This window comes from Chiloscyllium plagiosum, unplaced genomic scaffold, assembly GCF_037043375.1.
Source record: "Chiloscyllium plagiosum isolate Xiang-an unplaced genomic scaffold, Cpla_swu_hap1 HiC_scaffold_28, whole genome shotgun sequence".
Lineage (NCBI taxonomy): Eukaryota > Metazoa > Chordata > Chondrichthyes > Orectolobiformes > Hemiscylliidae > Chiloscyllium > Chiloscyllium plagiosum.
The window spans coordinates 34,119,647-34,263,825 of record NW_028270166.1 but is presented as its reverse complement, the minus strand read 5'-3'; the positions used below and the strand labels follow the sequence as shown (position 1 = coordinate 34,263,825).

At 46.2% G+C, this 144,179-nt stretch overlaps 1 protein-coding gene and 1 pseudogene across 3 annotated transcripts; both read left to right on the top strand.

Moving 5' to 3' along the window:
* The first annotated feature begins 23,488 nt into the window (after window positions 1–23,488).
* matk (megakaryocyte-associated tyrosine kinase) lies at window positions 23,489–140,338 on the top strand. 3 transcript variants are annotated; one of them, XM_087976112.1, is made up of 13 exons: window positions 23,489–23,684; window positions 47,822–47,885; window positions 52,518–52,631; window positions 53,764–53,879; window positions 55,173–55,392; window positions 70,723–70,816; window positions 71,753–71,818; window positions 73,198–73,297; window positions 122,159–122,243; window positions 124,086–124,159; window positions 129,680–129,888; window positions 131,244–131,330; window positions 139,348–139,486. In XM_087976112.1, exons 2-12 carry the CDS (start codon window positions 47,877–47,879, stop codon window positions 131,324–131,326), a joined length of 1,170 nt encoding a protein of 389 aa, XP_087832238.1. In that variant the 5' UTR covers window positions 23,489–23,684; window positions 47,822–47,876; the 3' UTR covers window positions 131,327–131,330; window positions 139,348–139,486. The 3 variants fall into 3 exon arrangements, with proteins under 3 accessions (XP_087832238.1, XP_087832236.1, XP_087832237.1); XM_087976110.1 differs by having other exon boundaries at window positions 23,494–23,684; window positions 129,680–129,875; window positions 139,348–140,338; XM_087976111.1 differs by lacking the exon at window positions 23,489–23,684 and adding an exon at window positions 36,078–36,202 and having other exon boundaries at window positions 129,680–129,875; window positions 139,348–140,338.
* LOC148142524 (uncharacterized) lies at window positions 26,046–30,421 on the top strand (annotated as a pseudogene).
* Window positions 140,339–144,179: the final 3,841 nt, after the last annotated feature.

Genomic DNA, 144,179 nt, shown 5'->3' with positions numbered 1-144,179 from the left:
ATGAATGGGATGATAGTTTCCCATCATCGCTGGAGTAGGTGCAAATGGTGGGTTTCCTGCCGTCCCAGGAGAGTTGCAGTGTACACACAATAGGGTGCTAATTGGATTATGTAAACGGGTCGAGGTACTATCTGCTTGTCTGTCTCTGTGAGGGCTGGGGGCTAGCACCCCCCTTTGTTCCCTTGGGGTGTTGATGTGTATTAGTCTGTTCGTTCTTGTCTGGTGGATGCCTGTCCTTTGTGTCAGGATGGTTCTGTATTGATGAATATGGGTGTGTTTCAGTCAGTCTCTTGATTTGATTAGGAGATGGGTTTCCATCTTAATTAGCTCCGGAGTTTCGGTCTATGAGTCATGGTTAGTGTCTGGCCTAGTGTGGATTTGATCTGTCCTCTGGCTCCCATCTCCCGGTCACGTGGGCGGACCGGCAGCTGCTGAGTTCTGTGGGTTTAAGCTGCGGCTGCCATTTTTAAAACACAAAATGAATTCCTATAGTTTTACCGATGTAGGCGTAGTCCCGTGGCAAATGCACGGCGGCTCTGATGCCCGCTTGCAGTCTCCCCTTTCGGCAAGGGGTTGGACACGTCCACACCCCCGATGCCGATACCTTGAAAGTCGGTTCCTCGCCCGGTACATTCCGCCGGCCGTCATGCTGCAGTCATGGGGCCTTTGGATAGTCCCGGGACATGGTTACATTAACTCGAGCCCTGTGAGCTCGTGGTGCCTGATCGCCCGCCAGGAGTCTATGGCGTGGAGCATCGTCTTTCTGGCCTTTCGTTTCTTGTGCTGACGGCATGAGTGACACACCACCAGGAGCCAGGCCAGAGCCAGCAGTAACTGTATGCCTACAATGGTATGCGAGATGATTTGGATCCAGGGATGTATATTTACATTTAGGCCCCAATCCCACACCCCTGGGACTGCAGAGCTGTCTCTGTGTCCTCCTGTAGGTCCTTTTATATGTGATTGCAACTGGTGGTACAGTTTCACTGAGTGCCCTACCTGGGTCCTAAGCACCCGTAAGACCTCGGCCAATTGTGGGATGGGGGCTTCTTCGGGCTCCTGGTATTCCCTGAGAGTGTCCCTGAATTTGTCGGTAGTTTGTATGGACTCGGGGTTCCGTCGTCGGACCTCTGAGATGTGAGTTTGCCCAATCGTGACTGGGCGCCTGGGGGTGATGCTGAACTCGTGCTGGGGAATCGGGCACTGCAGTCCGTTATACCAAAATGAGGTTTCAAGAGTGGAAACACAATACTGTCCCCTTCCACCATACCCCGCCCTAGTGAAATGGGGGCCCGTGGGTTCGATTTCCAGGGTGCAGCCCTGTGTCCGGTTGAATCCACATTCCGCTGTTTCACTCCTTTGTAAGGGGTGAGGGCAGATGGTAATTGCCCCCCGCCGCTTGCAGCCTGTAAGCGGCACCCCGTACACAGCACCATTTTGAGATATGGTTGTGTGGTGAGCTAAACAATATTTTAGGGAAGCGTTTTCACGTATGACTCCGATGTTCTCAATATGAAACAGGGGAAATTGCCCAGACCCTGGGGTGACCACGGGGATCAGGAGGACAATCCTGACTCTTGTCGCCTCACTGACCTCACAGTCGGGAATCACTGGGTATACTCTGGTCATACCCTTCAGAGTCTGGCTGTCGAGCGGCCCGGAGCACCTCGCGAGTGAGGCCAGTTTGGCGCTGTCGATCCAGTCGGGCACCTCTCCCCTTTGGACCTGGTCAAGATTATGCCAGATCTGGGCTACCATCCACAGGCCATACGCATGGCACAGCTGCCCCTCGTGGATATGGGCCGTGTTTTCTCTTTCCCGGTCTATAAGGCGGTTAATGGTGTGGGCGTGTGTCTCCAGGACTGCAATGCCGTCGAGCTTGATGTATGCTCCCTCTCCCCCCCCCCCCCCCCCTCAGGAATGCCTGGTCTACCTGATCTGTGAGAGACCTTTGTAGCAGGTCCCTCATTACCCCTTTTAGTTGCTCGATCTTTTCGTTAAGGCCCTGGATGTCAAGGGAGTTTATTATGGATGTCCCCGTGTTGAGTCCTGTGAGAGCATCGTTGACTCTGTCCCGTCTGTGTCGTTGTGTGTGTGTTATGTATGTCGGTCCGGTAGTGGGTTGCCCCCATGGCGTCTATGGCCCTCTCTATAACCTCCTTCCCCATCATGGCGTATAGGTTGCGTACCTGTGCTGTGCAATAGTCCGGCACCCGGATGCCCGATATATTGACCAGCACAGGTACGACCTCTTGTCGGACGTTGTCATAAAGAGCCTTTCCCTCATCCCACAATACCAGTCCACCCGCGGGTCCCGGTCCCAGAGAGGGGCGCGGCAATATCTCGGGTGTTGGGGCGGGTGGAAAGCACAAATACAAGGAGATTACCGCGACATTGGTGGGCTCATAATACCCGCAAACAGACAGATCCCGTAAAGTAAAGGCATCAAAGGCCGGGGCAGAGGCGAGGTCCTCCGGCATGGCACACATTGTCCCGAATATGCAACCCCCCCAAGTCCATCGCCTCAGCACACAGGAGGCAGGTCGGCCGCGGGTCGCGCTCCGACGTGCAGAATAGACAGTGTCTGTACGCCGGGAGGACCTCCAGCCAGGCGTTGTAGAACGTGTCGATCTCGTCGGGCTTGTCCCTTGCAGGAATACAGATGGCGTCGGACGCATTGAAGGCAACACCGTGGCGGTAGAAGCCGTCATGTATCTCGGGGAAATAAGGCATCAGTCGTAGGGCGAAGAGGAGAGCGGTGCACCGGTGAAGCATGATCTGTGGGAAGAAAGGGAGAGAGAGAGGGGCACCCTTACCAAGGGTGTAGGGTTAGTGTGTGTAGGAGCAGGCCCCCCCGGACCGGTCCGCCCGTCGCGCTGTAAGGAGAAAAAGGAGGCGGTTAGAGTCAAGTCAAAAGGTTGGGTGGGGGGGGGTGTCTGTCCGATCGGGGCTTAAGGGAAGGGGTTAAGCTGGGACCAGTGTTTCCATCTGCCCTTTCCTTTCATGTCGACACAGGCGCAAGTGTCACTGGTGAGGATGGTTTTGTGCGATTCCAGCCACCGGGGGGCAAAGCCAGGCCGGTTGGGGGCGGCCCTGACCAGGACTTTGTCCCCAACGCCGGGAAGAGGTTGGGCGGGCAGATGCTGTTGCAGTTTTGTCTGGTCCCCAATGTCCTGCTGGTAACGGGCAGTTTGTCTAAGGGACCGCAGCTGCGCGTCCAGCTGCCTGATATAGCGCGTCATCCTGGCCTTCAGGGGGGCCATGTCTTCCCCTCCGACCATGACGTTCTCTGGTAGTCGCATGGCCCTCCCTGTCATGAGCTCGAAGGGAGTAAGGCCAGTGGAGCGGCCCGAGGTGGCCCTTAAGCGCATCAGTATGGAGAGCAGAACGTCCACCCAGCCCTGCCCTGTTTCGGCGATCGCCTTCGCGATCGCCACTTTGAGGGTCCAGTTCATGCGCTCAACCATCCCGGAGCTCTGGGGATGGAACGGGACGTGGAAGCGCTGTCTGATGCCTAGGAGGCGGCAGGCCAGTTTCATTGCGCGCCCGGTGAAGTCCGTGCCCTGGTCCGAGTCAATCTGGAGGGGGACCTACCAGCGCGGGAAGATGTCGAAGGCCAGCACTCTGGCCACGGTGGCGGATGTACAGTCCCGTCTAGGGAAGGCTTCTGCCCAGCGCGTGAAATGGTCAACGATCACCTGGCAATACTTCTTGCCACGGCTGGAGCGTAGGGGGCCTGTGAAATCAACCTGGAGGTTCTCCCAGGGCCCCTTGGGCCGTGGCTGGTGCACCAGGGGAATATGCATGGGCTGCCCCGGGTTGTGCTGGGCGCAGACAACGCATCGTGCGGCAGTGTTTGGCCACGTCGCGGCCGAGGCTGGGCCACCACCAGCCGGTCTGGAGCCTAGCAAGCGTTCCGTCGCAGCCCGCGTGGTCTGGCTCGTGGTGTAGTTGCATCAAGGTCGTTCTGATGGCCGCGGGGGCCACGACCCTGCCACCGTGCCGCCACACTCCATCGGGGTCGTGGGCTGCGCCCTTTGCCAGCCAGTCCTCTACCTCTCGGTGCTGTGCGCAATTCTGGACGTCCAGGACGTTCACATCCCGGACCTCAGTAGCCGGTGCTGCATACGCCTGCGGCGGCCTTGGCGGCCAGGTCAGCCCAATGATTCCCTAGCTGTTCAGCAGTGGTGGCCCACTGGTGTGCTTTGATTTTCACCACCGCGGCGAGCAGGGGGAGGCGTGCAGCCGCCACCAGGTCATGGACTACCCCAAAAGCGTACTGGCTGTCGGTAAAGATGTTTACCTGCTTGCCTGTTCCCAGGCAGAGTGCGGCGGTGAGGGCGACCAGCTCCGCGACCTGGGCGGAGGTGTCGCCCCCCCCCCATCGTTCCCTGTACTCGGGTGGTCCCGGTATGGTCGACCACCACCATCCCGTTTGGTATGACCCCACGACAAGCCTACGTGAGCCGTCCACATACAAGGTCAGGTCGGGATCAGGGACCGGGCTGTCGGCCACGCAGTCCCCCTCCGCCGAGTCGATGGCCGCCTGGCAATGGTGGGGTTCCCCTACCGCGATAATCCCGTCGGTGGGTTTGGCCCTGTGTCCCTAACAATCTGAATGGACTGGTCCCGGGGGAGGCGAACCGCCTCCCAAGTTGCCCTGCGGGCATCCGAGACCGTCCGGAGGCGGCCCGTATTCAGGAGTTCGACTATCGTGTGTCTAGTGTGTAGTATTATCTGTAGGCATAGTGCGGGGCGGCTTGATGCCCGCTTGCAGAGTGGATGCTGTCCATCGTGCTGACTGATTATTTTGGGCAGCATGGTGACTCAGTGGTTAGCTTTGCTGCCTCTCAGCACCAGGGTCCCAGGTTTGATTCCAGCCTCGGGTAACTGTCTGTGTGGAGTTTGCACATTTTCCCCTGTGTCTGTGTGGGTTTCCTCCGGCTGCTCCAGTTTCCTCCCACAGTCCAAAGATGTGCAGGTTAGGTGGATTGGCCATGCTAAATTGCCCATAGTGTTTAGGTGCATTAGTCAGAGGGAAATGTGTCCGGGTAGGTTATTCGTCGGAGGGTCGGTGTGGACTGGCTGGGCCGAAGTGCCTGTTTCCACACTGTAGGGAATCTAATAATCTAAGCGGTCAGAGTCTCAGGAAATGGAGAAGCATTTTCAGATTGCAAGGAAAGTTTCATCATTCAAGGTGGCAAATCTGTGGAATTCTTTAAAACAGATAGTCGTACTGGCCAAGTTATTGGATATACTTAAGAAGAAAATATTTCCAAAGGCTGAAGGTGTTAAGAGGTATGAGGGCAAAGCAGGGCTGCTGTCTCCAGATAGAGAATCATGCTGATTAATGTAACAGGCTCAACAGATTGTGTGGCTTACTCCTGTCCCTGTCTACAATCGATAGAATCTTAAAGGGGCCTGAATGACATGGGCTACAGCAAAGTATCTCAGGATGCACGTTAGAGGTTGGGCAAGGACCCTCTTGACATCACTAGCAACTCATTGCATTTTCAAATTGAATTCCAGATATTGAGATGAGATTCTCACCAGGGAGATACTTATCAGGGGCTATTTTTACTTGTTGACCTCCTTATCAAGCAAATTGCACCTCATTAATAATGAGCTTTCTATGCCACCACAAGGCAAGGAAACTAACTATCAACCATTCCTAATGTGAACATGTGCTTCTAGGCTGCCATCTTCAGTACCTGAAAATGTCACATGGCACACTGAGGGCATCAGCTACATGTACCCAGTGGCCACAGACAGTGGCATCCCAGGCCCCTCATGGGACCTTTCTGATCCACGTACAGGGCACCTCTGCCCTTTGAAGGCTCATCTCTGGATATACAAGCAATGTGCATTGAAATGATGGTGCAAGGACATTTTCTGGACCAGGAGACAGGCACCCAGCTCAGAGATTGTACCAAGCTGCATCTCACGGCTGTTTACTAGCTGTCTTATCATTCACTCACCTCGAAACTATGATGACATTATCCTTGCCTTCCATTTTGCATTTGCACCCCTCCTCCTCCCCATTCCAAGCTGAAGGTACCAGGCACACGGTACTTCTGTCTTGGTTTCTCACTTAGCGCAGACTAAGTTGAGAAATGTGTCATTCTCTGCAATCCTCAGCCAAACCAAAAGAGAGAGTCTTCAGTCAAAGGGTCCCAATGCAGTAAGTCAAGGCAGCCTTTGATGCCAGCTCAGAGACTTGGGCATGGTAAGTAAGCCAATGGCTGCATCCAGAACTGGGATCCTTTCGTCATTGTGAGTGAGGAGCTAAATGACGAATAGCCAGTAACCTATCTTGGCTCCTTCTGCATTAATGTGGGCTACTTTCTCCTGTAATGAAAAAGAAGGAATTGATTGAAGTAAAAGTGGATGCAACAACTGTTGGTGAGTGAAAAATGGTCAGGTGTCCTGTACAAATCAGCTGGTAGCACAGAGGCTACACAGAGTTTAGGAGGGAAGCACTTTGATGTGAGTGAGAGCAAATGAGGGAAGATGTTGCATGCAATGGATTGGTAAAGCGTAACCCTGAGTGTAATAGCCGAGAATAAGAGTATGAGGTGACCGAGATGATGGTATTTGACCTAACTGAGGGCAGCATGGTGTCTCAGTGGTTAGCACTGCAGCCTCACAGCACCTGGATCCCAGGTTCAATTCCAGCCTTGGGCTACTGTGTGGAGTTTGCACGTTCTCCCCGTGTCTGCATGGGTTTCCTCCGGGTGCTCTGGTTTCCTCCCACAGTCCAAAGACGTGCAGGTCAGGTGAATTGGTCATGCTAAATTGCCCATAGTGTTAGGTGCATTAGTCAGAGGGTTACTCTTTGGAGGGTCGGTGTGGACTGGTTGGGCCAAAGGGCCTGTTTCCATACTGCAGGAAATCTAATAAAAAATGAGCAGAGAAGGTCATTGAGCTGCTTTCTTCACCAGTGAGTTTTTCTCCAGATGAATGAGACTGTAATGACCCAGGGTGGTCACCTTTGACCAGGCTGGTAGGGTCTGACCACATGGCATTTTGGCCAGTCCTGGGAAAAGAAAACACCCCTGCTCGACAACATCCTGTTCATCAAGATCTCCACGTGAGCTGGAGTGCCCATTTCCTCTTTTTTGCCATATCTGGGGCAAGTGTCAAGAACCATGAAGAACAGTTCCAGATTGATTGTGCTTTCAAACCTTTTAAAATTGGCTGTCAGGGTTGTTTCTGCTTAACCCCGCAATGGTGAGTTCTTTTAGGTGCAACGAATGGTAGAATTCAGATAACAACGGATAAGAGGCGTGTCAAAAGGGCATGGTAGGCAGTTAATGGGGCGAATTTGGACTGATATGGTGAGAAATCTCACTGGACCTTACAGAGAGAAACCCTCCATGAAACTCAATGAAATTGACACTTTCAGCTATATATTTTTATTATGGTTATGGCTTTTTAGCAAGTCTTGCTGAGGATTATTGCCATTAGGTCATGGAAAAATGATAAAGGTAGAATGTACAGAAAATGCCTCCAAGAGAAACCTAAGTGAGGCAGAGACCAGTGACCATGGGAATCATGCAATCGGTCTTATTAATCTTCATGCAAAGACACAATGGGAGTGAAAACACCCTTCAGAGGTACCACTGGAGTAGAGCTAGCCTTCCACTGGGCAAGCTGCAGAAGGCTCCATGAACTAACACTGGGCTCACCTTGGCATGGAATGCCCAATGTGTTCTGGACTTAACTAAGCTGTATGCAGATGGTGAAGCATCAGTATCAATGACGATTCCAATTGTCAAGAGACCCACTCGTTGATTTGTGTAAGTGCAAGTTATGCCCACGTGACCATCAAAGGTTCCTCTTGGAGAGTCAGCAGTCATAACCAGGAAGAGGCTCCACTCCAACTTTCATGTAGTTTGCAACCATTAAGAGTGCATTCTTCAAGTATGTCCAACTCTCAAGAATGTGTCTATCCACATCTTGATACTCCTAGGTGTCCCTCCCCACACCTTCAGGATGGATCCTCATGAACGAGTATTGTCAATCGATAACTAGCTGTTGATGTCGGTGAGGAACTCTACAATGCTAGGCACAAATGATGACAAAGCGCACAGTTGGTCTCCTAATAAGATTTTATTGCCTGATTTGTAGTGCTGCGGTATGCCCAGTGAGGATTTTGTGATACAAGGTAATGGTTCTGATGGAATTAATGTTTCTATTGCCTTGGCTGCACCTATTTTACTAATGTCACACAGTCTGTGTGTGTAAACGAGGCATTCTATTCCAGTGTTTGGAGGAAGCAGTTCTGTACCAGCTCCCTAAGGTCCTAGCATTTATGCTGTCAAAATATACCAGTGAGTACAAATATCATGTAATAAACCTTCTAATTATCTAAGAACAGTGCATCTTCTATAGATACACTACCATAAAGTATCTTCTCTGATGTGGAGGTACCAGTGTTGGACTGGGGTGGACAAAGTTAGAAATCACATGACACCAGGTTATAGTCCAACAGGGTTAATTGGAAGTACTAGCTTACGGAGCGCTGCTGCTTCCTCAGGTCACTAGTGGGGCAGGATCATAGGACACAGAATTTACAGCAAATTATCATAGTGTCATACACCTGATGCAATACATTTAACAAACCTGGATTGCTGTTAAGTCTTTCATCCTTTAGAATGGGTTGCAAGTTTCGATTCATAAATATTTAAGTCCTAGAATTTATTTTGTCACATTCCCAAAATAACTTAAAGTTTTATGTAAAAACCTATGACCTCCCAGCTCATACAGTGCATTAACTGTGTGAAGTTAGATTCTGTGTGTATTCCAGTCTTGAGTCAAACTGGTTCTATTTCCAAAGTAGAAATTTAAAAACATTCACACTACCTACAGATTGTGCTTTTTGAACAAAATAGAATGCATCTGCAGATACATGCATGTGCACACAGATATAAGTCTATGGGATGAATTTGAATTTACTGAATTGTATTTGCAGATACATTCCATTTTGTTCAAAAAGCACACAATCTGCAGGCAGTCAATCCATGTGTCATTTTATAAATTCCTACTTTGGAAATAGAACCACTCAGACTCAAAACTGGAATACAGACAGTCTCTAACCTCCTACCTTTTAATGCATTATCAAAGCTGAGATGTCACTTTTTTTAACAAAACTGACTTGAAAGGGGTTCTGAGATTTGCATATTAATGAACTGAAGTCTGCCACCCATTCTAAAAGAAGAAAGACTGAACTGTAATCCAGGGCTGTTCAATATATTGCATTGGTTGTATGACACTATGATCTTTTGCTATAAATTCTGTGCCCTACAATCCTGCCCCACTAGCTACCTGAAGAATGAGCAGCGCTCTGTAAGATAGTATTTCCAAATAAACCTGTTGGACTATAACCTGGTGTTGTAATTTTTAACTTTAGTTTCTCCTAATAACTGGGTAGGCCCAAGGCAAAGGATGTTTGGTGGCACCAAAGTATTTCATACAGCCTTTACCCATCACATACTGATAGAGGTGATAAATAGTACAAGCTATTGATTGCTTATCTGCGAAAATACCACAGGTTTCTCATTGTGTGTTTGAGGAAACAAAAGTCATTGAGAGATGTGCAAAGGGCATACAAGTCAATTTCATTCCTATTTTTGTCCTGCAACCATCTTGCCCTTTTAGTTCCTCTGTAATAAAAACCTGCCCTCGGTTTTGGCAAGACATTACTACTCATAGCTGCCTCTGCACCTCTCTGATACATCTGATCAGATGTGGTCTACCCCTACACCGGCAGCACACAAGGGTATAAGAAGGGTGACATCTGACAGCAATCACTCCATAAACTCAGCAAAATGTGACACCTTTATTGGAACCACACTACAGTGCTCGTAATACACTGGTGAGTACTTCTTTGAGATGTGAACTCTGCTCTTGTGCTGAAGTTAAGGTAGGCTGCTCTTTGGCTGACAAAGACCAGGTCCCATAGAACAGAATGTCGTCGAACCAAGAACTCAAGAGACAACAAGTCAAGAAGTAGTGTTTAATTTCTCTATCCTTTGTTTTGAAAGCCTGTGAGATGAAAGAAGTTGGTTTAAGTAGCACAGTTAGGGTGAGTGTGTCTTCAGCTTAATAGGATTCAGGAACAAGCCAGATTATTAATGTTGAGGGAATGATGTCTGAAAGCAAGTTTTTTGTTAAAAAGAGAATGCTACAACATTAGAAATGGAAAGTGTTAAAACTTAATTGCAGGCTTGCTTGCATCTGATAAAATGTAAGGCAATCAATGTGGTTTTTGGAAGACACAGCAAATCTGGAACAAAATAGAGAAGAACTACAGTACAATAGCATGAAAAAGCACTCCTGTCTTATTACTGCCTGTTCAAACCTGTTTTTTTCTCTTTAAAATTAGTACAATAAGGACTTGGTGCTTAGTTTAGCAGACCTTTCCAGATGGGGAATGGATCTGTAGTGTATATCCAGCATCTTCCATTACTTTGTATAGGAAATGATTAAATTATGTTACAAGTATTCTAATAGTCAGTTTCAAGGTTCTGCTGTGTTTTAGATTTTGTAAATGTGTCTGACTGTCATCCTGCAGCCATGTCTCAGTAATAGCTTGGATTGGTACCTGAATATTGAAAGGTAAATGACAGGAAAAGCTGGAGGGTGGCTGTGTTAATAAACGATGGTATCAACGCAGTAAAGAGGAATGCCTCGACTTCAGGAAACCAAGATGTAGAAGTGAATTGGTCAATATGAGAAAGAGAAGTCACTTTTGAAATTGGTGTTCCAGCTCCCTAACAGTAACTGTATGTTAGGATCGAGTATAAATGAAGAAATAATGCAAGCCTGTCAGAAGTTTTGGTGATAATTACAGGGGACTTTCTTCTATGTATAGACTGGAAAAATCAGAAGGACAAAAGTAGCCTAAACAAGGAATTCACAGAATGTTTTCAGAATATTTTCTTGGAGCAGTACTTCCTGGAGCGAGAAAGGAGGTTATACTAAATTGCTGTTAGGCATTGAGATAGGATTAATTTATGACCGCGTTGTGAAGATACCCATAGCTAGCAGGACACTTAATATGGTAGAATTTTGCATTAATTTTGAAAGAGGATAGAGGGCATCAAAGGCTAGTATTTTAAATTTCAATAAGCATAATTATGGTGGCATGAATGCAAAGCTGTCTAAAGTAAACTGGTAAATCAGTTTAAGGGCTAGGTCAATAATGATTCAGTGGCAGATAATTGTGGGGATATCTCAGAATGCAGAGAATAGATGCATTCCCGGAGGAAGCCTCACTCTGCATGTTTAACTAAAAATGTAAAAGATGGTATCAAACTTGAAGAAAAAAGCTTATAATCAACCAGAGATAGGTGACAGGTCAGAAGATTGGGCAGAGTATTTTAAAAAATGTAGAAGAAAAGGCTAGCTAGAAATCTAAAAACAGTAAGTGTTTATATTGACACTTAAAAAGGAAAATTTTAATCAAGTGAGTTACGGTCCAATTGAAACTGAGTCTGGGGAACTCCTAATGGAAATCAGAAGATGGTAGACGAATTGAACTGATACTTGCATTGGTCTTCTCTGTAAGGGGTACAAGTAACGTAATAGAAATAATTAAATCAGAAAGTGGAAGGGTGGGAGGAACTCAAGGAAGGTCCAGATATCGGGCATGGTACTGAGCAAGTAGTTGGAGCTGCAGACTGTCAAATCCCCAGGTCCTGAAGGATGTATTTGGAAAGGCAAGGACTAATTAGGGATAGTCAGCATGGCTTTGTGCGTGGGAAATCATGTCTCACGAATTTGATGGAGCTTTTTGAAGAAGTAATAGAAGATTGTTGAGGGTAGAGTGGCAGATGTGATCTGTACAGACGCCAGTAAGGCATTCAACAAGGTTCCTCATGGGAGACTGGTGAGCATGGAATCCAGGGAGAACTAGCCATTTGAATACAGAACTGGCTTGAAGGCAGAAGACAGAGGGTGGTGGTGGAGGGTTGTTTTTCAGACTGGAGGCCTGTGACCAGTGGTGTGCCGCAATGATCGGTGCTGGGTCCACTACCTTTCGTCCTTTATATAAATGATTTGGATTTGAACATCGGAGTTATGGTTAGTAAGTTTGCAGATGACACCAAAATTGGAAGTATAGTGGACAACAATGAAGGTTACCTCCGATTACAACGGGATCTTGATCAGATGGGCCAGTGGGCTGAGGAGTGGCAGATGGAGTTTAATTTAGATAAATGTGAGGTGCTGCATTTTTGAAAAGCACATCTGAGGACTTATACACTTAATGGTAAGGTCCTAGAGAGTGTTGCTGAACAAAGAGACCTTGGAGTGCAGGTTCATAGTTCGTGGAAAGTAGAGTCACAGGGAGAGAGGGTAATGAAGAAGGCATTTGGTATGCTCTCCTTTATTGGTCAGAGCATTCAATATAGGAATTGGGAGGTCATGTTACAATGTTAAAAGATTAAATTGTACTATCTCTCTGGACATTAATGTAATGTTAAAGGGTTAAACTGCACTGTCTTCCTCCAAGAAGCTGAACATTCTGGAAGTGGGTGGGGACAGCATTCTGTCTTGCAGACAGCATGCAGGAATTTAGATAACTATCCATTGTAGTCCACACTTCATCTGAGCTGCCATTTACTTCTATTCTACTGCTATTATCAAATTAAACTTTCATTCAGTCCCTTCTATTCAGAAATGCTTTCATAGCCATCCCCCAACCAATCAAATTCATTTGTGTGATTATCCCCAGACGCTAGAGTACATCACACCTACATTGTCCGAGGAGGTAGCGGAGCCAGAACATCATTTGCAGGGCCACCCTGAAGCTACGACATATCACACCTACATTATCCTGGGGAATCACGGAGTCAGGAAATGGTTTGCAAAACAATTCCCCAGGATTAGGGCACTTAAGTTTACATTATCTCCAAGGATGACCTCATCCTACCATTGTATCTGGGGTAACGTGGTTATGGTGGGGGCCAGAGTACCTGTGAGCATTACCAACTGACCTTTATAAAGGGGATGTGTTTTCGTTGTTAGGGGCCTCTTTTGACTTGACTTCACATGCCTGTGAAGAGTGTCAAAGGAATCACCTGGCTGGTACAGGCTTTAATAAATGTTAACTTTTTGCAGCAGTTGGTGTGTGCGAATTGCATCTCGTGTGTGAAACCTCAGGAAAAGAACCTAACAAGGTTGCGGCTGTACAGGACATTAGTTATGCCACTTTTGGAATATTGTGTGCAGTTCTGGTCTCCTTCCTATCAGAAGGATCTTATGAAACTTGAAAGGGTTCAGAAAAGATTTACGGAAAGTGGCTGAATAGGCTAGGGCTGTTTACCCTGGAGCATCAGAAGCTGAGGGGTGACCTTCATTGAGGTTTATAAAATCATGAGGGGCATGGATAGGGTAAATAGACAAAGTCTTTTCCCTGGGGTGGGGGTGTCTAGAACTAGAGGGCCTAGGTTTAGAGTGAGAGGGGAAAGATATAAAAGAGACCTCGGGGCAATTGTTTCATGCAGAGAGTGGTGTGTGTATGGAATGAGCTGCCACAGGAAGTGATGGAGGCTGGTACAATTACAGCATTTAAAAGGCACCTGGATGGGTACATGAATGCGAAAGGTTTAGAGGGCCATGGGCCAAGTGCTGGCAGATGGGACTAGATTAGGTTAGGATATCTGGGCGGCATGGACAATTTGGATCAAAGATTCTGTTTCCATGCTGTACATCTCTACAACTCTATGACAATTGACTGACTAACGTGAAACAAAATCGACATAAACCGGTCATTTTCACAAGAAGGTGTTAACGAGTGGTGTGTGCCACCAGGGTCAGTCATGGGCTCTCAATTTTTTATATAAATAACTGGAATGAAGGGATTGAAGGTATGGCTGCTAAATTTGCTAATGAGACAAAGTTATGTGGGAAAGTAAGGGAGGAGAGGACATATGGAGGCTCTCAAGGGACATTGATAGGCTGTGTGTCGGCAAAGATCTGATAAATGGAGCACAATCTGAGAAAATTGCATTTTGGCAGGAAAATAATAACAAAGGAATATCATCAAAATGGTGAGAGATTGCAGAGCTCTGCAATGAGATGCAGTGAGTCCTTGTGCATGGATCACAAAGATTAGTTTGCAGATAATCAAATAATTGTATCGAATATTGTTGTCAATGGCAAGGGTGACTGAAATAGAAAGAAAGGAGGTTGTGCTTTGGTCTCACCAATGTCCTGTATAACTAATCTAGAGTTTTGGTCACCTTATTCAAGGAGCGATGCAAATGCATTATTAGCAGTTCAGATAAAGTTCACTAGGCTAATACTTTGATTAAAAAAGTTTGTCGGACTAGGCTTGTGGCATAGTAGACAGTGAAGAAGATCTTTCTAAGATTATAAAGGGATATTGATCAAATGGATCAATGTGCTGAAAAATGGCTTTTGGAGTTCAATTTGGTTAAATGTGAGGTATTGCATTTTGGTATGACAAACAGGGGCAGGACTTACTCAATTAATGGTCTGCCCTTGGGGAGTGTTGCAGAACAGAGTGACCTAGGGATTCTGGTACATAATTCTTTGAAGTTAGTGTCACATACAGACAGGGTGGTTAAAAAGGCATTTAGCATACTTGCCTTCATTGCTCAGTCCTTTTGAGTATAGGAGTTGGAAAGTCATGTTGAGCTTGTACGGAACTTTGGTCAGACCTTTTCTAGAATACTGTGTCCAGTTCTGGTCATTCAATAATAGGAAAAATATTATTAAGCAAGAGAAGGTTCAAAAGAGATTTATGAGGATGTTGCTGGGTATGGGAGGTTTGAGTTGTGAAGAAAAGCTGAATAGGCAAGGACTTTTTTCACTGGAGTGTAGAAGGTTGAGAGGCGACCTGATATAAGTTTGTAAAATAATGAGGGATATAAATAAGGTGAATGGTAGGTGTCTTTTCGATTTGAAGACTTAAGGGCATATTTTTAAAGTGAAAGGAGAAAAATTTGAAAAAAACGGGCAAACGTTTTATTCAGAGGGTGGTTCATTCCCTGTCTGGAATGAACATTTTGAGGAAGTAGTGGATGCGGACACAGTTACAACATTGAAAAGACACTTAGATAAGTACACAAATAGAAAAGGTTTGGAGGGATATGGGCCTGAAGCAGGCAGGTGAGACTAGTTTAGTTTTGGATTATGGACTGGTTGGACTGCAAGACCTTTTTCCTTGCTGTATGACTCTTTGGAGTTTAGAAGAGTAAGAGGCAACTTAATTAAAGCATAAGATCCTGATAGGTAGATGTGGAAAGTATGTTTCCTCTTGTCAAAGAGTCCTGAACCAGGGGCTGAAAAATAAGCGGTTGCCCATGTAAAATAGATTAAGAATTTCTTTTCCCCATGTGTCGTAAAACTTTGGACTGTCTTCCTATCAAGATAATAGAAGCAGAATTTTTGAATAGTTTAAGACAAAGGCAGGTAGACTCTTGATAAGAAAGGAGGTGAAAGATTCTTGGGGCTGTGTGGGCATATAGAGTAATCAGATCAGCGGTGATCTTACTGAATGGCACAGCAGGTTTGAGGGAAACACAAAGCCATACACTATCCCTTTGTTTGTATTATAGAATCCCTGTGGAAATAATGCATTTGGCCCATTGAGTCAAAAAGAAGAGTATCCCACCCTATCTCTGTAACCCTGTATTTCCCTTGGCTAATCCACCTTACCTGCACATCTTTGGATGGGGAGGAAATGTGAGCACCCCAGATGAAACCCATGTAGACAGAGAATGTGTGAACTCCACACAGACAGTTGCTCAAGGGTGGAATCAAATCCAGATCCCTGGCATTGTGAGGCAGCAGTGCTAACCACTGAGCTAATGTGCAGTCGCATGTCATAGAGATGTACAGCACGAAAACAGACCCTTCAGTCCAACCCAATCTAGTCCCACCTGCCAGTACCTGGCCCATATCCCTCCAAACCCTTTCTATTCACATACCCATCCAAATGCTTTTTAAATGTTGCAATTGTACCAGCCTCCACCACTTCCTCTGGCAGCTCATTCCATACACGTACCACCCTCTGTGTGAAAAAGCTGCCCCTTTTATATCTTTCCCCTCTCACCCTAAACCTATGCCCTCTAGTTCTGGACTCCCCGATCCCAGGGAAAAGACTTTGCCTATTTACCCTGTCCATGCCCCTCATAATTTTGTAAACCTCTATAAGGTCACCCCTCAGCCTCCGACGCTCCAGAGAAAACAGCCCCAGCCTGTTCAGCCTCTCCCTATCGCTCAAATCCTCCAAACCTGGCAACATCCTTGTCAATCTTTTCTGAACCCTTTCAAGTTTCACAACATCTTTCCGATAGGAAGGAGACCAGAATTGCACACAATATTCCAACAGTGGTCTAACTGTTGGAATATCCTGTACAGCCGCAACATGACCTCCCAACTCCTGTACTCAATACTCTGACCAATAAAGGAAAGCATACCAAATGCCTTCTTCACTATCCTATCTACCTGCGACTCCACTTTCAAGGAGCTATGAACCTGCACTCCAAGATCTCTTTGTTCAGCAACACTCCCCAGGACCTTACCATTAAGTATATAAGTCCTGCTAAGATTTGCTTTCCCAAAATGCAGCACTCGTATTTATCTGAATAAAACTCCATCTGCCACTTCTCAGCCCATTGGCCCATCTGGTCAAGATCCTGTTGTAATCTGAGGTAACCCTCTTCGTTGACCACTACACCTCCAATTTTGGTGTCATCTGCAAACTTACAAACTGTACCTCTTATGGTCTCATCCGAATAATTTATGTATATGACAAAAAGTAGAGGACCCAGCACTGATCCTTGTGGCACTCCACTGGTCACAGGCCTCCAGTCTGAAAAACAACCCTCCACCACCACCCTCTGTCTTCTACCTTTGAGCCAGTTCTGTATCCAAATGGCTAGTTCTCCCTGTATTCCATGAGATCTAACCTTGCTAATCCATCTCCCATGGGGAAGCTTGTCGAATGCCTTACTGAAGTCCATACAGATCACGTCGACTGCTCTGCCCTCATCAATCTTCTTTTGTTACTTCTTCAAAAAACTCAGTCAAGTTTGTGAGACATGATTTCCCACGCAAAAAGCCGTGTTGACTATCTCCAATCAGTCCTTGCCTTCCCAAATACATGTACATCCTGTCCCTCGGTGTTCATGCCTTCCTGTATAATGTAAGAAAAACAGTTTGCACTGTACTATTGCTTTCAATTCCTTCACACATCCCAAAAAGCTGCTTGGCCAATATCTTGCTTTTTCTGAAATAGTCTTGCTGTTGCTTAAGCAAAGTGACAGCTGATTTGCATAGAGTAAATAAAATCCCACCAAAGGGGAATAAACTAAGTGATCAGTTAAGCTGATTTGTGCTAGAATGGGGAATAGGCAAGCCTCCAAGAAACCACCTCACTCATATTTGGAAAAAGATCCTACCATATCTTTCATCTACAGCTGAGTACATGGGGTCTTGGTTTCTTGTTCCAGCTGAAAGATTGCAACTCCGGGTTGTGTACTGAAGATCACACTCTGGTAAATGAGCTTTCAATAAGCGAAGCTTGCACCTGATGACTGCAGAGCCAATATAATCACCTTTTGCACAGCACAAAATGTAGGTGGTCTTGCTTCATCTGTGCTTTATGAGCTGATCTTGGTAGAGTGATGGGTGGAATGCTGCAATTTGTTTACATGTCCCATGGTTAAAGTGTGGGAAAATTAGGCAACATTCTGATTCCTGACTACTTCCTTCTGAAAAATGAACACGTGGTTGTTAAATGACCTGTTTTGTCTCTGCTCTGAAGTAATTTGTCTGTGCTGACTTGAAAGGCATAACACAAACTGGAAAGTAATTAAGATCTTAGACTGTATGAGTTACAAATTGGAGTTAAAGTGTATACCTGCCTTAACATCGCAGCTAGGATTCAGGCAAAGGAAGAATAATTACAAAGACTAATAGCAAAAGAACAAAGTTCAGAAAGTTTTGACCCTAATCTTACAAGTGTGCACAATTTCAGAATCTGGTTACCAGCTGATAATCTTTCAAAACTGTTTCAAAATGAATGTTCAGGATGCCCAAATTAAACTTGGCAGACTTGATGGCCTTTTGAAATCCTTTGTTCTCTGCAGTGCATCAATCATTCAAATATACCGGAATACAAGTGCCCTATTGCAAAATAGAATTACAATCTAAGATTATAGGGGTCAGTGTTGAGTCCAAAAGCACCCATTTAAAAGATGGGGTATTAAAAAGAGGTTCTGTTTTCCTTCGACGAGTGCAATGGAGGTTCTTTAGACTGATGCCTCAGCTGAAGGAATTGTCCTTTGAGGAAAGGTGCTGAGATTTTGAACTTTGTTAGAACAATGCAGAGGTCAAGAATAGAAAAGCCAGTGGTAGCAAGAGGAGAATTAATTGATGGGCACCGATAAAAACTTTGTGGGCCTTAGAATCCTGACAGTATAGCTAATAAACTATGACTCCCTATTTTAAATTTTTTTTGCTGGTTTGCTTTACCTTCACCACCCCCAACCCCATATCTTTAATTTGCTGTTGGATAGCAGCTATGCCTTCAACATAACTTTTGCTTTTTTGTTCTTCCCATTACCACTCTTTTTAGCCTTGCACTATGAAACCTTGTATAATTTCAATCTCTCTGTCCTCTACCATGTCACAAAACTTTTTCCAACCATCCCTCCTTTCACTTGGTCAAAACGTATTATTTTCTAACTTTTCCAATTTCTGACACAAGGTCACAGAGCTGTTTTGTTTTTCTCTAAAGATACTACCTGTCCTGAATTTTTAGCACAACAGTCAAACTGACTTCAGTGCCTCTACAACAAAAGGAAATAAATCAGGAAGGATTCCTGCTCTTGATATTGACTGTCTTATGAGCAAAAATCAGTGATGAGATACAGCTCATAGAGTATCAGCACTCTCAGTCTGACTGCAATCTTGAATATCCAAAAAAAAGTCTTTATTATGCAAATTAATCATCCTTTGAGTAGTTCATCTGGGAACATTTTGATAATTAAAATTTATGTCTACTAAATGATCTTGCATTACATAAGTGTATTTATTTACAGTACTGTAATAAGCTATTCAACCTAAATGGTGTTAGTGTTTATCACCAAATATGTTTCTTCTCCCACTCTTCATATAACCCAATCCACATATCCTTCTATTCATTCCCATTGTGTTAATCTCGCTCTCCCTTGAATACAACTTTCTAGTTTACTCAACTGCTGCTCGTGGGAGTGAGTGAATTCCAAATTTAAACCACACTCTGCATGAATAATTTTCTCATGAATTCCCCATTAGAATTAGTGACGTATTTGTGGTTCCTTGTTCTGCTCTCCATTACAATTGGAATCATTTTGTCTAAGTCTACCTTATCAAATGCTTTTGTAATTCTAAGGATACCAGTCTTCTCACTTCAATGTTTTCTATGGTTGGAATTGAATTCTGATTCTTCATCCTGACATTGTTCTACCAAGCATATTTTGTACCTTTTCCAGTGACTATTTAAAAATTTTATGGCTAGCCAGCCAGTTCTCATCAACAAATATGGTCTAAGCAAGATTCTACAGAATTTTAACATGATTTCTCTGCTTTTCAATTCAATTTTTGTGTCAATGGACCTTGCATTTTTAAAGGCCTTAGAATCCTGACAGTATGGAAGCAGCTCATTCAGCCTGTTGAGTCCATACTGACCCTCCATAGAGCATCCCAACCACACCCTCCCAACTCCTGAAACCCTGTGTTTTCCATGGCTTCTCCAAGTAACCTGAACACTGGGCAATTTAGCTTGGCCAATCCACCTAACCTGCACATCTTTGGACTGTGGGAGGAAACCGGAGCACTTGGAGGAAACCCACAGACACGGGAGAATGTGCAAATTCCATACAGACAGTCACCCAAAAGTAGTATCGAACCCGGGTCCCTGGTGTTGTGAGGCTGCAGTGCTCGCCTTATTAAGCTATATTATTACCCTCATTGTAAAAGAAAGTTTTCAGCAGATTCTTGTGAATGATCTATGCGCATATATCTCTCTTGAAGTATGAATACCAACATTGTGCATACAAAACCATTTGGGGTTTTGGTACACTTCTCCAGTGCTCCAGTCTAATGAACAAGATCAGAGAACGTGGAGTGAGGAGACTAGTTGCGGAATGGATTGTTAGCTGACTTCAGCCAGTGAGCCCAAAGAGGAAGTAAAAGGGCATTAAATTGAAGACAGGAAGTGATGTTGCAGAAGTTTCTCTGCTTTGACAAAATTTGTTGTTGAGTTTGGAGTTAAAATACAATTTCAAATTTGGATGGAACCAAATTTGGGAAATATTCAATAGTGAGAAGGACTACAACAAATTGTGGGAAAATACTGACTTAATTTCAGAATGGCAAAAGAAGTTTGACACAGGTAAGTAAGTGGTAGTACATTTTTGTATGAAGAACATGGTGGCCACTTATTAGTTAAAAGGAGCAAGAATAGAGGAATAGAAGGATCCTGGAGTTCAGATACATCGATCACTAACAATTGCGCCAAAAACAAACCAAACCAAGCATTGGGCTCTGTATTTAGAGAAAAAGGATTTAAGAGTAGAGACATTGTGCTGAGACTATATCAAACCATGATACCACATATGATTCTGGTCACCATATTATAAAGAAGTGAGAGTGCAGCAAAAATTAACAAAAACTTATACCAGGAAAGGACTGTATCTCTTTTGAAAAAAGAAAGGTGGGGTAATTCGATGGAGGTCATTAAAATTATGTAAGATTTTGACTGAGTGCAGACAGAGAAAATATTTCCTTTTGTGGAAAAGATCATAACTAGAGGTCATTAATATAATTTAGTCACAAGAAATCCAATAGGGGAATCAAAAGAAAATTTACCTACCCAGAGAATGATGAGAAAGTGGAGTCCTTACCATAAGGAACATAGATGCATTTAAGGGGAAGCCAGGAAAGCTGAGCTTTAGATAAGGAAAAATGGGAGGAGGCTCAATTAGAGTACACATACAGGTTAGCTAAATGGCCTGATTTGGTGCATTATACTGTGTCATCTATCATAGGTAATCCTTGGTAAAAGCCATTCATTGTCCAATCTGATTATTCTAACGTTTGGCCTCTTGTCAACCTCCTTTTAGTTGTACTGGGATTGAAGTAAACTCCAACTCTTAACCAACTCCAATTGTATCCATTCTTTTCCGGCTCTCCAACTAGTCCTTCAATTGCCTTAAAATCCTGGTTTTCCAATGCACAGAAAGCCGACATGCCTTTATTTTATTTTGAATGACCTATATCTATGATGATTCCTCTGGACAAGCAATATTTCCATAGTGTTTGTGATATCAAATTTTCCTTCAGGTTTTGTTTTAATTCCAGATTTTTATTCCCAGAGCTTCCAGCAATTAGGTAAAGACACTGCAAACAAAATGATCCCTGTACATGTTTCAAATATGAAAATGTATTGCTGGAAAAGCGCAGCAGGTCAGGCAGCATCCAAGGAACAGGAGAATCGACGTTTCGGGCATGAGCCCTTCTTCAGGATTCCTGAAGTAGGGCTCATGCCCAAAACGTCGATTCTCCTGCTCCTTGGATGCTGCCTGACCTGCTGCGCTTTTCCAGCAACACATTTTCAGCTTTGATCTCCAGCATCTGCAGTCCACACTTTCTCCATGTTTCAAATATACCAGGATTGAGAGTGCAAATCACCAAACTGCATACAACCAGCTAAAGATTTGATATTATTGTCACATGTACTTAGGTACACTGAAAATTTTTGTTTTTATGTGCAGTAGAGGCAGATCATACTGTACAAAGATCATACGGTAATAGAACAGAGCGAGAGATACCAAGTTATGGTTGCAAAGAAGGTGCACAACAAGGAAGATCAACATTAGATTTGAAATTTGAGAGATCCATTCGGAAATCTAATAACAGCAAGGAAGAAGCTTTTCTTGAACCAGTTGGTATGTGTATTTAAGCCTTCGTATCTTCTGCCTGGCAGAAGAAGATGTACTCGGTTATAACCAGGGTTGGAGGAGTCTTTGATGTTGGCTGCCTTACTTTATTATCCAGTTTTACTATTCAGACTTGTAATTTGATCAATCTATTTGTCCTCCTCTACTACTGTCCCCTTACTCTTAACTTGGGATCTTATCCCTATGGATTTTATTTATTGCACCTATAATTAGTTCTCTTCTCCTATGTCCTTTGCTCAGTCTTGATTCTAATTTCCATATTATTCACTGAATGTCTCACAGCTGTCCTGTTTAGATTCAGCCCATCATTCTTCTGCTAAAGAGATGATGGGGAGTCAGTAAAACTCCCCACCATTCAACAAATCCTCCAGCTCCACATAAGAATAACTTGCATGAAGTGAAAGGGTGGGGAATCTATGACCCTGTCGCAGTCAGCTCTTCTAAGAAAGGAGTGGGCAGAGAGAAGTTTTATTTAAATTGTCACATAAATAGGCCAGTTATTGTTTGACTTGATAATGCACTTCTTGCAAGTAATGATGTGTCTCATATAGAACAGATGTCTCTGTGGTTTCCTGTCAAACAGCTCAACATGCCCATATCCAGTAAGATGCATGTATCGGACATCAGGACATACTGGATGGCATGGTGGCTCAGTGGTTAGCACTGCAGCCTCACAGCGTCAGGAAACACGATTCCACTCTCAGTCTGTATGGAGTTTGCACATTCTCCCCATGTCTGTGTGGCTTTCCTCCCACAGTCCAAAGATGTACAAGTTAGATGGAATTGGCCATGTTAAATTGCCCTTAGTATCCAGGAAAAGGTGCAGGCTTGGTGGATTAGCCATGGGAAATGCAAGGTTACAGGGATAAGGTAAGAGTTGGGTCATGGTAGGATGGTCTTAGGATCCCACCACTGTCGGGATTCTATGATACTGAAGGACTGCTGCATTGACAGAAGAGATGAGTTGTCAGCCTGGACAAGACATTGGAAAGTTCTGTGGCAGCAATGATTTTAATGCAGAAGTTGGCGTGACCTGTCTGACTGGATTTGACAGTGAGCAGAAAGGAGACAATGACTGGTGAGCAAGGTGCTGAACCTATGTTGCTAGACTCAATTTGCCCCACTTAAATAAATGAACAGTGACAGATTGCCAACTTCCTGACAACTTAACCTCACCAACCTGACTATAAACTGACTGCAGCTAGCAAACCGTGTCAGCACACCTGCCCCAGAGTTAGTGCACCGATCTCTGGTTGCTCCCTTTAAATCAGTGGTAGGGATTTGAGCTATTTTTAAAATAGTACTGTTATTACAAGCATTGTTGTTAGTCCCAAATATTTATCGTCAAAATAAACTTATGTTCCAGTGAAAAGTTTCAATCACATTCTGCAATGCCAGACCTCTGATCAAAAGAGGAAATGATCCAACCGATCAGCTACCCACAGGAAGAGACCTTCTTTAGTAAATGTAACGTTGCATTACAAATTAGATTGCGTGCTTCAGTGGCATCATTGACGTGAATTGTTTGCATTGTCTTTTCTGCCCGTTTCAAAGTGAAATACAACGGGAGAGAATTTGCAGTTGCTGTTTTGTTGGCAATTACTCTATCACCTCAATATCAGAAATACACATTCTTCATCTGACTGCTAGGAGCCAGCAACCCTGTAGCTAATCACTGATTCTGCTGCGAAGCCGTGTGTGGTATGTACCATGCTTGTTGGTTACAATCTCTGTTTTATGTCATTTGGTGAACCAATTTGAACAAAAAGGCTAGCTTGCAGTAAACGATGACCACAAATCTTTTGCAAGCTGTTTCTTTACTGAAACTGTACTAAAGAAGTACTTTCTTGTGTTTTCTCTTGTGGTGGGATTTAAACTAAAGGCTGGGGGAAAGGGTTATGACTCCTTGAATTAAATATTGAGAAACGAAAGAACAAGCTCTACTGCGCAACAAGGCTGCAAAAGAAAACTAAAACACCAGATGAAGGAAGGAATTGTGCTTACATAATTCCAAACTGTAATTTAAAGTCAGCAGATTGGGAAAGACTGAAGAGTTTAGCAGCAAGACAGTTTTATGCTGCTGGGAAAATAATTGACCTAAAAAGATGGTTCAATGGGCCTCTGTGTCAGGTACCCTTTCAAATCCCTCCCAATTCTCAAACAGGTTACTGTACATTATTCAGTCAACTGGTGCTTCAGCTGAAGTACTGATGCCCTCGTTTCGCTAGTCAGTTCTTATCCCCAAAATGATCTGCTTTTATTTTTAGTCTTTTGTATTTAGAATTAAGTAACTGAACTTAAAATTTTGTGACATCCTCTGAAGCAATGTCATTTGGGAAAAAAACAATCCTGTTTTGTGCAGTTGCGCTGACTTAGCAGCCCAGAAGTGTAAAATTTAAGAAATATCAACACAGACTTTACAAATCAGACCCTTTACGGCAATTTGTGAAATATTCTGCCTAATCCATTTGGGTGAGGTAACCAAGATACGGCTGACTGTTGGCTTGGTTGGTCGTCCAGAGTGCTGTACTTCAAGGTGGGCAGCACCATTCCTGTCGAATTTTCAGGGAAGTGGAATTTGGTGGAGAGTAGCAGCACATGATGTTTAATGAGAAGGACATAAAATGAAAGCAGGGCTGTATATATGGGGCCATCATTTACCAACTACCAAGCAAAATTGTGACAGTGGAAGTGAGAAAGTTGCTCAGTGTCTGATGACTGTGTCATGGAAAGTGTGATTTGTTACTGATAGTACGTGAGAATCTTTAAATAGAAATGTACTATTGCTGCAATCTGGTTGCTAGCTCAATAAACCAAATCCTGTAATGTTTTGCCAGAATTAATTGGGTTTCCATTTTTTATTCATTTGGGCATTGCTGGCTGAACCCACATTTATTACCCATCCCTAGTTGCTCTTGACAAGGTGTTGGTGAGCTGCCTTCATGAGCCTCTGCAAGCCATATAATGCAGGTTCACATAGTTGGCAACAGAGTTCCAGGATTTTACTCCAGAGGCAATGAAGAAACAGTGATATATTTCCTTAGAGACGGTGGTGGTCAGGGATTTAGAAGCCACTGTTGAAGAAGTCTTGGAAAGTTTCTACAGTGTACTTTGTAGATGATATACATTGTTACTACTGAGTATCGGTGGTGGAGGGAGTGGATGTGGTGCCAACCAAGTGGGCTATCAAGTTCTTGAGTATTGTTGGAGCTGCACCCATCCAGGCAAGTGGGGAGTATTCCATCACACTCCTGACTTGTGCCTTGTAAATGGTGAACAGGCGTTGGTGTGCCACTCACTGCAGGAATCCTAGTCTTTTACCTGATCTTGTAGCAATAATACTTATATGGAAAATCCAGTTCATTTTCTGGAGAATTTTAAATTTCAAAAACATACTTTATCCATTAAAAAAAATCTTAATCTCAAATGCAGTTTGGTTTTGTACACTAACATACCAAGAAAACAAACATTGATTCTATTCAAACAAACCAGAGACATCTCTTACATATTCAAGACTGTATTTACGTGCATTTGAGGCACTAGGAGGGTCAGATAACTTCACGCAGCAATGTGTGGATAGTGGAGGATTCAGTGATGGTTATACCACAGAATGTTAACAGACGATGGTTGGATTCTTCCTTGTTGGAGATGATTATTGCCTGATACTTGATAAAAAGAGGACTAAGTACAAGGAGCTTTCTTGCCATCTTTTCTAACATTAGTCTAATTAATCTTGTTAATGAAATGAGAAATGTTCTACTCCACATCACACTATGCTATACTTGGTGAAAAAGTGATTTGGAGGATTGCAAGATTCTGACATGAATTCCATGTTTGTTTGTTAATATTTTTATATGAACGCTTAATGTTATAGTATGTGACAATCTTTAAATAGTGATGCACTTTTGCTGCAATCTGGTGAAACATTTCTCAAAGTGCAGCCGGAAATGAAACATTATTTTTTTTCCTCCCAGATATATGGCGACATACATAGCTTAGAGTCTTAGTCATTGAGATCTACACCACAGAAAAAGGCCCTTCAGCCCCCAGAGTCTGTGCTGGTCAAAAACAACCACCTATTAATCCCTTTTTCCAGTTCTTGGCCTGTAGCATTGTTTGTCCAGACACACAGAACATCCATGGGGATGCAATTTACACTCCAATATGCTAATATTTTCATGCAGCAGTTCGAGCAAGACTTCTTTGCTTTGCAGGACATCCAACCAAATCTATACACTAGATACACTGATAATATTTTCTTCCTTTGGACTCATAGCGAGGAATCACTGAAACAACTTCACAGTGATATCAACAAGTTTCATCTCACCACCAGACTTACCCTGGACTACACTTCAGAATCAAAGTTGAAACTTTATTGCTGGAACAGCACAGCAGGTCAGGCAGCATCCAGGGAACAGGAGATTCGACGTTTCGGGCACAGGCCCTTCTTCAGGAATGAGCAGAGAGTGTTCAGCAGGAGAAGATAAAAGGTAGGGAGGAGGGACTTGGAGGAGGGGAGTTGGAAATGTGATAGGTGGAAAGAGGTCAAGGTGAGGGTGATAGGTCGGAGTAGGGTGGAGGCGGAGAGGTCAAGAAGAAGACTGCAGGTCAGGAAGGCGGTGCCGGGCTGGAAGGATCCGGCTGAGACAAGGTGGGGGGAGGGGGGATGAAGAAACTGGTGAAGTCCAAGTTCATCCCCTGCGGTTGGAGGGTTCCCAGTCGGAAGATAAGACGCTCCTCCTCCGACCGTCGGGTTGTTGTGGTTTGGCGGTGGATGAGTCCAATGACCTGCATATCCTCGGTGGAGTGGGAGGGGGAGTTGAAATGCTGTGCCACAGGTTGGTTGGGTTGGTTCGTCCGGGTGGCCCAGAGGTGCTCCCTGAATCGCTCCGCAAGTAGGCGGCCTGTCTCCCCAATATAGAGGAGGCCACACCGGCTGCAGCGGATGCAGTAGATGATGTGGGTGGAGGTGCAGGTGAATCTGTGGCGGATATGGAAGTTTCCCTTGGGGCCTTGGAGAGAAGTGAGGGGGGAGGTGTGGGCGCAAGTGTTGCACCTCCTGCGGTTGCAAGGGAAGGTGCCGGGAGTGGTGGTTGGGTCGGTGGGGGGTGTGGATCTGACAAGGGAGTCGCGGAGGGAGTGGTCTCTACGGAAAGCTGATAGGGGAGGGGAGGGAAATATATCCTTGGTGCTGGGGTCTGTTTGGAGGTGGCGGAAGTGACGGCGGATGATGCGCTGTACTTGGAGATTGGTGGGGTGGTAGGTGAGGACCAGTGGGGTTCTGTCCTGGTGGCGGTTGGAGGGGCGGGGCTCAAGGGCGGAGGAGCGGGAAGTGGAGGAGATGCGGTGGAGGGCACCGTCGACCACGTCGGGGGGGAAATTGCGGTCCTTGAAGAAGGAGGCCATCTGTGTTGTACGTATTTTGAACTGGTCCTCCTGGGAGCAGATGCGGCGGAGACGAAGGAATTGGGAGAATGGGATGGCGTTTTTACAGGGGGCAGGATGGGAGGAGGTGTAGTCCAGGTAGCTGTGGGAGTCGGTAGGTTTGTAGTAGATGTCCGTGTTGATTCGGTCGCCTGAGATAGAAACAGAAAGGTCTAGGAAGGGGAGGGAGGAGTCCGAGACTGTCCAGGTGAATTTGAGGTCGGGGTGGAAGGTGTTGGTGTAGTGGATAAACTGTTCAACCTCCTCGTGGGAGCACGAGGTAGCGCCGATACAGTCATCAATGTAGCGAAGAAAAAGATGGGGGGTGGGGCCAGTGTAGTTGCGGAAGATGGATTGTTCCACATACCCTACGAAGAGGCAGGCATAGCTGGGGCCCATGCGGGTGCCCATGGCTACTCCTTTAGTTTGGAGAAAGTGGGAGGATTGGAAAGAAAAGTTGTTCAGGGTGAGGACCAGTTCGGTCAGTCGAAGGAGGGTGTCGGTGGAAGGGTACTGGGTGGTACGGCGGGAAAGGAAGAAGCGGAGTGCTTTGAGTCCTTCGTGATGGGGGATGGAGGTGTACAGGGACTGGATGTCCATGGTGAAGATGAGGCGTTGGGGACCGGGGAAGCGGAAATCCTGGAGGAGGTGGAGGGCGTGGGTGGTGTCACGAACGTAGGTGGGGAGTTCTTGGACTAATGGGGACAGGACCGTGTCGAGGTATGCCGAGATGAGTTCGGTTGGGCAGGAGCAGGCTGAGACGATGGGTCGTCCGGGGCAGTCAGGTTTGTGGATTTTGGGCAGGAGGTAGAAACGGGCGGTTCGGGGTTGTGGGACTATGAGGTTGGAGGCGGTGGATGGGAGGTCCCCTGAGGTGATGAGGTTATGGACGGTCTGGGAGATGATGGTTTGGTGGTGGGGGGTGGGGTCATGGTCAAGGGGACGGTAGGAGGAGGTATCTGCGAGCTGGCGTTTGGCCTCAGCGGTGTAAAGGTCAGTGCGCCAAACTACTACTGCGCCTCCCTTGTCAGCTGGTTTGATGGTGAGGTTGGGGTTCTCAGGCGACCGAATCAACACGGACATCTACTACAAACCTACCGACTCCCACAGCTACCTGGACTACACCTCCTCCCATCCTGCCCCCTGTAAAAACGCCATCCCATTCTCCCAATTCCTTCGTCTCCGCCGCATCTGCTCCCAGGAGGACCAGTTCAAAATACGTACAACACAGATGGCCTCCTTCTTCAAGGACCGCAATTTCCCCCCCGACGTGGTCGACGGTGCCCTCCACCGCATCTCCTCCACTTCCCGCTCCTCCGCCCTTGAGCCCCGCCCCTCCAACCGCCACCAGGACAGAACCCCACTGGTCCTCACCTACCACCCCACCAATCTCCAAGTACAGCGCATCATCCGCCGTCACTTCCGCCACCTCCAAACAGACCCCAGCACCAAGGATATATTTCCCTCCCCTCCCCTATCAGCTTTCCGTAGAGACCACTCCCTCCGCGACTCCCTTGTCAGATCCACACCCCCCACCGACCCAACCACCACTCCCGGCACCTTCCCTTGCAACCGCAGGAGGTGCAACACTTGCGCCCACACCTCCCCCCTCACTTCTCTCCAAGGCCCCAAGGGAAACTTCCATATCCGCCACAGATTCACCTGCACCTCCACCCACATCATCTACTGCATCCGCTGCAGCCGGTGTGGCCTCCTCTATATTGGGGAGACAGGCCGCCTACTTGCGGAGCGATTCAGGGAGCACCTCTGGGCCACCCGGACGAACCAACCCAACCAACCTGTGGCACAGCATTTCAACTCCCCCTCCCACTCCACCGAGGATATGCAGGTCATTGGACTCATCCACCGCCAAACCACAACAACCCGACGGTCGGAGGAGGAGCGTCTTATCTTCCGACTGGGAACCCTCCAACCGCAGGGGATGAACTTGGACTTCACCAGTTTCTTCATCCCCCCTCCCCCCACCTTGTCTCAGCCGGATCCTTCCAGCCCGGCACCGCCTTCCTGACCTGCAGTCTTCTTCTTGACCTCTCCGCCTCCACCCTACTCCGACCTATCACCCTCACCTTGACCTCTTTCCACCTATCACATTTCCAACTCCCCTCCTCCAAGTCCCTCCTCCCTACCTTTTATCTTCTCCTGCTGAACACTCTCTGCTCATTCCTGAAGAAGGGCCTGTGCCCGAAACGTCGAATCTCCTGTTCCCTGGATGCTGCCTGACCTGCTGTGCTGTTCCAGCAATAAAGTTTCAACTTTGATCTCCAGCATCTGCAGACCTCACTTTCTCCTCGTACACTTCAGAATCAGTCTCATTCTTGAACACACACATCTCCATCAAAGATGGATACCTCGGTACCTCACTCTACCACAACCCTGCGGATAACCTCATAATGCTGTACTTCTCTAGCTTAAATATATTAAAGAAGCCCTCCCCTATGGACAAGCCCTGTGTATGCACAGGATCTGCTCTGATGAGGAGAAACATGAAAGGCACCTTAAGGTTTTGAAGGATATCTTGATGAGAAAAGGATGTGATACTCAACTCATTGATCGCCAGTTCCAACATGCCACAGCAAAAAACCGCAACAACCTCCTCAGAAGACAGACGCAGGATACGACTGATAGAGTATTCTTCATCATCCAGGAGTTCCCAAAGCAGAGAAACTAACCCATGTTCTTCGTAACCTTCAACATGGCATCGATGACAATGAACATCTCACCAAGACCATCCCTATGCCTCCATTTCTCACCTTCAAACAACCACCAAATCCTAAACAAGCCATTGTTTACAGCAAACTACCCAACCTCCAGGACAACATCGACCACAACACCACACAATCCTGTCATGGCAACCTCTGCAAAACATGTCAGATCATTGCCATGGATGCTATCATCACATGTGGGAATACCACCCAGCAGCAGATACTCATGTGACTCAGCCAGTGTTGCCTATCTCATATGCTGCGGACAATAATGCCCCAAGGCATGGTTTATTGGCGAGACCAAGCAGGTACTATGACAATGGATGAATGGACACAGTGCAACAATTGCTAGACAAGAACGTTTCCTCTCGGTCAGGCAACATTTCAGGGGTTAAGGGCATTCAGCCTCCAATCTTTGGATAAGCATCCTCCAAGGCAGCCTTCGAGATACACAACAAAGTAGAATTGCTAAGCAGAAACTGATAACCAAGTTCCGTCCCACAAAGACGGCCTCAACCGTGATCTTGGGTTCATGTCGCGCTACCTGTGACTCCACCATACTTCTGTATCTGTAAAATCTTCCTTACTGTCCTTTTGACACCATCACCTTGATAAATTGTTATAACCGCTCTACCTTAAGTAATTCAAAACTATATATAAACTAATTATTATTTAGATTAGACCCTCGGCATGCGACTCTAATATCGCTCATGTTATTTTCAGACATTTAGTTTGTCTCCAGCAACACCTTATTTTTATTTTTTTCTAAATATCTCTCTGCCTCATTTAATTGGATTAAGGGTCATACCTTCACTGGTCATTCAGCCTGTTGACACTTTACTCACCGTCTAACACACTTGGCCATCCGCAGAACCATATTATCTGACAGTCCACTCACACCAATTCTATGATCTTATGATCTCTCTGCCCCCCCCACCTCCTCTTGAGTCTTCTGCCTATAGACTCTGTGTCTGCATGCTGTTCTTTCTCACTGCACCTGACAAAGGAGCAGCACTCCAAAAGCATGTGATTACAAATAACCTTTTGGACTATAACCTGGTGTCATGTGACTTCTGACTGTGTCCACTCCAGTCCAACACCAGCACCTCCACATCATTGTAGCATTGCATGCCTTGTCATCACAAGTGTCGCTTCTCTGGTCAAAGTGAGCTAAAGAAAATAATCATTTATCACTACTTCTTAATCTGATATGGCAGGATGGGTAGAGTGGAGCATAAACATCGGCTTGGGCTATTTAGGTCAAATGATCTGTTCTGTCGCATAGTCTAACTAACCCTAAGTCAAACTCAAAGTCTATTGCAGCTACCAGCAAGGTTTTTGAGTCCAAGATTGGGTCTGCCATCTAAAACCGATAGAGATGGCACCCAGGTTGATGCCAAGCTGTTGCCATATTCTGAGAGGATGCAAGGAGGACCCAAGTGTGACTCTGCTTTCTCTGATTTCCACTCCCAGCTCTCAGATAAGAGATGTTGATGTTGATTCATGCCTTCCTGCATTGATCCGAAGCCAAGACAAGTGGGGCATACACTTGTTCTGTAATAGCTAAGTCAATTCCCCTGGAACTGTCTTGTTGTTTGCTATAATTCTGCAATTACATATTTGATGGAAGTTATGGTTAATGGGATTTCCACCAAAGATACGGCCTTGCGTCTTACCATCAATAACTCTTTAAGAATTTTCTTTTCCTACACTTGTGTCCTGGAGATGAAGGTGTGCATTAAGCAATTTTGTACAGTGACAGTGAGAAAAGCTGATATCCAAGATCCGGTAAAACAGACTTCCCACAGTGTAATTCTAAGACCATTCTTGTAGCCCTATCACTGGCTTTGTTAGTGCTCTATTTATTTCTTGGTGTGCACATTATCAGCTGGAAAGTGGCTGGCCTGCTCCCATCCCCATGTCATTTCATGAGAAAATAGTAAGTCGTGTGCCAACAACATTTTGTGTGAAGGTTTATCGTCTACCATTTCCAGCTTGTCACCACTTGTTTTTTATTTGCAGGTTTGCTTTAGATAATTTTCCTTTTCCACATTTTTTTTAGATTAGATTACTTACAGATTAGATTAGATTACTTCAGCCCAACAAGTCCACACCGACCCGCTGAAGCACAACCCACCCATTCCCCTACATTTACCCCTTTTACCTAACACTACGGGCAATTTAGCATGGCCAATTCACCTAACCTGCACATCTTTTGGACTGTGGGAGGAAACCGGAGCACCCGGAGGAAACCCACGCAGACACGGGGAGAACGTGCAAACTCCACACAGTCAGTCGCCTGAGTCGGGAATTGAACCCGGGTCTCTGGCGCTGTGAGGCAGCAGTGCTAACCACTGTGCCACCGTGCCGCCCACAATAGTATTTTCATCCCTGCAAAAGGTCACCCCTGAAATATTTTACTTCTCACTTTGTGATGCAATCTTGCACTTTTTTGAATGACCTGTAAAACTTGGTAATCATCACAGTAGTGGCGGCACGGTGGCACAGTGGTTAGCACTGCTGCCTCACAGCGCCAGAGACCAGGGTTCATTTCCCGCCTCAGGCGACTGACTGTGTGGAGTTTGCACGTTCTCCCCGTGTCTGCGTGGGTTTCCTCCGGGTGCTCCGGTTTCCTCCCACAGTGACAAAGATGTGCAGGTCAGGTGAATTGGCCATACTAAATTGCCCGTAGTGTTAGGTAAGGGGTAAATGTAGGGGTATGGGTGGGTTTCGCTTCGGCGGGTCAGTGTGGACTTGTTGGGCCGAAGGGCCTGTTTCCACACTGTAATCTAATCTAATCTTATTGTAATAATAGAATGCTCAGAACTTCTCATTATAGCTTTCACTGACTTGTATCTGATTGCTTTGGTCTGCAGTTCAACTCCGTATTGATTTTGTTGATTGCTATTTTTCATTAGTTAGATGTGTAGTACGTCAGGCCCATTATGTCACTTTTTAACTCCATATTTATCTATTTGAACATTGTTTCTTGAGTAGCCTCGTGCTTAATTTTCTTGTCTATGTACAGTTATTTGCATTTGACTACTATAAATTGCAGTTACCATTGATCTGCCCACATACATATGTAAGTGGGATAGAAGGTAGTGAAAGTCAGAGAAAAGTGAAATGTACGACATTGTTTCAAATTAAAACTTATCCTTGGAACTAGCAGGTGTTAGTTGAAACTGATAATTAAACTTGATTAAGATGAGTAGCAGCATGTTCTTTATATTCAAGTACAGAAAAAGGATATCTGTATAAAATATTGGCCTTAAAAACCCTGGAAGTGTTAAGAGATCAGATCCTCTTCCAGGCTGGACAAACAAAAGTGGAGCATTTGGCCTTCCTTAACTTGGGAACATGGAGGCTCTATCAGAAAATAAACCCTTAAAGTTGCCGATAACTTGCATAATGCCTGGATTAGGAATTCTGGATCTTCTTGGGGGATAGAATGCCTTGAGCATATGGAATAGAACCTGTGTATGATGTATGCTCGAAGTTATATAGAAATGGAAGTTAATTTTAATATGTGCATGTGGGAGTGTGTCTGTGTATCTGTGAGAGAGTGTTCTAAGAGTGATCATATTGAAATATATATAATTCTAAGAGGGTTTGACAGGGTACACAAGTCAAGGTGAATAAGTCCCAGCTTCTCCAAACTGCTTATCATAATAGGGGCAGATGTAGTAGTAACGGTGGTTGATAGAGACTCCAAACCTAGGTTCAGAGCTCAAAACTCTTTTCTTGTTAGGGGCAGGATGGAGAGCACTGAAAGTATGACAAAGAGAATGCACTGTGACTAAGACCCAAATATTTCCAGCATTTTTGTTTTTATTTCGGTATACTATATGAGTTGGCTTTGTATTTTGAATCTAGTATTGGATTGCATTTAATAATAAATGAGACAAGTTGTCATTCAGCGATGAGGTTTTTTTTGTGACTGAGTCATTGATCTGAGGATACGATTCTCAATTCAGGGCATGGGTTGAACTAGTACTCGAGAGATCCTGAGTTCCAATCCTCTACAAGACCTGATTGTTGCTCAATTGAGGTGTTCTAAAGGATTTTGGATGATTATTTGGGTAAAAATAATGTGCAAGGTTGTGGGGAGAAAGCAGGAGATTAACACCAGGTAATGATGCCCATTTAATGAGCCAGCACAGGCATAATGGGCCAAATTGCCTCCATGTGTACTGTAGCAGGTCTGTCATTCTGAAACAACGTTTCCCCTCAATGTGTAATATAGAATTAGGGACACAATTTTAAAAATAAGAGGGCTTATATTAAGGTCAAGATGAGAAGAACTTGTTTTTTCAATGGGTTATTAATCTTTCAAATTGTCTTCCACACAGAGCAGTGAAGGTTAAATCATTCAAGATATTCCAGGTTGCGTTAAAAAGATTTTTGATCTGTTGGCAAGTCAAGGGTTACATGGTCAGAAAGGAAAGTGGAGTTAAAGCTATAGATCAGTCGCAATGTCTTTGAATGGCAGAAACAAGCTTGATGGGTCAAATGGTATACTGTTGCTCTTATTTCTTGTGATCTTATAATGTCATCTGTGGGTGAGTATTGGTAATTGGCTGACTTTATGGATATATTTGTGCCAATGGATGTGTGTGTATGCTAAGTGACTTCCATGTATCTGCTGACCTTGGTCTTCTAGATGGCAGTAGTGGAAGATACTGTCTGAGGAACATTGGTCAATTTCTGCAGTGCATTAATGGATGGGTCACATTGTTGCTGCTGAGCATCAGTGAGGGATGGACTGAATATTTATTTTTGGATGTTGAACCAATAAAAGCCAGCTGACATCGATAGTGTCAAGTGTCATGAGTGTTATTGGAACTGCATCCATCCAGGCAAGTAAGGAGCATTCCAACATAATCCTGACTTGTGCCTTGTAAATGGTGGGCAGACGTTTGGGAGCCAGGGAGGTGAGTTACCCACAGCAGGATTTCTAGCCTCTGACCTGCTCTTGTCGCTATAATATTTATCTGATTAGTCCAACTCAGTTTCTGATCAATGGTAGCCTCTAGGATGTTGATAGTAGGAGATTCAATGATGTTAATATCACTGGATGTCAAGGGGCTAGGGTTAGGTTCTCCCTTGTTGGAGATGGCCATTGCCTGGCACTTTGTGGCACAAATGTTACTTACCACTTGTCAAAGCCTGTATATTGTCCAGGTTTTGTGGCATTTTTACATGGATTGTTTCAGTATCTGAGGAGTTGCAAATGGTGCTGAACATTGTGCAATCATCAATGAACATGCCCACTTCTGACCTTGAGATGAAGGGAAGGTCATTGATGAAGCAGCTGAAGATGGTTGTGTGTAAGTTCAAGACCTACTTGCTCCAGATATGTCTATTCACATCTCTCTGAACAGGCTGATTAGAAAATATCTATCCTCAGGAAATCCTGCAGTCCTGGATCTGAGATGAGCAACTTCCAACAACAATATCCTCCTTTGTGTTACACATGATCCCAACCTGTGGAGAGTTTTCTTGCTGATTCCCATTGACTCTAGTTTTGCTAGGGTTCCTTGATGCCTTACTTTATAGTTGGCCATTAAGAAACAACCACAATGCTGTGGGTCTGGACCATGTTGGCTAGAGCAAGCAAGGAAGGCAGAATTTCCTTCCCTAAAAGACATTAGTGAACGAGATGGGTTTCAAAGACATTTGATAATGGTTTCACGTTCATTATTTTTAATTCCAGATTTTTTTGAAGTCGCATTTCACCATCCACCAGCACATTGCTTGGGTCCTTGGATTATTAGACCAGCAACAATGGCACGATGTCCTAGCCCTTTGTTGGGGATTTTACATGGATGGGTTTGTGTGCATCTGGACTGTATGTATGTATGAATAAATGCATGTGTCAGGACATGAGGGCGTTTTGAGTCAGTATTCAGCCAGTTCCTGAGTACTTCCTGCTTTGTAACTAGTTCCTGACTTGGTGACCGAAACAAGCTGAGACAGACTACTAGCAGAAGACGTGTGAAATATGGCAGATTAATTTGGCATTATTGCTGCATAGCTGTAAGATCCTGAAGCCTCAGCTTGTTGGAGTTTGTAAGTACTGTTTTCAACTTTTATCTTGTGTCAGACAAGCAGGTATAAAGAGTACAAAGCAAAGCACAGAAACAGCAGTCAACATGTGTTCCAAACCACAAGAGCGAGAAAACCTCTGCAGCTGCTTTTGCACTCCAACTCCTGCAAACTCAAATATCATCTAAAGGCAAAGATTTTGCAAAAGTAAATTAGGAAGCTGATTCTGTGTTTCATCAGTTTGTAACCACCATCTACTTATTCCTGGATGTTTTTCCCCTTCTTTTGCTCTTAATGTGCTATAAATCCAGACATTCTCCAATACCACACTATTGTGTTTTGTTGTTCTGAGAGAAAGGCAGACGTGTGTTTATGAGACGTATTCGCTAATATCATGTCAGAAATGCAGCAGCTAAATTGGACACAGCAAGGCTCTGCAAACAACAATGATAAAAATAAATCATCTGTTTATTTTTAGTGTTATTGGTTGGGAAATTAATATTAGTTAGTCAGGATATGGGGAAAGCAATAAAGATCTTTTGCCAAGAAGTAAAACAGAGCCTAGGCTTATCATCTCATCTAGACATCCACTTGTCTTACTATCTCGGCACTGTGGAGGTGCTGGTGTTGGATTGGGGTGGACAAAGTTAAAAATCACCAGTTTATAATCCAACTGGTTTATTTGGAAGTATAAGCTTTCTGAGCGCTGCTCCTTCATCAGGTAGTTAGTGGCAGGATCATAGGTCACAGAATTTATAGTAAAAGATCAAAGTGTCATAAACTGATGTAATGTTTTGAACAAACTTAGATTGCTGCTAAGTCTTTAATCACTAAGAATGGGTTGCAGGTTTCGATTCATTAAAATGTAAATCCTAGAACTACTTTGGAGTCACAGTCCCGAGATAACTTCAGGTTTTTTATTTAAAAAAAGGTGATATCTCAGTTCAGACAATGTGTGAGGTTAGAGTCTGTCTGTATTCCAAGCTTGAGTTAGACTGGTTCTCTGTCCAAAGTAGGAATTTATAAAATGTTACATATGCTGATTGCCTACAGGTTTTTGAACAAAATAGAATGTAACTGTAAATACTAATCTGCAAATGCAAATTCACCCCATAGACTTATATGTGTGTGTGCTTGCATGTGAGGGAATGAGACAGTATGTGTTTGTGTGTGCATGCTTGAATGGGCATGAGTGTAATGGAGTATTTGCCTGTGAGAGGGTGTGAGTGTGTGTATCTGAGAGAGAGTGTGTATATAAGAGAGGGTCTGCATGAACGTGAGAGTATGATTGTGTGTGAAAGTGTGTGTGTGTGTGAGTGTAAACGGCAGTGGGGTCACCTGTAGTGTGACATGAACCCAAGATCCTGGTTGAGGCCATCCTCATGCGTATGGAACTTGGCTATCAGCCTCTGCTCAGCAACTCTACATTGTCCACCTAGGAGGCTAGTCACCTGAAGGTCTGAGGCCGAATATCTTTGAGTGCTGAAGTGTTCCTCAACTGGTGAGGGAACATCCTGTCTGGCAATTGTTGTGCGGTGTCCATTCAGTGTTGGACTATAACCTGCTGTTGTGTGATTTTTAACTATCTCAGCACCACACTGGAAGTGTCATGAAGTGTCAATCTATGGAATTGATTTTAATCCAGACTTTCCAAAGAAAGTAAGCTACAAAGAGTACACAACAAATACTTGAAAGGGATATTGTTTGGTCAATTGAATGCATAAAAATGTGGCAGATGGAATATAATGTGGAGAAATGTGAGGTTATCCACCCTGACAGAGAAACAGAAAAATAGAACTTTCTTTTAGGTGGTGAAGGACCAGGAAATGTTGGTATTCAGAGGATCCGAGTGTCTTTCGGCAGAAATCACAGTAAGGTAACATACAGACACAGTGAGCAATTAAAAAAGGAATGATACTGTTAAAATTCTGATAATTCTGACAGGAGGAGGAATGATAATCAGAAATTTAGTGGTTTGAGGCACCTTTGTATACGACAGCTCAATATCTTCTTAAAAAATGACATTTGCATAGTAACCCTGACTTGTTCAGTCCACCATTAACAGCTTGATTATCCATTCTATTATTGGTGATTGAGAGTATTTCTAAGTACAGGTTGTAAATCCCTAATTTGGCAGCCTAGGGACCAGGCCTTTGCCAGACGAGAAATTTTGACAGACCATGGAAGGTCACATGTCAGGTTCAAGATAGGTCCTGAAGGTGTCGACTTGCATGAAGGCATTTCCCGGTTCTGATGGTGAACCTCAATAGACAATTCAATTGTGGAGTTATTGTACTTCTGCAGTACAAGCTCTGAAATGAAACTTCTTCACTTTCAGACACTGCAAACACTGGCTTGGTGCTCTTTAAAATTCGCTTATAATTCTTAAATGCAGGGAACTGCACAGGTTGGAGGGGGAATCTCTGCTTGCTCTGCTTTATTCTGTCTTTGCATCAGTTAAATGCCTGGAAATGTTACTGGCTGCATGAAAAAAAAGCCCTCTTCTTCCAGAGAACGGGACAGTTTTTCACAAAACAGGAAATAGGGGGTACCAGACCACAGAGGTAATGGACCAGCAAGTGCAGACTACAGAGTTACTACTTATATTCCATATCCAGGAAAATTACTGCAATATCTAAATTCCAGCAGCATGATTGAACAGTAAAGACTCCTAATTGTGTGATTACATAATTGAAATCCAGTCCTGTTCTATAGAAATCAGCATCGTCCTGATTGAAGGTATGCAGATCCTCCCATTAGAAGCATCTCTCCTGTTTTATAATCCCTTGCTTGACACTGCTTGCTATTTTAATTTGCTACAAGTACTATACTATCCTCAAAATTGCTTCTTCATTTTACAAAATGATAGTGGCTATTCCTCAGAAAGAATTGAACTGTGGAAAGCAACTTCTGACTTTAAATTTAGCATCTTTCACCCTTCCTTTTGAGTTCTTTTAGAGTCATAGAGTCATAGAGATGTACAGCACAGAAACAGACCCTTCGGTCCAACTCGTCCATGCCGACCAGATATCCCAACCTAATCTAGTCCCACCTGCCAGCACTGGGCCCATATCCCTCCAAATCTTTCCTATTCATATACCCATCCAGATGCCTTTTAAATGTTGCAATTGTACCAGCCTCCACCACTTCCTCTGGCAGCTCATTCCATACACGTCCCACCCTCTGCGTGAAAATGTTGCCCCTTAGGTCTCTTTTCTATCTTTCCCCTCTCATCCTAAACCTATGCCCTTTAGTTCTGGTCTCCCCAACCCCAGGGAAGAGGCTTTGTCTATTTATCCTATCCATGCCCCTCGTGATTTTATAAACCTCTATAAGGTCACCCCTCAGCCTCCAATGCTCCAGGGAAAACAGCCCTAGCCAATTCAACGTCTCTCTCTAGCTCAAAGCCTCCAACCCTGGCAACATCCTTGTAAATCTTTTCTGAACCCTTTCAAGTTTCAAATCTTTCCGTTACTGCAGACTAGGCCTGTTAGGGAGCGACTTTGGTAATTGTCCTGTCATAATTTTGGTGAAAGATCATTGGAACTCCCCAAGCAAACCAGAAACAAAGGTTCCCTCAAAACCAGTCACAGGATCTTCTCAAGGGAAATTCCTGCTAATATAAGTATAACGTGACTCTGATCTGTGGTGCAGTGGGTAACATCCCTGCCTTTGAGCTAGAAGCTCCAATTTCAAGTCCTACTCTGTCACTGTTGGCCAAGGAAGATGCCTTCATAACTCTGTCAAAAGAGTGGAGTATCAACGTGTAAATCTTTTGAAAGCTCAAGTAGCAGACAGTAAGAGCCAGGGATCAAAAGAAAATTAGAAGCTCCAGCATCTTTAGCCATAGCTCCAGACCTTGTTCTTTGTTCTTTGCAATTCCAGAGCTTGGGGTCTATGCTATGGAAAGCATGACCACCAATGGTGGAAGATTTGAACTTGGGAATGCTCAAGATGTCAAAATTAGAGAGGTGAAGATACCTCAGGGGATTGTGAGATGATATAATGCAAAGAATGCAAATTGGCAAATGGAGATATGGATAAACAGTAATACGCACGCCAACCTGTGGTTGAATATCATGCAAGCCAAAGGAATGAGTCAAACTATCTATATAGTAATTTACTCAATTGCACCTCCTCACTTGAAGTTATGGATAAATATGTTGACACAGTGTGTAGTTTCCATGCTCTCCAACGGGATTCATGGTGAAGAGGCCAGAGAGCAATCAGTAAACCATTGTCTCATAAATGGTGAGTCTCAGTGCTATGGGATACACGCATAGGATGATCAAGAAACTTCATTGCAATCCTACAACTGCTTCATGATTGTACGGCTACATATATATTAAATGGGATAGACATCTTCAAACCTCAGAGTCATTAAGATGTACAGCATGGAAACAGACCATTCGGTCCAACCCGTCCATGCCGACCAGATATCCCAGCCCAATCTAGTCCCACCTGCTAGCACCAGGCCCATATCCCTCCAAACCCTTCCTATTCATATACCCATCCAAATGCCTTTTAAATGTTGCAATTGTTCCAGCCTCCATCACATCCTCTGGCAACTCATTCTGTACATGTACTACACTGTGTGAAAAAGTTGCCCCTTATTTCTCTTTTGTATCTTTACCCTCTCACCCTAAACCTATGCCCTCTAGTTCTGGACTCCCCGATCCCAGGGAAAATACTTTGTCTATTTATCCTATCCATGCCCCTCATAATTTTGTAAACCTCTATAAGGTCACCTCTCAGCCCCAGCCTGTTCAGCCTCTCCCTGTCGCTCAAATCCTCCAACCCTGGCAACATCCTTGTAAATCTTTTCTGAACCCTTTCAATTTTCACAACATCTTTCCAGTAGGAAGGAGACCAGAATCGCACGCAATATTCCAACAGTGGCCTAACCAATGTCCTGTACAGCTGCAACATGACCTCCCAACTCGTGTACTCAATACTCTGACCAATAAAGGAAAGCATACCAAACACCTTCTTCACTATCCTATCTCCCTGCGACTCCACTTTCAAGGAGCTATGAAGCTGCACTCCAAGGTCTCTTTGTTCAGCAACACTCCCTAGGACCTTACCATTAAGTGTATAAGTCCTGCTAAGATTTGCTTTCCCAAAATGCAGCACCTCACATTTATCTGAATAAAACTCCATCTGCCACTTCTCATTGGCCCATCTGGTCTAGATCCTGTTATAATCTGAGGTAAACCTCTTCGCTGTCCACTACACCTCCAATTTTGGTGTCATCTGCAAACTTAGTAACTGTACCTCTTATGCTCGCATCCAAATCATTTATGTAAATGACAAAAAGTAGAGGACCGAACACCGATCCTTGTGGCATTCCACTGGTCACAGGCCTCCAGTCTGAAAAACAACCCTCCTCCACCATCACCTTCTGTCTTCTGCCTTTGAGCCAGTTCGATGTCCAAATGGCTAGTTCTCCCTTTAATCCATGCGATCTAACCTTGCTAATAAGTCTCCCATGGGAATCTTGTCAAACGCCTTACTGAAGTCCATATAGATCACGTCTACTGCTCTGCCCTCATCAATCTTCTTTGTTACTTCTTCAAAAAACTCAATCACGTTTGTGAGGCATGATTTCCCACGCACAAAGCCATGTTGACTATCCCTAATCAGTCCTTGCCTTTCCAAATACATGTACATCCTGTCCCTCAGGATTCCTCCAACAACTTGCCCACCACTGAGGTCAGGCTCACTGGTCTATAATTCCCTGGCTTGTCTTTACCACCTTTCTTAAACAGTGGCACCACGTTTGCCAACCTCCAGTCTTCCGGCACCTCACCTGTGACTATCGATGATACAAATATCTCAGCAAGAGATCTAATCAAAAGATTAGAATAACAAACTTAATTACTTCCCTTGCAATGTCATAAGGCTACTTTGTTTCCTGCAGTCTGTGGAAATGTAATTATTATACACATTCTATGGGAGGAATTAGGTAAAAAAAGTAGGGAAAGTCATGCTTCACTTAGTAATACAGGGCAATAGTGAATCTAACTTTAAAGCACTGTGTTTAGCATTGGTCACCTTATTTAAGGAAGGATGTATATACATTAAAGATAGTTCAGAGAAAGATTACTAAACCAGTCCCCGAATGGGCAGGTTATCATATGAGGAAAGGTTGGATCGCCATGGCTTCAATCCACTGGAATTCAGAAGCGTAAGAACTGACCTGATTGAAGCATATCGGAACCTGAGGGGTCTTGATAGTGTGGCTATGTGGAGAATGTTTCCTGTAATGGATGAATTTAGAATTAGGTTAATATTTTAAAATTAGGGATCACCCATTTAAAACCGAGATTAAGCAATGAATTTTTCAAATTTATTTATTTATCTTCCATGAGTCTTTGGAGTTCTCATCCTGAAAAGAAGGTGGAAGCTGAGTCCTTGAATATTTTGAAGCCGAGGTAAAGCAATTCTTGTTAAGGAGGGGTTACCTGGGGTTAGTGCGAATGTGGACTCAAGGTAACAGCTAAGTTCTTATTGGATAGTAGAGCAGGCCAGTGGTGAATGGCCTCCTCATGCTTTTAATTCATGTGTATGTCGTACAAAATGTGATATGTTGTTAGAATGATTATAAGTGACGAAGGCTGAGTTGTGTGTGGAGCAGGAACACGAACCCAGACCAAGTGGTCTGTTCCTGCCATTTTTTTCAATGTCATTCCAGACAAAGTGAAATACGTTGAAGAAATGTGCATAAAGATAACAATTCCACAAACTAAATGGCAGCAGTTTGAAATACCCAGAAGTGACACGCCCAGTGCTCTGTCAGCAAGAACTCACTTTCTATCACTTACAGCATTGCTAGCTTGACCAACACCAATAGCACACCATATTGTTGGAAAGTGCTTCTGTTCCTCATAAAACATATCGGATTTTTAAGGGGCTTGACAGGGTAAATGCTGAGAGGATCTTTCCCCTTATGGGAAATTCTAGGATCAGAAGCATAATCATAACCATAAAGGGGCACCAATCGAAGACTAAGATGAAGAGGAATTTCTTCTCGCAGAGGATTGTAAGTCTTATTCCTTTAAAAAAAGCTCATAAAAATCAGGACACTAAGACGTCACAGTAAAATAACTGGTCATTGTTGCTTCAAAACATTAACTTAAAGTTTTAAACAGAATAGTGCATTTTTGATCTTGCATCTTAATGCCACCTCTTTACCTCTAATGTCTAAAGTATTTGTTCAAAATTCCTTCCTATGACATTTTACCTAATAATCCTTTAGTTTCATATTATCAAGCGAGGTTATTTCTTTAGTAATCTGTATGTGTAGATCCTTACAGTACATGTCTTCAGACCAGAAATTCATGCTCTCCAATGTTGTTGAGGCAAATATTAGGATTAGAAAACATATAGTTGAACTCAATTATTACTCTTCCATAGAAAATAATATGTCATCTCTCTCCTAGAGGACAACTGCCCGATTAGAGAGAAATGACTGTTCATGGTTTAACCTGAGGGTCACCACACCTCAGGTGAGGGGAGAGTTTGAAGCGGGGGTCTTTGGTCGGCGCAGGAATTAAACCTGTTGGCATCACTCTGCATTGAAGACCAGACATCCAGCCAACTGATCCCTCTTTTATACATATGCTATATTAGATTAATGTAAAAACATATCTATATTCTTGCAACTTTCACCATTGTGTTTTGAAGTTAAAGATTTCTTTAAAAAATGATTTTTGAATTTTATGACTGCAAGTACCTAATAACGTTTTCTTTTAAAAACTGATGCCATATTTCAATGACTTGGGATCACAGTTGATAATCAGTGAACATTTGTAATCTTCTATATTTGAACACCAACAATGGAAACAACCTCCCTGCAAAACTGCGTTAAGAACAATTGCTTCTTGAGTGGGGACTATCTACCCCATTAACAAAGCATCACAAGAATAACTTTGGTGCTCAGCTGGGTGGAGACAAACCATTGGATATATTGGAGAATGGGACTTTGGATATGAATGCAATCTGTTCAGACAGAAACTCATCACATAAATCAGGTGACTGGAATGTGCTAGGCATGACCGTATTTGGGTCATTAGTTATGTGGAGAGAGAAGATTGTTTGATAGATGAACTAATTTTTTTGTGTGCTTAAGAAGCAGATTTCTTCACATATTGGGGCAAGTATCTGAGATGGTGAATGGATAAGAACCCTGTGTGAATCTCTCTTCAGACACTTTGCGAATTTTGATTATGCAAATGTAGCAGGCAGAGGCTTTAAAAATAGCTCAATCCAACAACAGCTGTCTCCAGAGTCGTCTGGCAACGCCTTTAAACTACCTTGATCCTGAAAACAACAGTCACTAAGACCAGTCTGAAGCAAACCAAGTTACCACCTTTCCAGAATCGTATTCCCCCTTAACTTTAGTAGACTCTGAATTGCACATACGTGTGTGCATTTTGTGCGCATGTTGAAATTTTGACCATTTTACTTAGAACAGGCTAAATTCAATATAAAACATTTTTTTTTCTTTATCAAACCTGAAAAAGCCTGTATGATTTTGACTTTCATGGTCAAAGTATGTCAACAATGAAACACTCAGTTTTATTGATCTAGCAAATACAAAGTTTTGGAGCCAAATGGAAGTGTTATCTTTGCTGAGTTTAAAGTGGTTAGCCTGCTACTTAGCCTGTAGAGGGGACACTCAGTTACACACAGAATTGTTTGTGCCTCTTCACAAGTACATAAAGGGCTTGTGCTGAGGCCCCAGTGGTGAAGATTGTTGGTGCAGGGCCTTGGTTTATCCAGAACCTGTTTAGCAAGGATGACGTTTTTCGTGGTAGTTCAAAGCCTGCCATTCAACAGGTGGGGTTTTGTCACAAGAAATTTGTTGTTGACTTTCCACATTTCCTATTCCTTGATACAAAGAAAGTCTGCTGGTAAATCTTATTCACAAAAATTGTTCCATATTGAATGGCAAAACACTCACTGACTTGGCACGTACATCCTTTTAAAAAAAACACTTGTCACAATCAACCAATGAGTATGCAACGAGAGAAGGCACTCAATCCCTCTACACCTTATTGCAACAAAAGCAGCATGCTTACTGTGGTTTCCTCATCTCAAGGGCACAGTTGGTGAAACCCTATTGCAGCATCTGAGTGCACCATCTGTTTGGATATACCAATGCATTATTAATTGTAAGTGCCATTCTTCAGGTGTGTCAGTAAATCAATCTGCTTGTTCTTGTGCTCGTATGGCTGGACGGATTACCCTGGTGTGCTGGCCAATATTCCTTAATTGATCAACAAGGTCGTTTATCTCAAGGTTGTTAGTGGGAGTTAGCTCTGTATAAAATGGTTCTAGAGTCATAGAGATGTACAGCACAGAAACAGACCTTTTGGTCCAACTCATCCATGCTGACCAGATATCCCAACCCAATCTAGTCCCACCTGCCAACACCTGGCCCATATCCCTCCAAACCCTTCCTATTCATATACCCATCCAAATGCCTTTTAAATGTTGCAATTGTACTAGTCTCCACCACTTCCTCTGGCAGCTCATTCCACCCTCTGAGTGAAAAAATTGTCTCTTAGGTCTTTTTTATATCTTTCCCCTCTCATCATAAACCTATGCCCTGTAGTCCTGGACTCCCCCACCTCTATTTATCCTAACCATGCCCCTCATGATTTTATAAACCTCTATAAGGTCACCCCTCAGCCTCCAATGTTCCAATGAAAACAGCCCTAGCCTATTCTACCTCTTCCTATAGCTCAAATCCTCCAACCCTGGCAACATCCTTGTAAATCTTTTCTGAACCCTTTCAAGTTTCACAATATCCTTCCGATAGGAAGGAGACCAGAATCACATGCAATATTCCAACAGTGGCCTAACCAATATCCTGTACAGCTGCAACATGACCTCCCAACTCCTGTACTCAATACTCTGACCAATAAAGGAAAGCATACCAAACGCCTTCTTCACTATCCTATCTACCTGCGACTCCACTTTCAAGGAGCTATGAGCCTGCACTCCAAGGTTTCTTTGTTCAGCAACACTCCCTAGGACCTTACCATTAAGTGTATAAGTCTTGCTAAGATTTGCTTTCCCAAAATGCAGCACCTCACATTTATCTGAATTAAACTCCATCTGCCACTTCTCAGCCCATTGGTCCATCTGATCAAGATCCCGTTGTAATCTGAGGTAACCTTCTTCCTAGTTTCATTCTCTTTAACAGCACAGCAGAACTGCAGGCTTTGGTTGATGTGTAGATATTTTTGGCAGTTTAGGCTTGATGGGCCGATGGACCATATGGTATGATTTTGTAGGTGATGTAGGCAAATCTGGTAATGATCCATGGGGAACAGACAGGAGGGTTCCCTCCCAGTTGGGGAACACTTCAGTGGTCCAGGACATTCAGCCTCGGACCTTCGGGTGACCATCCTCCAAGGTGGACTTCGGGACAGGCAGCAGAGGAAAGTGGCCGAGCAGAGGCTGATAGCTAAGTTTGGTACCCATAGGGAGGGCCTCAACCGGGACCTTGGGTTCATGTCACATTACAGGTGATCACCATTGCACTACACACACACACACACACACACAGATATTCCTACACACACACACTCTCACATACACACGGACACAGGTACACACAGACGCGCACACAGACACCCACACACACCCTTATAGACACACACACTCCCACACATGCACCCCCTCACAGACTTAAGACACTCTGTACTCACTACACACACACACACTTTCTCACACTCACAACCCCCACCCCAGACAGACAGACACACACAGACAGACAAAGACCCACATGCACACATATATTTTGTGTGGTGAATTTGTACTTGCAGAGTTACATTGCACTTTGCTCAAAAACTGCATACATTCATGTAGAACTCTGAGCTCAAAAACTGCATGAATTTATGTAAAACTCGGTTATCTCGCTTTTTAGATTAGAATCAATCTAAACATCAGGTCATAGACAGAGAACACAGGGGGCTAACACCTTCAACATATTGTCTAGCTATCACCATTGTTAACAGCTAACCCGAGAATGCAACTTTAAAAAAAGGGTTTTGTGATTTACACATGAAAGAAGTGAAACTATCACTGTATTCTAACAGATGAAAGGCTTAACAGACAATCAATTCTTCAATGTATAATTTCAGTTACATCACACTGCAAATTTTTGCTATAAATTCTGTGTTACGATCGAGCCCTCCACAATCACCTGATGAAGGAGCGTCGCTCCGAAAGCTAGTGTGCTTCCAATTAAACCTGTTGGACTATAACCTGGTGTTGTGTGATTTTTAACTTTGTACACCCCAGTCCAACACCGGCATCTCCGAATCATGACTACAAGAATCTTGACTGTTTTGGCAGCAGCTGTGAAGAAAGGAATGAAGTTAACATTTTGAATACAATAGGCTGTTTCTCCAGAACTTTCTACTTCTATTTCAGGGCTCCAGTATCTGCAGTACTTTTTAATGAGTGGATGTTCAATACCACATGACCCTGCTGGTCTTTCATCTATTTCATAACGGCAGTTTGTGAAATTCCTGTAACAAGGCATTACTCTGATTATTATTAAGATTGACACATGGTTAGGGCTCCTCCACTGCCTCATTCTAATTGTATTCTCATTTGTTCTACCAGGAATAATCATTTTCAGGTCTTTTCAGCTCGTCAATGAGGAGACAAGTGTCTTGAGATGGCGTTGGTGAGTTACATTTAAGAGTTTTGCATTATGCTGGGTCAATGCAAAGCGTTCTGAAAACCGGGGTGTGTGTGAGTGGGGAGTTTGGGGAAGAACAGGACTGGGTGGTGCTGTAAGATGACTTCCCCTCACATGAGTGTGAGATGCTTCATTGGCATCATGTCAGTGCATTTTTGTGGAAATACTTTTTGTATTCCACTATTTTGCATAAATTGATTAGCAGTGTGAGATGTTAGCCCTCAGATTCTGTCTGATTTACTGATGTACACGATAACAATGGCAAAGGCTGAAGGTGTTTTGTGTCCACAGTTTATTGTTCCTCTGAGTCTCCTGTCACACGGAGAAAGCTTGGATTTGAGAATGGGATCCCTGGTAATTAAATACATTTAAACAGTGATTTATTTGTACTTTATCCAATTTAGCAGAACAAATTGTGACGCTATCTCTTTGCAAGGTATATGCATGGAGTAACAGTTTTGCAGAACACCTTTGTTTCATCTGTTAGAGTGGCAGTTCTTCTGGCCATCTGTCATTCTGTTTATCTACCTTGTTGTCACCCTGATGACTCTCTCTTCTTAGTCTCCTGCACTGAAGCTCAAATAAACCATTGCCTTCCATTTCAACATTATGTTCAGCAAATTCAGATGGTAACCTCTAGTCCCCATTGTTTTCCTTCTTTTTGGACAATAGCTGTTGGTGTTTATTTTGTTTTCTTATTTATATCTCTTACGTACAGTATCTTGGTTTCCTTAGTGCTATCTCTTTTTGTTTTCACTATCATCCCTTTTGTCATCCAGTTTCCCCTACCTTCTGCTCATTTGTCCTTTCCAGCTCCCCTTTCCCTGCCTGCCTTAAAGACTGTTTTATCTCTGAGCACTCCCAATTCTGTCTGAGAGTCATCAGCTTGAAATATTAACCAGCTTGAAGCAGGTCTCCTTCTACAGACCTGCTGCACATATCCAGTATTTTATGATTTGATTTCAGTAAGTTCCCTCTCACTTGCTTGGGACTACATTTATTGCCCTTTCTACACTGATTGATCTTGGATAGCAGTGGAGGTTTGAGGGCTAGTGAGAGTAGGAAATAGCTAACATCTACTATCTTGCTGGTCTGAAAATTAGATGATGATTTAACTGAGATTATGCTTCTTAGCAGCCAACATCATCCCACCAACACCTTTGTGCAAACCCTTCATCATTCCACAATTAAATTCTCAACTGAGATTCATTGCCCAAATCCATGTTTTAAACTCATGATTTTGGACAAGTTACTTGAGGTCTTCATCTAAACTGTACCCAAGGAAGGAGAGGATGGGAGGTCACCTGTGAAACAATAAGTGCATGAGTGGACTCAGTTTGCTAACCTACAAGACCAAATCTCTTTGCACTCCTTGAAGTGAATGGGAGTAGTGTTTACAATTGGAAGCATTTAAGCAGAATACGGTACCAACCAAATCTCCTGATACACCATGAGGGTGTCCACCTTTTGACTTCTACATTTTCATCACGAGATGGCAAAACAAGATTCAAAGCACTACATTGGCTCTTGTTGGGCTTAGGTAGCAATGATTAAAACCAAACTGAAATAGTTCAGGATGGCATGTTTGGACATATTTTGGAGATGTTGAAGAACATGATTGTCTCAAGGGATAGTCAAAGAGGATGGTTTGTATATTTGGCATCGTATTGATATGAAGATAAAATTTGTTTGAGCTACTTTGAGGATATGGGCATTAGACCTTAAAATGTAGAAGCAGAAGTAGGCCATTCAGCCCACTGAGTCTTCTCTGCCATTCATCGAGGTCATAGTTCATCTACTAATCTTCAACTCTACTTTCCTGCCTTTTCCCTATAGCCCTTGATTCCCTTACTGAAATATCTGTCCATTTTGTCCTTGAATATGCTTAATAACTCTGCCTTAACAGCTTTCTGTTAAAGAAATTCCTCCTCAACCTTGTCTTAACTGGGCCATCCCTAATTCTGAGATTATACACTCCACTCTTAGAATCTCTCACATGGGGAAACAACTTCTCAATCCCTTAAGAGTCTTAAATGTATCAATAAAGTCATCTCTCAATCTTCTAAACTCCAATATGTATAAACCCAACCTAATTGACCTTTCCTCATAAGAATATCCCTCCATACTCAGAATCAACCTAGTGAATCTCCCCTGGACTGTCTCCAATGCCAGGATATCTTTCCTTTCTGTTTACAGTATCCCAGGTTTTGTCTGACTAATGCCTTATCTAGTTTTAGCAAGACTTCCCTATTTTAATACTCCATTCCCTTTGAAATAAGGGCCAACATTCCATTTGCTTCCCTAATACCCAATGTACTTGTATGCTAGCTTATTGTGATTTATGCACAAAGATACCCGAAACCATTTGTGCTGCAGTTTTCTGCAGACTTTCTCCATTTAAATAATATTCATCTCCCCTGTTCTTCTGGCCATGATGCATAACCTTGCATTTTGCCACATTATAGTCTACAGGTCAAGTTTTTGTTCACTAGCTTAACTTGTCTATATCTTTCTGTTGGCTCCTTGTGTCATCCTCATTACTTGTCTTCCTACCTATTTTTGTTTTCCTATCTTTGTGTTGACCACAAAATTGGCTATAATCCATTAATTTTTCTCATTCAAGTTATTAATGTATCGAAAAGTACTACCAATGCACCCTCTATCTCTGCAGCTACTTCCTTACTATCCTAGGATGCATCCCGTCAGGTCAAGGGAGCCTATCAGCCTTTAGCCCCATTCATTTCTCCAGTGCTTTTTCTGTAGTGATAGGTTGTTGTGTTTTGTTTCTTTTGTTTACATTTATTATTGGAATGATTGGCAGTTATTGTCCACAGTAGTCAATGTGAGAAGGGAGTGGTGGTTCTTCTTTAACTCCTGCACGAAGCTGGTTGATGCAACAACGTGGTTTTCTCAACCACTTCACAGAGTAGTGACTGCTCAATATGTTGTGTGTGGGACTGAGGTCATGTGGAGGTTAGGGTAATGATTTCCTAATTTAAAGAACATTAGTAAATTGGCTGCATTTTTTCCTAAATTGGGAAAGTGTCATTTTACTCTTTAGCAGTTTTTTATACCCCAGTTTTATTTGAAACATGAAATGAAATGTGAAAACTGGGTGTGACTACTGGATGGGCGATGTTTAGACTAGTTCCCATTTCTCACTGCCCACACCCAACCTCATGAAGCTGCTGACTCCTTCTTTGGAAAACAGTGTCAGAGAAAACTCTGGCAATTCAGCTGTTTGCCTCAAGTGTCTGCAGGCTACTCAGCTACAGAGTGCATTATGCAAGATGTGCATGCGTTTTGCAATAAGATAGCAATGTTCAGTCATTGGATAGCAATCATAAGCAGGAACCCTGGCTGACTTATTTTATTCCCTTCTTAACCAAGGGTTGGAAAGGCCAGTCATAGAGGTCAAGGCAAAACTGCTATCCTAGCAACATAGGAACTTAGAAACAGGAGTAGGCTGTTCAGCCTCTCCAGCCATTTCCAGTATTCACTGAGATCATATTGATCTACAGCCTAACCCTATATACCTACCTTTGGCCCACATCTGTTAATACCTTTGCTTAACAAAAATTTATCTATCTCACATTTAAAATTAACTGATCCACCATCAACTGCTGTTTGTGGAAGAAAGCTCCAAATATCAACTGCCCTTTGTGTGAAGAAGTCCTCCCTAACATTCCTCCTGAATGGTCTGGGCTTAATTCTCAGACCAAACTTCCAGGTTCTGGAATCCCCAACCTGTGGAAATTGTTTATATTTATCAAGTTAATATCTTGAAGAATTTAACTTTCTAAATTCTAGAGAAAACAGACCTGATTTGTATAATCTTTTGTCATAACCTAATCCCTGAAATCCAGGTGTCATTCTTATAAATGGTACATTGTACTCCTTCCAAGGCCAATATATCCTTCGCAAGACGTGGTGCTGTCAGTAGTCTAAGTGGGGTATAACCAGAGTTTTATAAAAGTGCAGCATAATGTCTGCATCCTTAAACTCCAGACTTCTACATATAAAAGCAAGCATTCAATTAGCTTTCATGATTACTTTCTATATCTGATCATACATTTTAAAGATCTATGCACCTGAGCCCCAGGTTTCTTTAGACTTCCTCTGTATTTAACTTCTTAACATCTAGTAAGTACACCAATCTATCCTTTCTCAGTCTAAAGTGATTAGTCTCACACTTGCTTACACTGAACTCCATCTTCCACTGTTTTGCTCATTCACTTACTCTATCAATATTCCTTTGTAATTTTATGTATTGTCAATGCTGTCTACAATGCCATCTAACTTTGTATTATCTGTAAATTTGGATATATAACATACTGTATCATTTTCCTAGTCATTAATAAGTAGTGTGAATAGTTGAAACCCTAACAGAGTAACCACTGTCTGGCAGGGATCAGCCAACTACTAAATTCCCAAAGACTGATTGGACTGTACATGACAGTGAATCTTCCCATGGAAGTGCTGCTCTGATCAGTGATCCAGTGAGAGGCTATTTGCTCCCCAAGCATTTCAGAATGAAAGATGCAGATTCATTGTTTTCCCTTTAATTGAATTTTGCAATTCTCTTGTTAAAATTGCATTGTCATTTCCTTTCTGCAGAAAGGTTGGGAACCTGGAACACAATGTATAGCTAAGTGTGACCACAAAACCACAAAGAAAGATGAGCTATCTTTTCACAAGGGAGATATCCTGACAATTATTAAGGTTGCCAATGTGAGTATGTAATATCTGGAGTTTTTGTATTACCTTCTTATATCTTGTTTCCGATTTGGGAGGATTTTTTTGGGATGTGAAGTGTGTGGCATGCCACCTTGCCATCTGGGACATCATATGAATGGATGTACAGGTTGTTCCTCTATAACAACCTGTACTTTACACAGAGGGTGGTGGGCGTCTGAAACGCGTTGCCAGCAGAGGTGGTAGAGGCAGGCACGGTAGATTCATTTAAGATGCGTCTGGACAGATGCATGAGTAGGTGGGGAACAGAGGGATACAGATGCTTAGGAATTGGGTGACAGGTTTAGACAGTAGATTTGGATCGGCTCAGGCTTGGAGGGCCGAAAGGCCTGTTCCTGGGCTGTAAATTTTCTTTATTCTTTGTTCTTTCATATGATGGCTGCTTTCTTGTGCGACTCCACGTTATAGAAAAATAGCGCTTAAAGTGTTGGCGATGTAATCATGTTACAGCCTACACACAATATAAAAATTTGCGCTTTAGAAACAGTGTCCTCAATTTGTCAATCACATTATAACGAATTTGTATTAACAAAACATGCATTATAGCAGAATGACCTGTATCACTTTCACGTTTGACCTTTTGAAGAAAATCATTTTTAAATTTCCAACCACTAAGCAATACTGCTCATTCATCAATGAATTCTCTGTCTCCCCTACAACTCCTTTACACAGTTCATATTTCAAATATCCTGATCAACTCATCCCATGCATTTATCTCAATAACTGCATGCATTCTGATAAACTCTTCCTATGCATGCACCCTGCATGTAATATTCCAAAAATTCCCTGGATGAGGGTAAGGTTCCAGTGGATTGGAAAAACACTCTTATTCACGCATCCTGATAACTCTCCCCATACACACATTCTAATCAACTCTCCAATGCACCAAGCCTGCTTGCTATGATAAGTCCATTTCCAAACATAGGGGTATGCAGGGAGGAGAAAACTCAGTGCGATTCAAGAATATGGAACTCTGAAGGAATGAGTGAAAAATTAACAAGGAACTTGGAGAATGGGTGAGAAAGAAATGCAATATGAGGGAAAGGAAGGAAGGATAATATTATTTACATTTATTGATAATATATATTTTTTTTTCTATTGTAAACAGAACAAGGGATGGTATAGAGCAAAAATTAATAAGACAGACGAAGAAGGTCTGATATCCAGAAATAATCTACGTGAGCGTGAGGCCATTCGAGTTGACCCAAACCTCAGTCTGATGCCGTAAGTACCTTTTCCAATTGTTAAATGGATTTGGCCAACAGAAATCTCCCCTGTCATTCTTCCAATAGTACCATATAATGACTAACAGTGCCTCAGTTTCTCATGTCATCCAAAAGATTAAATCTCTACCAGTGCAGTCGTTCCTCAGTGTGGAAGCAGCAGTTTAGGTTATGTGCTCAGGTTTTGTATTGGGAATTAAACACAAGACCCCTGGCTCAGAGACATGACTGCTGCAACTGAGCTTAGACTGGGTTCTATAAATAATAATGACAGAATGTAAATGAGGCCTTACCTCAAAAAATGATCAATAACAATTTACTTTTTATTAAATCAGATTGGCTCATTAGACAGCTCTACCATCTCCGAGAATGCACAAGTATACATTGGAAATGAAAATAGTTTACCCTGTTAATCAGAATGCATGTGCTGTCACTATTTGGATATACCTCATTTAAGCCCAGACCAAAAGAACTTTGGCGGAGATATGAAATAATGAAGGGTTAGGAGGTGTACATAGATTTACTACTGGAGTTTCACCACCTGCACACAACCTTCTGCTGGAACAAAGTTGTTTATTCAGCCAGAACAACATTGAGAGCAGTGACCATCTAATCTTATCTTGAAATAAGATGAAGCAATCGCAGTTGATATCGAAGAGGTTCAGAAGCCTGCAGAGCCAGAATGGCCGAGGCTTGGTCCCCAGTTTAAGATCACTGACCTCAGGTGCGTTCATGGGCAAAATTTTAATTCAAAATCCATCCACTCTCACTTTGTAAAATTAAGTCCCAATGGCTTTAGACAGTACAATCAGCATCAGTGATCCATGGCTAGATAGAAAGTACATCAATTCCTGGTAAATTGGCAGTGGGGTATATCTCGACTTTGAGATAACAGAAATAAATCAATGGAATTAAGAATTGAAAGTGAAAATTTATTATTTGTTATTTTGCATTATCACAAAGTCGACTTTGACCTCGATGCCTTCCTCTATCAAAGTCCCCCATGGTTGTGTAGCTTGTCATAGTTTGGGCTTAAATGTGAATATTTGAGTGAGGTGTTCAAAGCCATCAATGCGATGGAACACCTGAGTCTATGGCTTCAGGAGAAGTGAGCAAAGTATAGCCAAAAAGAATTAATGTGTGGGCAGGAGGTTGGGAAGATCGGGGTTTTGAAACATTATTCGCTGGGTTTAGGTGGGCAGAGGGAGCTAAATCTGTTGCCTGAGGGGAGAAAATGTCATGGAAATGCCTTGAGTAACTTGCTAATATTTGTTCTTTCTTTACTCTTCATGAGATGGTTCCACGGGAAGATCAGTGGGGAAGATGCAGTGAGGGTGCTCCAGCCTACTGAGGATGGCCTGTTCTTGGTACGAGAATCCATTCGACATCCTGGTGACTATGTGCTGTGTGTCAGCACAAAAGAGGAAGTCAGTCACTACCGTGTCATTTACAAAGACAACAAACTAACTATCGATGAAGAAAACTATTTTTTCAACCTTATTGAACTTATTGAGGTGAGTAACCCAATTTCTGTTTGTCCCAACCTTCTGTATTGGATGATGTATGGTTATAAAAGGCAGGCTAACTGAGATCAAAGTGTAAAAACATCATACTGCCTTGTGAGGGAAACAATTCCGCATTTACACTCCAGGACATTTTCTAAATAGACTTGCTTCATACATTAGTCTGAGTAGAGAATCTTGGCAGGCTGACCAATAAGGGAAATTATTACAGTTTTTCCAACTGGGAGCTATATTTGACAATCAGGAATAGGATCCCAGACAATGGAGCGAGATGTAATAACCCTTATTCCAACCCAGTTGTGACTAGCTGGTTAACACTAGACATCAAACCTTGGACTTGTGTAATCAACTGACCTCAGTGCCAGGCTTCCAAATCACTGGAATCCCAGGGAAACGCCTGACGATGTTTTTTCAACAAATATCAGCAAATGTTAGCTTGCAAAACTCTGAAACTGGAAATATTTAAGGGGTGGATTTCCTTGGAATGTTCTATTTCCTTGGAAATGTCTGCTGAGGTTGCTGTGATGGACAAGGAGAACTCCAGTGTCATTGAGGAACACTCTGATTTCCTTCTCATTCCTCGTGCAGTTTGAGTATCAGAACCAATTAATCCTTTATTCCTTTCCCTGAAATTTGAAGCTGATTCAAATGGAGAAGTGCTGTGATCTTTCTTGATTCACACAACCAAACTGTCAGAGTTCAGTTTGCACCCTTGCCATAATCAGTCTTGAATGATATTTGTCAATTAAGCAACTATCCAGAGGAGACACTCCACAAATATCCCCCTTTCTGAATGATGGAGGAGCCCAGCACATCAGTATATAAGACAAGATTGGAGCACTTGCAACAATCTTCAGCCACAAGTGCAATGTGGATGATTCATTTTGGTCTTCAGCCAATTTGATTTGTTCTTTTGGAATATTGTGTGCAATTCTGGTCTCCCTCCTATCGGAAGGATGTTGTGAAACTTGAAAGGTTTCAGAGAAGATTTATAAGGATGTTGTCAGGGTTGAGGATTTGAGCTGTAGAGAGAGGCTGAATAAGCTTGGGCTGTTTTCCCTGGAGCGTCGGAGGCTGAGGGGTGACCTTAGAGAGGTTTATAAAACCATGAGGGGCATGGATAAGTTAAATAGACAAGGTCTTTTCCCTGGGGTAGAAAGGTCCAGAACTAGAGGGCATAGGTTAAGGGTGAGAGGGGAAAGATATAAAAGGGACCTAAGTTGCAACTTTTTCATGCCAAGGGTGGTGCATGTATGGAATGAGCTGCCAGAGGATGTGGTGGAGGCTGGTACAATTACAGCATTTAAAAGATATCTGCATGGGTATATGAATAGGAATGGTTTGGAGGGAAATGGGCTAAGTACTGGCTAATGGGACTGGGTTAGGTTAGGATATCTGGTCGGCATGGATGACTTGGACTGAGAGGTCTGTTTCTGTGCTTTACATCTCTATGACTCTGCAATATCAATAAATGGCTGGGGGCATTGGATACTGCAAAGGCTATGGGTCCTAATAACACTCCAGCAAGACAGGGGTCCCCAATTTACAAACATCCAACTTACAAATACTTGTTCTTATGAACATGATCCCATACAGGAGTGTAATTTTAAATATCCAACATTAAAACTTTTCTTGTTCTTACAAACGGCTATTTTATCTTGTTCTGCATCATGTTCTGACATGGGTACAAATCAATTTTCAAACAGATTCAGGAATGGAATTCATTCAGAATCTGGGAACTGCCTGTAGTACTTAAGACTCGTGGTTTAGAGCAAACGGAGCCTCTAGCCAAGTTGTTCCAGTACAGCTACAACACTAGGACCTACTCAACAATATGGACAGTTGCTAGGTATTTCCTTTCCACAAAAAACAGGATGAATCTATTCCAGCCAATTACTATCCATCAGTTTTGTCTGTTTATTTAGCAAATGCGGATCCATGAATACACATATGGCCTCCTCGCTTGTTGAGTTTAAGCTGATTTTTCCGCCACAAATTCTGTGGCTGAGACAATACATAACACTGCTTGTGACTCTTCACAAATGTTTCGGGGGTTTGTATCAAGGGGAAGGCAATGGCCTTATTGTATTATTGCTAGATTATTAATTCAGCTAACATTCTGGGGATGTGGATTCAAATCCCACCATGGCAAATGGGGAATTTGAATTCAGTAAAGAATCTGAAATTAAGGGTCTAATATTAACCATGCAACATTGTCAATGGTTAGAAAGCCCATCTGGTTCTCTAATATCCTTTAGAGAAGGAAATCTACCAGCCTTACTGGTCTGGCCTACTTGTGAGTCCAGCCCCATAGCAATATGGTTGACTGTTAACAACCCTCTGGGCAATTAGGGATGGACAATAAATGCTCATCCAGCAATAGATGCCAACATCCCATGAGTGAATAAAAAATATTGTACTGTGGGTCCTAATGGTGGAGGTTGGCTACGTAAGGCCCTATTCAGCCCTAAATATGTTTAGAAAGGACCACTTTTGCCATGCTTCATTCAAAACCTGCCTTTCGACAGATTGGACTGTCAGAAGGAACTTGTTAGTGACTCCCTTGTTTTTCATTGATCCAGAGGATGTCTAACTGATAGATCTTGCTCAGGGAGTTGTTCCATACAGATTGTTGAGGTGGAAGGCAGGCAGGAGGTGGCTGGTATGGGTCATCATGGAATGGGTCAGTGTGGTGCAGCCAAATGGTTTCAACCAGCTTGTGGTTGTTTTTGTCAGTTGGCAGCTGTGCGAGGGTTTGATGTTTGTGAGGGCAGGAATAGTCCACTGCCATCACTTTGCAAGTTACTATTAACTAGAAACTGAACTGGACTAACTATATGAACAAAAGCAGCTCAGACTAATAGTCATGGAGTCCTTTGGATCCAACTCATCCGCACCAACCAGATATCCCAACCTGATCTAGTCCCATTTGCCAGCATTTGGCCCATATTTCCTCTAAACCCTAACTATTCATATACCCAACCAGATATTATAATATCTTTTAAATATTGAAATTGGACCAGCTTCCACCCCCTCCTCTGGCAGCTGGTTCCATACACATACCTTCACAAGTCAGGAATGTGATGGAATACTCTCCACTGGATGAGTACAGCTCCAATAGCTCTTAAGAAGCTGGGCATCATCCAAAACAAAGCAGCAAACTGGTAGGCACCCCACACACCACGTTAAATATCTATTCCCTGCACCACTTAGCAGTGGGTGCCATCAACAAGATGCACTGCAGCAACACATCAAGGCTTCCTTTGACAGTTCCATCCAAACCCATGACCTCTACCAACTAGAAGGACAAGGGAAGCACTTGCATGGGTGCACCACCATCTGTGCATTCACCTCTGAGTTGCATGCCATCCTGCTTTGAAATTATGTTGCTATTCTTCACTATCACTGGGTCAAAAATCTGGACCTGTCTTTCTAACAGCACTGTGGGTCAACCTGCACTATAAGTGATTCAAGAAGGTGGCTCACCACCACTTTCTCAAGGACAATTAGGCATTGGCAACAATTGTTGATCCAGCCAACAATGCCCAAGTGCTGCAAAAGAATTAAGAAAAGGAAGACTTGACACATGCTAAGTCTAAACAGTGGTATGAAAGCACAAGTCTTGCCATTACACCTATGTATAACCACGGTCTCCATATAGATATGCCACTTTGCCCACACATTCACATCAGTCAACATGACATGTGATATCTGTCTTGGGGAATTCCTACTTACACACTCTCGACACAATGAGCAGTATGGAGAACAATTGAACCCAACCATAATTGCTCTGATTGGAATGGTTCAGTTATAAAAGATGGCCTCGTACCAAGTCAAGTCAGTCTATCAGCTCAAAAATATCCCAGTGCTAGTTCCTGATCATAAAGTGGCCTTTAGAGCCCAGTAATTTTGGTTTCAACTCTAGCTACATGTGGGCCTCAAACAGAAACTATTGGCCTTGGTACTGCTTCCAGCTCTGACCCCCAGCCCTGCCCTCAGACCCTGGCCCCCAATGTTAGTATACAGTGGGCCCCTTGGAGCCATAGTTCCTGGTTGTTTATTCCTGATGGTCTCCCTGTGCCAAGCCCTGGTGACTGCGAGGTCTTTGACCTTTAGGGACCACAGTAAGCTGTCCCTTTGCACTCTGCTAAATTCCTGCTGAAGTTTGCTTTTTGCCTCCTTGGCACCATTTTTGCTGCTTGGACTAAGAAAACATTTGGTCAATTAAGAAACAAAATATGGGTTCTAATTATGTCACAGCTCAACCATCTGTACCCAGAGCATAGCAGAGGAATAATAAATTTGGTATAAGTATTACCATTTAATAACTAATCTGATCCAAATTTATTATTGTGGTACTTCAGTAAGTTACTTTGTAAATTGACTCAAAATCCTGGGATTCTTTATACTATAATGATCTGGGTCTAAACTAGGATTTCCAAATTTAAGGGTAGTATTCTTTTGCATACATTCCAGTATTTCTTTGTTTTGCAAAGCTTGAATAAGGTAAATTATTCATTCATTTTTATTTATTTTATTCATTTACAGGATATGGACATCATTGGCTAGATCAGCATTTATTGCCCAGAGAGCAGTTAAGAGTCAACCAATTCAAACTTATTATACTTCTGATGGTATAAATGGTTGAGAAGCTTAGCTGTCTGACAGAAAGCAGAGAGTGGGGATAAAATGGTCCTTCTCAGGATGGCAACCAGTGACAAGTGGTGTTCCACAAGGCTCAATGATGGGACCACAACTTTTCATTTTATACATTAATGATCTAGATGAAGGATCTGAGGGCATTCTGGCTAAGTTGGCAGATGCTACAAAGACAGATAGAGGGACAGGTAGCGTTGAGGAGGTGGGGAGGCTGCAGAAGGATTTGGACAGGTTAGGAGAGTGGGCAAAGAAGTGACAGTTGGAGGACAACATGGGAAAATGTGAGGTCATGCACTTTGATAGAAGGAAAGAGGCATGGACTATTTTCTCAATGGGGAGAAAATTCAGAAATCTGAAGTGCAAGGAGACGTGGGAGATCTAGTTCTGTATTCTCTCAAGGTAAACTTATAGGTTGAGTTGGTAGTTAGGAAGGCAAATGCAATGCTGGCACTTATTTTGAGGGGACTTGAATATAAAAGCAGGGATGTACTTCTGAAGCTCTGTAAGGCTCTGGTCAGACCACATTTGGAATATTGTGTGCAGTTTTGGGCCCCATTTTCTCAGGAAGGATGTGCTGGCCCTGGATCGTGTTCAGAGGAGATTCACAAGTATGGTCCCAGGAATGAAAAGCTTAACATGTGAGGACTGTTTGAGGACTCTAGGTTTATCCTCGATGGAGTATAGAAGGATGAGGGGGGAACCTAATTGAAACATATTGAATGGGCTGGACAGAGTAGATGTTGGGAAGATGTTTCCATTGGTAGGAGAGACTAGGACCTGAGGGCACAGCCTTAGAGTAAAGGGAAGACCTGCGATTTTGGAGAAGATTTGTAGCTCAGGTTGTGGATCAGGTTGTAAGTTTGCTCACTGAGCTGGTAAATTTGTTCTCAGACGTTTCATCACTTGCTAGGTAACATCATCAGTGAGCCTCCAATTAAGTGCTGGTGTTTTGTCCCACTTACTATTTATGTGTCTTGATCTGTTGTGGGTGATATCACTTCCGGTTCGTTTTCTGAGAAGTTGGTAAATGGAACTCAAATTGATTTGTTTGTTCATGGAGTTCCGGTTTGAATGCCCGGCCTCCAGAAATTCCCACGCGTCTTTGTTTAGCCTGACCCAGGATGGACATATTGTTCCAGTCGAACTGTTGTCCCTCTTTGTCTCTGTGTATGGGTACCGGTGATAATTGGTCATGTCTTTTGGTGGCTAGTTGGTGCTCATGTATCCTGGTGGCTAGTTTTTTGCCCATCTGTCTGATACAATGTTTGTTGCGGTTCTTGCAGGGTATTTTGTATATAATGTTCATTCTGTGGGTGGTTGGCACAGGGTCCTTTAAATTCATCAGGAGCTGTTTCAGTTTGGTGGTAGGTTTGTGGGCTACTATGATACCTAGGGGCTGGAGTAATCTGGTCATCATCTCCGAGCTGTCTTTAATGTATGTCAGGGTGGCTAGAGTCGCTAGGCGTGTTGTGTCTTCCTTTTCACGCCTGTTGTGCAGGAATCAGCAGACTGCTCTTATTGGGTACTCGTTTCTGAATACGTTGTACAGGTATTTTTCCTTGGCTTCTCTTAGTCCTGGGTGTTGCAGTGTGTTGTGGCTCATTTAAATAATGTCCTGATGTAGCTCCATTTGAGAGTGTTGGGAGGTTGCTCCTGTACCCTAATCGCAGATACCAACCTCACTTACCAACAGGTGGCGATGGATCGGACTCCACAGCTAGAAAACCGCATTACAGCATCCTAAGAAAGATTCATAAGAAATTAGCACTGAAAATGTGTTGCTGTGTTCTCTGAAACGCTCCGCAAGTAGGCGGCCTGTCTCCCCAATATAGAGGAGGCCTCATCGGATGCAGAGGATGCAATAGTTGATGTGTGTGGAGGTGCAGGTGAATTTGTGGCGGATATGGAAGTTTCCTTTGGGGCCTTGGAGGGAGGTGAGGGGGGAGGTGTGAGCGCAAGTCTTGCACCTCCTGCGGTTGCAGGGGAAGGTGCCGGGAGTGGCGATTGGGTTGGTGGGAGGTGTGGATCTGACGAGGGAGTCACGGAGGGAGTGGTCTTTACGGAATGCTGATAGGGGAGGGGAGGAAAATATATCCTTGGTGGTGGGGTCCGTTTGGAGGTGGCGGAAATGACGGCGGATGATATGCTGTACATGGAGATTGGTGGGGTGGTAGGTGAGGACCAGTGGGGTTGCTGTACATAGAGATTGGTGGGGTGGTAGGTGAGGACCAGTGGGGTTGGTTGGTTGGATAAGAAAACTTCCATATCCGCCACAAATTCACCTGCACCTCCACACACATCATCTATTGCATCCTCTGCACCCGATGTGGCCTCCTCTATATTGGAGAGACAGGCCGCCTACTTGCGGAGCGTTTCAGAGAACACCTCTGGGACACCCGGACCAATCAACCCAACCACCCTGTGGCTCAACACTTCAACTCCCCCTCCCACTCCACCAAGGATATGCAGGTCTTTGGACTCCTCCATCGCCAGACCACAACAACACGACGGTTGGAGGAAGAGCGCCTCATCTTCCACCTAGGAACCCTCCAACCACAAGGGATGAACTCGGATTTCACCAGTTTCCTCATTTCCCCTCCCCCCACTTTGTCTCAGTCAAATCCCTCGAACTCAGCACCGCCTTCCTAACCTGCAATCTTCTTCCTGACCTCTCCGCCCCCACCCCAGTCGGACCTATCACCCTCACCTTGACCTCTTTCCACCTATCGCATTTCCAACGCCCCTCCCCCAAGTCCCTCCTCCCTACCTTTTATCTTAGCCTGCTGGACACACTTTCCTCATTCCTGAAGAAGGGCTTATGCCCGAAACGTCGATTCTCCTGTTCCCTGGATGCTGCCTGACCTGCTGCGCTTTTCCAGCAACACATTTTCAGCTCTGATCTCCAGCATCTGCAGACCTCACTTTCCCTTCACAAGAAATTAACAAGACAGAGTTCCATTTCTATGGATTACCAAAGGTACATAGACAAAGGGCCCCACTCAGACCCATGGTCTCACTTCCCGGTACACCAACATACAGACTAGCAAAGGAATCGCAATGCAAACGGAAACATCTATTAGAAGACGCAACCCATTTCATCCTTTCAACCCAGGAATTCCTTAACATCAAATACACCAAGATAGATGATGATGAAGTCATGGTTTTCTTTGATGTGACGGTCTTATTCACATCAATAAACATCACCCTAGCCAAAGAAACACCGGCCTCACTGCTAGACAAACCAAGGACACAAACACCTGACAGCACCAACTCCATCAGCAAGAACAGCATCTTCATATTAGTAAACCTGTGCCTCACAACCCACTTCACTTTCAACAACAAGATATACAAACAAATCAATGGGATGCCTATAGGATCACCAATATTAGGACTCTTTGCAGAAGCAGTAATACAGAGGTGAGAACAAACAGCCCTTCCCACGATCTAGCCCAAGCTTTGGGTCCACTAGTTGAATGACACCTTTGTCATCACGAAATGGAACAAATTAGAAGAAACCGACAAACACATAAAAAACATCCTTACTGGTATAAAGTTCACCAAAGAGGAAGAGAACAACAACAGATTCCCCTTCCTAAACGTCATGGTCGAATACAAAGCCAATGGAGAGCTACAGACCAGCATTTACAGGAAAGCCACACACACACACTGACCAGACACTCAACTGCAGGAGCAATCATCCCAACAGGACATTATTTAAATGAACCACGATACACTGCAGCACCCAGGAACTAAGAGAAGCTGAGGAAAAATACCTGTACAATGTATTCAGGAACAATGGGTACCTGATAAGTGCAGTCCACTAATTTCTGCACAATAGACTTAAACAGGAAAACACAACATGCCCAGAAACTCTAGCCACCCTGACATACATTAAAGACATCTCGGAGCTGACGACCAGACTACTCTTAGCCCCTGGATATCATGGTAGCCCACAAACCTACCACCACACTGAAACACACTGAATTTAAAGGACCCCATACCAACAACTAGCAGAACGAACATCATATGCAAAATACCCAAGGACTGCAACAAACATTACATCAGACAGGCTGGCAGGAAACTAACCACCAGGATACATGAGCACCAACTAGCCACCAAAAGACATGACCAATTATCACCGGTACCCATACACAGAGATGAAGAGGGACAACAGTTCGACTGGAACAATATGTCCATCCTGGGTCAGGCTAAACAAAGACATGTGAGAATTCCTAGAGGCCGGGCATTCCAACCAGAACTCCATGAACAAACAAATCAATTTGGGTTCCATTTACCAACCTCTCAGAAAAAGAACTGGAAGTGATATCACCCAACACAACAGATCAAGACACATAAGTAGTAAGTGGGACAAAACACCAGCACTTCATCGGAGGCTCACTGATGATGCTACCTAGCATGGTGATGAAACGTCTGAGAACAAATCTACCAGCTCAGCAAGCAAACCTACAACCTGAAAGGAAGGATGTTTTAGAATGGAGATAAAGAGAAACCTTTACAGCCAGAGAGTGGTGAATCTATGGGACTCATTGCCACAGAAGGCTGTGGAGTCCAGGCCACTGGGTATTTTTAAGACTGAGATTGTTACGTTCTTGTATATCAAGGGGATCAAGGATTACAGGGATAAAGCAGGAGAAAGAGGTTGAGAAACATATCAGCCATGACTGAATGATGAAACAGACTAGATGGGCTGAATGGCCCAATTTCTGCTCCCATGTCTTACGGTCTTATAATGGGAACCTGTATTTTATTTCTTAATTGACCATTGCTTTGGGTCTGGAGTCACAAGTAATCCAAACTGGATAAGGACAGCAGATTTCCTCCTCCAAGAACATGAGTGAACCAGGCAGTTTTTTTTAACATGGTTACCTGGTTACCATTGGGCTAGCTTCTTATGTCATTTGCATTGAATTCAAATGTCATCAACTGCCATGGTGGGATTTGAACTTGTGTCCCCAGAACGTTAATCTGCTTTGGATTACTAGCGAAATGACATTCCTATCACCTCAGTTGGTGGTTAATATCAAGTTTGGGTTTTAAAAATCCATCAGCTGTAGGAGCAGTGAAGATGGGTGGAGATGATGCAGCTGTCTCCGGTGAATCTTGATTTCAAAACTGGGGGTAGGATGGCAAACAAGTCGTACAATAAACTTGAAGCTTTAGACAAGCAATTCAGGAACCTTCACAGAGGCAAAGAGAGTAATAATAATCTGTAAGAGAGTAGACCAGAAAGTGGTGTAATGAAGAGTGTGATTGGAAGCTAGAGGTTAAAGAAGGGTCATGTATCAGAAGATGGCCTTTTCCTTGTACTGTTTCTGGGGAACAAGAAAAATGATGGAAAGCCCTCCTCAATTATGAGATGAATGTTCACATTTTGAACTGAATTGAACTTAGCAGAGTGTTAAGAGCTTTGGAAGGTAAAATAAACTTGTCTTGAGAGAGAAGTGGACCCATGTGTTTGGAAAGACCCACTTTTTGGTAAAATCAAATTCAGAATGTTGATGAATTGTTGCAAGTTCTTTAAGTGTTGCTCACAATGAAAATTGTGAAAATGCTTACCCATTTACTGCTTAAATTCAAATCAATTCTATAGCAAATAGAGAGAAACACAAGTGAAAGACATTCAATGTTTGCAGCTTTTCTATTAAACTGTTGCTTCAATTTAAAATTACTGAGTTTGCAAACATATTTTATCAGCATCCCCAAGAAGGCCATACCTCCCCACCCATATTTACAATCTTCACTTCATCAAACATTGAAAAAAGTGTTGTTTAAGGTTTTTTTTATTAAAAGATAATTATCAATCCCTCATCCTTAAAACGTAGCAACCCTGCTTTAGTCACTGAGAGTGTAATGGAAACTTTACGGGTCTCAGAGTTTAAAGAAATGGGAAGTGTTTCTACGGCATTGTTAAACAAAGTAACACACAGGAAGTTTAAAAATAGTCCAGAGATCTATTGTGAACTGAGGGGGAGCTGATATTAATACACTGGGTGCTCTGGGATGTGATAAAGGAAATGTTCTTCTAACAGATGTTTCACAGCTGACATAGCAGAATGGAAAAGTTATTGCATGGGAGAATTGCTAAAAATATATTACTTACTGCTGTGCTTGTCAAGTCTACATATACGTATTATAAACTGTTAATTGTTATATACATTATTTAGTTGTAAATGGAGGCATTGAGTCCAATAGCAAGGAACTTATCATGAATCCATTATAAAACATTGGATCAGCTCCAACTAGAGAGCTGTGTTCCATTCTGGGCACTGCTCATTAAGAAGGATTTCTAGGCCGTAGAAAGGATACAAAGATTATTTACAGGAGTGGTTTCAGTTACGAGGAACTTCAGTTACAGGGATAGAGTGGGAAAATTGGGATTGTTCGGGGTGGAAAAGGGAGGGTTGTCAGGAGATGTGACAGAAGTGTCAAAATCTTGAGTAGACCAGACAAAGCAGAAAGGGATCCCATTGGTGAAAGGAGGAGAAAGAGAGGACTGCAGATGCTGGAGATCAGAGTCGAGAATGTGGTGCTTGAAAAGCACAGCAGGTCAGGCAGCATCCGAGGGGCAGGAAAATCAACGTTTCGGGCAGAAGCTGATGAAGGACTTAAGCCCGAAATGTCGATTTTCCTGCTTCTCAGATGCTGCCTGACCTACTGTGCTTTTCCAGCACCATGGTCTTGACCTATTGGTGAAGGGGTCAAGAAACAAGGACACTGATGTATGGTGAATGGCAAAATAATCAATGACAACATGAGGACAAGTCTTCCTATACAACAAAGTGGTTAGGATCTGAAATGCACTCCCTGAGATAATGGTGAAGGCAAATATAATGTTAGTGTTCAAAAAGGAATTTGATAAATACTTGAAGAGGAAAATAGACTTGCAGGGATATGGAAAAGGGCAGAGGAATGGGGCAAGATGAATGGTTATTGCAGAGCACTAACACAGACAGCAGAGTTAGATAACGTTCTCTAATGTGATCCAATCATTAGGGAATTTTACCAATGGTGGGCTGGTAACAGACACCTAAGTTATATACCTAAAGGCCCTATTTAATGCCACTTTTACTGAGCTATTAGAATCTTATTGACATTGGGACACTGGGACAACCTCTCGTGGACTGGCCACGGGAAGTGCAGGGTTACAAGGATATAGTAGCGGGGGGAGGTTTGGGTAGGATATTCTTTGGAGGGTCGGTGTTGACTCGATGGGCTGAATGGCCTGTTTCTACACTGTTGGGATTCCATAATAAAACAGACATGGTGAACTGAATGGCCTTGGTCTAAGCAAATACCAGCGTTGTCTGAGTTTAAAACTAGTCTGGAAGCTGGAGTTTTGGACCAAGGGATTTTCTCTCCTACTTTCTGGAAGCCCTGGTTATGGCTAAGGTACAATTTCATGGTCAATTTCAGGTGTGTTTCCAAGCACTGCCCATGGGGTTCCATCCCTGCCTTAAGTACAGCCATCACATTGTGAACTGTGATTCTTTATTCCTCTGGAAATAACCAGCTAGTGGATCATTATGAGCCGAATGTACAGGTTTGTATGTACCCTAGAACTGAAGTGTCAAGTTGGTCTTCTCTACATCAGGGAGACCAAATGTAAACTTAGGGAATGGCTTGCTGAGCATCTTAGCCGGGCCCACAGGGGCTGACCAGACCTCCCAGTCACCTCCCATTTTAATTCCCTTTCCCACTCCCTTTCCGACATGACCATTCTTGGACTCCTCCATTGCCACAACGAACCAAACTGCAAATTGGAGGAACACCTCATCTTCCACCTGGGCAGCCTACAGCCCAGAGGACTCAACATTGAGTTCTCCAATTTCAAAAAACCTCCCTCCCCATTCCTGGCATCTCCCCCTCCCTTCCTGCCATCAACCGGATTTATTCCTCCCACTGACCAACCAGGTCGTACCCTCTACCTGTCTTCACCTCGCCCCACTTCACCACCCTGCCTCCGCCAGCCCCTTTATTTGCAACTCCCCCTAAACCCACCCCGATTCCTGAAGAAGGGTCACACCCGAAAAGTCGACTTCTCTACCTCCTGATGCTGCCTGGCTTGCTTTATCTTCCAGCCTTCTGCTTGTCTAAGTTCGTGTGTGAGCAGGATCTTGCCTGATTACAAAGAGGAGGGAAGAATGTGTGGTCAATTTCAAATTTGGCATTTAGGTATAACCTAGCAGTGTGGTCTGTCACCCACTAGAGAAACAACTTACTTTTCATTTTCAATTCCACTTTTGCGTCCAGATGGCAAAATATACCACAAGATAAATCAAGCTCTCTCTTTGTATGTTGCGCTAAATTTAGTTTAAATGCAAGCTAGAAATGAAAGATTGAGAAAACGATACAAATTGAAAATGGTCTTTGGATCTCACATCATTTAGGCCCCAAAAATATCTGGCAGAAGTGGTACCCCTAGCCAACAAGAATGTCTGCTACTCTTAACATGGGTTTGTAAAACCATTACACACTTAGCTCATGATACAAAATTTGTGTGTGTATGTGGGAACAAGAATAGGAGTGGCTCATCCTGACCCTTCGGACTGCTCTGCGATTCCGTAGGTCTCAGAGAACCTGTTTCTGGATTAATGGTGCTGGAAAAGCACAGCAGTTCAGGCAGCATCTGAGGAGCAGTAAAATCGACGTTTTGGGCAAAATCCCTTCATCAGGACCGAAACGTCGATTTTACTGCTCCTTGGGTGCTGCCTGAACTGCTGTGCTTTTCCAGCATCACTAATCCAGAATCTGGTTTCCAGCATCTGCAGTTATTGTTTTTACCTTACAGAACCTGTGAATTAACCCCAACAACCTGGCCTTAGTTCCATAACTCTTCATAGCCATACGTAATAGAAGTCGAACAATTACAACAGTAAACATTTCAATTGATCCACTCGGCACAGCTTTTGGGAGAGGGACTGCAGGTGGCAGCGGTAGGAAGAATCACCAGAAGTAAAGATGTCCTATTGCAATCAGATAGTTAACAGTAGCAGTTTGAATGGGCAACTCAGTTGAACGTGATGTTTACATGCATAGAAATCATCATTTATTTTACATGTTGTATGCTGATCTAATGGAAAGATTTCAACATGTAGACAACTGAATGATTGGTTTAACCCGATGTAGACTGTGAAGCTAAACTGTCAACCCTGTTCAATAGAGTCTAGAGTAAAGAACATGGCAGATGCATAGTCAAACACAATGGTAAAGAAATCATAGTTTACTGAGAAACAAGGGGAAAACAGACATGTTACAGAGAAACATTTATGTTTCAAACCCTAGGAGCATTTTTTTTAATGTAGTCAGTTATTAGATTTGAACATTTATTAGACCGAAAATATATTTACATTTTGTATAAAATAGATCGTACAAAAGTTTTTAAAATGTTACTTTTCTAGCATTTGAGCCATGGCTTTGATGAAAGGGTTATTTGCCTTTTGTTTTCATTAAGTATTGAGTATTTTAATTAAAAGATAAGTCACCATAGTCCTACTAAGGAGACCACAGCACTGCTCTCTCATTGGAGAGAGACAATTGGTGGGGGTTTAACCTGAGGGTCACCACACCTCAGGCGATGGGGGATGTTTGAGAACGATAGCCTTTCACAGTAATGTCAGCTGGCATGGGAATTGAACTCATGTTGTTGGCAGTAAACTGACTGTCTGTCCAACTGAACTTACCAGCCTGATTATTTTAATTAATCCATTGTTCAACTGAGTTTCTCATAAATGGATGTTGAAGAGCCTTGATGATGGCTGGGTTGTAATGACTAATGCACAGAGGAAGGGCCCAGGATGCTCTCTGTTGAGTTGATTGATCCAGTCCAGATGGCGATCTGGTTAATGCACTTGGCCACACTGTTGTTGGGTTTGGGAAAGGGAAGAAACTGCACTTGAGGTTCCCACCCTGGTCACAATCCATACCAGCTCTGTATGTTTGCAGATGTTGTATGAGCACAAGGTTAGCTCCAGATGGGTAATAACTCAGGGGTGAATACTCAATCATCATTGCGGGATCACACCTGAATCATAGATGCCTTGACAGGGGTAGCAATGGGCTCCTGCTGACATATGTTTGCACCACCAACTGACCAGGACTTCCAAGTCAAACTGTAATCCAGATAAGAGATAGCTCAGCACTTGAAGTTTTGAGTAAAACTCTGAGGAATATTCTCTGAAAATATAATGAATGAGGCAAAATTTTAAGTGAGCTGCCTGACTGATTTTAATAAAAGTCATGATTCAAACTCTGGTTATGGAGAGGATGCGCTCTGTGTTCAGCCCATAAAAGAGATGAATTTGTGATCATGCAAATTGTGCAAGGGAAATGGCTGTAGGGGTACCTTATTCTACATCCTTAGTCTGTTGACCTTTAATGTTAAGTGAATAAATACACATCATTTTTTTTTCCTTACTTTTAAGGAGCAAAATAAGTGATGATACTTCTCATGCACCAAACTATTGGTTTGGTGAGAGAGTACATTGCTTTAAAAGCTGGGATCACTGCTGTCCACATGCTAATCATTGTGACTGCTGACCTACAGAGGATAAATATCTTGACAAGGTGGCTAGCAAGCCCGTGAGTAGAGCATCACAAGTCTAAATCTGTGCATTTTTTTTGTCTTTTTAACATTATATTTAGCATTATATGAAAGATGCATGTGGACTTATCACCAGATTAACCAAACCCAAACTTAAGGAAGGCACAAAGTCAGCTGCAGAGGAGCTCTCGAAAAGTAAGTACCTCGAAGTGAGCATGCTCTGATGAATATCTGTGACACAGCCCCGCACAGTTGCTGGTGTTTTTATTCCATTCTGTATTGTGAATGATGAGACCCACTCTGCCTCAACCTGGAAAGCACAAACAAGTGAGTCTCCATTTTGGACCTGTAATAAACAGCGTGTCGAGTTCATTTGCTTTGGACCTTCAAAAATTTTAGAAACAGTGTCTCCCACAGGACAGATTTTTGTATTTTTTTAATCCTGCCTCTATAGGTTTCTACCAGTTCATTCAATACCGACTCTCACTGGGCACAGTGGGACAGGCACTGACTCTCGCTGGACAGAGATCAACAAACACTGATTCTCATTGGGCACGGTTTAACACACACTGACTCTCACTGGGAACAGATCAATAGGCACTGACTCTCACTGGGCACAGTCAGGCAGATACTGACTGTCACCGGGCAAAGATCAATAAACACTGATTCTCACTGGGCACAGTTCAACAGGCATCGACTCTCGATGGGCACAATTCAACAGAAATTGACTCTTGATGGGCACAGTTCAACAGAAATTGACTCTTGATGGGCACAGTTCAACATGCACTGACTCTTACTTGCCAAGTTCAACAGACACTGGCTGCCCAGTGATGACTGGAATCACTTGCAAACACTTTATAGTACAACTCACCGAATAGTTGTTTGGAGTTGTTTCGAGGGTCACAGGGAAGTCGGTTCTGTTTTGGTTTTTGTTTATTGCCAGGGTACTGAGGTCAGTTGTAGATTTCATGCTGAATCTCAGTTGAGGTCAGCTGACAGCAAAGATTGGGGTTGGTCATTAGATTCGTCAGATTAATATGATTCGTTATCATAAGCCCATGTGGTGCTTTATTGTCACACTGAATGCGATAAATATTTTCTGTTATTGACTGTGTTCCTTGTTCTTTTCAGCTGGCTGGGTACTTAACATGCAACAACTAACATTGGGAGAACAGATAGGGGAAGGGGAATTTGGAGGTGGGTGTTTAATGAATTCATTTCTAATCTTTTAGTTGTTTGTTTGTGAAGAGGTTTTCCACTTACTCAGGCAGACGGTATTAGTGCCTGGAAAACAGGACATTTCCTCATTTCAAGCAACTAATATCACCATACTTATAAATCAGTGCCAAGTGGATTTGAGACGCAGTAGAACTCAAAAACGTCCCTAATGGTCACTCCCAGACACAGGTTGTATACAGATTAAAGCTCTCTGTGTTCTCTCATACCAATTACTCCCAATCACAGATTAGATGGAGAGTAAACATCCTCGATATTTTTCCATCAAACACTCCCAGGTCAGGTACAGCATGGTTTAAATACAGTTTAGATTAGAATGGCACAAATTCCAGCACCACTCTAATCTAGACTCTGATTTCCAGCATCTGCAGTCCTCACTTTTGCCATGGTTTAAGTACAGACTGAAGCTCCCTCTAAAAATGAGGCATATCAAGTAGGAGCAGGTGTAGGCCATTTGGCCTTCAAGCTGGCTGTGCCATTCATTATGATCATGGCTGATCATCCAAGTCAATAGCTGTTCCGCTTTTCTCCCATCTTCTTTGACCCTTTTATGCCCAAGTGGTATATCCTACTCCTTCAAATCCACACTGGTGCATCAACTCTCTGTGTCCCAATCTCAAGTGTCCCCCCTTCCCTAATTGTATCACTTTGACAAGTTTTCCAATTTCTGCACGAATTGTCCTTGGAAGTCTGTGCATCAGTTTCAAATATTGGGAGCTCATGTTAAATGGAAGGGGGTTTCTTGCCCTAGGTACATATCCATTACAAACCTCCTCACATAGAGGACTTTCTCACCACAGTCATCTGGACTGATTGAGACTAATGTAGTACTTCTGTACTCCTCCCCTGCTTACACTCAAATTTACAATATCAATCATTTTGGCACAAGACATCTTAAGACCTTAGTTTAAAGAAAAAAAATCAAAACATAGGTTGCATACTACTGATTTTCATATCAGTCCCTGCATTAAACAAACTTACTTCAGGCTGCAGGGCTCTTGCCGAAGCTAGTCTTTCCCCTGGTTTCTGATTGGATGGAAAGTGTCTTTTCTGACAATAGTTTCCACTCACAATCCAATAATATGACCTTCAGGTTTCCCAAGGATCTATTTTTGGGGTTGTGTTTGTAGGTACTTATTGATTATCTGGAATATTTGATCAACTGGTGCTTTCCCCGGTCTGGCTTGTGAAAGGTTTGCTCCACTTGGCAAAAAACACAACACAGAGTTCTAATTATACATGCGATTTCCTTTCTGTTTCTGAGTCGCCTATTACTTTTAAATACAGGTGTAAGACAGTTCAGAGGAGCTCAAGCTATCTTGCACTTTGTGTTCTTATAGCTGTGTTTCAGGCTGAATATATGGGGAAGAAAGTGGCTGTGAAGAACATAAAGTGTGATGTTATGGCTCAGTCTTTCTTAGAAGAGACCTCCGTGATGACGTAAGTGTCATTAATGTGTCAATGTGCAAGCTATAACTGTAATTCAGCTCTTTCTTCATTCGTATTTGCACCCATGTAGTTTACAGAGATATGTCACTGCATGTAATTGAGCATGAGAATCCTGGCTGTTAATTCTCAAACCCGAGGGACCCAATGTTGATTGTATTGGCTCAACTGATATTCTGGGTCAGATTAATTAGCTCTGACCAGGTCAGGCACCTGAACTGTGTAGCCTAATATAAGACACTTATGCCATCATTAAAACCACCTATTTCCAGCTCCTTAACATCACTTGACTTTGCTCATGCCTTAGCTCATCTGCTGCTGCCGCGTGCACCTTCATTACTTTGTTACCTAGAGAAATGACTTTTCTCACGTACTTTTATATGTTCTGCGACATTATACACGTGTACATTCGAGGTCATCCAAAACCACTCCCCACATCCTTAATTTCACCAAGTATCAATCGCCCCTGTGCTCACTGGTCTCTGCAAGTGTCAACCTCCCTTGGGCTCACTGGTCTACAAGTACCAATCTCCCCTGTGCTCACTGGTCTACAAGTTTCAAGCACCCCTGTGCTCACGGCTCTGCAAGTATCAATCTCCCCTGTACTCACTGGTCTCTGCAAGTATCAATCTCCCCTGGGCTCACTGGTCTCTGCAAGTATCAATCTCCCCTGTACTCACTGGTCTCTGCAAGTATCAATCTCCCCTGGGCTCACTGGTCTCTGCAAGTATCAATCTCCCCTGTGCTCTCTGGTCTCTGCAAGTATCAATCTCCCCTCTACTCACTGGTCTCTGCAAGTATCAATCTCCCCTGTGCTCTCTGGTCTCTGCAAGTATCAATCTCACCTGTGCTCTCTGGTCTCTGCAAGTATCAATCTCCCCTGTGCTCACTAGTCTCTGCAAGTATCAATCTGCCCGGCGCTCATAGTGTCTGCAAGTATCAATCTGCCCTGTGCTCTCTGGTCTCTGCAAGTATCAATCTCCCCTCTACTCACTGGTCTGTGCAAGTATCAATCTCCCCTGTGCTCTCTGGTCTCTGCAAGTATCAATCTCCCCTGTGCTCACTAGTCTCTGCAAGTATCAATCTGCCCTACGCTCATAGTGTCTGCAAGTATTAATCTGCCCTGTGCTCACTAGTCTCTGCAAGTGTCAATCTCCCTTGTGCTCACTAGTCTCTGCAAGTATCAATCTGCCCTCTGCTCACTGGTCTCTGCAAGTATCAACCTCCTCTGTGTTCCCTAGTCTACAAGTATTAACCTCCCCTGTGCTCACTGGTCTACAAGTATCAATCTCCCCTGTGCTCACTAGTCTCTGCAAGTATCAACCTCCCCTGTGCTCTCTGGTCTCTGCAAGTATCAATCTCCCCTGTGCTCACTGGTCTCTGAAAGTATCAATCTCCCCTGTGCTCTCTGGTCTCTGCAAGTATCAATCTCCCCTCTACTCACTGGTCTGTGCAAGTATCAATCTCCCCTGTGCTCTCTGGTCTCTGCAAGTATCAATCTCCCCTGTGCTCACTAGTCTCTGCAAGTATCAATCTGCCCTGCGCTCATAGTGTCTGCAAGTATTAATCTGCCCTGTGCTCACTAGTCTCTGCAAGTGTCAATCTCCCTTGTGCTCACTAGTCTCTGCAAGTATCAATCTGCCCTCTGCTCACTGGTCTCTGCAAGTATCAACCTCCTCTGTGTTCCCTAGTCTACAAGTATTAACCTCCCCTGTGCTCACTGGTCTACAAGTATCAATCTCCCCTGTGCTCACTAGTCTCTGCAAGTATCAACCTCCCCTGTGCTCTCTGGTCTCTGCAAGTATCAATCTCCCCTGTGCTCACTAGTCTCTGCAAGTATCAATCTGCCCTGCGCTCATAGTGTCTGCAAGTATTAATCTGCCCTGTGCTCACTAGTCTCTGCAAGTGTCAATCTCCCTTGTGCTCACTAGTCTCTGCAAGTATCAATCTGCCCTCTGCTCACTAGTCTCTGCAAGTGTCAACCTCCCCTGTGCTCACTAGTCTACAAGTATTAACCTCCCCTGTGCTCACTGGTCTACAAGTATCAATCTCCCCTGTGCTCACTAGTCTCTGCAAGTATCAACCTCCCCTGTGCTCACTGATCTCTGCAAGTATCAACCTCCCCTGTGCTCACTGGTCTGCAAGTATCAACCTCCCCTGTGCTCACTGGTCTCTGCAAGTATCAATCTCCCCTGTGCTCACTGGAATGCAAGTATCAACCTCCCCTGTGCTCACTGGTCTCTGCAAGTATCAACCTCCCCTGTGCTCACTAGTCTCTGCAAGTATCAATCTCCCCTGTGCTCACTGGTCTGCAAGTGTCAACCTCCCCTGTGCTCAATCGTCTCTGCAAGTATCAATCTGCCCTGAGCTCTCTGGTCTCTGCAAATATCAATCTGCCCTGTGCTCACAGGTCTCTGCAAATATCAATCTGCCCTGTGCTCACTGGTCTCTGCAAATATCAATCTGCCCTGTGCTCACTGGTCTGCAAGTATCAATTTCCCCTGTGCTCACTGGTCTGCAAGTTTCAATCTCCCCTGTGCTCACTGGTCTACAACTATCAACCTCCCCTGTGCTCACTGGTCTGCAAGTTTCAATCTCCCCTGTGCTCACTGGTCTACAAGTATCAACCTCCCCTGTGCTCAATGGTCTCTGCAAGTTTCAATCTCCCCTGTGCTCACTGGTCTGCAAGTATCAACCTCCCTTCTACTCACTGGTCTCTGCAAATATCAATCTGCCCTCTGCTCACTGGTCTGCAAGTATCAACCTCCCCTGTGCTCACTGGTCTCTGCAAGTATCAATCTCCCCTGTGCTCACTGGTCTACAAGTATCAACCTCCCCTGTGCTCACTGGTCTGCAAGTTTCAATCTCCCCTGTGCTCACTGGTCTCTACAAGTATCAATCTCCCCTGTGCTCACTGGTCTGCAAGTGTCAACCTCCCCTGTGCTCACTGGTCTCTGCAAGTGTCAACCTCCCCTGTGCTCACTGGTCTCTGCAAGTATCAATCTCCCCTGTGCTCTCTGGTCTCTGCTAGTATCAATCTCGCCTCTACTCACTGGTCTCTGCAAGTATCAATCTCCCCTGTGCTCTCTGGTCTCTGCAAGTATCAATCTCCCCTGTGCTCTCTGGTCTCTGCAAGTATCAATCTCCCCTGTGCTCACTAGTCTCTGCAAGTATCAATCTGCCCGGCGCTCATAGTGTCTGCAAGTATCAATCTGCCCTGTGCTCACTAGTCTCTGCAAGTATCAATCTGCCCTGCGCTCATAGTGTCTGCAAGTATTAATCTGCCCTGTGCTCACTAGTCTCTGCAAGTGTCAATCTCCCTTGTGCTCACTAGTCTCTGCAAGTATCAATCTGCCCTGTGCTCGCTGGTCTACAAGTATCAACCTCCCCTGTGCTCACTGGTCTGCAAGTTTCAATCTCCCCTGTGCTCACTGGTCTCTGCAAATATCAATCTCCCCTGTGCTCACTGGTCTGCAAGTATCAATCTCCCCTGGGATCACTGGTCTGCAAATATCAATCTCCCCTGTGCTCACTGGTCTGCAAGTTTCAATCTCCCCTGTGCTCACTGGTCTACAAGTATCAACCTCCCCTGTGCTCACTGGTCTCTGCAAGTTTCAATCTCCCCTGTGCTCACTGGTCTGCAAGTATCAACCTCCCCTCTACTCACTGGTCTCTGCAAATATCAATCTGCCCTCTGCTCACTGGTCTGCAAGTATCAATCTCCCCTGTGCTCTCTGGTCTCTGCAAGTATCAATCTCCCCTGTGCTCACTGGTCTCTGAAAGTATCAATCTCCCCTGTGCACTCTGGTCTCTGCAAGTATCAATCTCCCCTCTACTCACTAGTCTCTGCAAGTATCAACCTCCCCTGTGCTCTCTGGTCTCTGCAAGTATCAATCTCCCCTGTGCTCACTGGTCTCTGAAAGTATCAATCTCCCCTGTGCTCTCTGGTCTCTGCAAGTATCAATCTCCCCTCTACTCACTGGTCTGTGCAAGTATCAATCTCCCCTGTGCTCTCTGGTCTCTGCAAGTATCAATCTCCCCTGTGCTCACTAGTCTCTGCAAGTATCAATCTGCCCTGCGCTCATAGTGTCTGCAAGTATTAATCTGCCCTGTGCTCACTAGTCTCTGCAAGTGTCAATCTCCCTTGTGCTCACTAGTCTCTGGAAGTATCAATCTGCCCTCTGCTCACTGGTCTCTGCAAGTATCAACCTCCTCTGTGTTCCCTAGTCTACAAGTATTAACCTCCCCTGTGCTCACTGGTCTACAAGTATCAATCTCCCCTGTGCTCACTAGTCTCTGCAAGTATCAATCTGCCCTGCGCTCATAGTGTCTGCAAGTATTAATCTGCCCTGTGCTCACTAGTCTCTGCAAGTGTCAATCTCCCTTGTGCTCACTAGTCTCTGCAAGTATCAATCTGCCCTGTGCTCGCTGGTCTACAAGTATCAACCTCCCCTGTGCTCACTGGTCTGCAAGTTTCAATCTCCCCTGTGCTCACTGGTCTCTGCAAATATCAATCACCCCTGTGCTCACTGGTCTGCAAGTATCAATCTCCCCTGGGATCACTGGTCTGCAAATATCAATCTCCCCTGTGCTCACTGGTCTGCAAATATCAATCTCCCCTGTGCTCACTGGTCTACAAGTATCAATCTCCCCTGTGCTCACTAGTCTCTGCAAGTATCGACCTCCCCTGTGCTCTCTGGTCTCTGCAAGTATCAATCTCCCCTGTGCTCACTGGTCTCTGAAAGTATCAATCTCCCCTGTGCTCTCTGGTCTCTGCAAGTATCAATCTCCCCTCTACTCACTGGTCTGTGCAAGTATCAATCTCCCCTGTGCTCTCTGGTCTCTGCAAGTATCAATCTCCCCTGTGCTCACTAGTCTCTGCAAGTATCAATCTGCCCTGCGCTCATAGTGTCTGCAAGTATTAATCTGCCCTGTGCTCACTAGTCTCTGCAAGTGTCAATCTCCCTTGTGCTCACTAGTCTCTGCAAGTATCAATCTGCCCTCTGCTCACTGGTCTCTGCAAGTATCAACCTCCTCTGTGTTCCCTAGTCTACAAGTATTAACCTCCCCTGTGCTCACTGGTCTACAAGTATCAATCTCCCCTGTGCTCACTAGTCTCTGCAAGTATCAACCTCCCCTGTGCTCTCTGGTCTCTGCAAGTATCAATCTCCCCTGTGCTCACTAGTCTCTGCAAGTATCAATCTGCCCTGCGCTCATAGTGTCTGCAAGTATTAATCTGCCCTGTGCTCACTAGTCTCTGCAAGTGTCAATCTCCCTTGTGCTCACTAGTCTCTGCAAGTATCAATCTGCCCTCTGCTCACTGGTCTCTGCAAGTGTCAACCTCCCCTGTGCTCACTAGTCTACAAGTATTAACCTCCCCTGTGCTCACTGGTCTACAAGTATCAATCTCCCCTGTGCTCACTAGTCTCTGCAAGTATCAACCTCCCCTGTGCTCACTGATCTCTGCAAGTATCAACCTCCCCTGTGCTCACTGGTCTGCAAGTATCAACCTCCCCTGTGCTCACTGGTCTCTGCAAGTATCAATCTCCCCTGTGCTCACTGGTCTGCAAGTATCAACCTCCCCTGTGCTCACTGGTCTCTGCAAGTATCAACCTCCCCTGTGCTCACTAGTCTCTGCAAGTATCAATCTCCCCTGTGCTCACTGGTCTGCAAGTGTCAACCTCCCCTGTGCTCAATCGTCTCTGCAAGTATCAATCTGCCCTGTGCTCACTGGTCTCTGCAAATATCAATCTGCCCTGTGCTCACAGGTCTCTGCAAATATCAATCTGCCCTGTGCTCACTGGTCTCTGCAAATATCAATCTGCCCTGTGCTCACTGGTCTGCAAGTATCAATTTCCCCTGTGCTCACTGGTCTGCAAGTTTCAATCTCCCCTGTGCTCACTGGTCTACAACTATCAACCTCCCCTGTGCTCACTGGTCTGCAAGTTTCAATCTCCCCTGTGCTCACTGGTCTACAAGTATCAACCTCCCCTGTGCTCACTGGTCTCTGCAAGTTTCAATCTCCCCTGTGCTCACTGGTCTGCAAGTATCAACCTCCCCTCTACTCACTGGTCTCTGCAAATATCAATCTGCCCTCTGCTCACTGGTCTGCAAGTATCAACCTCCCCTGTGCTCACTGGTCTCTGCAAGTATCAACCTCCCCTGTGCTCACTGGTCTCTGCAAGTATCAACCTCCCCTGTGCTCACTGGTCTGCAAGTTTCAATCTCCCCTGTGCTCACTGGTCTACAAGTATCAACCTCCCCTGTGCTCACTGGTCTGCAAGTTTCAATCTCCCCTGTGCTCACTGGTCTCTACAAGTATCAATCTCCCCTGTGCTCACTGGTCTGCAAGTGTCAACCTCCCCTGTGCTCACTGGTCTCTGCAAGTGTCAACCTCCCCTGTGCTCACTGGTCTCTGCAAGTATCAATCTCCCCTGTGCTCTCTGGTCTCTGCAAGTATCAATCTCGCCTCTACTCACTGGTCTCTGCAAGTATCAATCTCCCCTGTGCTCTCTGGTCTCTGCAAGTATCAATCTCCCCTGTGCTCTCTGGTCTCTGCAAGTATCAATCTCCCCTGTGCTCACTAGTCTCTGCAAGTATCAATCTGCCCGGCGCTCATAGTGTCTGCAAGTATCAATCTGCCCTGTGCTCACTAGTCTCTGCAAGTGTCAATCTCCCTTGTGCTCACTAGTCTCTGCAAGTATCAATCTGCCCTGTGCTCGCTGGTCTACAAGTATCAACCTCCCCTGTGCTCACTGGTCTGCAAGTTTCAATCTCCCCTGTGCTCACTGGTCTCTGCAAATATCAATCTCCCCTGTGCTCACTGGTCTGCAAGTATCAATCTCCCCTGGGATCACTGGTCTGCAAATATCAATCTCCCCTGTGCTCACTGGTCTGCAAATATCAATCTCCGCTGGGCTCACTGGTCTGCAAATATCAATCTCCGCAGGGCTCACTTGTCTGCAAATATCAATCTCCCCTGGGCTCACTGGTCTGCAAATATCAACCTCCCCTGTGCTCACTGGTCTCTGCAAATATCAATCTCCCCTGGGCTCACTGGTCTGCAAATATCAATCTCCCCTGGGCTCACTGGTCTGCAAATATCAACCTCCCCTGTGCTCACTGGTCTGCAAGTATCAATCTCCCCTGTGCTCACTGGTCTGCAAATATCAACCTCCCCTGTGCTGACTGGTCTGCAAATATCAACCTCCCCTGTGCTCACTGGTCTGCAAGTATCAATCTCCCCTGTGCTCACTGGTCTGCAAATATCAATCTCCCCTGTGCTCCCTGGTCTCCAGGTATCAATCTGCCCTGTGCTCCCTGGTGTACAAGTATCAATCTCCCCTGTGTTGACTGGTCTGCAAGTATCAACCTCCCCTGTGCTCACTGGTCTGCAAATATAAATCTCCCCTGTGCTCCCTGGTCTCCAGGTATCAATCTGCCCTGTGCTCCCTGGTGTACAAGTATCAACCTCCCCTGTGCTCACTGGTCTGCAAGTATCAACCTCCCCTGTGCTCACTGGTCTGCAAATATCAATCTCCCCTGGGCTCACTGGTTTCCAAGTATCAACCTCCCCTGTGCTCACTGGTTTGCAAATATCAACCTCCCCTGTGCTCACTGGTTTGCAAGTGTCAACCTCCCCTGTGCTCTCTGGTCTCTGCAAGTATCAATCTCCCCTGTGCTCACTAGTCTCTGCAAGTATCAATCTGCCCGGCGCTCATAGTGTCTGCAAGTATCAATCTGCCCTCTGCTCACTAGTCTCTGCAAGTGTCAATCTCCCTTGTGCTCACTAGTCTCTGCAAGTATCAATCTGCCCTGTGCTCACTGGTCTACAAGTATCAACCTCCCCTGTGCTCACTGGTCTGCAAGTTTCAATCTCCCCTGTGCTCACTGGTCTCTGCAAGTATCAACCTCCCCTGGGCTCACTGGTCTGCAAGTGTCAACCTCCCCTGTGCTCACTGGTCTCTGCAAGTATCAATCTGCCCTGTGCTCACTGGTCTCTGCACATATCAATTTGCCCTCTGCTCACTGGTCTGCAATTTCAATCTCCCCTGTGCTCACTGGTCTGCAAGTATCAATCTTCCCTGGGCTCTCTGGTCTGCAAATATCAATCTCCCCTGTGCTCACTAGTCTCTGCAAGTGTCAATCTCCCTTGTGCTCACTGGTCTGCAAGTTTCAACCTCCCTGTGCTCACTGGTCTACAAGTATCAACCTCCCCTGTGCTCACTGGTCTGCAAGTTTCAATCTCCCCTGTGCTCACTGGTCTCTGCAAGTATCAATCTCCCCTGGGCTCACTGGTCTGCAAGTGTCAACCTCCCCTGTGCTCACTGGTCTCTGCAAGTATCAATCTGCCCTGTGCTCACTGGTCTCTGCACATATCAATTTGCCCTCTGCTCACTGGTCTGCAAGTTTCAATCTCCCCTGTGCTCACTGGTCTGCAAGTATCAATCTTCCCTGGGCTCACTGGTCTGCAAATATCAATCTCCCCTGTGCTCACTGGTCTCTGCAAGTATCAATCTCCCCTGTGCTCACTGGTCTGCAAGTGTCAACCTCCCCTGTGCTCAATCGTCTCTGCAAGTATCAATCTCCCCTGTGCTCTCTGGTCTCTGCAAGTATCAATCTCCCCTCTACTTACTGGTCTCTGCAAGTATCAATCTCCCCTGTGCTCTCTGGTCTCTGCAAGTATCAATCTCCCCTGTGCTCTCTGGTCTCTGCAAGTATCAATCTCCCCTGTGCTCACTAGTCTCTGCAAGTATCAATCTGCCCGGCGCTCATAGTGTCCGCAAGTATCAATCTGCCCTGTGCTCACTAGTCTCTGCAAGTGTCAATCTGCCTTGTGCTCACTAGTCTCTGCAAGTATCAATCTGTCCTGTGCTCACTGGTCTACAAGTATCAACCTCCCCTGTGCTCACTGGTCTGCAAGTGTCAATCTCCCTTGTGCTCACTAGTCTCTGCAAGTATCAATCTCCCCTGGGCTCACTGGTCTGCAAGTGTCAACCTCCCCTGTGCTCACTGGTCTCTGCAAGTATCAATCTGCCCTGTGCTCACTGGTCTCTGCAAATATCAATCTGCCCTCTGCTCACTGGTCTGCAAGTATCAACCTCCCCTGTGCTCACTGGTCTGCAAGTGTCAACCTCCCCTGTGCTCACTCGTCTCTGCAAATATCAATCTGTCCTGTGCTCACTGGTCTCTGCAAATATCAATCTGCCCTCTGTTCACTGGTCTGCAAGTATCAATCTCCCCTGTGCTCACTGGTCTCTGCAAGTATCAACCTCCCCTGTGCTCACTGGTCTACAAGTATCAACCTCCCCTGTGCTCACTGGTCTGCAAGTTTCAATCTCCCCTGTGCTCACTGGTCTGCAAGTATCAACCTCCCCTGTGCTCACTGGTCTGCAAGTATCAACCTCCCCTGTGCTCACTGGTCTACAAGTATCAACTCCCCTGTGCTCACTGGTCTCTGCAAGTTTCAATCTTCCCTGTGCTCACTGGTCTACAAGTATCAACCTCCCCTGTGCTCACTGGTCTCTGCAAGTTTCAATCTTCCCTGTGCTCACTGGTCTACAAGTATCAATCTCCCCTGTGCTCACTGGTCTACAAGTATCAAGCTCCCCTGTGCTCTCTGGTCTCTGGAAGTATCAAGCTCCCCTCTACTCACTGGTCTCTGCAAATATCAATCTGCCCTCTGCTCACTGGTCTGCAAACATCAATCTCCCCTGTGCTCCCTGGTCTCCAGGTATCAATCTGCCCTGTGCTCCCTGGTGTACAAGTATCAATCTCCCCTGTGTTGACTGGTCTGCAAGTATCAACCTCCCCTGTGCTCACTGGTCTGCAAATATCAATCTCCCCTGTGCTCCCTGGTCTCCAGGTATCAATCTGCCCTGTGCTCCCTGGTGTACAAGTATCAACCTCCCCTGTGCTCACTGGTCTGCAAGTATCAACCTCCCCTGTGCTCACTGGTCTGCAAATATCAATCTCCCCTGGGCTCACTGGTTTCCAAGTATCAATCTGCCCTCTGCTCACTGGTCTCTGCAAATATCAATCTGCCCTCTGCTCACTGGTCTGCAAGTGTCAACCTCCCCTGTGCTCACTGGTCTCTGCAAGTGTCAACCTCCCCTGTGCTCACTGGTCTCTGCAAGTATCAATCTCCCCTGTGCTCTCTGGTCTCTGCAAGTATCAATCACCCCTCTACTCACTGGTCTCTGCAAGTATCAATCTCCCCTGTGCTCACTAGTCTCTGCAAGTATCAATCTCCCCTGTGCTCACTAGTCTCTGCAAGTATCAATCTGCCCGGCGCTCATAGTGTCTGCAAGTATCAATCTGCCCTCTGCTCACTAGTCTCTGCAAGTGTCAATCTCCCTTGTGCTCACTAGTCTCTGCAAGTATCAATCTGCCCTGTGCTCACTGGTCTACAAGTATCAACCTCCCCTGTGCTCACTGGTCTGCAAGTTTCAGTCTCCCCTGTGCTCACTGGTCTACAAGTATCAACCTCCCCTGTGCTCACTGGTCTGCAAGTATCAATCTCCCCTGGGCTCACTGGTCTGCAAATATCAATCTCCCCTGTGCTCACTGGTCTGCAAATATCAATCTCCCCTGGGCTCACTGGTCTGCAAATATCAATCTCCCCTGGGCTCACTGGTCTGCAAAGATCAATCTCCCCTGTGCTCACTGGTCTGCAAATATCAATCTTCCCTGGGCTCACTGGTCTGCAAGTATCAATCTCCCCTGTGCTCACTGGTCTACAAATATCAATCTTCCCTGTGCTCACTGGTCTGCAAGTATCAATCTCCCCTGTGCTCACTGGTCTGCAAGTATCAATCTCCCCTGTGCTCACTGGTCTGCAAGTATCAATCTCCCCTGTGCTCCCTGGTGTACAAGTATCAATCTCCCCTGTGTTCACTGGTCTGCAAGTATCAACCTCCCCTGTGCTCACTGGTCTGCAAATATCAATCTCCCCTGGGCTCACTGGTTTGCAAGTATCAACCTCCCCTGTGCTCACTGGTCTGCAAATATCAACCTCCCCTGTGCTCACTGGTCTGCAAATATCAACCTCCCCTGTGCTCACTGGTCTGCAAGTATCAATCTTCCCTGGGCTCACTGGCCTGCAAATATCAATCTCCCCTGTGCTCACTGGTCTGCAAGTATCAATCTCCCCTGTGCTCACTGGTCTGCAAGTATCAATCTCCCCTGTGCTCACTGGTCTGCAAATATCAATCTTCCCTGGGCTCACTGGTCTGCAAGTATCAATCTCCCCTGTGCTCACTGGTCTACAAATATCAATCTTCCCTGTGCTCACTGGTCTGCAAGTATCAATCTCCCCTGTGCTGACTGGTCTGCAAGTATCAATCTCCCCTGTGCTCACTGGTCTGCAAGTATCAATCTCCCCTGTGCTCCCTGGTGTACAAGTATCAATCTCCCCTGTGTTCACTGGTCTGCAAGTATCAACCTCCCCTGTGCTCACTGGTCTGCAAATATCAATCTCCCCTGGGCTCACTGGTTTGCAAGTATCAACCTCCCCTGTGCTCACTGGTCTGCAAATATCAACCTCCACTGTGCTCACTGGTCTGCAAATATCAATCTTCCCTGTGCTCACTGGTCTGCAAGTATCAATCTCCCCTGTGCTCACTGGTCTGCAAATATCAACCTCCCCTGTGCTCACTGGTCTGCAAGTATCAACCTCCCCTGTGCTCACTGGTCTGCAAATATCAACCTCCCCTGTGCTCACTGGTCTGCAAGTATCAATTTCCCCTGTGCTCACTGGTCTACAAGTATCAACCTCCTTTGTGCTCACTGGTCTGCATGTATCAACCTCCCTTGTGCTCACTGGTCTGCAAGTATCAACCTCCCCTGTGCTCACTGGTCTACATGTATCAATCTCCCCTGTGCTCACTAGTCTCTGCAAGTATCAACCTCCCCTGTGCTCTCTGGTCTCTGCAAGTATCAATCTCCCCTGTGCTCACTAGTCTCTGCAAGTATCAATCTGCCCTGCGCTCATAGTGTCTGCAAGTATTAATCTGCCCTGTGCTCACTAGTCTCTGCAAGTGTCAATCTCCCCTGTGCTCACTAGTCTCTGCAAGTATCAACCTCCCCTGTGCTCACTCGTCTACAAGTATTTACCTCCCCTGTGCTCACTGGTCTACAAGTATCAATCTCCCCTGTGCTCACTAGTCTCTGCAAGTATCACCCTCCCCTGTGCTCACTGATCTCTGCAAGTATCAACCTCCCCTGTGCTCACTGATCTCTGCAAGTATCAACCTCCCCTGTGCTCACTGGTCTGCAAGTATCAACCTCCCCTGTGCTCACTGGTCTCTGCGATTATCAATCTCCCCTGTGCTCACTGGTCTGCAAGTATCAACCTCCCCTGTGCTCACTGGTCTCTGCAAGTATCAACCTCCCCTGTGCTCACTGGTCTCTGCAAGTATCAATCTCCCCTGTGCTCACTGGTCTACAAGTGTCAACCTCCCCTGTGCTCAATCGTCTCTGCAAGTATCAATCTGCCCTGTGCTCACTGGTCTCTGCAAATATCAATCTGCCCTGTGCTCACTGGTCTCTGCAAATATCAATCTGCCCTGTGCTCACTGGTCTCTGCAAATATCAATCTGCCCTGTGCTCACTGGTCTGCAAGTTTCAATCTCCCCTGTGCTCACTGGTCTACAAGTATCAACCTCCCCTGTGCTCACTGGTCTGCAAGTTTCAATCTCCCCTGTGCTCACTGGTCTACAAGTATCAACCTCCCCTGTGCTCACTGGTCTCTGCAAGTTTCAATCTCCCCTGTGCTCACTGGTCTGCAAGTATCAATTTCCCCTGTGCTCACTGGTCTGCAAGTTTCAATCTCCCCTGTGCTCACTGGTCTACAAGTATCAACCTCCCCTGTGCTCACTGGTCTGCAAGTTTCAATCTCCCCTGTGCTCACTGGTCTGCAAGTATCAACCTCCCCTCTACTCACTGGTCTCTGCAAATATCAATCTGCCCTCTGCTCACTGGTCTGCAAGTGTCAACCTCCCCTGTGCTCACTGGTCTCTGCAAGTATCAATCTCCCCTGTGCTCTCTGGTCTCTGCAAGTAACAATCTCCCCTCTACTCACTGGTCTCTGCAAGTATCAATCTCCCCTGTGCTCTCTGGTCTCTGCAAGTATCAATCTCCCCTGTGCTCTCTGGTCTCTGCAAGTATCAATCTCCCCTGTGCTCACTAGTCTCTGCAAGTATCAATCTGCCCGGCGCTCATAGTGTCTGCAAGTATCAATCTGCCCTGTGCTCTCTGGTCTCTGCAAGTATCAATCTCCCCTCTACTCACTGGTCTGTGCAAGTATCAATCTCCCCTGTGCTCTCTGGTCTCTGCAAGTATCAATCTCCCCTGTGCTCACTTGTCTCTGCAAGTATCAATCTGCCCTGCGCTCATAGTGTCTGCAAGTATTAATCTGCCCTGTGCTCACTAGTCTCTGCAAGTGTCAATCTCCCTTGTGCTCACTAGTCTCTGCAAGTATCAATCTGCCCTCTGCTCACTGGTCTCTGCAAGTATCAACCTCCTCTGTGTTCCCTAGTCTACAAGTATTAACCTCCCCTGTGCTCACTGGTCTACAAGTATCAATCTCCCCTGTGCTCACTAGTCTCTGCAAGTATCAACATCCCCTGTGCTCTCTGGTCTCTGCAAGTATCAATCTCCCCTGTGCTCACTAGTCTCTGCAAGTATCAATCTGCCCTGCGCTCATAGTGTCTGCAAGTATTAATCTGCCCTGTGCTCACTAGTCTCTGCAAGTGTCAATCTCCCTTGTGCTCACTAGTCTCTGCAAGTATCAATCTGCCCTCTGCTCACTGGTCTCTGCAAGTGTCAACCTCCCCTGTGCTCACTAGTCGACAAGTATTAACCTCCCCTGTGCTCACTGGTCTACAAGTATCAATCTCCCCTGTGCTCACTAGTCTCTGCAAGTATCAACCTCTCCTGTGCTCACTGATCTCTGCAAGTATCAACCTCCCCTGTGCTCACTGGTCTGCAAGTATCAACCTCCCCTGTGCTCACTGGTCTCTGCAAGTATCAATCTCCCCTGTGCTCACTGGTCTGCAAGTATCAACCTCCCCTGTGCTCACTGGTCTCTGCAAGTATCAACCTCCCCTGTGCTCACTGGTCTCTGCAAGTATCAATCTCCCCTGTGCTCACTGGTCTGCAAGTATCAACCTCCCCTGTGCTCACTGGTCTCTGCAAGTATCAACCTCCCCTGTGCTCACTGGTCTCTGCAAGTATCAATCTCCCCTGTGCTCACTGGTCTACAAGTGTCAACCTCCCCTGTGCTCAATCGTCTCTGCAAGTATCAATCTGCCCTGTGCTCACTGGTCTCTGCAAATATCAATCTGCCCTGTGCTCACTGGTCTCTGCAAATATCAATCTGCCCTGTGCTCACTGGTCTCTGCAAATATCAATCTGCCCTGTGCTCACTGGTCTGCAAGTTTCAATCTCCCCTGTGCTCACTGGTCTACAAGTATCAACCTCCCCTGTGCTCACTGGTCTGCAAGTTTCAATCTCCCCTGTGCTCACTGGTCTACAAGTATCAACCTCCCCTGTGCTCACTGGTCTCTGCAAGTTTCAATCTCCCCTGTGCTCACTGGTCTGCAAGTATCAATTTCCCCTGTGCTCACTGGTCTGCAAGTTTCAATCTCCCCTGTGCTCACTGGTCTACAAGTATCAACCTCCCCTGTGCTCACTGGTCTGCAAGTTTCAATCTCCCCTGTGCTCACTGGTCTGCAAGTATCAACCTCCCCTCTACTCACTGGTCTCTGCAAATATCAATCTGCCCTCTGCTCACTGGTCTGCAAGTGTCAACCTCCCCTGTGCTCACTGGTCTCTGCAAGTATCAATCTCCCCTGTGCTCTCTGGTCTCTGCAAGTAACAATCTCCCCTCTACTCACTGGTCTCTGCAAGTATCAATCTCCCCTGTGCTCTCTGGTCTCTGCAAGTATCAATCTCCCCTGTGCTCTCTGGTCTCTGCAAGTATCAATCTCCCCTGTGCTCACTAGTCTCTGCAAGTATCAATCTGCCCGGCGCTCATAGTGTCTGCAAGTATCAATCTGCCCTGTGCTCTCTGGTCTCTGCAAGTATCAATCTCCCCTCTACTCACTGGTCTGTGCAAGTATCAATCTCCCCTGTGCTCTCTGGTCTCTGCAAGTATCAATCTCCCCTGTGCTCACTTGTCTCTGCAAGTATCAATCTGCCCTGCGCTCATAGTGTCTGCAAGTATTAATCTGCCCTGTGCTCACTAGTCTCTGCAAGTGTCAATCTCCCTTGTGCTCACTAGTCTCTGCAAGTATCAATCTGCCCTCTGCTCACTGGTCTCTGCAAGTATCAACCTCCTCTGTGTTCCCTAGTCTACAAGTATTAACCTCCCCTGTGCTCACTGGTCTACAAGTATCAATCTCCCCTGTGCTCACTAGTCTCTGCAAGTATCAACATCCCCTGTGCTCTCTGGTCTCTGCAAGTATCAATCTCCCCTGTGCTCACTAGTCTCTGCAAGTATCAATCTGCCCTGCGCTCATAGTGTCTGCAAGTATTAATCTGCCCTGTGCTCACTAGTCTCTGCAAGTGTCAATCTCCCTTGTGCTCACTAGTCTCTGCAAGTATCAATCTGCCCTCTGCTCACTGGTCTCTGCAAGTGTCAACCTCCCCTGTGCTCACTAGTCGACAAGTATTAACCTCCCCTGTGCTCACTGGTCTACAAGTATCAATCTCCCCTGTGCTCACTAGTCTCTGCAAGTATCAACCTCTCCTGTGCTCACTGATCTCTGCAAGTATCAACCTCCCCTGTGCTCACTGGTCTGCAAGTATCAACCTCCCCTGTGCTCACTGGTCTCTGCAAGTATCAATCTCCCCTGTGCTCACTGGTCTGCAAGTATCAACCTCCCCTGTGCTCACTGGTCTCTGCAAGTATCAACCTCCCCTGTGCTCACTGGTCTCTGCAAGTATCAATCTCCCCTGTGCTCACTGGTCTGCAAGTGTCAACCTCCCCTGTGCTCAATCGTCTCTGCAAGTATCAATCTGCCCTGTGCTCACTGGTCTCTGCAAATATCAATCTGCCCTGTGCTCACTGGTCTCTGCAAATATCAATCTGCCCTGTGCTCACTGGTCTCTGCAAATATCAATCTGCCCTGTGCTCACTGGTCTGCAAGGATCAATTTCCCCTGTGCTCACTGGTCTGCAAGTTTCAATCTCCCCTGTGCTCACTGGTCTACAACTATCAACCTCCCCTGTGCTCACTGGTCTGCAAGTTTCAATCTCCCCGGTGCTCACTGGTCTACAAGTATCAACCTCCCCTGTGCTCACTGGTCTCTGCAAGTTTCAATCTTCCCTGTGCTCACTGGTCTGCAAGTATCAACCTCCCCTCTACTCACTGGTCTCTGCAAATATCAATCTGCCCTCTGCTCACTGGTCTGCAAGTATCAACCTCCCCTGTGCTCACTGGTCTCTGCAAGTATCAACCTCCCCTGTGCTCACTGGTCTCTGCAAGTATCAATCTCCCCTGTGCTCACTGGTCTGCAAGTGACAACCTCCCCTGTGCTCAATCGTCTCTGCAAGTATCAATCTCCCCTGTGCTCTCTGGTCTCTGCAAGTATCAATCTCCCCTCTACTCACTGGTCTCTGCAAGTATCAATCTCCCCTGTGCTCTCTGGTCTCTGCAAGTATCAATCTCCCCTGTGCTCTCTGGTCTCTGCAAGTATCAATCTCCCCTGTGCTCACTAGTCTCTGCAAGTATCAATCTGCCCGGCGCTCATAGTGTCTGCAAGTATCAATCTGCCCTGTGCTCACTAGTCTCTGCAAGTGTCAATCTCCCTTGTGCTCACTAGTCTCTGCAAGTATCAATCTGTCCGGTGTTCACTGGTCTACAAGTATCAACCTCCCCTGTGCTCACTGGTCTGCAAGTGTCAATCTCCCTTGTGCTCACTAGTCTCTGCAAGTATGAATCTCCCCTGGGCTCACTGGTCTCTGCAAATATCAATCTGCCCTCTGCTCACTGGTCTGCAAGTATCAACCTCCCCTGTGCTCACTGGTCTGCAAGTGTCAACCTCCCCTGTGCTCACTGGTCTCTGCAAGTATCAATCTGCCCTGTGCTCACTGGTCTCTGCAAATATCAATCTGCCCTCTGCTCACTGGTCTGCAAGTATCAACCTCCCCTGTGCTCACTGGTCTGCAAGTGTCAACCTCCCCTGTGCTCACTCGTCTCTGCAAATATCAATCTGTCCTGTGCTCACTGGTCTCTGCAAATATCAATCTGCCCTCTGTTCACCGGTCTGCAAGTATCAATCTCCCCTGTGCTCACTGGTCTCTGCAAAGATCAATCTGCCCTGTGCTCACTGGTCTCTGCACATATCAATTTGCCCTCTGCTCACTGGTCTGCAAGTTTCAATCTCCCCTGTGCTCACTGGTCTGCAAGTATCAACCTCCCCTGTGCTCACTGGTCTGCAAGTATCAACCTCCCCTGTGCTCACTGGTCTACAAGTATCAACTCCCCTGTGCTCACTGGTCTGCAAGTTTCAATCTCCCCTGTGCTCACTGGTCTACAAGTATCAACCTCCCCTGTGCTCACTGGTCTCTGCAAGTTTCAATCTTCCCTGTGCTCACTGGTCTGCAAGTATCAATCTCCCCTGTGCTCACTGGTCTACAAGTATCAAGCTGCCCTGTGCTCTCTGGTCTCTGGAAGTATCAAGCTCCCCTGTACTCACTGGTCTCTGCAAATATCAATCTGCCCTCTGCTCACTGGTCTGCAAGTGTCAACCTCCCCTGTGCTCACTGGTCTCTGCAAGTATCAATCTCCCCTGTGCTCACTGGTCTCTGCAAGTATCAATCTCCCCTCTACACACTGGTCTCTGCAAATATCAATCTGCCCTCTGCTCACTGGTCTCTGCAAATATCAATCTGCCCTCTGCTCACTGGTCTGCAAGTGTCAACCTCCCCTGTGCTCACTGGTCCCTGCAAGTGTCAACCTCCTCTGTGCTCACTGGTCTCTGCAAGTATCAATCTCCCCTGTGCTCTCTGGTCTCTGCAAGTATCAATCTCCCCTGTGCTCTCTGGTCTCTGCAAGTATCAATCTCCCCTGTGCTCACTAGTCTCTGCAAGTATCAATCTGCCCGGCGCTCATAGTGTCTGCAAGTATCAATCTGCCCTGTGCACACTCGTCTCTGCAAGTGTCAATCTCCCTTGTGCTCACTAGTCTCTGCAAGTATCAATCTGCCCTGTGCTCACTGGTCTACAAGTATCAACTTCCCCTGTGCTCACTGGTCTGCAAGTTTCAATCTCCCCTGTGCTCACTGGTCTACAAGTATCAACCTCCCCTGTGCTCACTGGTCTGCAAGTTTCAATCTCCCCTGTGCTCACTGGTCTCTGCAAGTATCAATCTCCCCTGGGCTCACTGGTCTGCAAGTGTCAACCTCCCCTGTGCTCACTGGTCTCTGCAAGTGTCAACCTCCCCTGTGCTCACTGGTCTCTGCAAGTATCAATCTCCCCTGTGCTCTCTGGTCTCTGCAAGTATCAATCTCCCCTCTACTCACTGGTCTCTGCAAGTATCAATCTCCCCTGTGCTCTCTGGTCTCTGCAAGTATCAATCTGCCCTGTGCTCACTGGTCTCTGCAAGTATCAATCTCCCCTGTGCTCACTAGTCTCTGCAAGTATCAATCTGCCCGGCGCTCATAGTGTCTGCAAGTATCAATCTGCCCTGTGCTCACTAGTCTCTGCAAGTGTCAATCTCCCTTGTGCTCACTAGTCTCTGCAAGTATCAATCTGCCCTGTGCTCACTGGTCTACAAGTATCAACCTCCCCTGTGCTCACTGGTCTGCAAGTTTCAATCTCCCCTGTGCTCACTGGTCTACAAGTATCAACCTCCCCTGTGCTCACTGGTCTACAAGTATCAACCTCCCCTGTGCTCACTGGTCTGCAAATATCAATCTCCCCTGGGCTCACTGGTCTGCAAATATCAATCTCCCCTGTGCTCACAGGTCTGCAAATATCAATCTCCCCTGGGCTCACTGGTCTGCAAATATCAATCTCCCCTGGGCTCACTGGTCTGCAAATATCAACCTCCCCTGTGCTCACTGGTCTCTGCAAATATCAATCTCCCCTGGGCTCACTGGTCTGCAAATATCAATCTCCCCTGGGCTCACTGGTCTGCAAATATCAACCTCCCCTGTGCTCACTGGTCTGCAAGTATCAATCTCCCCTGTGCTCACTGGTCTCCAGGTATCAATCTGCCCTGTGCTCCCTGGTGTACAAGTATCAATCTCCCCTGTGTTGACTGGTCTGCAAGTATCAACCTCCCCTGTGCTCACTGGTCTGCAAATATCAATCTCCCCTGTGCTCCCTGGTCTCCAGGTATCAATCTGCCCTGTGCTCCCTGGTGTACAAGTATCAACCTCCCCTGTGCTCACTGGTCTGCAAGTATCAACCTCCCCTGTGCTCACTGGTCTGCAAATATCAATCTCCCCTGGGCTCACTGGTTTCCAAGTATCAATCTGCCCTCTGCTCACTGGTCTCTGCAAATATCAATCTGCCCTCTGCTCACTGGTCTGCAAGTGTCAACCTCCCCTGTGCTCACTGGTCTCTGCAAGTGTCAACCTCCCCTGTGCTCACTGGTCTCTGCAAGTATCAATCTCCCCTGTGCTCTCTGGTCTCTGCAAGTATCAATCACCCCTCTACTCACTGGTCTCTGCAAGTATCAATCTCCCCTGTGCTCTCTGGTCTCTGCAAGTATCAATCTCCCCTGTGCTCTCTGGTCTCTGCAAGTATCAATCTCCCCTGTGCTCACTAGTCTCTGCAAGTATCAATCTGCCCGGCGCTCATAGTGTCTGCAAGTATCAATCTGCCCTCTGCTCACTAGTCTCTGCAAGTGTCAATCTCCCTTGTGCTCACTAGTCTCTGCAAGTATCAATCTGCCCTGTGCTCACTGGTCTACAAGTATCAACCTCCCCTGTGCTCACTGGTCTGCAAGTTTCAATCTCCCCTGTGCTCACTGGTCTACAAGTATCAACCTCCCCTGTGCTCACTGGTCTGCAAGTTTCAATCTCCCCTGTGCTCACTGGTCTCTGCAAGTATCAATCTCCCCTGGGCTCACTGGTCTGCAAGTGTCAACCTCCCCTGTGCTCACTGGTCTCTGCAAGTGTCAACCTCCCCTGTGCTCACTGGTCTCTGCAAGTATCAATCTCCCCTGTGCTCTCTGGTCTCTGCAAGTATCAATCTCCCCTCTACTCACTGGTCTCTGCAAGTATCAATCTCCCCTGTGCTCTCTGGTCTCTGCAAGTATCAATCTCCCCTGTGCTCTCTGGTCTCTGCAAGTATCAATCTCCCCTGTGCTCACTAGTCTCTGCAAGTATCAATCTGTCCGGCGCTCATAGTGTCTGCAAGTATCAATCTGCCCTGTGCTCACTAGTCTCTGCAAGTGTCAATCTCCCTTGTGCTCACTAGTCTCTGCAAGTATCAATCTGCCCTGTGCTCACTGGTCTACAAGTATCAACCTCCCCTGTGCTCACTGGTCTGCAAGTTTCAATCTCCCCTGTGCTCAGGGGTCTACAAGTATCAACCTCCCCTGTGCTCACTGGTCTGCAAGTATCAATCTCCCCTGTGCTCACTGGTCTGCAAATATCAATCTCCCCTGTGCTCACTGGTCTGCAAATATCAATCTCCCCTGGGCTCACTGGTCTGCAAATATCAATCTCCCCTGGGCTCACTGGTCTGCAAATATCAACCTCCCCTGTGCTCACTGGTCTCTGCAAATATCAATCTCCCCTGGGCTCACTGGTCTGCAAATATCAATCTCCCCTGGGCTCACTGGTCTGCAAATATCAACCTCCCCTGTGCTCACTGGTCTGCAAGTATCAATCTCCCCTGTGCTCACTGGTCTGCAAATATCAATCTCCCCTGTACTCCCTGGTCTCCAGGTATCAATCTGCCCTGTGCTCCCTGGTGTACAAGTATCAATCTCCCCTGTGTTGACTGGTCTGCAAGTATCAACCTCCCCTGTGCTCACTGGTCTGCAAATATCAATCTCCCCTGTGCTCCCTGGTCTCCAGGTATCAATCTGCCCTGTGCTCCCTGGTGTACAAGTATCAACCTCCCCTGTGCTCACTGGTCTGCAAGTATCAACCTCCCCTGTGCTCACTGGTCTGCAAATATCAATCTCCCCTGTGCTCACTGGTTTGCAAGTATCAACCTCCCCTGTGCTCTCTGGTCTCTGCAAGTATCAATCTCCCCTGTGCTCTCTGGTCTCTGCAAGTATCAATCTCCCCTGTGCTCACTAGTCTCTGCAAGTATCAATCTGCCCGGCGCTCATAGTGTCTGCAAGTATCAATCTGCCCTGTGCTCACTAGTCTCTGCAAGTGTCAATCTCCCTTGTGCTCACTCGTCTCTGCAAGTATCAATCTGCCCTGTGCTCACTGGTCTACAAGAATCAACCTCCCCTGTGCTCACTGGTCTGCAAGTTTCAATCTCCCCTGTGCTCACTGGTCTCTGCAAGTATCAATCTCCCCTGGGCTCACTGGTCTGCAAGTGTCAACCTCCCCTGTGCTCAGTGGTCTCTGCAAGTATCAATCTGCCCTGTGCTCACTGGTCTCTGCACATATCAATTTGCCCTCTGCTCACTGGTCTGCAAGTGTCAACCTCCCCTGTGCTCACTGGTCTGCAAGTATCAATCTTCCCTGGGCTCACTGGTCTGCAAATATCAATCTCCCCTGTGCTCACTAGTCTCTGCAAGTGTCAATCTCCCTTGTGCTCACTGGTCTGCAAGTTTCAATCTCCCCTGTGCTCACTGGTCTACAAGTATCAACCTCCCCTGTGCTCACTAGTCTGCAAGTTTCAATCTCCCCTGTGCTCACTGGTCTCTGCAAGTATCAATCTCCCCTGGGCTCACTGGTCTGCAAGTGTCAACCTCCCCTGTGCTCACTGGTCTCTGCAAAGATCAATCTGCCCTGTGCTCACTGGTCTCTGCACATATCAATTTGCCCTCTGCTCTCTGGTCTGCAAGTTTCAATCTCCCCTGTGCTCACTGGTCTGCAAGTATCAATCTTCCCTGGGCTCACTGGTCTGCAAATATCAATCTCCCCTGTGCTCACTGGTCTGCAAGTATCAATCTCCCCTGTGCTCACTGGTCTGCAAGTATCAATCTCCCCTGTGCTCACTGGTCTGCAAATATCAATCTTCCCTGGGCTCACTGGTCTGCAAGTATCAATCTCCCCTGTGCTCACTGGTCTACAAATATCAATCTTCCCTGTGCTCACTGGTCTGCAAGTATCAATCTCCCCTGTGCTCACTGGTCTGCAAGTATCAATCTCCCCTGTGCTCACTGGTCTGCAAGTATCAATCTCCCCTGTGCTCCCTGGTGTACAAGTATCAATCTCCCCTGTGTTCACTGGTCTGCAAGTATCAACCTCCCCTGTGCTCACTGGTCTGCAAATATCAATCTCCCCTGGGCTCACTGGTTTGCAAGTATCAACCTCCCCTGTGCTCACTGGTCTGCAAATATCAACCTCCCCTGTGCTCACTGGTCTGCAAATATCAATCTTCCCTGTGCTCACTGGTCTGCAAGTATCAATCTCCCCTTTGCTCACTGGTCTGCAAATATCAACCTCCCCTGTGCTCACTGGTCTGCAAATATCAACCTCCCCTGTGCTCACTGGTCTGCAAGTATCAATCTCCCCTGTGCTCACTGGTCTACAAATATCAATCTTCCCTGTGCTCACTGGTCTGCAAGTATCAATCTCCCCTGTGCTGACTGGTCTGCAAGTATCAATCTCCCCTGTGCTCACTGGTCTGCAAGTATCAATCTCCCCTGTGCTCCCTGGTGTACAAGTATCAATCTCCCTTGTGTTCACTGGTCTGCAAGTATCAACCTCCCCTGTGCTCACTGGTCTGCAAATATCAATCTCCCCTGGGCTCACTGGTTTGCAAGTATCAACCTCCCCTGTGCTCACTGGTCTGCAAATATCAACCTCCCCTGTGCTCACTGGTCTGCAAATATCAATCTTCCCTGTGCTCACTGGTCTGCAAGTATCAATCTCCCCTGTGCTCACTGGTCTGCAAATATCAACCTCCCCTGTGCTCACTGGTCTGCAAGTATCAACCTCCCCTGTGCTCACTGGTCTGCAAATATCAACCTCCCCTGTGCTCACTGGTCTGCAAGTATCAATTTCCCCTGTGCTCACTGGTCTACAAGTATCAACCTCCTTTGTGCTCACTGGTCTGCATGTATCAACCTCCCTTGTGCTCACTGGTCTGCAAGTATCAACCTCCCCTGTGCTCACTGGTCTACATGTATCAATCTCCCCTGTGCTCACTAGTCTCTGCAAGTATCAACCTCCCCTGTGCTCTCTGGTCTCTGCAAGTATCAATCTCCCCTGTGCTCACTAGTCTCTGCAAGTATCAATCTGCCCTGCGCTCATAGTGTCTGCAAGTATTAATCTGCCCTGTGCTCACTAGTCTCTGCAAGTGTCAATCTCCCTTGTGCTCACTAGTCTCTGCAAGTATCAATCTGCCCTCTGCTCACTGGTCTCTGCAAGTATCAACCTCCCCTGTGCTCAATCGTCTACAAGTATTTACCTCCCCTGTGCTCACTGGTCTACAAGTATCAATCTCCCCTGTGCTCACTAGTCTCTGCAAGTATCACCCTCCCCTGTGCTCACTGATCTCTGCAAGTATCAACCTCCCCTGTGCTCACTGATCTCTGCAAGTATCAACCTCCCCTGTGCTCACTGGTCTGCAAGTATCAATCTCCCCTGTGCTCACTGGTCTGCAAGTATCAACCTCCCCTGTGCTCACTGGTCTCTGCAAGTATCAACCTCCCCTGTGCTCACTGGTCTCTGCAAGTATCAATCTCCCCTGTGCTCACTGGTCTACAAGTGTCAACCTCCCCTGTGCTCAATCGTCTCTGCAAGTATCAATCTGCCCTGTGCTCACTGGTCTCTGCAAATATCAATCTGCCCTGTGCTCACTGGTCTCTGCAAATATCAATCTGCCCTGTGCTCACTGGTCTGCAAGTATCAATCTGCCCTGTGCTCACTGGTCTCTGCAAATATCAATCTGCCCTGTGCTCACTGGTCTCTGCAAATATCAATCTGCCCTGTGCTCACTGGTCTCTGCAAATATCAATCTGCCCTGTGCTCACTGGTCTCTGCAAATATCAATCTGCCCTGTGCTCACTGGTCTCTGCAAATATCAATCTGCCCTGTGCTCACTGGTCTGCAAGTATCAATTTCCCCTGTGCTCACTGGTCTGCAAGTTTCAATCTCCCCTGTGCTCACTGGTCTACAAGTATCAACCTCCCCTGTGCTCACTGGTCTGCAAGTTTCAATCTCCCCTGTGCTCACTGGTCTACAAGTATCAACCTCCCCTGTGCTCACTGGTCTCTGCAAGTTTCAATCTCCTCTGTGCTCACTGGTCTGCAAGTATCAATTTCCCCTGTGCTCACTGGTCTGCAAGTTTCAATCTCCCCTGTGCTCACTGGTCTACAAGTATCAACCTCCCCTGTGCTCACTGGTCTGCAAGTTTCAATCTCCCCTGTGCTCACTGGTCTGCAAGTATCAACCTCCCCTCTACTCACTGGTCTCTGCAAATATCAATCTGCCCTCTGCTCACTGGTCTGCAAGTGTCAACCTCCCCTGTGCTCACTGGTCTCTGCAAGTATCAATCTCCCCTGTGCTCTCTGGTCTCTGCAAGTATCAATCTCCCCTCTACTCACTGGTCTCTGCAAGTATCAATCTCCCCTGTGCTCTCTGGTCTCTGCAAGTATCAATCTCCCCTGTGCTCTCTGGTCTCTGCAAGTATCAATCTCCCCTGTGCTCACTAGTCTCTGCAAGTATCAATCTGCCCGGCGCTCATAGTGTCTGCAAGTATCAATCTGCCCTGTGCTCTCTGGTCTCTGCAAGTATCAATCTCCCCTCTACTCACTGGTCTGTGCAAGTATCAATCTCCCCTGTGCTCTCTGGTCTCTGCAAGTATCAATCTCCCCTGTGCTCACTTGTCTCTGCAAGTATCAATCTGCCCTGCGCTCATAGTGTCTGCAAGTATTAATCTGCCCTGTGCTCACTAGTCTCTGCAAGTGTCAATCTCCCTTGTGCTCACTAGTCTCTGCAAGTATCAATCTGCCCTCTGCTCACTGGTCTCTGCAAGTATCAACCTCCTCTGTGTTCCCTAGTCTACAAGTATTAACCTCCCCTGTGCTCACTGGTCTACAAGTATCAATCTCCCCTGTGCTCACTAGTCTCTGCAAGTATCAACCTCCCCTGTGCTCTCTGGTCTCTGCAAGTATCAATCTCCCCTGTGCTCACTAGTCTCTGCAAGTATCAATCTGCCCTGCGCTCATAGTGTCTGCAAGTATTAATCTGCCCTGTGCTCACTAGTCTCTGCAAGTGTCAATCTCCCTTGTGCTCACTAGTCTCTGCAAGTATCAATCTGCCCTCTGCTCACTGGTCTCTGCAAGTGTCAACCTCCCCTGTGCTCACTAGTCTACAAGTATTAACCTCCCCTGTGCTCACTGGTCTACAAGTATCAATCTCCCCTGTGCTCACTAGTCTCTGCAAGTATCAACCTCTCCTGTGCTCACTGATCTCTGCAAGTATCAACCTCCCCTGTGCTCACTGGTCTGCAAGTATCAACCTCCCCTGTGCTCACTGGTCTCTGCAAGTATCAATCTCCCCTGTGCTCACTGGTCTGCAAGTATCAACCTCCCCTGTGCTCACTGGTCTCTGCAAGTATCAACCTCCCCTGTGCTCACTGGTCTCTGCAAGTATCAATCTCCCCTGTGCTCACTGGTCTGCAAGTGTCAACCTCCCCTGTGCTCAATCGTCTCTGCAAGTATCAATCTGCCCTGTGCTCACTGGTCTCTGCAAATATCAATCTGCCCTGTGCTCACTGGTCTCTGCAAATATCAATCTGCCCTGTGCTCACTGGTCTCTGCAAATATCAATCTGCCCTGTGCTCACTGGTCTGCAAGGATCAATTTCCCCTGTGCTCACTGGTCTGCAAGTTTCAATCTCCCCTGTGCTCACTGGTCTACAACTATCAACCTCCCCTGTGCTCACTGGTCTGCAAGTTTCAATCTCCCCGGTGCTCACTGGTCTACAAGTATCAACCTCCCCTGTGCTCACTGGTCTCTGCAAGTTTCAATCTCCCCTGTGCTCACTGGTCTGCAAGTATCAACCTCCCCTCTACTCACTGGTCTCTGCAAATATCAATCTGCCCTCTGCTCACTGGTCTGCAAGTATCAACCTCCCCTGTGCTCACTGGTCTCTGCAAGTATCAACCTCCCCTGTGCTCACTGGTCTCTGCAAGTATCAATCTCCCCTGTGCTCACTGGTCTGCAAGTGACAACCTCCCCTGTGCTCAATCGTCTCTGCAAGTATCAATCTCCCCTGTGCTCTCTGGTCTCTGTAAGTATCAATCTCCCCTCTACTCACTGGTCTCTGCAAGTATCAATCTCCCCTGTGCTCTCTGGTCTCTGCAAGTATCAATCTCCCCTGTGCTCTCTGGTCTCTGCAAGTATCAATCTCCCCTGTGCTCACTAGTCTCTGCAAGTATCAATCTGCCCGGCGCTCATAGTGTCTGCAAGTATCAATCTGCCCTGTGCTCACTAGTCTCTGCAAGTGTCAATCTCCCTTGTGCTCACTAGTCTCTGCAAGTATCAATCTGTCCGGTGTTCACTGGTCTACAAGTATCAACCTCCCCTGTGCTCACTGGTCTGCAAGTGTCAATCTCCCTTGTGCTCACTAGTCTCTGCAAGTATGAATCTCCCCTGGGCTCACTGGTCTCTGCAAATATCAATCTGCCCTCTGCTCACTGGTCTGCAAGTATCAATCTCCCCTGTGCTCTCTGGTCTCTGCAAGTATCAATCTGCCCTGTGCTCACTGCTCTCTGCAAATATCAATCTGCCCTCTGCTCACTGGTCTGCAAGTATCAACCTCCCCTGTGCTCACTGGTCTGCAAGTGTCAACCTCCCCTGTGCTCACTCGTCTCTGCAAGTATCAATCTGTCCTGTGCTCACTGGTCTCTGCAAATATCAATCTGCCCTCTGTTCACTGGTCTGCAAGTATCAATCTCCCCTGTGCTCACTGGTCTCTGCAAGTATCAACCTCCCCTGTGCTCACTGGTCTACAAGTATCAACCTCCACTGTGCTCACTGGTCTGCAAGTTTCAATCTCCCCTGTGCTCACTGGTCTGCAAGTATCAACCTCCCCTGTGCTCACTGGTCTGCAAGTATCAACCTCCCCTGTGCTCACTGGTCTGCAAGTTTCAATCTCCCCTGTGCTCACTGGTCTACAAGTATCAACCTCCCCTGTGCTCACTGGTCTCTGCAAGTTTCAATCTCCCCTGTGCTCATTGGTCTACAAGTATCAACCTCCCCTGTGCTCACTGGTCTCTGCAAGTTTCAATCTTCCCTGTGCTCACTGGTCTACAAGTATCAATCTCCCCTGTGCTCACTGGTCTACAAGTATCAAGCTCCCCTGTGCTCTCTGGTCTCTGCAAGTATCAAGCTCCCCTCTACTCACTGGTCTCTGCAAATATCAATCTGCCCTCTGCTCACTGGTCTGCAAGTGTCAACCTACCCTGTGCTCACTGGTCTCTGCAAGTGTCAACCTCCCCTGTGCTCACTGGTCTCTGCAAGTATCAATCTCCCCTGTGCTCTCTGGTCTCTGCAAGTATCAATCTCCCCTCTACTCACTGGTCTCTGCAAGTATCAATCTCCCCTGTGCTCTCTGGTCTCTGCAAGTATCAATCTCCCCTGTGCTCTCTGGTCTCTGCAAGTATCAATCTCCCCTGTGCTCTCTGGTCTCTGCAAGTATCAATCTCCCCTGTGCTCACTAGTCTCTGCAAGTATCAATCTGCCCGGCGCTCATAGTGTCTGCAAGTATCAATCTGCCCAGTGCTCACTAGTCTCTGCAAGTGTCAATCTCCCTTGTGCTCACTAGTCTCTGCAAGTATCAATCTGCCCTGTGCTCACTGGTCTACAAGTATCAACCTCCCCTGTGCTCACTGGTCTGCAAGTTTCAATCTCCCCTGTGCTCACTGGTCTACAAGTATCAACCTCCCCTGTGCTCACTGGTCTGCAAGTCTCAATCTCCCCTGTGCTCACTGGTCTCTGCAAGTATCAATCTCCCCTGGGCTCACTGGTCTGCAACTGTCAACCTCCCCTGTGCTCACTGGTCTCTGCAAGTGTCAACCTCCCCTGTGCACACTGGTCTCTGCAAGTATCAATCTCCCCTGTGCTCTCTGGTCTCTGCAAGTATCAATCTCCCCTCTACTCACTGGTCTCTGCAAGTATCAATCTCCCCTGTGCTCTCTGGTCTCTGCAAGTATCAATCTCCCCTGTGCTCTCTGGTCTCTGCAAGTATCAATCTCCCCTGTGCTCACTAGTCTCTGCAAGTATCAATCTGCCCGGCGCTCATAGTGTCTGCAAGTATCAATCTGCCCTGTGCTCACTAGTCTCTGCAAGTGTCAATCTCCCTTGTGCTCACTCGTCTCTGCAAGTATCAATCTGCCCTGTGCTCACTGGTCTACAAGAATCAACCTCCCCTGTGCTCACTGGTCTGCAAGTTTCAATCTCCCCTGTGCTCACTGGTCTCTGCAAGTATCAATCTCCCCTGGGCTCACTGGTCTCCAAGTGTCAACCTCCCCTGTGCTCAGTGGTCTCTGCAAGTATCAATCTGCCCTCTGCTCACTGGTCTGCAAGTGTCAACCTACCCTGTGCTCACTGGTCTCTGCAAGTGTCAACCTCCCCTGTGCTCACTGGTCTCTGCAAGTATCAATCTCCCCTGTGCTCTCTGGTCTCTGCAAGTATCAATCTCCCCTCTACTCACTGGTCTCTGCAAGTATCAATCTCCCCTGTGCTCTCTGGTCTCTGCAAGTATCAATCTCCCCTGTGCTCTCTGGTCTCTGCAAGTATCAATCTCCCCTGTGCTCTCTGGTCTCTGCAAGTATCAATCTCCCCTGTGCTCACTAGTCTCTGCAAGTATCAATCTGCCCGGCGCTCATAGTGTCTGCAAGTATCAATCTGCCCAGTGCTCACTAGTCTCTGCAAGTGTCAATCTCCCTTGTGCTCACTAGTCTCTGCAAGTATCAATCTGCCCTGTGCTCACTGGTCTACAAGTATCAACCTCCCCTGTGCTCACTGGTCTGCAAGTTTCAATCTCCCCTGTGCTCACTGGTCTACAAGTATCAACCTCCCCTGTGCTCACTGGTCTGCAAGTTTCAATCTCCCCTGTGCTCACTGGTCTCTGCAAGTATCAATCTCCCCTGGGCTCACTGGTCTGCAAGTGTCAACCTCCCCTGTGCTCACTGGTCTCTGCAAGTGTCAACCTCCCCTGTGCTCACTGGTCTCTGCAAGTATCAATCTCCCCTGTGCTCTCTGGTCTCTGCAAGTATCAATCTCCCCTCTACTCATTGGTCTCTGCAAGTATCAATCTCCCCTGTGCTCTCTGGTCTCTGCAAGTATCAATCTCCCCTGTGCTCTCTGGTCTCTGCAAGTATCAATCTCCCCTGTGCTCACTAGTCTCTGCAAGTATCAATCTGCCCGGCGCTCATAGTGTCTGCAAGTATCAATCTGCCCTGTGCTCACTAGTCTCTGCAAGTGTCAATCTCCCTTGTGCTCACTAGTCTCTGCAAGTATCAATCTGCCCTGTGCTCACTGGTCTACAAGTATCAACCTCCCCTGTGCTCACTGGTCTGCAAGTTTCAATCTCCCCTGTGCTCACTGGTCTACAAGTATCAACCTCCCCTGTGCTCACTGGTCTACAAGTATCAACCTCCCCTGTGCTCACTGGTCTGCAAGTATCAATCTCCCCTGGGATCACTGGTCTGCAAATATCAATCTCCCCTGTGCTCACTGGTTTGCAAATATCAATCTCCCCTGGGCTCACTGGTCTGCAAATATCAATCTCCGCAGGGCTCACTGGTCTGCAAATATCAATCTCCCCTGGGCTCACTGGTCTGCAAATATCAACTTCCCCTGTGCTCACTGGTCTCTGCAAATATCAATCTCCCCTGGGCTCACTGGTCTGCAAATATCAATCTCCCCTGGGCTCACTGGTCTGCAAACATCAACCTCCCCTGTGCTCTCTGGTCTGCAAGTATCAATCTCCCCTGTGCTCACTGGTCTGCAAATATCAATCTCCCCTGTGCTCCCTGGTCTCCAGGTATCAATCTGCCCTGTGCTCCCTGGTGTACAAGTATCAATCTCCCCTGTGTTGACTGGTCTGCAAGTATCAACCTCCCCTGTGCTCACTGGTCTGCAAATATCAATCTCCCCTGTGCTCCCTGGTCTCCAGGTATCAATCTGCCCTGCGCTCCCTGGTGTACAAGTATCAACCTCCCCTGTGCTCACTGGTCTGCAAGTATCAACCTCCCCTGTGCTCACTGGTCTGCAAATATCAATCTCCCCTGGGCTCACTGGTTTCCAAGTATCAACCTCCCCTGTGCTCACTGGTTTGCAAATATCAACCTCCCCTGTGCTCACTGGTTTGCAAGTGTCAACCTCCCCTGTGCTCTCTGGTCTCTGCAAGTATCAATCTCCCCTGTGCTCACTAGTCTCTGCAAGTATCAATCTGCCCGGCGCTCATAGTGTCTGCAAGTATCAATCTGCCCTGTGCTCACTAGTCTCTGCAAGTGTCAATCTCCCTTGTGCTCACTAGTCTCTGCAAGTATCAATCTGCCCTGTGCTCACTGGTCTACAAGTATCAACCTCCCCTGTGCTCACTGGTCTGCAAGTTTCAATCTCCCCTGTGCTCACTGGTCTCTGCAAGTATCAACCTCCCCTGGGCTCACTGGTCTGCAAGTGTCAACCTCCCCTGTGCTCACTGGTCTCTGCAAGTATCAATCTGCCCTGTGCTCACTGGTCTCTGCACATATCAATTTGCCCTCTGCTCACTGGTCTGCAAGTTTCAATCTCCCCTGTGCTCACTGGTCTGCAAGTATCAATCTTCCCTGGGCTCACTGGTCTGCAAATATCAATCTCCCCTGTGCTCACTAGTCTCTGCAAGTGTCAATCTCCCTTGTGCTCACTGGTCTGCAAGTTTCAATCTCCCCTGTGCTCACTGGTCTACAAGTATCAACCTCCCCTGTGCTCACTGGTCTGCAAGTTTCAGTCTCCCCTGTGCTCACTGGTCTCTGCAAGTATCAATCTCCCCTGGGCTCACTGGTCTGCAAGTGTCAACCTCCCCTGTGCTCACTGGTCTCTGCAAGTATCAATCTGCCCTGTGCTCACTGGTCTCTGCACATATCAATTTGCCCTCTGCTCACTGGTCTGCAAGTTTCAATCTCCCCTGTGCTCACTGGTCTGCAAGTATCAATCTTCCCTGGGCTCACTGGTCTGAAAATATCAATCTCCCCTGTGCTCACTGGTCTCTGCAAGTATCAATCTCCCCTGTGCTCACTGGTCTGCAAGTGTCAACCTTCCCTGTGCTCAATCGTCTCTGCAAGTATCAATCTCCCCTGTGCTCTCTGGTCTCTGCAAGTATCAATCTCCCCTCTACTCACTGGTCTCTGAAAGTATCAATCTCCCCTGTGCTCTCTGGTCTCTGCAAGTATCAATCTCCCCTGTGCTCTCTGGTCTCTGCAAGTATCAATCTCCCCTGTGCTCACTAGTCTCTGCAAGTATCAATCTGCCCGGCGCTCATAGTGTCTGCAAGTATCAATCTGCCCTGTGCTCACTAGTCTCTGCAAGTATCAATCTGTCCTGTGCTCACTGGTCTACAAGTATCAACTTCCCCTGTGCTCACTGGTCTGCAAGTGTCAATCTCCCTTGTGCTCACTAGTCTCTGCAAGTATCAATCTCCCCTGTGCTCACTGGTCTGCAAGTGTCAACCTCCCCTGTGCTCACTGGTCTCTGCAAGTTTCAATCTGTCCTGTGCTCACTGGTCTACAAGTATCAACTTCCCCTGTGCTCACTGGTCTGCAAGTGTCAATCTCCCTTGTGCTCACTGGTCTCTGCAAGTATCAATCTGCCCTGTGCTCACTGGTCTCTGCAAATATCAATCTGCCCTCTGCTCACTGGTCTGCAAGTATCAACCTCCACTGTGCTCACTGGTCTGCAAGTGTCAACCTCCCCTGTGCTCACTCGTCTCTGCAAGTATCAATCTGTCCTGTGCTCACTGGTCTCTGCAAATATCAATCTGCCCTCTGTTCACTGGTCTGCAAGTATCAATCTCCCTTGTGCTCACTGGTCTCTGCAAGTATCAACCTCCCCTGTGCTCACTGGTCTACAAGTATCAACCTCCCCTGTGCTCACTGGTCTGCAAGTTTCAATCTCCCCTGTGCTCACTGGTCTGCAAGTATCAACCTCCCCTGTGCTCACTGGTCTGCAAGTATCAACCTCCCCTGTGCTCACTGGTCTACAAGTATCAACTCCCCTGTGCTCACTGGTCTGCAAGTTTCAATCTCCCCTGTGCTCACTGGTCTACAAGTATCAACCTCCCCTGTGCTCACTGGTCTCTGCAAGTTTCAATCTCCCCTGTGCTCACTGGTCTACAAGTATCAATCTCCCCTGTGCTCACTGGTCTCTGCAAGTTTCAATCTTCCCTGTGCTCACTGGTCTACAAGTATCAATCTCCCCTGTGCTCACTGGTCTACAGGTATCAAGCTCCCCTGTGCTCTCTGGTCTCTGAAAGTATCAAGCTCCCCTCTACTCACTGGTCTCTGCAAATATCAATCTGCCCTCTGCTCACTGGTCTCTGCAAATATCAATCTGCCCTCTGCTCACTGGTCTGCAAGTGTCAACCTCCCCTGTGCTCACTGGTCTCTGCAAGTATCAATCTCCCCTGTGCTCTCTGGTCTCTGCAAGTATCAATCTCCCCTCTACTCACTGGTCTCTGCAAGTATCAATCTCCCCTGTGCTCTCTGGTCTCTGCAAGTATCAATCTCCCCTGTGCTCTCTGGTCTCTGCAAGTATCAATCTCCCCTGTGCTCACTAGTCTCTGCAAGTATCAATCTGCCCGGCGCTCATAGTGTCTGCAAGTATCAATCTGCCCTCTGCTCACTAGTCTCTGCAAGTATCAATCTGCCCTGTGCTCACTGGTCTACAAGTATCAACCTCCCCTGTGCTCACTGGTCTGCAAGTTTCAATCTCCCCTGTGCTCACTGGTCTACAAGTATCAACCTCCCCTGTGCTCACTGGTCTGCAAGTTTCAATCTCCCCTGTGCTCACTGGTCTCTGCAAGTATCAATCTCCCCTGGGCTCACTGGTCTGCAAGTGTCAACCTCCCCTGTGCTCACTGGTCTCTGCAAGTGTCAACCTCCCCTGTGCTCACTGGTCTCTGCAAGTATCAATCTCCCCTGTGCTCTCTGGTCTCTGCAAGTATCAATCTCCCCTCTACTCACTGGTCTCTGCAAGTATCAATCTCCCCTGTGCTCTCTGGTCTCTGCAAGTATCAATCTCCCCTGTGCTCTCTGGTCTCTGCAAGTATCAATCTCCCCTGTGCTCACTAGTCTCTGCAAGTATCAATCTGCCCGGCGCTCATAGTGTCTGCAAGTATCAATCTGCCCTCTGCTCACTAGTCTCTGCAAGTGACAATCTCCCTTGTGCTCATTAGTCTCTGCAAGTATCAATCTGCCCTGTGCTCACTGGTCTACAAGTATCAACCTCCCCTGTGCTCACTGGTCTGCAAGTTTCAATCTCCCCTGTGCTCACTGGTCTACAAGTATCAACCTCCCCTGTGCTCACTGGTCTACAAGTATCAACCTCCCCTGTGCTCACTGGTCTGCAAGTATCAATCTCCCCTGGGCTCACTGGTCTGCAAATATCAATCTCCCCTGTGCTCACTGGTCTGCAAATATCAATCTCCCCTGGGCTCACTGGTCTGCAAATATCAATCTCCCCTGGGCTCACTGGTCTGCAAATATCAACCTCCCCTGTGCTCACTGGTCTCTGCAAATATCAATCTCCCCTGGGCTCACTGGTCTGCAAATATCAATCTCCCCTGGGCTCACTGGTCTGCAAATATCAACCTCCCCTGTGCTCACTGGTCTGCAAGTATCAATCTCCCCTGTGCTCACTGGTCTGCAAATATCAATCTCCCCTGTGCTCCCTGGTCTCCAGGTATCAATCTGCCCTGTGCTCCCTGGTGTACAAGTATCAATCTCCCCTGTGTTGACTGGTCTGCAAGTATCAATCTCCCCTGTGCTCACTGGTCTGCAAATATCAATCTCCCCTGGGCTCCCTGGTCTCCAGGTATCAATCTGCCCTGTGCTCCCTGGTGTACAAGTATCAACCTCCCCTGTGCTCACTGGTCTGCAAATATCAATCTCCCCTGGGCTCACTGGTTTCCAAGTATCAACCTCCCCTGTGCTCACTGGTTTGCAAATATCAACCTCCCCTGTGCTCACTGGTTTGCAAGTATCAACCTCCCCTGTGCTCTCTGGTCTCTGCAAGTATCAATCTCCCCTGTGCTCTCTGGTCTCTGCAAGTATCAATCTCCCCTGTGCTCACTAGTCTCTGCAAGTATCAATCTGCCCGGCGCTCATAGTGTCTGCAAGTATCAATCTGCCCTGTGCTCACTAGTCTCTGCAAGTGTCAATCTCCCTTGTGCTCACTAGTCTCTGCAAGTATCAATCTGCCCTGTGCTCACTGGTCTACAAGTATCAACCTCCCCTGTGCTCACTGGTCTGCAAGTTTCAATCTCCCCTGTGCTCACTGGTCTCTGCAAGTATCAATCTCCCCTGGGCTCACTGGTCTGCAAGTGTCAACCTCCCCTGTGCTCACTGGTCTCTGCAAGTATCAATCTGCCCTGTGCTCACTGGTCTCTGCACATATCAATTTGCCCTCTGCTCACTGGTCTGCAAGTTTCAATCTCCCCTGTGCTCACTGGTCTGCAAGTATCAATCTTCCCTGGGCTCACTGGTCTGCAAATATCAATCTCCCCTGTGCTCACTAGTCTCTGCAAGTGTCAATCTCCCTTGTGCTCACTGGTCTGCAAGTTTCAATCTCCCCTGTGCTCACTGGTCTACAAGTATCAACCTCCCCTGTGCTCACTGGTCTGCAAGTTTCAATCTCCCCTGTGCTCACTGGTCTCTGCAAGTATCAATCTCCCCTGGGCTCACTGGTCTGCAAGTGTCAACCTCCCCTGTGCTCACTGGTCTCTGCAAAGATCAATCTGCCCTGTGCTCACTGGTCTCTGCACATATCAATTTGCCCTCTGCTCACTGGTCTGCAAGTTTCAATCTCCCCTGTGCTCACTGGTCTGCAAGTATCAATCTTCCCTGGGCTCACTGGTCTGCAAATATCAATCTCCCCTGTGCTCACTGGTCTGCAAATATCAACCTCCCCTGTGCTCACTGGTCTGCAAGTATCAACCTCCCCTGTGCTCACTGGTCTGCAAATATCAACCTCCCCTGTGCTCACTGGTCTACAAGTATCAATTTCCCCTGTGCTCACTGGTCTACAAGTATCAACCTCCTTTGTGCTCACTGGTCTGCAAGTATCAACCTCCCCTGTGCTCACTGGTCTACATGTATCAATCTCCCCTGTGCTCACTAGTCTCTGCAAGTATCAACCTCCCCTGTGCTCTCTGGTCTCTGCAAGTATCAATCTCCCCTGTGCTCACTAGTCTCTGCAAGTATCAATCTGCCCTGAGCTCATAGTGTCTGCGAGTATTAATCTGCCCTGTGCTCACTAGTCTCTGCAAGTGTCAATCTCCCTTGTGCTCACTAGTCTCTGCAAGTATCAATCTGCCCTCTGCTCACTGGTCTCTGCAAGTATCAACCTCCCCTGTGCTCACTAGTCTACAAGTATTAACCTCCCCTGTGCTCACTGGTCTGCAAGTTTCAATCTCCCCTGTGCTCACTGGTCTCTGCAAGTATCAATCTCCCCTGGGCTCACTGGTCTGCAAGTGTCAACCTCCCCTGTGCTCACTGGTCTCTGCAAGTGTCAACCTCCCCTGTGCTCACTGGTCTCTGCAAGTATCAATCTCCCCTGTGCTCTCTGGTCTCTGCAAGTATCAATCTCCCCTCTACTCACTGGTCTCTGCAAGTATCAATCTCCCCTGTGCTCTCTGGTCTCTGCAAGTATCAATCTCCCCTGTGCTCTCTGGTCTCTGCAAGTATCAATCTCCCCTGTGCTCACTAGTCTCTGCAAGTATCAATCTGCCCGGCGCTCATAAAGTCTGCAAGTATCAATCTGCCCTGTGCTCACTAGTCTCTGCAAGTGACAATCTCCCTTGTGCTCATTAGTCTCTGCAAGTATCAATCTGCCCTGTGCTCACTGGTCTACAAGTATCAACCTCCCCTGTGCTCACTGGTCTACAAGTATCAACCTCCCCTGTGCTCACTGGTCTACAAGTATCAACCTCCCCTGTGCTCACTGGTCTGCAAGTATCAATCTCCCCCGGGCTCACTGGTCTGCAAATATCAATCTCCCCTGTGCTCACTGGTCTGCAAATATCAATCTCCCCTGGGCTCACTGGTCTGCAAATATCAATCTCCCCTGGGCTCACTGGTCTGCAAATATCATCCTCCCCTGTGCTCACTGGTCTCTGCAAATATCAATCTCCCCTGGGCTCACTGGTCTGCAAATATCAATCTCCCCTGGGCTCACTGGTCTGCAAATATCAACCTCCCCTGTGCTCACTGGTCTGCAAGTATCAATCTCCCCTGTGCTCACTGGTCTGCAAATATCAATCTCCCCTGTGCTCCCTGGTCTCCAGGTATCAATCTGCCCTGTGCTCCCTGGTGTACAAGTATCAATCTCCCCTGTGTTGACTGGTCTGCAAGTATCAATCTCCCCTGTGCTCACTGGTCTGCAAATATCAATCTCCCCTGTGCTCCCTGGTCTCCAGGTATCAATCTGCCCTGTGCTCCCTGGTGTACAAGTATCAACCTCCCCTGTGCTCACTGGTCTGCAAATATCAATCTCCCCTGGGCTCACTGGTTTCCAAGTATCAACCTCCCCTGTGCTCACTGGTTTGCAAATATCAACCTCTCCTGTGCTCACTGGTTTGCAAGTATCAACCTCCCCTGTGCTCTCTGGTCTCTGCAAGTATCAATCTCCCCTGTGCTCTCTGGTCTCTGCAAGTATCAATCTCCCCTGTGCTCACTAGTCTCTGCAAGTATCAATCTGCCCGGCGCTCATAGTGTCTGCAAGTATCAATCTGCCCTGTGCTCACTAGTCTCTGCAAGTGTCAATCTCCCTTGTGCTCACTAGTCTCTGCAAGTATCAATCTGCCCTGTGCTCACTGGTCTACAAGTATCAACCTCCCCTGTGCTCACTGGTCTGCAAGTTTCAATCTCCCCTGTGCTCACTGGTCTCTGCAAGTATCAATCTCCCCTGGGCTCACTGGTCTGCAAGTGTCAACCTCCCCTGTGCTCACTGGTCTCTGCAAGTATCAATCTGCCCTGTGCTCACTGGTCTCTGCACATATCAATTTGCCCTCTGCTCACTGGTCTGCAAGTTTCAATCTCCCCTGTGCTCACTGGTCTGCAAGTATCAATCTTCCCTGGGCTCACTGGTCTGCAAATATCAATCTCCCCTGTGCTCACTAGTCTCTGCAAGTGTCAATCTCCCTTGTGCTCACTGGTCTGCAAGTTTCAATCTCCCCTGTGCTCACTGGTCTACAAGTATCAACCTCCCCTGTGCTCACTGGTCTGCAAGTTTCAATCTCCCCTGTGCTCACTGGTCTCTGCAAGTATCAATCTACCCTGGGCTCACTGGTCTGCAAGTGTCAACCTCCCCTGTGCTCACTGGTCTCTGCAAAGATCAATCTGCCCTGTGCTCACTGGTCTCTGCACATATCAATTTGCCCTCTGCTCACTGGTCTGCAAGTTTCAATCTCCCCTGTGCTCACTGGTCTGCAAGTATCAATCTTCCCTGGGCTCACCGGTCTGCAAATATCAATCTCCCCTGTGCTCACTGGTCTGCAAATATCAACCTCCCCTGTGCTCACTGGTCTGCAAGTATCAACCTCCCCTGTGCTCACTGGTCTGCAAATATCAACCTCCCCTGTGCTCACTGGTCTGCAAGTATCAATTTCCCCTGTGCTCACTGGTCTACAAGTATCAACCTCCTTTGTGCTCACTGGTCTGCATGTATCAACCTCCCTTGTGCTCACTGGTCTGCAAGTATCAACCTCCCCTGTGCTCACTGGTCTACATGTATCAATCTCCCCTGTGCTCACTAGTCTCTGCAAGTATCAACCTCCCCTGTGCTCTCTGGTCTCTGCAAGTATCAATCTCCACTGTGCTCACTAGTCTCTGCAAGTATCAATCTGCCCTGAGCTCATAGTATCTGCGAGTATTAATCTGCCCTGTGCTCACTAGTCTCTGCAAGTGTCAATCTCCCTTGTGCTCACTAGTCTCTGCAAGTATCAATCTGCCCTCTGCTCACTGGTCTCTGCAAGTATCAACCTCCCCTGTGCTCACTAGTCTACAAGTATTAACCTCCCCTGTGCTCACTGGTCTACAAGTATCAATCTCCCCTGTGCTCACTGGTCTGCAAGTATCAACCTCCCCTGTGCTCACTGGTCTCTGCAAGTATCAATCTCCCCTGTGCTCACTGGTCTGCAAGTATCAACCTCCCCTGTGATCACTGGTCTCTGCAAGTATCAACCTCCCCTGTGCTCACTGGTCTCTGCAAGTATCAATCTGCCCTGTGCTCATTGGTCTCTGCAAATATCAATCTGCCCTGTGCTCACTGGTCTCTGCAAATATCAATCTGCCCTGTGCTCACTGGTCTCTGCAAATATCAATCTGCCCTGTGCTCACTGGTCTGCAAGTATCAATTTCCCCTGTGCTCACTGGTCTGCAAGTTTCAATCTCCCCTGTGCTCACTGGTCTACAAGTATCAACCTCCCCTGTGCTCACTGGTCTGCAAGTTTCAATCTCCCCTGTGCTCACTGGTCTACAAGTATCAACCTCCCCTGTGCTCACTGGTCTCTGCAAGTTTCAATCTCCCCTGTGCTCACTGGTCTGCAAGTATCAATTTCCCCTGTGCTCACTGGTCTGCAAGTTTCAATCTCCCCTGTGCTCACTGGTCTGCAAGTATCAACCTCCCCTGTGCTCACTGGTCTGCAAGTATCAATCTCCCCTGTGCTCTCTGGTCTCTGCAAGTATCAATCTCCCCTCTACTCACTAGTCTCTGCAAGTATCAATCTGCCCGGCGCTCATAGTGTCTGCAAGTATCAATCTGCCCTGTGCTCACTAGTCTCTGCAAGTGTCAATCTCCCTTGTGCTCACTCGTCTCTGCAAGTCTCAATCTGTCCTGTGCTCACTGGTCTACAAGTATCAACCTCCCCTGTGCTCACTGGTCTGCAAGTGTCAATCTCCCTTGTGCTCACTAGTCTCTGCAAGTATCAATCTCCCCTGGGCTCACTGGTCTGCAAGTGTCAACCTCCCCTGTGCTCACTGGTCTGCAAGTGTCAACCTCCCCTGTGCTCACTGGTCTCTGCAAGTATCAACCTCCCCTGTGCTTACTGGTCTCTGCAAATATCAATCTGCCCTCTGCTCACTGGTCTGCAAGTATCAACCTCCCCTGTGCTCACTGGTCTGCAAGTGTCAACCTCCCCTGTGCTCACTCGTCTCTGCAAGTATCAATCTGTCCTGTGCTCACTGGTCTCTGCAAATATCAATCTGCCCTCTGTTCACTGGTCTGCAAGTATCAATCTCCCCTGTGCTCACTGGTCTCTGCAAGTATCAACCTCCCCTGTGCTCACTGGTCTACAAGTATCAACCTCCCCTGTGCTCACTGGTCTGCAAGTTTCAATCTCCCCTGTGCTCACTGGTCTGCAAGTATCAACCTCCCCTGTGCTCACTGGTCTGCAAGTATCAACCTCCCCTGTGCTCACTGGTCTGCAAGTTTCAATCTCCCCTGTGCTCACTGGTCTACAAGTATCAACCTCCCCTGTGCTCACTGGTCTGCAAGTTTCAATCTCCCCTGTGCTCACTGGTCTACAAGTATCAAGCTCCCCTGTGCTCTCTGGTCTCTGCAAGTATCAAGCTCCCCTCTACTCACTGGTCTCTGCAAATATCAATCTGCCCTCTGCTCACTGGTCTGCAAGTGTCAACCTCCCCTGTGCTCACTGGTCTCTGCAAGTATCAATCTCCCCTGGGCTCACTGGTCTCTGCAAGTATCAATCTCCCCTCTACACACTGGTCTCTGCAAATATCAATCTGCCCTCTGCTCACTGGTCTGCAAGTGTCAACCTCCCCTGTGCTCACTGGTCTCTGCAAGTTTCAACCTCCCCTGTGCTCACTGGTCTCTGCAAGTATCAATCTGCCCGGCGCTCATAGTGTCTGCAAGTATCAATCTGCCCTGTGCTCACTAGTCTCTGCAAGTGTCAAACTCCCTTGTGCTCACTAGTCTCTGCAAGTATCAATCTGCCCTGTGCTCACTGGTCTGCAAGTTTCAATCTCCCCTGTGCTCACTGGTCTACAAGTATCAACCTCCCCTGTGCTCACTGGTCTGCAAGTTTCAATCTCCCCTGTGCTCACTGGTCTCTGCAAGTATCAATCTCCCCTGGGCTCACTGGTCTGCAAGTGTCAACCTCCCCTGTGCTCACTGGTCTGCAAGTGTCAACCTCCCCTGTGCTCACTGGTCTCTGCAAGTATCAACCTCCCCTGTGCTCACTGGTCTGCAAGTTTCAATCTCCCCTGTGCTCACTGGTCTCTGCAAGTATCAATCTCCCCTGGGCTCACTGGTCTGCAAGTGTCAACCTCCCCTGTGCTCACTGGTCTCTGCAAGTATCAATCTGCCCTGTGCTCACTGGTCTCTGCACATATCAATTTGCCCTCTGCTCACTGGTCTGCAAGTTTCAATCTCCCCTGTGCTCACTGGTCTGCAAGTATCAATCTTCCCTGGGCTCACTGGTCTGCAAATATCAATCTCCCCTGTGCTCACTGGTCTGCAAGTATCAATCTCCCCTGTGCTCACTGGTCTGCAAGTGTCAACCTCCCCTGTGCTCACTGGTCTCTGCAAGTATCAATCTGCCCTGTGCTCACTGGTCTCTGCACATATCAATTTGCCCTCTGCTCACTGGTCTGCAAGTTTCAATCTCCCCTGTGCTCACTGGTCTGCAAGTATCAATCTTCCCTGGGCTCACTGGTCTGCAAATATCAATCTCCCCTGTGCTCACTGGTCTGCAAGTATCAATCTCCCCTGTGCTCACTGGTCTGCAAGTATCAATCTCCCCTGTGCTCACTGGTCTGCAAATATCAATCTTCCCTGGGCTCACTGGTCTGCAAGTATCAATCTCCCCTGTGCTCACTGGTCTACAAATATCAATCTTCCCTGGGCTCACTGGTCTGCAAGTATCAATCTCCCCTGTGCTCACTGATCTGCAAGTATCAATCTCCCCTGTGCTCACTGGTCTGCAAGTATCAATCTCCCCTGTGCTCCCTGGTGTACAAGTATCAATCTCCCCTGTGTTCACTGGTCTGCAAGTATCAACCTCCCCTGTGCTCACTGGTCTGCAAATGTCAATCTCCCCTGGGCTCACTGGTTTGCAAGTATCAACCTCCCCTGTGCTCACTGGTCTGCAAATATCAACCTCCCCTGTGCTCACTGGTCTGCAAATATCAATCTTCCCTGGGCTCACTGGTCTGCAAGTTTCAATCTCCCCTGTGCTCACTGGTCTGCAAGTATCAATCTTCCCTGGGCTCACTGGTCTGCAAATATCAATCTCCCTTGTGCTCACTGGTCTGCAAATATCAACCTCCCCTGTGCTCACTGGTCTGCAAGTATCAACCTCCCCTGTGCTCACTGGTCTGCAAATATCAACCTCCCCTGTGCTCACTGGTCTGCAAGTATCAATTTCCCCTGTGCTCACTGGTCTACAAGTATCAACCTCCTTTGTGCTCACTGGTCTGCATGTATCAACCTCCCTTGTGCTCACTGGTCTGCAAGTATCAACCTCCCCTGTGCTCACTGGTCTACATGTATCAATCTCCCCTGTGCTCACTAGTCTCTGCAAGTATCAACCTCCCCTGTGCTCTCTGGTCTCTGCAAGTATCAATCTCCCCTGTGCTCACTAGTCTCTGCAAGTATCAATCTGCCCTGCGCTCATAGTGTCTGCAAGTATTAATCTGCCCTGTGCTCACTAGTCTCTGCAAGTGTCAATCTCCCTTGTGCTCACTAGTCTCTGCAAGTATCAATCTGCCCTCTGCTCACTGGTGTCTGCAAGTATCAACCTCCCCTGTGCTCACTAGTCTACAAGTATTAACCTCCCCTGTGCTCACTGGTCTACAAGTATCAATCTCCCCTGTGCTCACTAGTCTCTGCAAGTATCAACCTCCCCTGTGCTCACTGATCTCTGCAAGTATCAACCTCCCCTGTGCTCACTGATCTCTGCAAGTATCAACCTCCCCTGTGCTCACTGGTCTGCAAGTATCAACCTCCCCTGTGCTCACTGGTCTCTGCAAGTATCAATCTCCCCTGTGCTCACTGGTCTGCAAGTATCAACCTCCCCTGTGCTCACTGGTCTCTGCAAGTATCAACCTCCCCTGTGCTCACTGGTCTCTGCAAGTATCAATCTCCCCTGTGCTCACTGGTCTACAAGTGTCAACCTCCCCTGTGCTCAATCGTCTCTGCAAGTATCAATCTGCCCTGTGCTCATTGGTCTCTGCAAATATCAATCTGCCCTGTGCTCACTGGTCTCTGCAAATATCAATCTGCCCTGTGCTCACTGGTCTCTGCAAATATCAATCTGCCCTGTGCTCACTGGTCTGCAAGTATCAATTTCCCCTGTGCTCACTGGTCTGCAAGTATCAACCTCCCCTGTGCTCACTGGTCTGCAAATATCAACCTCCCCTGTGCTCACTGGTCTGCAAATATCAACCTCCCCTGTGCTCACTGGTCTGCAAATATCAACCTCCCCTGTGCTCACTGGTCTGCAAGTATCAATTTCCCCTGTGGTCACTGGTCTACAAGTATCAACCTCCTTTGTGCTCACTGGTCTGCATGTATCAACCTCCCTTGTGCTCACTGGTCTGCAAGTATCAACCTCCCCTGTGCTCACTGGTCTGCAAGTATCAATTTCCCCTGTGCTCACTGGTCTACATGTATCAACCTCCCCTGTGCTCACTGGTCTGCAAATATCAACCTCCCCTGTGCTCACTGGTCTGCATGTATCAACCTCCCTTGTGCTCACTCGTCTGCAAGTATCAATTTCCCCTGTACTCACTGGTCTCCAGGTATCAATCTCCCCTGTGCTCCCTGGTCTCCAGGTATCAATCTGCCCTGTGCTCCCTGGTCTCCAGGTATCAATCTGCCCTGTGCTCCCTGGTCTCCAGGTATCAATCTGCCCTGTGCTCCCTGGTGTACAAGTATCAATCTCCCCTGTGTTCACTGGTCTACAAGATGCTAGACTCTGCAATACCCCCATTGTAAACCTCTCTGACTCTCTCCTCACTCACTTCCTTTTAGGGTTTCCTTAACACCTCCGTCTTTGTCTGGGCTCTTGGTCATCTGATCTTATGTCTCTTTATGTGATGTAATGTCAGATTTTATTTATAATCCTCCTGCGGGAATTCCTGTGATACTTTGTAACACTGAAGCTGCTATCTGAACACAACTCTTTGCTATAAACAAAAAAAAACCCAAAGAACTGCAGATGCTGTAAATCCGAAACAAAAACAGAAGCTGCTAGAAAAGCTCAAGTCTGGCAACACCCGTGGAGAGAAAGCAGAGTCAATATTTCAGGTCCACTGAGCCTCCTTCGGTGGTGTTTGTAGCCAGGAAGATGTTTGTATTTGTGCAGAAGCTAGGGAGGAGGCAGAGTAAACAATAGATGGAGATAGAGCCCAATGAGGGAGAAAAGCAGTTTGATGGACAAAGGAGTGGGGAAAAGTCACTCTAGGGGGAATCAATAGCTGCCAATGGGGACTATCAATAGTTGACAATGTCTGTGGTAGCAGTCCATGGGATGACACGGCTGGTGTGTTGGAGTAAAAACACGGGAGAAAACCCTAAAATTGTTGAACTCTATATTAAATCCAGAAGGATGTGAAGTTCCCAAATCTTTATGGTGAATGTAATTCACTTGGCAGCACCCTTGTCTCTGAGTTACAAATTTTCTCTGTTCAAATCCAGTTCTAGACTATGAGCACAAAGTGTTGACTGACACTGCAGCACAGTCCTTCAAGTGTACTTTACTGTTAAACTGAGGCCCCGTACACCTGCCTGGTTGGGTAAGAGATTCAATGCCACTACTTCAAAGAAAAGCAGGTTTGTCCACATTGCCCTGGCCAATGTTTATTCCTCAATCTACATCTCAAATAAGGTGGATTATCTGGTCATTATCACGCTGCTATTTGGGGGAGTTAACTACACACAACTTAGTTACTGTGCCAACAAAAACAGAAATTGCTTGTGAAACTCAGCAGTCAAACAGTGTGGTGCTGGAAAAGCACAGCCAGTCAGGCAGCATCCGAGGAGCAGGAGAGTCACTGTTTCAAGCATAAGCTCTTCCTCAGGAATGGTGGGGGGAGCCCAGGGGAGCTGAGAGATAAATGGGAGGGAGATGGGGGGGCACGGCTGGGGTGGGGGTGGGGGGTAAGGTAACTGGGAATGCGATAGGTAGACAAAGGTGGGGGTGATGGTGATAGGTCGGAGAGGAGGGTGGAGCTGATGGTGGGAAGGAAGATGGACAGGTAGAACAGTTCAAGAGGGCAGTGCCGAGTTAGAGGGTTGGATCTGGGATAAGGTGGGGGCAGAGGAGTTGAGGAAACAAATGAAATCCACATTGATCCCATGGGGAGACAGGACACCAACTTGCAGAACGTTTCAGAGAACATCTCTGGGACACACACACCTACCAACCCTACCACCCTGTGGCCAAACACTTTAACTCCCCCTCCCACTCTGCCAAGGGCATGCAAGGCCTGGGCCTCTTCCACCACCAAACTCTAGCCACGCGACGCCTGGAGGAAGAACACTTCATTTTTCACCTTGGGACCCTCAATCACATGGGATCAATGTGGATTTCACCAGTTTCCTCATTTCTCCTCCCCCCAACTTATCCCATCTTCCTTCTCACCTATCTGCTCCACCCTTTGCACTGACCTGTCACCATCACCTCCACCTTCATCCACCTATCGCCTTCCCAGCTACTTTCCCCCCCAGCCCTGCCCCCTCCCATTTATCTCCCAGCCCCCTTGGCGTCCCCCAACCCCAATTCCTGATGAAGGGCTTATGCTTGAAACTTCAACTCTCCTGCTCCTCGGATGTTGCCTGACCTGCTGTGCTTTTCCAGCACCACACTTTTCAACACTGATCTCCAGCATCAGCAGTCCTCACTTTCTCCTAACTATGGCAAGAGAGCAGAGTTAACATTTCAGTGCCTGGTGACTCTTCATAAGAACTGCATTTCCTACATCACAGCACTCCAAAAGTACTTTATTGGCCAGAAAGCTCTTTGAGACATCCAATGGTCATGTATTTGAGTAAGGTCTACTAGGAGAAAGTGAGGACTGCAGATGCTGGAGTACCAGAGTTGAAAAATGTGGTGCTGGAAAAACACAGCAGGTCAGGCAGCATCCGAGGAGCAGGAGAATCGACGTTTCGGGACTCCTGAAGAAGGGCTTATGCCCGAAACGTCGATTCTTCTGCTCCTCGGATGCTGCCTGGCCTGCTGTGTTTTTCCAGCACGACATTTTTCAACTTTGAATAAGGTCTTTCTAGTTTGTTTTGATCAGTCAGGATGGAATTTGCAGCTTTGTGATGTGCCCACTAGGTGGAGCAACAGTCCTTATATTTATGATCTTTCCCATACTGGACAGCAGAAAGGTTTCCAAACACCATCAGTTTTGAGGAAAGGTCATCAGACCCGAAACGTTAACTCAGATTTCTCTTCGCACTGCTGCCAGACCTGCTGAGCTTTTCCAGCACCTTCTGTTTTTGTTTCTGATTCACAGGATCTGCAGCTCTTTGGGTTTTTAGCATAAGTGTTTCTCTGTATTTAAGTGGATGGGTACACTGCCCAGTTTGAGGGTGACCAGAAAACTACCAGGTCTTCATTTTCTGGATGCTCTCCTCCAGTTTCTTGCCTGGGAGGCCATTCTATCTAAGAGGATAGGTTGTACGCCACACTGAGATATTCACAACCAATTCTGACTCTCACCTCAATTGTACGGTATTATAATTCAAACCTATTTCCAATGTCTTTATTTGACTTGAAAAGCAACATGCCCACACCACATGTAAGCTGTTGTTTCCTAGTCATCAAAATGTGATCTTGTGCCTGCCATACTCTGGGCTTACGTACTCCATGTGGACAGTCTTATTGCTAGTGAATAACTGCTCCAAAAAACAAAATGCTGCAGAGGCTTTTGAACCAGCAATTTGTGTCTGTTTTCACAGAATAAAACTTAAGAAACTTCCCAAAGATTATTGAAAATCAATAAATTATGAGGAGGGAAGAACTTAAATCAAGATTGAAACTTTATTGCTGGAACAGCACAGCAGGTCAGGCAGCATCCAGGGAACAGGAGATTCGACGTTTCGGGCACAGGCCCTTCTTCAGGAATGAGCAGAGAGTGTTCAGCAGGAGAAGATAAAAGGTAGGGAGGAGGGACTTGGAGGAGGGGCGTTGGAAATGTGATAGGTGGAAAGAGGTCAAGGTGAGGGTGATAGGTCGGAGTAGGATGGAGGCGGAGAGGTCAAGAAGAAGACTGCAGGTCAGGAAGGCGGTGCCGGGCTGGAGGGATTCGGCTGAGACAAGGTGGGGGGAGGGGGGATGAAGAAACTGGTGAAGTCCAAGTTCATCCCCTGTGGTTGGAGGGTTCCCAGTCGGAAGATAAGAGGCTCCTCCTCCGACCGTCGCGTTGTGGTGGTTTGGCGGTGGATGAGTCCAATGACCTGCATATCCTCGGTGGAGTGGGAGGGGGAGTTGAAATGCTGTGCTACAGGGTGGTTGGGTTGGTTCGTCCGGGTGGCCCAGAGGTGCTCTCTGAATCGCTCCGCAAGTAGGCGGCCTGTCTCCCCAATATAAAGGAGGCCACACCGGCTGCAGCGGATGCAGTAGATGATGTGGGTGGAGGTGCAGGTGAATCTGTGGCGGATATGGAAGTTTCCTTTGGGGCCTTGGAGAGAAGTGAGGGGGGAGATGTGGGCGCAAGTGTTGCACCTCCTGCGGTTGCAAGGGAAGGTGCCGGGAGTGGAGGTTGGGTCGGTGGGGGGTGTGGATCTGACAAGGGAGTCGCGGAGGGAGTGGTCTCTACGGAGCCCCTCCGCGACTCCCTTGTCAGATCCACACCCCCCACCGACCCAACCTCCACTCCCGGCACCTTCCCTTGCAACCGCAGGAGGTGCAACACTTGCGCCCACACCTCCCCCCTCACTTCTCTCCAAGGCCCCAAAGGAAACTTCCATATCCGCCACAGATTCACCTGCACCTCCACCCACATCATCTACTGCATCCGCTGCAGCCGGTGTGGCCTCCTCTATATTGGGGAGACAGGCCGCCTACTTGCGGAGCGATTCAGAGAGCACCTCTGGGCCACCCGGACGAACCAACCCAACCACCCTGTAGCACAGCATTTCAACTCCCCCTCCCACTCCACTGAGGATATGCAGGTCATTGGACTCATCCACCGCCAAACCACAACAACGCGACGGTCGGAGGAGGAGCGTCTTATCTTCCGACTGGGAACCCTCCAACCACAGGGGATGAACTTGAACTTCACCAGTTTCTTCATCCCCCCTCCCCCCACCTTGTCTCAGCCGAATCCCTCCAGCCCGGCACCGCCTTCCTGACCTGCAGTCTTCTTCTTGACCTCTCCGCCTCCATCCTACTCCGACCTATCACCCTCACCTTGACCTCTTTCCACCTATCACATTTCCAACGCACCCTCCTCCAAGTCCCTCCTCCCTACCTTTTATCTTCTCCTGCTGAACACTCTCTGCTCATTCCTGAAGAAGGGCCTGTGCCCGAAATGTCGAATCTCCTGTTCCCTGGATGCTGCCTGACCTGCTGTGCTGTTCCAGCAATAAAGTTTCAACTTTGATCTCCAGCATCTGCAGACCTCACTTTCTCCTCTTAAATCAAGATTGTCAAGCGTCAAAAGATTGACAAGTTCCCAGGACTGGCCTGCATCTTTCAAAAGAAGCGGCATCAGAAATATAAGTTACATTGGTTATAATCTTCCAAAAATCCTTAGGTTCTAGAAAGGTTCCTGCAGATTGGAAAAAAGGCAAATATTTTATCCAAACGAATAGAACACAAAGACAAACTCAATCATCTTCTCGCTTTTGTGATTTTCAACTTACCTCTGTCTGCTTTCTGGTGCCCGATGCTGTCACCTCGCTTCTCCTGGAAGGGCACAATTCTCATTTATGCTCCCTTGGAGATTCTGCTTTTGTATGGTGCCTGCTTGCTGCCCCTTACTCCACTAAACAGGGCAGGGTGGGTGAGAGATAACTTTATTCAAAAGCAAGGACTGTGCCCATACTGTATAATACAACATGGAAACAAACCCTTCAGTCCAATCAGTCCATGCCAACCATAATTCCAAACTAAACTAGTTCCACCTGCCTGCACTTGGCCCATATCCCTCCAAATCTTTTCCTTTCAATTAACTTATCCAAAACGTTTTTTAAACATTGTGGCTGTACTTGCATCCATCTCTTTCTCTGGAAGTTCATTCCACACATGAACCACTCTCTGTGTGAAAGAAGATTGCTCCTCATGTCCTTTTTAAATCCTTCCCCTCTCACCTCCTGGTTTTGAATTCCCCCACCCTGTGGGAAACTCCCATGTCACTCACCTTACCTATGCCCTTCATGATTTTATATTCCTCAGTAAGGTTGCCCCTCAACTTCCTACGCTCCAGTAAAAAAAAAGTCCCAGCCAAAATAAAATGATCAGACAACAGGTTGACTCCATGCGACTGATTGATTTAACTTTTGCATTTTTCTTTGTTAAAACACAGGAAATTACTGCACAAGAATCTGGTGAAATTATTGGGAGTTGTAGTAGACAATGGATTGTATATCGTCACTGAATACATGAGCAAGGTACATCGCTTTGCATCTCCCTCAGCCTTCATTGTGACTTATATTTGGATCGTGTTTTCAACTCATGTAGCAATGCGGTCAGGTCTATCTTTGGTATCACCAGGCATTGTAATCCAAAATCTATTACAGCAACATTTCAAGGCAATGTCAAAAATGTTTTCTTATTATTGGAATGGTAGCCCCAAAGCAAAAATAAATGACAATTCTGTATACATTTTCTTAAAAGCTTCCACTTGTTCTGCTCTCTTTCTTGCTGTAACTCCCATTCTTTTACTCTTTCCCCCCAAAAATTAAATTTTCATCTAAGAATCCAACCGTGCCACACTTCCATCAGCGGAGCAGGCAGCTATGTTTTCTGGTAAGGGCCTGTTACAGGAAACGTTTGCTGTTCCTTGTTGGACAATCCATCTCCAGAAAGCCTGATTGATATGAAGTACCAAAATGTGTCTAAACTCCAGGTGTGAAGATGTATGTATGTATGTATGACATCCAGTTCATTAGGTTGCTGGCTGCTGTGACATGCAAGACAGACACACATTCTAGAGGTGTTGTTCAATGCTTAGGTGGCTGGAAGTGAGGTAATTATATGCCTAAGATTTTAACTCTTACAGTTGGAGAAAATACACCTGTGTATAGAACCTTCAGCCAATTTATTTCTTTATCCAATGGTTCAAGAGAGCTATCTAACTTTGCACAGAGTCACAGTTTTGCCCCTGTGCTGGATCTGTCTACTTAAATTCTCTTTCACTGGATCTTTTCATAGTTTTCCTCTTCATGTGTTTGTCTCATTTCAAGTATTGCATCTGACTAAAGCTCTTACTGTGTCTCGTGGTAATAGAAAGGAGAAGCTTAAAACTAAACTGGAAACCCCTGCATTGGCAGCTTTTATGACTCTTTACAATTGATGAAGTACTTTTCAATTTTTTTTAATATAGGTAATGCCGCAGACAATCGTGGGCTCAGCCAACTCCCAAAAATCAGCAATGTAATAACGGCCAGAAACTATGCCTTTTGTGGTGTTGATGGAGAGATTAATAATGGCCAAGACAGCAGGGCTAGTGTGATACAGGATCCTTTACCCTAGCTGGAGCAGTGAGATGGGACCTCAGTTATTGTCATTGTTTATACAAGGCCTTTTACAATCTCAGGGCCTTCTTACAGGCAGTGGAGTACATTTGAAATGTTGACACCCATTAAACTCACCTTCTGCCTCAGAACACTTCAACCCCAGGGCATCAATGTGGACTTCACCAGTTTCCTCATTTCCCCTCCCCCCACTTTACTTCAATTCCAACCTTCCACCCAAGCATTGTCCCCATGACCTGTCCCACCTGCCAATCTTCCTTGCCACCTATCCGCTCCATCCTTCTCTCTGACCTATCACCTCCATCCCCACCCCGATCCACCTATTGTCCTCTTTGCTACCTTCTCCCCAGCCCCACACCCCCCTCCCATTTATCTCTCCACCCTGGAGGTTCCCTGCCTTCATTCCTGATGAAGGGCTTTTGCCTGAAACGTTAATTTTCCTACTCTTCGGATGCTGCCTGACCTGCTGTGCTTTTCCAGCACCACTCTAATCTAGACCCTTTAAACTCCCTATAGCCCTCTCTCCAAACAGCAATGTTAGTAGAAACCACAATTAAGATAAAAGGCCTCTTTCTTATCAGAGTCAAGAAAGGGCTTGTGTTTTCAGAGTATGTTTCAGATCCAAACCCAAAAAAAAAAGTGTTATAATCTAAAGAAATGGGACAGCAAGTTAGTAAAAAGCAAGCAATGTGGAGGTGCTGAGATCAGAAGGAAAGTTTCACCATCTGTAAGAATTCTGCTCTCTGTCCATTCAAGGGTAATCTCGTCAACTATTTGAGATCGAGAGGGAGGTCAGTCATCACATTGAAGCATCTGATCCAGTTTGGGCTGTGAGTTGCAACACTTTTCTGGCTTCACTTTCCCTGACCCTCCATTGTTCTCTTCCCCACTGCTTTAGCCACTGGTCTATGCCAGGTACAGATCTCAGTCCCCTTTGGGTTCTATATCTAGCTCCTGCTCCGTAGCGCTTGGAATTTAACAGAGTGGGAGGCCACGAACACCAAATGGGTCAAAATTCCTACTTGGAAGCACAGAAGTTATGCTAGACATTTGGTTGGATCACAGGCTGAAGTGGATGTACAGATCCTAGGGACCCCCTGTGCCCCCGGTGGAGCACCCATATATAGTTGTGACCACACATTGGTCCTTTTGAATCCCACCTGCTCCACCTTCAAACCCAATGGCAAGGAACTGAAAAACTTCACTCAAAATCTCAGTTCACCAGCCATGTAGAGAGTTCTAACAAGTGGGCTAACACTCAGGGAGAAAGTGAGGACTGCTGATGCTTGGAGATCAGAATCAAAAAGTGTCGTTCTGGAAAAGCACAGCTACTGAGGCAGCAGCCAAGGAGCAGGAGTGTTGAGGTTTCGAGCATAAGCTCTATATCATGAGGTGTTCTTCCTCCAGGCGTTGGGTGGTAAGGGAGTGGTGATGGAGGAGGCCCAGGACCTGCATGTCCTCAGCAGAGTGAGAGGGGGAGTTGTAATGTTCAGCTATGGGGCGGTGGTATTGATTGGTGCAGGTATCCCAGAATATCTCTGAAGCACTCTGAGAATGTGTCCAGTCTCCCCAGTGTAGAGGAGACTGCATTGGGAGCAACAGATACAGTAAATGTATGCGAAAGTGCAGGTGAAACTTTGATGTGGAAGGCTCCTTTGGGGCCTTGGACAGAGTGGGGGCGGGGGAGAGGGGAGGTGTGGGCACAGGTTTTGCAATTCCTGTGGTGGCAGGGGAAGATGCCAGTATGAACAATTGTACTGGCCTCAGCATTGTCCCTGCCCTCTGGGGCTCAGTCCAGGTAGCACCCTGTTTACAGTGTCCTTTAATTCACCAATTAGCCAGCACAGTAACTCCTGAACTTGTCCAGATAATGAGGTGAAGAGATGGTACTCTGCATGTCAGGTGGATATCAGATTTTTGGTTTTTCCTGTTTATAATATTTTATTAAACAAATTACAAAACAGTTTAAAAACAGTTAACATTTACAGCTATATACAACAGCAATTTTACAAGGGAGAGGAGCAGCAAAGCCAGGCCCTAAACCCTACTGTTCAACCAGTTTACAGGGAGCTGAGGACAAACCTCAAACCTCAGTTTCACATATGAAAAGACAGCAACCATGACATTTGTACATAAAAAGCTAATCCAGTTACATAAACAGTGCATATAATACAGACCCAGTAAGCCCCTGTCCCTCCCACCTTCCGGCCACTCTAAGGCAGCCCGCCCCAACGTACCTTCCAGTTATCGGTCCACCGTGACACACCTTTCGACCACCTCTCGGGCAGCCCACCCTGGTACCCACCCAGGGTGACAGCAGTCAGGACAGCCTACCCACCTTCACTAACTACCCTCAGCACCTTTCGACCACCTCTGGGGCAGCATACCCTGGTACCTGCCCGGGGTGACAGTGCTGAGGACGGCTACTCACCTTCTGGCTTTGTCTGCCCCCACGTACCATTGGGCTCACTCACCCTGATGCACCGTCCGGCCAGTGGGCTATCCTGGCACACCTTCCGGCCACCTCAAGGACAGCCCGTCCCCTTCCCTGGGATGACAGTGTGCAGGGTAGCCCACAAACTTTCCGGATCTCAGCCAGCCCCTACGCACCTTCTGGTGCTCGGATGCTCTGACACCTTTCGACCACCTCTAGGACAGCCCATCCTGATTACCCCTTCTTGAGAAGACAGTGCTCAGAATGGCCTACCCATCATCTGGCTCTCAGGGTGACTGGCATCAGGATGGCCTACCCACCCTCTCGCTTTCAGGACAGCCTACCAAGCTTCAGGTTCACAGGATGGTCTACCCACCCTCTGACTCTCATGGTGACAGCTTTCAGGATGACGCATGAGCCTCTCAGCTCACGGTAAGACCTGTCAGACCCAGGGACACACGACTGCAGGTGATAGACCCAGGAAACACCACAATACAGTTAATTACCAAAAAACAGTCCTTTCTGCTACACAGTCCAAATCTATACAGTCTCAGAAATATAGAATCCATTTCCAGGAAGAGTCCACTCCAGTATGCAATGTGCTTTGCCCGAAATAGAGTCCGCTCCAAACTGCAGAGTCCGTTGCTAAAAACCAGAGTCCACAACCAAGGGCAGAGTCCACTCCTGAAGGCAACAAATGCACACCCCACAGCATATAGGTGTTCAGTCTCCATAGAGTCTAGCCCAGTCTTGGAAAACCAGGCCCACTCACAGGAACAGTTAACTCACAGGGAAAGGTCTGCTGCCAAACTCCAGGATACAGCAACTGCTCACCTCCCAGCACACAGGTGTTCAATCTTCAAAGGCCCAGTTCCAGGGCTAGGCCTCCCCACAGGAACAGCTCCTCTGGTAAAATGTATGTCTTCCACAAGGACTCAGTCCAAACACCAATTAAAAAAGTGAAGACACATACAAAAAAAAACAAAGAAAACTAGAGTTCAAGGGCTAAGCCCTACCACAAAATTAACATTTTTTACCAGTGAGCTATCCTGGCACACTTTTCGGCCACCTCTAGGACAGCCCGTCCCCTTCCCTGGGACGACAGCATGTAGGGTAGCCCACAAGCCTTCTGGATCTCAGCCCGCCCCTATGCGCCTTCTGGCTCTCGGCTGCTCTGACACCTTTCAACCACCTCTAGGACAGCCCGTCCCGATGACCCCTTATCGGGACGACAGCACTCAGAACAGCCTACCCACCATCTGGCTCTCGGGGCAACTGGCATCAGGGCGGCCTACCCACCCTCCGGCTTTCGGGACAGCCTACCAACCTTCAGGTTCACAGGATGGCTTACTCACCCTCCAGCTCTCGGGGTGACAGCTTTCAGGACGACGCATGAGCCTCCCAGCTCACAATAACTGCCAGACCCAGGGACACGCAAGACAGTGCGGATGATAGACCCAGGAAACACCACAATAAACACCACAATACAGTTAGTTACCAAAAAAAAAGTCCTTTCTGCCACACAGTCCAAATCTATACAGTCTTCAAGATATAGAATCCATTTCTAGGAAGAGTCCACTCCAGTATATGATGTACGTTGTCAGAAATAGAGTCCACTCCAAACTGCAGAGTCCGTTGCTAAAAACAGAGTCCACAACCAAGGGCAGAGTCCATTCCTGAAGGCAGCAAAAGCACACCCCACAGCACAGTTGTTCAGTCTCCATAGAGTCCTGGCCCAGCCTTGGAAAACCAGGCCCACTCACAGGAACATAGTACAGGTGCAGTTAACTCACAGGGGTTTGGTCCACTCCTGAAGGAAAGGTCTTCTCCCAAACTCCAGGATACAACAACTGCTCACCTTCCAGCACACACACACACACACGTGTTCAATCTTCAGAGGCCCAGTCCCAGGGCTAGGCCTCCCCCAGGAACAGCTCCTCTGGTAAAATGTATGTCTTCCACAAAGGCTCAGTCAAAACACCAACAAAAAAAGTGAAGACACATACAAAAAACAAAAAACTACAGTCCAAGGGCTAAGCCCTACCATAAAATTAACATTGTCCTTTTCTCAGAAAGAAAAAAGGAGAGAATTGAGTTACACCTGAAACACATTATGTGCATCAGGAGTTTAACAATCAGTCCTCACTAAAAGGAATGCCAGTTAACAAACTGGCAGGGTGGGAAGGGAACAGTGACATACTGACTGTAGTACCAGCCAGCACAGAGTCAGTCCCCTAAACTAAGAAGGCCTCTGAATTTCCTGTTTATTTTTTTTCCCGTACATTCCTCCTTTTTTTTCCCTTTTTTTTCCTTTTTTTTTCTTTTTCTTTTCCAGTGACAGGCAGTGCTGGACGATCTTTTTTTTATTATAATTTAACCCCCACACTACTACCTAAGTGCGGTAGTGCTTATTTTTCTCCCCAGCACCCATGGTGTGTGTGTGTGCAGGTGTGAGACACAGTGAAAGACACAAAGTGCACGAATCTTTATTCAATTTCCACCACCAGGAAGATAGGAAAACACCCGGGTGGCCAGTGACAAACACTGCCCTTCACATCAAAGGGCAGTGCTGTGTGATCAAAACAGTGAAGGGGAGGGTAGGGACTAAATCAAAATGGAGTTGGAGGGGGATTTGATGCACTCCACTCCCTGTGGCACCCACCTCCCCCTGAACAACTCCAGGGTGTTGGTTGACACCGCGTGCTCCTTCTCCAAGGACACCTGGGCTCTAACGTGATTTCCTGTTTATGTCTGTCAGCCAGGACTCCCTGTTTTACCCAAGTTAACAACCCTAATCAAGGATCACACAGTCAATAAGATGCACCTGGTTCAGAACACTACTATTCCTTTAATTCCAGAATTGTTTTGCAAAGCAGTGTTCAGGATATTAATCTCTAATTTATGGAGACTCCACTATAGATGGTTGGCACAGCTCCCAGAGGCAGGGACAGGGTGGGGCGGGTGAGGTTGTGTGCAGGGCATTATTGTCAGCTCATAGAAACTGGGGGTCAGGTCAGAGGTCAGGGCTCTGCCAACTAAACTGGCATTGGTCATTTACTTTGCTGGCTTTGGGGACAAGATACAGTGATTAATGTCATTCCCTGCGCTGCCTTTAACCTTTAATGGAGCAGTTGACCTTCATATGGAGAATTGGTCAAGATGGGGCAACACCTTCCTTAACTCAAGCCTTGTGGGAGTTTGGGCAATCAGCTGGTTATTCAGCCATGGGGTGATCACAGGGTATCTCAATTCTGTCCCTCTCTTGTGCACCCCCAATGCCTCACACCCACACCCACTCTAATTACACAGCAAGGAGATAGCAGTCCAAGAAGCAAAGAAATAATTGACCCACAATCCCCTTCCCTGTTTCCTTCCTTTATTTAGAGATATTGAGGCCGTTTGTAGCACCTCTATCTCAACGTTGCCTGAAGTCAGCAAAGACAGCTGATTTCAAAATCCACTAGAGACGAGCAATAAATGCTGGCCAGCCAGTGACTCTCACATCCCACAAATGAATAAGATAAACCAGAAGATAAACAGGTTTTCAGGGTCCCACACTTCTGACCCACTAGAGATAGTTTTTTGATCAGGTGCATTATATGGGGAGTAAAAGCAAAATACTGCAGATAATGGAAATCTGAATTAAAAACAGAAAGTGCAGGAGAAACTCAGTAGGTCTGGCAGCATCGGTGAGAGAGAAACAGTATTAATGTTTTGAGTCTGTTATGACTCTACTTCAGAACTGCTTCAGTCTATTGTTTCTTCACAACTGCTGCCAGACCTGTTGAGTTTCTCTAGCACCTTCTGTTTTTACTGTGAGGGGAGTATTTGATATTCATCTTTATCCTTCTCACAATGGCTCACAGGCCCCTTCCTCTCTGCGTGTTTTATTTCCTGCTGCTGTCTGTTGCTATAGTGATGTCTGTGAAGGAATGGAATACCTGGAATCGAAGAAGCTTGTTCACCGAGACTTAGCAGCCCGGAACATTCTGATCTCAGATGAAAATGTTGCCAAAGTGAGTGACTTTGGTCTGGCGAAGGGAGTGTCCTGTGCTCAAGACCAGGCGAAGCTGCCGGTGAAATGGACAGCCCCTGAGGCTCTGAAACAGCATGTAAGAGCTGAGCGTGAGTTTCCATCGGGAACACAGGTTGAGCAGTAACATTCATCGACCCTCCTCATCACATCCTCTTGTAATAAGACTGGCATCATCAGTGACCATCTCATCAGTAGTGAAGCTTCTTTCCTGAACTGTTACTGCTGCCATCATCCCTCTTGGGAATACCATTCCCCCACATTGATCCCTCTATAGCACCTCACCCCACTCATCATTCCACACTTTGGACAGTGAGTGTTGGAGGAACATTAAGAAGCATTAAAACTGTGTCCACTCATAACCACGTGCACACACACATATACGCACACACAGGCGTGCGTGCACACATACACACAGGCGTACACACATGCACACAAGTACACACACAGACACAGGTATACACACACATATGCACAAGTACATGCGCACACACAGGCGTATACACACATGCACAAGTACACACACGTGCGTACACAGGCAGGCACACACACAGGCACACAGGTATACACACACATGCACATTTGCATAAATGTACAGAAAAGCACAGCACAAGCACCCTTGAATGCACATGCACACACACACCTGCATATGAGTTGCAGTGGTTAAAGAAGGCAGCTCACCACTATCTGCTTAAGGACAGTTAGGGATGGGCACTAAATGATGCTCTTGCCAGCGATGCCCACATCCTGCAAGTGATTAAATTAGTACCAAAAGATGTAATTAGCTAGCCAGTGCCCAAGGATCCCTATCCCAATACATTGCAGTGTCTGCAGAGGGAAACAGAAGCAATTGTCACGCACTTCATTCCAGTTTCTGGGTATCAGTGAGGTACACCTTCAATCCAAATGGGACACTGCGTGTCATGGTGATAAAAATCCTGGCAGTTGTCACTGAAAAAATTCCTCTTGTTAGCACAGCTGCTGGGGTGGGGGGAGGTGGAGCCCAATACTGACATTTAAACATACTCTCATTAGCCCTCCACTTCTTCAAACCTGCCAGAATCCTTTCAACTGCCTTAATCTAGGATTTCCTCTAAATTACAGTCAGACACGAGATATTCTAACATTTCCCCTGTGCCTCCTATTCTTTGAAGAGCTGAGTCCCATTGAACTATTGTGTGTGGGCAGGATTGGTCTGGCCTGACACAGAGCCATTGGTGTGACAGCTGTCAGAGACTTTGGTAACTCTATCCCTTCCTCTGATTGAATTGACCACTTAAACCCCACAGGCCTTGCTAGTTAAATGGCAGCCTGTCACCATCTCATTGAGTGAAAGAGAGAAAATGAAGGGCCCACTAGTTTATTTTCTGTCACCGCATTAAGCTTATTACGCATGTAATTGTTGAGGTAGAGTGTCTATAACAAACTTCCTCATTCCTTTCAACAGAAATTCTCCACCAAATCGGATGTCTGGAGTTACGGAATTCTTCTGTGGGAGCTGTTTTCTTACGGCCGAGCTCCCTACCCTAAGTTGGTGAGTAGTTATGTCGTACAAAATCACTCTTAAGATTTTCTTCATTAATACAAAGTGAAAAAACTCCACAGAGCCGTGTCCCAAAACCAACTCACCCTTTATTTACGCGTGGAGAGTCCTTGACGCTGATCCAGCTCCCTCAGAGTCAGCTCTCAGAGTGAACCGTACCTTTGACACTCCTATTTGTTTTTTTTAGAGTGAACAAACCTCTGACACTCCTGTTTATCCCTTTTTTTTCTTTTTTTAAAAAAAAATCTCCCACACTCCTGCCTAACTGCGGTAGTGCTTATTTTTTTCCCCAGCACCCATGGTGTGTGTGTGCAGGTGTGAGACACAGTGAGAGACACAAGGTGTCTTTATTCAATTTCCACCACCAGGAAGAAATGAAACACCCGGGTGGCCAGTGACAAGCAGTGCCCTTCATAAAGGGCAATGCTGTGTGATCAAACAGTGAAGGGGAGGAATCTCTGTTTATTTTTGTCAGCCAAGACTTCCTGATTGGACCAGATTAACAGTGCTAGCCAGGGAACTCCTATTTACTGAGGTCCACCTGGCTGACCTTGTTACATTCACTATACAAAGGACCTGGTCTTTGGTGGGCTGTCTGAGATACTTGTCATTTTCCACTATTCAATCCAAACTCCTCCCCCCTTACTTTTTGCCTCTAACTGATCATATTGTCAAAAACAAACACTTGTTCATACATCAACCAGCTCTATGCCAGATCTAATGGTGAATCAATGCTTTCAGCACTTGAAAGAGAGAGACAGAGCTTGTACTTCATGTAGGTAAAAACAATGACTGCAGATGCTGGAAACTAAATTCTGGATTAGTGGTGCTGGAAGAGCACAGCAGTTCAGGCAGCATCTGAGGAGCAGTAAAATTGACATTTCGGGCATAAGCCCTTCATCAAGAATAAAGGCAGACAGCCTGAAGGGTGGAGAGATAACCTGGAGGGTGGGGGTGGGGAGAGAGTAGCATGGAGTACAATAGGTGAGTGGGGGAGGGGATGAAGGTGATAGGTCAGGGAGGAGGGTGGAGTGGATAGGTGGAAAAGAAGATAGGTAGGTAGGACAAGTCATGGGGACAGTGTTGAGCTGGAAGTTTGGAACTAGGGTGAGGTGGAGGAAGGGGAAATGAGGAAACTGTTGAAATCCACATTGATGCCCTGGGGTTGAAGTGTTCCGAGGCGGAAGATGAGGCGTTCTTCCTCCAGGCGTCTGGTGGTGAGGGAGCGGCGGTGAAGGAGGCCAAGGACCTCCATGTCCTCGGCAGAGTGGGAGGGGGAGTTGAAATGTTAGGCCACAAGGCGGTGTGGTTGATTGGTGCGGGTGTCCTGGAGATGTTCCCTAAAGCGCTCTGCTAGGAGGCATCCAGTCTCCCCAATGTAAAGGAGACTGCATCGGGAGCAACGGATACAATAAATGATATTGGTGGATGTGCAAGTAAAACTTTGATGGATGTGGAAGGCTCCTTTAGGGCCTTGGATGGAGGTGAGGGGGAGGTGTGGGCACAGGTTTTGCAATTCCTGCAGTGGCAGGGGAAGGTGCCAGGATGGGAGGGTGGGTTGTAGGGGGGGCGTGGACCTGACCAGGTAGTCATGGAGGGAACGGTCTTTGCGGAAGGTGGAAAGGAGTGGGGAGGGAAATATATCCCTGATGGTGGGGTCTTTTTGGAGGTGGCGGAAATGTCGGCGGATGATTTGGTTTATGCGAAGGTTGGTAGGGTGGAAGGTGAGCACCAGGGGCGTTCTGTCCTTGTTACGGTTGGAGGGGTGGGGTCTGAGGGCGGAGGTACGGGATGTGGACGAGATGCGTTGGAGAGCATCTTTAACCACGTGGGAAGGGAAATTGCGGTCTCTAAAGAAGGAGGCCATCTGGTGTGTTCTGTGGTGGAACTGGTCCTCCTGGGAGCAGATACGGCGGAGGCGGAGGAATTGGGAATACGGGATGGCATTTTTGCAGGAGGTAGGGTGGGAAGAAATGTAATCCAGGTAGCTGTGGGAGTCGGTGGGTTTGTAAAAAATGTCAGTGTCAAGTCGATCGTCATTAATGGAGATGGAGAGGTGCAGGAAGGGAAGGGAGATGGTCAGGGCAGATTGCAATCTGAGTATAGTTCTTTACTGGTGACCCAGGCAGTGAGGGCTAGGCTAGCCAATTCAACTGTAGCAGGCATAGTAGTCATGGCTGACCTGTAAGCTATAATGGAAATCACAGCCATATCTTGGCTTCTGAGGGCCAGACTGTGAATAGATCCTGGGTTTGAGCTGGTACAGGGTCATGAGAATCATTGATAAGAGAGAGCAGGACAGCATGAGGCAGGGGACGGAAGTTTCAGCCAATGATGAAAATTCAAATTGAACCTAGTCAGCAACAGGCCGCCAAGAAGGAAGCAAAGGAACAAAGTAGAACAAGAGGTGGATAGTCAAAAGTACAGAATGCAGTCTGATTTTTAACCCAACCACCCTGGAGAATGTGGGCAGATTCAGGGGGAGAGGCTGAACAGGCTGGGGCCATTTTCCCTGAAGCATTGGAGGCTGAGGGGTGACCTCATAGAGATTTATAAAATCATGGGGTGGGGGTGGGGGGATGGTTAGGGTGAATAGCCAAACTCTTTTTCCCAGGATAGATTAGTCAAAAGCTAGAGGGCATTGGTTTAAGGTGAGAGGGCAAAGATTTGAAAGGGACCTAAGGGTTAATTTCTCATGTAGAGGGTGTATAGAATGAGCTGCCTGAGGCTAGTACAATTACATTTAAAAGGCATCTGGATGGGTACATGAATAGGAAAGGTTTAGAGTAAAATGGGCCAAACGTTGGCAAATGGGACTAGATTTATTTAGGATATTTGGTCGACATGGACGAGTTGGACTGATGGGTCTGTTTCAGTGCTGTACATTTCTATGACTCTATTAACTGAACTCAGTGGAAACAGCAGCAGAACGTCTTCAAAGTGGGAAGTCCTGGAAGAGAAGTGGCAGTGAATTGTACACTGATACAAATGCAAAATACAGGGGATGCAGGAAGTTTGAAAGAGAAGCTGACAAAACTGGAAATGCTCAACAAAGCCGGCAGCACCTTCGGAGAGAGCGACCAACTCAATTTCTGAATTCTACCGGAAAAGTCAGAGACTTGAAGCATTCAATCTGTATCCTTCTCCACGGAGCTGCCTGACCTACTCAGTATGATTAACATTTTCTGTGTTTAGTGGATCAGATTCCTTTGCCATCCCACTCTCAACCCACCCCTTTGATGTCAAAGTAGGACGAAATGGGAAGGGGTTTCAATCAGGTATCCAGCCTAAACCTGACCCATTTCTCACAGTTGGGTCAAGTTAAAATCAGGACTGGGGAATCAGTTCATATTTTTAAAATTTTAGGACTGTCCTTTCAACTCTGGGGCAAATTCACCCGGAAGTTGTAACATTGGTTTTTATAAACACAAAGGGTCTTATAGAGTAAATTATATGACGCAGGAATATTTCCTTTAGTGGAGGTCTGGAGCCTACCTTTTTTTTGTAAATGGAATGCATTCCTTCTTAAACTCTTTGTGTGTCAAAAGCATATGGGATCAATTTTATAAATCAGCAGAGGAATTTAATGTTTTTATTTTGTCCATGTTGTCTCTGCGGACAGTAATGCTTTTTCCTTATTGCTCTCTGATATGTGAAAGAACAGCCTGGCTGAAATTGGAGTATTGTGGCCAAATCTGGGCATCACAGTTCAGGAGAGATATGAAGGGTTTAGAGTTGGTGCAGAAATGGTTCATGAGAATAGTTCCAGGATTGCAGAGCTACAACATTGAGGGAAGTTAGCAGAACAGGGACCCTTCTGCTTGGAGAAAAGATCAAGAGGAGACGTTACAGAGACTTTCAAAACCATAACGGTTCTGAACATAATTGAGAGGGAGAAACTACACCTGTTGACCGAAAAGCAGGAGAACACTCAAATAAGATGATCGGCAGAAGGAGGCATGGGTATGACCTGTCTAATACAGAATGTGGCTAAGATCTGAAAAGCTTTTGAGTGATGTGGAGACAGACTTATTTGAGGACTTCAGAAGTAGAAATGGATAATTAATCTAAAGTGAAAAAAGATTGCCATGCCAAGGGGAAAAGACAGGGCTGTGGGTCTAAGCGAGTTGCAGCTGCAGAGAGACAGCAAGGTTATGGTGATCTGAATGTCTTCCTGTGTTGTTACCATGCCATACTTCTGGGATGGACGTGATCATAAGGCGATTCTTGTTTTGAGCTGATCCCACGATGAAGGCTGTCTGTCTGATATTCTCTGAGCTGGCTTTTCTCTTTCAGATGCTGACAGATTTCCTGTGCAGTTCTAGAAACTTAACCTCTCATTCTGAGTTTCTAGGGCAGCATGGTGGCTCAGTGGTTAGCACTGCTGACTCACAGCACCAGGGTTCCAGGTTCGATTCCAACCTTGGGTGACTGTCTGTGTGGAGTTTGCACATTCTCCCCATGTCTGCGTGCGTTTCCTCCTGGTTCTCCGGTTTCCTCCCACAATCCAAAGATGTGCAGGTCAGGTGAATTAGCCATGCTAAATTGCCCCATAGTGTTAGGTCAATTAGTTAAAGGGAAATGGGTCTGGGTGGGTTACTCTTCAGAGGGTCGGTGTGGACTGGTTGGGCCGAAGGGCCTGTTTCCACACTGTAGGGCATCTAGTGGTTTTCATGTCTACGTCTTTCAAGCTCAGCTAGTGAAGTCGGGCGGACAAATTCCTTTTAACGAGAAAGGAAATCTTTGCACAGAATTCCCTCACACAGGTGGTAATGTCAAAAGGCCAGGAATCCAGACACAGTGGCTACGAAACACTAAAGAGACATCAGTTCAAGTCTCACCATGGTAGCTAAATTCAAGTCATAAAATCTGGATTCAGTAACAGTGGTCATGAAATTACTATTTATTGTCAGAAAATTTCACCTGACTCATTAACTTTGATCTGTCATGGAAATCTGCCATCCTTACCCAGTCTTGCCGACATGAGATTAATATTTAATTACTCTTGGAAATGGTCTTTCAAGCCATTCACTTTAAAGGTAATCTGGGATGGGCAACAAATCTGCCCAGACCCCATGAAAGAGATTGAAGAAAAAAAGACCTCCCACATTAAACCATGTTGGAATGATGATGTTACAATGAGCTCTTAAGCCTTTAATGGGTTAAAAGGCAGCACTGATTGTGCCTGATCTCCACTGCCTCCCCTCGTCTCAAGATGCCTTTGGCAGCACTGTTGCCGTGGAAATAAAACTTCCTGCCCGTAATCCTCCATTATCCCTCCCCCCCCCATCCACACTTTATCCTCATGTGACACATAATTACTTGCTAAATTAGAACAGCTCTTTCCAGAGTCACAACTAGAGGTTAACATGTTAGCCAGATGCGATCATGCTGGAATGACAGAACTTACAGGAGGCTGTCCTGTCTGATTGCTGTGGTTAAAAAGAATCACACAACTTTGTACACCCCACTCCAACACCAGCATCTCCAAATCATGCTTAAAAAGAAAGCATTCTGAATAGCTCCTCCCACCCTGACGAACATCAATGCATCACTAGGGATATTCTAATGAGCCTCCTCCTTCAAAATATAAAACCGGATTCAATCAAAAGAGTTAAAGCAAGTATTTGAGAGTAGACCCTTATCGTCATCATTAACCCACCCTGTTCAGGTCAAGATATATTGCTGACTGTTCTTACTGCGAAATGCAATTAAGATGCTATTTGTTTTAGTATTTTATATCTTTAATTAGAATTAGTATAAATTAGTAGTTTATTGCTGCAATATATTTTGCCATGGCTGTTACAGAATCTCTACTCAAATGGTATTTCTATGTTGTGTTTGACAAGTAAACTTCAGTGTAGATAATTGTGTGATGTTACATTTCAGTGAGAAAGATAAGGTTTTCACACATTTGTTGAAAAATAAGAATCTGAATGGAGTTGAGGAAATTGGGATTACAAACACTAGAAGCAATGACACAGGTCAATAAGACCACACAAAGTAAGCAGTAGTTCCTAATGCTAGAGGGCTAACTTTGCATAGACAGTCATTCATTGATGCTTTTCCCATGCAATGCCTTGGCCAATCAGAATCGACTTACCCAGTTTGAACTGAAAAAGAAACCTTGCTGTTAACTGATGTATTCTGTATGGCAATGCATCAACCAATCAGAATTCACTTACTCATCAGTCATCACCCTCCTTATAAGGAGCAGAAACTGTACCCTTTGAGATTTGGTATTCTTGTCATTTTATCCTGGTGATTGTGAAATGCAAAGCTCTGACAGCAGGTCTCTTTTTTTCAGTGATAATCAAAATTGCTTTGCTGAACTTTAATTATATTACATTTAGAGTAGTGTTTGCAGTTCCCATCATCATAATCATAAAAAAAATGTAGAGGCACTGAAGAGGGTTCAAAAAAACATCTATAGGCACGGTACTTGAAATGCGAGTTTATAGCAATCAGGAAAGGGTGGATCTACATTTTCCTGTAAAGGAAGGCTGAGGTGTGATCTGATAGGCATCGTTAAGGTTGGAAAAGATTTTGATAAAGAGAGCATGGAAAACTGTTTCTGTTTATGCAGAAATGAGAAGCTATGAATATAAAATAGTCACCAAGAAGTTCAATAGGGAATTCAGAAGAAATGCCTTTACCTAAAGAGTGGTGAGAATGTGGACCTATCTACCACAGGGAATAGGCAAGAGAAAGAGTACAGTCATTTCTTCAATAACATGATAGTTGCATTCCTGTGTGACCCCATGCTATACAAAATCGCGCAATACAAATAACACTTAAAGTGGTTGACGATCTAAACGCATTATAGTCGTCATACATTTTAAATGTCTGTGCTTTAAAAACAGCATCCCCTATTCGTCAATCGTATTACAGCCAATTTGAGTTGATGGAACGTGCGTTATAGGAGCACGACCTGTACAGATATGTTTAAGGAGAACCTGGATCAGATCATAAAGGAGAAAGGATAGGATCTGGATGAACAAAGATGGATGAAGGCTCAAGTGGAGCATATAAATGTCTTGGAGTGGTTAGGCCAAGTGGCCCCTTTTTGAACTGCAAATTCTATATAATTCAAAGTAAAAATCAAGCAGTTTAATATTTGCACATTACATTGCACTATGATCTGCTTTGTTAATAATGCTGTGTATGAGTATGTAATAGGGTAAAAACAATGACTGCAGATGCTGGAAACCAGATTCTGGATTAGTGGTGCTGGAAGAGCACAGCAGTTCAGGCAGCATCCAAGGAGCTTTGAAATCGACGTTTCGGGCAAAAGCCCTTCATCAGGAATAAAGGCAGCGGGCCTGGAGCGTGGAGAGATGATGTTTGACGCTCTATGTTATGTTTGACAAGTAAACTTCAGTGTAGATAATTGTGTGATGTTACATTTCAGTGAGAAAGATAAGGTTTTCACACACTTGTTGAAAAATAAGAATCTGAATGGAGTTGAGGAAATTGGGATTACAAACACTAGAAGCAATGACACAGGTCAATAAGACCACACAAAGTAAGCAGTAGTTCCTTTATCTCCACTCTCCTGGCTCACTGCCTTTATTCCTGATGAAGGGCTTTTGCCCGAAACGTCGATTTCAAAGCTCCTTGGATGTTGCCTGAACTGCTGTGCTCTTCCAGCACCACTAATCCAGAAAATGAGTATGTAATAGGTCTACTCCTTCAGGAATTTTAAGATACATTTATGGATTAGTAAATTAGGAAAAATAGCAATTGAGCATGGGTGCAGAGAGGCTTCCGATGACATGGTGTCCGGAAATCAGGAACTCTTAATCTGACTTGACGGCAATTTTAGAATATTTCCTGCCCAAAAATATTCTTATGTTCTCACTCCACTTCACTAATAACTCTATACTGTGACAGTACTAAAACTCTTGACTGTGATCCTGACTTTAAAGCGTGCTTTGAGGGTCTAGTTTTCTGGACCCACGTCCCCACTGAAATGCTGATGTTTATCCCTCTTTCTATTCCCTTGCAGCCACTGATGGACCTGGTGGACAAAGTGGAGAAAGGATATCGGATGGAATGTCCAGATAAGTGTCCCACCTCCGTGTACAACCTGATGAAATCCTGCTGGGAGTACGATCCTGGCAAACGTCCCACCTTTAAAAAACTCAGGGACAAACTGGAAAAAGAAGGGAGGAAATCCGATTATGTTTGAAGCAAGAACAACTCATGGGCAGGTTTAACCACAGTCAGAGCATCCTATTGAGCCAACATACTGGGATGGATCCTATCCAGGATTTTGAGTCTTACAGCAGCACATGGTGAAGAATGACAGATTATACATAACAGGAGAAAAAAGAAATCCCTTCAATGTCATGCTGTATTCCTCTATACACAAACTGAAGGTTCCCATCTATGTTTAAATCAACCCCTTCATCCTGTCAGTGCCTGTTTACCTTCTAACAGAGCTGACCTTAACATGGTTGTGCTTGCTCACATACGAGATTAGAAATTGCGGTTTTATTTTGTTTTGGGGAATCCACACAGAATATTATACAATCAGCATCAAACTAACCTGACACTGTCAATATCAGACCGACCCATCACAATAAACAGGAATAAGGACATTTTTATACAGACCTTGCCTTCAGAAGTTGAAATTGATACAGCACAGTGTCTGATAAGGTAGAATGTGCATGGGCTTTATTGCAAGCAGGAGTGAATGGCCTTCTCTTATATTTCTCACATTGTAACAATGATTGTCCTTCGAAAGTATTTCATTTGGCCAGAAAGTACTTTTGAACAATCTGAGGTCCAGACAGCTGCTCTATAATGTATAGTTGTTTCCTGATTTGCTTTCAGTTTTTACTTATGTTAAAGACTGTGCTCTGTGTGGTACCTGTTCAACAGTGGACAATTTCAGATCTCAACAGACACTTGCTGCAAAAGTCTCCATTCAGTATTTTGTTAAGTGTTGATGTAATTGAGAATCTGTTGCAATAAATTAAAACCTTTTGTCTAAACTGAGCTACTGAAATTGGTTAGGGCACAATGCGGAGTGATATCGAGCTGAGTGATGGGGAAGTCCTCACTTAAAGTTGTAGTCGTATTCTTGAAAATTGGGATTTTAAGTAAAAAAACTTTAAATGAATCTTGGTTTCCCACCAAAGTCAATGTAAAAGCTGTAATTAAGTTCCATAGGACCTTCCAAATCAGAAAAAAAATGGAAAAACCTACAAGTGGAAATACTTTACAGTACTAAATTCCTGCTGAAAAATGTGTTGCTGGAAAAGCACAGCAGGTCAGGCAGCGTCAAAGGAGCAGGAGAATCGTTCCTACATTGTTAAATGAAATAACTTTTAGCATATAATTTAGAAATTTAAAAGAAATATAGTCAGTTTCTCCACCGAGTATCTCCTGTTGATTTTGCTTGCTACAGATCTCCCTTCCTGATCCTTTAGATTGCTGTGGACCCTTCCTTCCACTGATCCTCTGGCTCAAGGATCCTGCTGATCACTAGCCCATTTTCTTGTTTTTCCTTGGGACTTGCAGCCTCACCTACTCCGAATCCCAACAACTTGCTGATCCTGGGACTTGTAATCTCTCCCAATCCCGATTCCACCCTCCTGCTTATCTGGAACTTGCAATCTCTCCCATTCTGAATCCCACCCTCCTGCTTATCCTGGGACTTGCAATCTCTCCCAATCCCGATCCCACCCTCCTGCTTATCCTGGGACTTGCAATCTCTCCCATTCTGAATCCCACCCACTTGCTGATCTGGCTGTCCCTCTTAATATTTTTTTACAAAGAACATAGGATGTGTGAACCTTCCCTGTGTCCATTATCACCTCTCTATACTGTTAGCATTATTGGAGAAATTTCTTGCAGTTGCTGGGATTTGTAATGTTCTCTAACAGATTTAATGTGGGGTTGTGAGGCAGAACCAATGTAATTGTTGTAGATTTCTTCTTTATTTTATCATTATTGAGGATTATACCAAGTGAGAATTTTTGAAAACAAGCCAACCGAAGGATTATTATGATGAGATACAAGACATCAAAGCCTTGTTTGTAAGCAATTATGTTCGCTCTCCTCTCCTGAAAGCTTTGGCATTCATTATGTTCCAATGCCACAACCTTCAATACCTCATCTGTTTCTCATGTGCCAGCCTGGTCAGTGTTGGCAGGCAATTCAACTGCAAAAGGCATCCCAGCCAAACTCAATTCATATTTATCAATGTCACCCAAACTATATACTTGATGTCAGGCTCACAGACTGGGTAGACTTGGTTTCCAGTTTTCCTTAAAATCACAAGAGGTAAAATTAAAATTTGTTACAATTCACCTCTTTCCATTTCCTTTCCTGCAGGACCATACCTCATGAGTGTCAGGCCCACGTCTGATTCCTCATCCCGGTGATGGCCAGATAGCTGTCTTCACATAGCAATTTTGGAGGGCGACACACCTGGGGACCAATTGTTGCACAGATGAGCTCCATAGGAAGAGAAATAAATAAAAGATAACAGTCATGGGGTCCTCTCACATACTGGGTCATGCAAGTAGTAGGAGTCAAGGCTGTGGCACGATGCTGCCTTCTTTAGCCCATGGGCATTGAGTGCCTCTCAGGCACTTAAATAGGCAGCAGCAAGTCTTCTCTAGCAACAAAGACCAGTTTTCAGTGGGCCCCATCTTTCTGATGCTGAGTCCCTCTGTGGGGAAATGAATACCAGAAGCCTGTAAACAAACACAATGATTTAGTGCAGTCCAGGACAGAGATGTTTCTGATAGTGGAAAGTCAGGTAGAATAAAGACAAATACAACATAGGAACAGGCCCTACGGCCTTCCAAACCTACACTGACACATTTTGCCCTTCCATACATAAACTGTCCTCACTTACAGAATCCGTATCTATACCCTTCCTATGCATGTATTCATTCAGGTTTTTCTTGAATGCTGCTATTTTGTCTGCTTCCACCACCTCCTCTGACTGTGTTCCAGGCACTCACCACCCCATGTGTGAAAGACTTGCCTTGCACATCTTCCCAACCCTCACCCAATCCCTTCCCCCACACTTTGAACCTGTGTCCCCTAGTATTTGACCCCTCCATCTGGGGAAAAAGCCTCATACATTCCACTTTATCCATGCCATCCACAATCTTTTAAACTTCTGTCAGGTTGTCCGTCAACCTCCTGCGTTCCAGTGAAAACAAACCGAGACTATCCAACCTTACTTTGTAGCTAAAAATCCCTCATACCAGGCAACATCCTGGTAAACCTTTTCTGCACCCTCTGCAAAGCATTCACAGCGGTTTGGTAGTGTGGTGACCAGAGCGGTTCGCAATATTCCAAGCGTGGCTGAACTAAAGTTCGATAAAGTTGCAGCATAATTTGGATTAGTGGTGCTGGAAGAGCATAGCAGTTCAGGCAGCATCCAAGGAGCAGCAAAATCGACGTTTCGGGCAAAAGCCCTTCATCAGGAATAAAGGCAGTGAGCCTGAAGCGTGGAGAGATAAGCTAGAGGAGGGTGGGGGTGGAGAGAAAGTAGCATGGAGTGGGGGAGGGGATGAAGGTGATAGGTCAGGGAGGAGAGGGTGGAGTGGATAGGTGGAAAAGGAGATAGGCAGGTAGGACAAGTCCAGACAAGTCATGGGGACAGTGCTGAGCTGGAAGTTTGGAACTAGGGTGAGGTGGGGGAAGGGGAAATGAGGAAACTGTTGAAGTCCACATTGATGCCCTGGGGTTGAAGTGTTCCGAGGCGGAAGATGAGGCGTTCTTCCTCCAGGCGTCTGGTGGTGAGGGAGTGGCGGTGAAGGAGGCCCAGGACCTCCATGTCCTCGGTAGAATGGGAGGGGGAGTTGAAATGTTGGGCCACGGGGTGGTGTGGTTGATTGGTGCGGGTGTCTCGGAGATGTTCCCTAAAGCGCTCTGCTAGGAGGCGTCCAGTCTCCCCAGTGTAGAGGAGACCGCATCGGGAGCAACGGATACAATAAATGATATTAGTGGATGTGTAAGTAAAACTTTGATGGATGTGGAAGGCTCTTTTAGCGCCTTGGATAGAGGTGAGGGAGGAGGTGTGGGCGCAGGTTTTACAGTTCCTGTGGTGGCAGGGGAAAGTGCCAGGATTGGAGGGTGGGTTGTAGGGGGACGTGGTTGACCAGGTAGTCACGGAGGGAACGGTCTTTGCGGAAGGCGGAAAGGGGTGGGGAGGGAAATATATCCCTGGTGGTGGGGTCTGTTTGGAGGTGGCGGAAATGTCGGCGGATGATTTGGTTTATGCGAAGATTGGTAGGGTGGAAGGTTAGTACCAGGGGCGTTCTATCCTTGTTACGGTTGGAGGGGTGGGGTCTGAGGGCGGAGGTGTGGGATGTGGACGAGATGCGTTGGAGGGCATCTTTAACCACGTGGGAAGGGAAATTGCAGTCTCTAAAGAAGGAGGCCATCTGGTGTGTTCTGTGGTGGAACTGGTCCTCCTGGGTGTAGATACGACGGAGGCGGAGGAATTGGGAATACGGGATGGCATTTTTGCAGGAGGTAGGGTGGGAAGAAGTGTAATCCAGGTAGCTGTGGGAGTCGGTGGGTTTGTAAAAAATGTCAGTGTCAAGTCAATCGTCATTAATGGAGATGGAGAGGTCCAGGAAGGGGAGGGAGGTGTCAGAGATGGTCCAGGTAAACTTAAGGTCAGGGTGGAATGTGTTGGTGAAGTTGATGAATTGCTTAACCTCCTCGCGGGAGCACGAGGTGGTGCCAATGCAGTCATCAATGTAGTGGAGGAAGAGGTGGGGAGTGGTGCCAGTGTAATTACAGAAGATCAACTGCTCTATGTAGCCAACAAAGAGACAGGCATAGCTGGGGCCCATATGTGTG

Bases quoted from the DNA above. Each gene is read 5' to 3' on its own strand.
- matk (XM_087976110.1), top strand. The intron at 53,880-55,172 runs GTAAGTACCTTT...ACTCTTCATGAG, and splicing joins CCAAACCTCAGTCTGATGCC to ATGGTTCCACGGGAAGATCA. The intron at 131,331-139,347 runs GTGAGTAGTTAT...ATTCCCTTGCAG, and splicing joins GAGCTCCCTACCCTAAGTTG to CCACTGATGGACCTGGTGGA.